At 37.6% G+C, this 104,029-nt stretch overlaps 3 protein-coding genes across 4 annotated transcripts; all 3 read left to right on the top strand.

The window, feature by feature from the left end:
* The first annotated feature begins 17,379 nt into the window (after positions 1-17,379).
* On the top strand, positions 17,380-41,358 carry LOC139724631 (translocating chain-associated membrane protein 1-like). 2 transcript variants are annotated; one of them, XM_071635763.1, is made up of 11 exons: positions 17,380-17,645; positions 25,595-25,676; positions 27,698-27,813; positions 31,066-31,182; positions 32,856-32,945; positions 34,379-34,432; positions 36,090-36,160; positions 36,719-36,829; positions 38,875-39,018; positions 39,551-39,711; positions 40,573-41,358. In XM_071635763.1, the coding sequence occupies exons 1-11, from the start codon at positions 17,517-17,519 to the stop codon at positions 40,689-40,691; spliced, it is 1,194 nt and encodes a 397-aa protein (XP_071491864.1). In that variant the 5' UTR covers positions 17,380-17,516; the 3' UTR covers positions 40,692-41,358. The 2 variants fall into 2 exon arrangements, with proteins under 2 accessions (XP_071491864.1, XP_071491865.1); XM_071635764.1 differs by having other exon boundaries at positions 25,595-25,661.
* An 8,623-nt stretch (positions 41,359-49,981) lies between these two features.
* LOC139724636 (O-acyltransferase like protein-like) lies at positions 49,982-83,241 on the top strand. The gene is made up of 16 exons (XM_071635768.1): positions 49,982-50,108; positions 52,268-52,368; positions 53,105-53,273; positions 54,214-54,389; positions 55,180-55,258; positions 57,962-58,046; positions 58,289-58,734; positions 59,279-59,446; positions 60,480-60,573; positions 60,969-61,248; positions 61,775-61,854; positions 62,720-62,824; positions 64,154-64,298; positions 66,123-66,312; positions 66,953-67,095; positions 83,104-83,241. Exons 1-16 carry the CDS (start codon positions 49,982-49,984, stop codon positions 83,239-83,241), a joined length of 2,526 nt encoding a protein of 841 aa, XP_071491869.1.
* A 4,824-nt stretch (positions 83,242-88,065) lies between these two features.
* LOC139724637 (O-acyltransferase like protein-like) lies at positions 88,066-99,890 on the top strand. The gene is made up of 16 exons (XM_071635770.1): positions 88,066-88,171; positions 88,527-88,627; positions 89,033-89,201; positions 89,612-89,787; positions 90,332-90,410; positions 91,409-91,493; positions 92,337-92,785; positions 93,379-93,546; positions 94,163-94,256; positions 94,741-95,020; positions 95,650-95,729; positions 96,507-96,611; positions 97,597-97,744; positions 98,416-98,599; positions 98,984-99,126; positions 99,753-99,890. Exons 1-16 carry the CDS (start codon positions 88,066-88,068, stop codon positions 99,888-99,890), a joined length of 2,505 nt encoding a protein of 834 aa, XP_071491871.1.
* Positions 99,891-104,029: the final 4,139 nt, after the last annotated feature.

Consider the following 104,029-nt stretch of genomic DNA (forward strand, 5'->3'; position numbering starts at 1 on the left):
CATGCACCATCCTTTCAGGCCATGCCTCTCATGCAGTACGCACAGAGCGAAAACTTTTGCAAACTATGGTATTCGAGCCACAAACTTCAACGAAACCCTCCCCGGCCTTCTAATAAGTCCTTCAAATCGCACTTTCCAAGCATATCCCGAAGAAAATGCCAATAAGAATTCTCATTTCAGATACAAGCCATACAGAAGATTTGAATCTGTATACAGAGAACTTCAGCTCAAACTACACATGGGTGATCCATGCATTGTATATTTCTCAGGATGCATGCATGGCTGTAAAGGAACAGCTCATTCCCACTACGCATGCACCAACACACAGACACACATGTAGGGGTAAAAGGTCGCAACTAATTAGCATATAAACACTTGCCCAGTGAGCGCATTGTGTGCACACTGAGCAGCATCACATAGTATACTAGGGGCTTGAGTGCATCGAGCATTGTGAAAGCTAGGGCCAGGGCAGGCTGCTGCCTCCATTGTAGCTAGCCCAGTGTGAGAATTAGATCTCTATCAACTAGGCAGACAATATCTTTGGAAGCTACCATCATTGGGCTACAAATAAAAGACACCATGTGGAAATCCCATGCTCTGCAGTAGGCAGGATTAATATGTTAAGCAGAACTAGGTCTCCAATATATAGAGCATGACGGGTGCAGGTCTTTACAATGCATTAGAATTGTGTGACCTTACAAAATGTATGTCATGATCAACTTGCTAGAAACCATAATGTGTATTGCAATCCATGTGCATACATGTAGTGGATTACGCTGGTAGCTTTCAGAGTAACCCTGTTCCATTCAGTATAAAAGGCTATTAAATCAAAGCTGTGTTGCCATTAATGCGCATCAGGCCCACATTAAAAAGCAAACTGCTTGATATTGTATACACACCATAATGAAGAGTTTGTTCGCAAAAACCGATAAGTCCATATTTGCCAAATGGAGATAGCGATTAAAGGTCAAGAAAAATCAAGAAAATAATAGGAACATTTTGGCTTCTTTTGACCATAACTTCAAAAATGTACCTTTATATGTAGTGACCAATATATCATTTTCAAAAAAGGTATTATTTTGTACTTTATGACAGAGATCGTACTTCAAAATCTCCAAAAATGGACTTATCGGTTTTTGCGAACAAACTCTTCAATTCATACAGTTCCACTCTCTTTTTCTTTTCTATTTTTTTTTTTTTTGCAATTCGAGACTTCCCAACAATTTTGCAGGTGATTTAATTTGCGATCGTGGAGTAGGGTAATGAACAGAGAGATGTGTGGGGCATGTCACATTCATTTTGAGATTAAAGTTAATACGGTATTTAGATAGCACAAATATCTATTAAAATGATATTGTTAAACATAGCAACAAACTCGCTAAATTTATGAAAATACAAAACCTGCCAAATATATGGAGTATTTATAAACAGTAATCAAGAGATGGCATATGAATATAATGTATTTATATGTAAAAGTATTAAATTGATTAAAAAAGTAGCAGCTGGTTTTGAAACATTTCACAATGAAATCACAATAGACGTATAGTGATATCTTGTACTGAGCTGACTTTGAGTGAAATATCACTGCACATTTGAACTAACTTTTTTGAACAATAAAATACATAAAAAACAGAATATATAATTTCTTGTAACATTGGGCATAATGTACAGTTGTTCTTTTGAAAAGGAAATGATCAAAATTAAGCTGTTGAGGACAAGTCCCAAGTATATTCAGGCAGGTGTCTATGGGAAATGCGTGTTGTAGCAAAATTAGTCCGTCCTCAACGAGTTAAACAATTCATCTCAGTGGCGGATCCAGGGGGAGTGCATCGGGCGCCCCCCCCCCTTATTTTTTGTTAAAACAAAAGAAATAAAAGAAAAAATTGGGGGAGGGGTGCATGCGCCCCCCTTTAATTTTGTAAAGGCACCCCCTCTTTATGGAATTCCTGGATCCGCCCCTGAATTGGTCACAAACATTATTCAAATCCAATAAGGCAACGATCTAATCACAACAAACAACCTGAACTGAGTTTCAAACTTTACAGAAATCATGGTTGTAGATTTGTAGCAATCAAAAGCTCATCCCAGTGTTGTATTTGTTGAGTTATGATTCCAAAACAAGTTCACGGTTAGGATATCATTCTCAGACAACTCGCTCACTAAAAAGGGAATTTCATTGCAACTTGTGTACGTGTACACATCACCGTAGATCGATGTCAAACTTAGGCCTACCGTTTAGATGACTAATTAACCTGTTCCATACTGAATTCTGAAATTCCTATATAGATACAATACACAGGCCACCAGGTTCCCGTCTGGAAAGGGTTAAGTAACTTACCGGAAATGATACTTGTAACCTCAAATTCACAAATTGCATATTAATTAGCCCGACTATTGATCATCGAGGTGCTTTAGTGAAAACATGAAACTTGAAAGTTTGGATTTTGTAGCTGACATATTTCATGTCTATTATATGTTTACAAAATTTCCTCTTTTTTTCCTTACCGTGATACTTTAAAATATTGGATGTAAGTACGAACATAAAGTGGCATCCAAATGTAAAAAAGCAAAATGGACAGCAGAACACATATTGTATTGGTAAGGGAGCATATTTCTAACAACAGTCCCACATGTTCAAAATTTTGTTTGCAAAGATATCCCTGTCCATAATACTGTAAAAGTGGTGATTTTTGCTCTTAAGTAATTTTTCAGGCTTGGCGGAGAAGATGAATTTTGCTTTTAATTTTGTTTTTAATTCTGCGTGAGATATTAAAGGACAAGTTCCCCTAGTACCATACATGTGGTTTGAATGAACGCAGCATAACACATCAGTGAAAGTTTGAGCAAAATTGGACAATTCATTCAAAAGTTTTGAATTTGTGAAGTTTAAGTGCCATCATCACAGTGGAATGAGAAGACTAACAACTTCTGATGTCACATGCAGAGAATGATATAAAGAAATTCAACATAATATTATTCTCACTTTTCTCACAAAAGGGCACTTGACTTGCCTCTTTCAGAAGGCAGGAGGGATAAAATATTACCCTTAGCACACATGGAAGTAACATGTTGAGGGAATGTGTATTTTTTTTCACAAAATGAAATTTTGTGGAATTCTCTTTATCTTCTTATACAAATATTCTATAATGCGTATGACATCACAAACTGTGGTAGGCTTCTCATCCATTAGTGACTGCTCAGAAACATTGAAAATTCATTTGAACTTTTAAATAGATTGTCAAATTTTATTCAAACGTTAACTAATAATGTATTATGTGTTCTATCGATATTGCTGCATTCACTCAATCCAGACATGTATCACCAGTATCAAGGTGAAGTTGTCTTTTAATTACCGGTACATAATTATATACAACTTGTAAGCAAAAATATTTGCTGGTTTGTTTGTTTGTTTGTTTTTTTGTGTTAGTTTCTGGTCATGCCAAATGCACAGAAATTTTCAAACTGCTAAAACTTTGCACTTTTACAGTATGTTGGGAATGTCCTAGTAATCTAGGACAATAGATCATACCTGTATGTCGATGGATGCTACTCCCTCCTGAGAGAAATATGCAAGCTCTAAAGGCAGAACATTGTGTCCATGCAGCAGGGTGAAGGTGGGGGAGAGCTGGGCTGGAGGAGGGGAAAGGAGGGGGACAAAGGAGATGGATGTAGGAAAATTAATCATACAATCTAAAAATGCCTTCACTTCAGCTAAGCAGAAATTTTCTAAAGGGTAGTGTTTTTTTTCTCACTCAACTGGTAAAATGAATCTTGCAGAATCAAAGACATGAAATATTAACACATAATACAAGCACAAATACTTGTGTGCATTAATTTTCACTTATAGTTTCATGTTGCGCAAAAATTTCCGCATAGTGAAACATTCCACTTTTACAGTACTGCATTTATAAGAGCGTTTAAAATTGAGGTATCACATTCAACAGGACTCAACATGGGGGTTCACTCATTCTTCTATATTATCCCACTTTTCACTTCATCACTTGGAGGTTTTAATCTGCAAAAATACTATCATTTATAACTGGAATTCCAAATGTTTGTCTCTTTCATTGCATGAGTATAAAAGTATAGGGTGGGAACAAGAGGAGAGCCTCTGAAAACAGGTTTTGATTTTAAAGCACAATCAAGCAGTTTCTAAGTTGCTGCATCCTTACATGTAGGTGCATTCTAAATCAAACTACTTCAATTCAATTCAATTCAAAATGATTTTATTTCCATATAAAGTAATACAAAGTAATATTATACATAGTTACGCTTACATGAGTACATAACATCAAAAGGAACTTTGAATCACATAATTTTCAACTTAAGGACAACCAACATGGAAATATAGGCCTATAAATTTATACATGACTATAAAAAATTACACATTGCTTTGTGATGATGATGATTTTTTTATTTTTTTTTATCAGAGCAGTGTCACGTAATACTAATAGCTAGTGTACGCGTACTGTAAATGCATGTTGACATTTTCATACCATTGTGGGTATTTCATGCTACTTTGACGGCTAGCGCAAATTCTAAAACCCGGCCGCTAAAATACATGTATCCTCATAATTTTCTCTGCGCAGTTCGAAGCGAAAAACCCACCAATTATGTTTTTGAGCCACTCAGCTTCAGCGCAAAAAATTAATAGCACAAAAAATATTGACGTTTACACAGTAGTTGTCAATCTCCACATTACTCAGTCACTAGAAATAATGAAGATTATTTCTGATTCTCAATATTTTCTGGTGCTAAAGCAAAGGCACCATATAGCCATTTGTCATTGTAGGCCATGATGTTAGTGCGTCAGCATAAATCTTATGTACACAGCTTAAAATTTTACAATCCGACACATTACATTGGTTAAAGCCGGGTTTTATTAATTCACATCAACACAACATCTAGGATATTATTACTTGCAACTTCATTGTCTAAATCTTTAGCATTGTCTACCAAAATGTTTGCAAACATTGAAATACATGTACCTTAAAAATTTGCTGCGTCGAACTCAACCAATGATTGCGGCTCTGCGAACTTGAAGCGAAAATATTGGAACTTCGGCTTCGCCTTGTCGCTCCGTCTTCAGAGACATGGACAGGATAGGAAATTCAGGTGGGATGAGGAAAAGACTATGTCATTCTTGGAACCACATTGGATGAAATCAGCATGTAAATAGAACAGCCATGTGCCACATATTCACTGAGAATGCATTACAGGCCTGTATTACACTGTAGCACATCATAAGCGTGCAGTGTGCAAAAGACACTACAGCACAGGGCCATAGGTCATTCATGCATCATTTGCATGTGAGGTCCAAATGGGTGGAAAGGAAACAGTAGAGGGCGCTTTTCATTACTCTTTTATGAGTACACCTACTCACTGCTGATAAATTTTGCCAACAAAGAGAAACTCTTCTTAACCAGAATGTCAAATGTGTATACCGTGTAGCTTATAAGTCTTTTTAAATGTCAATTATGTTTTGATGGCTAAATTTCACAGTGGACTACTGTACCTTATAATGCGCTCACAATACAATTTTAACTCGAGAATGCACCATGTTTTAAAAATATTGTATAAACACAGATCTACACAATTTTTTAAGCTATCAATTGGCCGATTCGTATTTACCAGTACCGGTACACGTAATTTCAACTACCCAATATTGATGTTTAGCATGGCATTCCATGCGGAACTTAAACTCACTTGTGAGACTATTCAGTCATACTACAGGACATAATATTCAATGTCCTATGATATAATCATGTGAAATTATTTTAATTTTGAACTACATTTTCTAGAAATATGTCTCTCCCTTCTGATTATGTTTGCATCATATGAAGGCCATTCCATGGTTGCCAATGATTGGAAACTTTAATACCATTTTTTTTTTCCACCCAATCCCCCCTCTCCCCCCCCCCCCCCCCCTCCAAAAAAAAAAAAAAAAATGGTGATGTGTAACAACACTGACCAAAACCCGTTGAGGACGAGTCCCGAGGATACTCGGGCAGGTGTCTATGGGGAAATGTGCGTTGTAGCAAAGTCAGTCCGTCCTCAACAGGTCAAGTAACCGAGATACAACGTTACATTGCAGAGTTCCCCCATATATTTTAAGAGAAATTAATCAAGTAAAATGTATAGATCCCTTTACAGTGATGAAATTTGCAATAGAATTTACAGACATTTGACAAGTAACATAAAACAATTCTATTTTATTTATTTTTTTCTGACAAAAGAAAACAAAATATTTGCAAGGTTTTTATTATTCATGTTATTTTTGCACTGAATTTCATTACATTTTTAGAAAATTATACACAAAATTTTTGAACACTGAAAATTGTTCCATGGTATGAACTGTGTAACGTTCATTCAGCTCATCATACCTTTACTTCCAAACACAATATCATAACATTTACCAATCTAGATTTGCACAAAAACTCCTCATCCTTGACATTCCAATATGACACTATTTTTTTGTTTTGTTAAAGAGTTTATTCGGTGTTTATTATTCCCATTAAAGAATATTTGCACTACCGGTATATTTGCCTATTGGTAGTCTGACTACAAGACCATCTTTCTGTCCCACATTACTCAGTTGGGATAGTTTGACTCAAATTAATGATCACTGAATGACATTTTGTGGATATTTCATGGTCCTGATACAGCAATGTATTGTAGGCCCTGCCTACTGTAGGCCCAACACCGATCATACAAGATGTAGACCAAAATTCATCTTATGGTCTCAACTATTCAAACATTGATCTGATATTGTACATCAATGGTTATATGACTGGTACTGTGGTAGAGGTGCATTGTACATAACATACATCTGATCATGGTGTGCAATTCCATAATACCATGATCAAGCCAACTTTCATAGTTTATAGAGTAATGCTGAGAGGACAAAAATGGCAATGATTTCAATAAAATCGGACCTGAAATTATAAGAGAATTAAGACCTAGAATGTTACTCTTAATTAATTTACATTTCCGAGAAATAGCGATACATGTACTGATATGTCTATATGCACATTTTAATGCAGAACTATAGTCTAGTGTCTAGTTGAATTATTGCAACTATCTAGAGTGTAAATACAAGGAGCCATTTTAGCCCACTCCTTAGCAAGGGAACCAGGTTCTCAAAATCTAGACAAGATCGAGTGACTGCGTTTGTGGTGTAAATAAAACATGTTTATTTGTGTTAAGCTGACCAGATGGCTTTGATAAAAAGGTTGGAGTTTCTTCTATCAATATACACCACACACTGTATATCAGTTTTCTTTCTGTATGAAAACCGTGTGTATGGCACTACAGTGCACTCCCGTTATAACGAAATGCTCGGGACCGGCAGTTTTCTTTCGTTATAACGAAATTTCGTTAGAACCGAACAAATACACTATATAACAAAAACAAGGAAACCATGTATCATCATATTCAGTTTGCTGAATACTCATCATACACTGGAAAGCTACCGGTATGTGAAATTTGATGGGATACAGTTGAACCTCTCTTATCCGGCCTCCCTTTATCCGGATCTCTCTATTATACGGACGCAATCTCGCCATGATTTTTTTTTTTTTTTTTTATAATTACGGGAGGAAAGGGGGATTCCCAACTCCTTGAGAACTCCTACACAAACACACATGAATTACATATATACTTGATACATTTCTTAATAATCATTTAGGTAAATCTTCCCAAGAATTTATAAAAGAAAATGATTTCATTCTTGCAAATACAAACCTCTATTTTGGGGTCTGTTACTGAGTGTAACAATGAAAAGGTTGCAGTATACACATTACTACATGTGGTACTACAATGGGCTACATCAGTACATGTGTATCATGTATATGTATAAAGCATTGAGTCTCCCGTATCCGGCCAAATCCTTTATCCGGATGAGCCCCGGTCCCGACTTGTCCGGATACGAGAGGTTCAACTGTAACTGTATTACAATAATAAACGCATGTTCCCCTCAGAAACTGTGTGTGACGCACAGTGGTGTGAAGCGTTCACCCATGCAGAGACGCTATACGCTTCCGCTACGTATTTTCGAAAGCAATTCGCATTTCGTTATAACGGAGCACATTTCTTTTGTTTTTCTTTGTCTGTGGCACTCGGAAAAGACTTCGTTATAACGGAAACTTCGCTATAACCGTGTTCGTTATAAGCGAATTTTGTACCATAGACTTTAATGGTGACAATTTTGGGACCAGAAGATTTACTTCGTTATAACGAAATTTCGTTATAACCGTGTTCGTTGTAATGGGAGTGCAATGTATTATTTACCTTTCTTCCAACGTACCATGGTAGTGCACGCTTTATATATTTTGTCGTAAAACTCATTTGAAGATGTACATTAATCACAGCTGAGCTCAGCAGGAATTTACTTTCGCTGACCCCATTCAGGTGCCTACTTTGTGTAGAACAAGTCTTTTTGAGCCCATCAGTGCACATTCTTCTATTCATGCCTCGCGACCGATCAATATTTTCTTTGTTTGATGGCACATGTGTAGTTGACCGTACAAAGGGGATACATTAATGGTTAGAACTGCTTGACTGCTTTCGCACAGTAGAATTACCAACCTGTCCGTTCTCTGTCGACCTGCAAAAAGAATCTCATTTTAGGGCATTGAAGGCTCGATCTTCGAGAATTGCAGGAGGAACGGGCCAAAATGAAAATGGGAGATGATGTCATACATGTACTTAAACTCTCTGGTCTGGTCAATTCGAAATTGAACGAAGTTTTGTCTAACTTTTTAGAGTTAAACATTAAATACAAACAGACAAACAGACCTAAAAGATTAAATACAAACAGACAAACAGACCTGAAAGATTTAACTTAGATGGTGGTTTAAAAATCTTTAGGCCTACCTACGTCTACACCAAGGATAGGTGAGGTTATAATTGTCATCTCCAGGAGTCCATTAGGACCTGCCTAATTTGAAACTTTGCAGATAGACCTCAGGAAAAAAAAATGCTTGAAAGTCTGGCTTTGAGATATTTAATTAACTCACAATAACTGGTACCGGTAGTCGTAGTAAGATTCTACCCCTAGGGCCCTACTAGAATTCCTAGTTTACCCTGGGGCGTTCCTTCTGTACACGCCTATCGTGTTGGGGCTGGTCGCAGTAACTATTCTGTCCCACACTAGAACCCCTAGCCCTATATAAAGTCTAACGTTACTACAATTGATAGGATTGGGCCTCCTTAAATAGCAACAGAAGTAGAATTCTACAAAGTCTAACATTAAAGGACAAGTTCACCTTCATAAACATAAGGATTGAGAGAATGTAGCAATATTAGTAGAACACATCATTGAAAGTTTGAGGAAAATCGGACAATCCGTTCAAAAGTTATGAATTTTTGAAGTTTTTGTGCAGTAACCGCTGGATGAGAAGACTACTGCAGTGTGTGAATAACTTAGATGTCACATGCGTACAACAATATAACAGGGCTGCCAACCTTGAGTGAGAGTTCGGAGTGAGACATTGCGAGGGAGCGAAGCGAACGAGGGGGGGGGGTGGTGTGGAAGGGGTGTGTCCCCCTTCCACGGTAGGGAGCTTTGACAATTTTACATTTTACATGGTGCAATCTGATGCATACTTTAGTCATGATTTGAACGTATACATACATACGTACATACATACATACATACATACATACATACATGCAAGCAGCACGATGAAGGAATGAAAGTCTCACTCTCATCTAAATGTGATGAAAGAAAGATCCTCTGGGCCGGGGCTGCTATATGAGCGCCTGGTACGTGTGTGCGGCGGCCTGCTGTGCGGCCGTACGTACGTACAGCTGTACGAACGTATTCTCTCAGAGTCTGTGTACATTGTATGTAAAGTAATGTAAAGCACACGTCATAGCCATACATGTACTACATTGTAGTACTGTAATTTGCCAAAAGTACAAGCTACGTTTACGTAACTATAGGTAGAAACCAATCGTAATCGAATAGCTCGTCTTTGCGCGCGAACCGAAAACGATTATTATTGGTTAAGCTTTACACCCGCGCAGGAAAATCTCGAAACTTTGGGCTTGCATGGGCATATTGATATTCGGAATATCAGAGAATTTAGAGATATGTTTATTTTTTACATTCCATTTTGGGGGTTTAGCGTGAGATTTCGTTTATCAGAGTGAGACAGTCAAAATTGGTTGAATTGCGTGAGTCTCACGCTGATTGCGTGAGAGTTGGCAGCCCTGTATAAGGAAAATATAAAGAGAATTTCACAAAATTTCATCTTTTGAAAAAAGTACACATTCCTTCGACTCGTTACCGACAAATGTTATGGGTAATATTATTCCCCCTGCCTTTAGAAAGAGGCAATTCAAGTGCTCTATTATTATGCGAAAAAAAGTGAAAATATGTTGAATTTTCTTTACATTTTCTTTATACTGTTGTACGCATATGACTCACAAGCTGTAGTAGTCTCCTCATCCAGCGGTTCCAACACAAAAATTTTAAAAATTCATAACTTTTGCATCGATTGCCCAATTTTCCTCAAACTTTCACTGATGTGTTCTACTAATATTGTTGCATTCTCTCAATCCTTATGTTTATGAAGGTGAACTTGCCCTTTAAAGTTAGGCCTAGATGTATTTTCATTATAACATTGACATGTTAACACAAAACTCTACTTAGTAGGCCTAACGTTTACACATCTCCAGGAGTCCATTATTTTGGATGAGCCTTGAACCAACGCTTTTTCAGTCGCTTCTTCAGTTGAACATTATGGTACTGAGATATACATTCTTCTAACGTTTAGGTCTAACGCTAGTAACGGTTAGATCTAACAAATAGTTAGAAACTCTATCTTTTTAGAGTAGCTATTTAACATTAAGCAATTAAGTTAAGTAGGTCAAATGTTACTCCTAAGGATACAACATACCGGTACCGGTACTAACTTTTTTATAGTATCTAACGGTTAATGGTTAGACCATGATCTAGTTCGGAATTCAGCTATCAGGATCATATTGCATATTGGCATTGGCATTTGAATTTAGATCAAGGAATTTCCATCAAATAACATGATTAACAAGTAACGTTAGAGGTTCTAACTAGACTAGATCTATACTTACGTTACATATTTACAGCAACATTAACGGTTAGCAGGTTAGTACTAACTTTGTTAGACCTATTATTTCTAGTACTTAATACTAAAACGTTAGTAGAATTAGCAATAATTACATTCTATTTGATATAAACACGCCTGACTTCTTTTCTTTCTTTCTTTTTTTATTTTAGATTAGGCCTAGAGGCAGGCCTTTTTCGCAGAGATCTCATTCATTCTCAAAACAGTTAACTTTGTTAGATATTCTAGACAGTAATACTGACTTGTCCACTTGACAACATTTCAAATTGATAGGACAAAGATAGATGGTCTATATTACCAATAAATGTCAAACAATGATCACTTGCAGGGCAGTTGCAGTTCCCTCTCATCAAAGCTCATTGATTGCCAGTTCCAATTCCACACGCACTAGCTAGCTGCGTGCAGTCATGTGCCGGTGTCCCGGTCCCGTTGGCCCGCCGGTACGTACCCGAGACCTTGTCGAAATCCCGTTTCAGTGTGCATCATCGTCTGCTACTAGTATGTCAATGTGTATTGCTGAGCTGAGCGCTGGGCTTGCCTTGGGCGATTCAACTGAAGAAGTGACTGAAAAAGCGTTGGTTCAAGGCTCATCCAAAATATCACGACACACTGCCTCAGCATATACTGGCCGCCCATATACTTAATAACATTTACCAAACTCCGTCATGGCCAGGTAATGTTCTTTTTGAGTTTGCATAAAATGAACAAAGCTGTAAAGGTTGTTATCGCTGCTCGATCGCTAACATAACAACGCACGTGTAGAACATCAGTCTCTAGCCTTGATTGAATTGGTGAGCGTTTAATGTCACAAGATGGCGCTATAGCACCTTGAGCTCTGCATGCTTGAGCTGGCCCAGGGGCGTTTCATCAACGAGTTCGTCGGAGGTTTTCACCGACAAATTTGCTATCAGCCAATCAGACGCAAGGATTTCTGTAGCTTTTAACACTAACCAGCATTTAGCCGGGGGTACACAATCATTGTCCTTTTTATTTTTTATTTTTATTTTTTTTTTTTGGGGGGGGGGGGGGGGGTCTCATACAAGACGGGTTTTTAGTGTATCAATTTCCATAATAAGTATTATCAGGACTGGTGATAGGCGCCCCTAAATTGAATTAATGGTAATTAAAGGTTGTTTTATGATAATTAATATATGGATGTTATTATTCATTTACACGTCTCTTTATACTGTTCATAAGTAAGTTAGTTTTTTTTTACCCGTAGCTAATATCAGTACCATCACAATTAACGCCATTTACAGCTATACGCAGATTCACAGACATACACGAGAAAATGAATTTAAAAAAACTCACTGCCTAAAATGAAGATACAATGTTTGCACAAATAATATCCTTTTCCCTTAGAGTTTTAAAACCAGAGGCAAAAGTGACTCCAAATCAAAGAGACTTTCCCCAGTGGTGGGGAGGAGAAAAATCTCTTTGCTCCAAATAGTACTAAACTGGGGGCGCTGCCCAGAATTTTATCCCCTGTAATAATTGGACGTGAGGCACCGAGGCCTGTAAAACTCAGAAACACGAAACTAGACACTGTTTTTAAGTGCTATTTTGAATTACAAATCTAAACGAAAGAAGGGTAAAATATGCAGCGAAAAGTCGCACGATGTCACAGTTTATTTTTGACAAGTCACTACGTACGAAGTGCTAAGCGTGTGCCTTGCGATGTCAGAATTCACCGTTGCTTTGTGACAATACATAATATTCACAAAGTACGACCGTAAACGAAACGCGCCAGCCAGCCGCGATGTCACAAACTTCCTTTCAATTCACAATTCAAAGTATTGTGACATCATTTCACAAACTGATAGTGTACTATTTGAAAAATGTCAAAAAGTAACGTCATTTTTCAAATTATAGTTAATACCATGGAATGTCAAAGAGGCTAACATTCTGAAATACATATACATGTAGTTGAAAATATAAAAATCACATAAAGCTCTCTCAACTAATCACCAGACCAGGGGATTAAATTTTTGATCCAAATCATTATTGAAAATGCATGTAACATATTATATTTATATATAGGCTTAGAGCTGGCAGAGGTGCGTATAAGCGAATTTTGATTTTTTTTTTTTTAAAGACACCCTCCCCCCTCTACAAAATTCCTGGATCCGCCCCTGATATAACTCTTCGCCATTTTGACCGAATCAACTTGAAAAAAAAAAAAAAACTCTTGAAAAATTGGGTAAAACGGAAGTCGTTGAGAAGGCTGGCAAAAACTGCTCAACTTGAGGCCAGCGGGATATTATTATGTTGCTCAATAAATCCGTCAAACGGTAAACCTATACCAGTGTCCTATTCATAAATAAAGTTTTGTGCATGGTTTTACTAGCTTAAGCCTATATGCATCGTTCACACTCTTGGTCACCGATACCCTACTGCTGCTGCTGCAGCTGAGTGTATCTATTAGGCCTACAAGTATACGAAAGTAGGCCTACATCAGCTGTATAGACGTAGGCCTATCCACCAGTCCTATCAACCTACCCAGCTTATCAGGCCTGCGACTGATCCTGTTATGAGGTGAGGTAAACTCACGGCAGCTCTCTTTCTCTCTCTCTCTCTCTCCCTCTCTCTCTCTCTCCCTCTTGCATCATTATTTATTTCGAAACTTGTGAAAGTCTCTGGAAACGATATTTTGCACTTTGAACTTTTATTCAAACACAGGTTTGTCCAGTGTGGAAGGGGGGGGGGGCAAATGAAGGTCTAAATATATGTCTATTATAGGATATCAAGATTCATACCGGTAACTTATTACAATTTGATACGACGTTCGAAAAAAAAAGAAAAAAAAAGAAGGTTACACGAGCTCCTTGCTATAAGATTTCAAATCAAGTAGGAGCCTATACTTAAAGAGGTATTCCTCCTTGCGTATGTCCAGTGGCGTATCTGGGGGGGGGGGGTGGCAAGGGGGGCACGTGCCCCGGGCGCCACCCCTTCTTGGGGGCACCAAAAACAAAAAAAAAAACACCAAAAAAAAAGGAAGAAAAAAAAAACTCCCCCGGACAGGGGGTGGGGGCCAGAAAACGAAATCGAACATGATAAGGACAAAACGTGATGATGACGCGGACAAAATGACAATGTTTATTGTGTTCACACATGTCATTTTAGCAGGCAAAATGTTACACGGAGCAGCGGCTGCACTATTTCTTTCGTTCTGACGCGATCGCCGATTGGATCAAAAGAGGGCGCCAACGGTTTCGAACATAATATAACGGGGGGGGGGGGGGGCGCAGAAAAACCAAATCAAAGAATATCAATAGAACTTAAGATGATGATGAAAAATTGAATATGCATAATCACAAATAAATGCATGACAAAGAAAAACAGACAAAACCTCCAAGTTTTTCCATTTACTTCATTATAGCAATTCAATATACTACCTCCAAATCGTGTATATAAGTCATCATAGACATTTCCTCATTGAAAACAACAAGAGAAGAGTTTGTTTGCAAAAACCGATAAGTCCATTTTTGTCAAATGGAGATATTTGCGATTAAAGGTCAAGAAAAATACAGAGAATAATAAGAAAATGTTTGCTTCTTTTGACCATAACTTCAAAAATATATCTTTTATGTAGTGACCAATATATCATTTGAAAGGTATTATTTTGTACTTTATGACAGAGACCGTACTTCAAAATCTTCAAAAATGGACTTATCGGTTTTTGCAAACAAACTCTTCTATCAGTAAACACAATGTTTATAGCTGATACCCATTTTTTGGACACAAGGGGGCGACACATTGGGAAATTTAAAGTACAAGTTTCATGTTTGACGACTTAGGGTGCTTAATTATTCCACTTTTTTTCTGCAGTTCTGCCAAATTTAAGGTACATAGTTCAAGTTCAAGTTCAAGTTCAAGTTCAAAGTTTATTTCATTTTTCAACAAAAGCATATGTTTCACTTCATTTAGTAACAGAAAATAAGGTAAGTAGAACGTAGTGAAATAAAAAGAGTATAACAATTGAGGACCTAAAGTAATCATACATTGTATTGCAAGAAAGAAACATAAGTGATCAAAGCGAAATACATGTATACCGTTGTTTTAAATGCGAAAAATGGAGGGACCCACTAAAAAGACAGAGCTTGTAGTATGTGGGTCCCTCTGGAGAAGAACATCAACAAAAAGATAAATTGAACCGTCGTATATACAAAAAAATAACAAAGTGGAAGAAGTCTGGAAGCCCACTAGAAATTAGATTAACAGATAAATACATTTACATAGACACGAACTAAAAACAGGACTAGACAGCAAGACAACTACTAAAGAAAAGGTTGTTAAGGACAAAACGGGATGGACAAGACTGACGAGCTGAAGACAAAATAGCAGACAAGAACGCAAACAAGAGACAGAAACAGTAACAGAACAACAGAAACAACATAAACATAAACAGTTGCCTTGCGATGATCAAAAAAGGTCTATATAAGGGCGTAGTTTTAGCAGTGGCGTATCTAGGAAAAACGTGATTCACAACCAAATTTATGTACTGAAAAAAACCTCCAGCGTTTCCTTTGCAATAATACATGAATTTTGACTCTCTACAACTTATAATATCTATATGCTTCTCTCCAACTTATTATGCCTTTTATCAATAAGCCATAATACCATATCATTATTGAGAATAATTTATACGATATAACTATTTGCCAACCTAAGTGAAAAATAAAAGGAGCTCACTCTCTGCGCTCGCTTGCACTATAACTCTTATGCTTTGTGATTTTTTTTTTTCAGTTTGTCAGTATATCACCATTCATAAATCCATCCGGACCAGCCATCATATCATAATGCTAATAATTACTTGAATTATCGACCATAATATTGAACAAAATGATCACACTGATTTAAGTTTTAGCAAGCTTTTGGATTCAATTGTCACATGATCTGTTATTTTATATACAGGGCAAGCCACCGTATAACAGTGTGCCAGTATTGTATGATTTACAAGTACAACGAACTATGAGATAAGTGCAATGTGTCCTACACAGAAATATACAAATTTCGGCTCACTCGCCCGTACTAATTTAGACTATTTTTTCAAGTCCTCAGTTTGTTGGTATAAATCGTTATCTATAAGGCCGTCACTATATCTTGATTAGAATTGTAAGATTTAATAACCAAAAAATGACAAGAATTCCATGTTTTGTAAGCTGAAATAAAAAAAAAATCATCACCTATGAATCACCCTCAAAGACCCCTTTTAAGTGCTTGAAAAAGCATATCATGTGGACTTTTTTTTTAGTCCCTATATCGGGATGGGGTTGGAGTTGAACACTTTTTTCAGAAATTTTAGGGGCGCAATTTTCGCGCTTGCCCCGGGCGCCGTTTTCCCTATAGATATGCCACTGTAAATGTCTCCTGCGAGCCCTGTTGCCTGAAAGTTAAAGGGGCAATGCAGTTTCGGTTGAGATGGGGCTTCAGGTTTCCAACGCTTTTTGATGATGACTTTTTTTCAGATAATAAGAATTATACCTCTTATGGAATATGAAAGAGCATTTCTAAGAGGAATTTAAGTTTATTTGATGAAAATTGGTTTTGTGAAATGGCTGAGATATCCAAAACAAAGTGATCCTAATAACAGGTGGGACCCACCTTTTATAGGATCGCTTTGTTTTACTTTGTTTTTTGGATACCACAGCCATATCAAAACGGATTTTCATCAAATGAACTTTTCCTCTATTCCTCTATTATATTCAAGTGGATTCTACTTATCTTGCAAAAAGTTAAAGGCAGAATCCTCACCTCATCCAATACTATATATCATCCTATTTTTAGTATCAAACTCAAGTCAGAAAATCAAACATAAGTCTTCGAATACTCCATTCTGATTGGCTGATAATACCGGACTTATCCAATTTTATTTTCTGAGTTTATGTTTGATAGCATCCTTTTTTTATTGTAAACGGGGCCCAGCCAGGATGACTGACGACGGAAATTTAGATAACGTGCTTGCCAATGGGGAATCGGGAGCGCGCGGAGCTAAAGCTGTGTGGGATTAGACAGAGGTGTGTGTCACAGTTCAGCCGTGCGTGCGTACATAGGATAACTAGTACGGGTACGTACATGTACATAGAGAAGAGCCGCGCTAGTTATCATCAGTGGAAAAAGTCGACGTGTGATAACGAACTGCCCAAGCACGCACTGTACTGCCTCCCGTGCTACTGCGCTCGCTGCATGCATGCACCGCTGATCGAGAAAAGTCCCCGATCGTCTAGCGTACCTGACTCAACAAGCAGCAGGTCCACGTTGAAAACCCAATTCTCAGCGTGCACAGCAAGTGTGTTGTGTGTATCGTGTGTAAACGTACGAAGTATCACCAGCACGCTCACACGTCTGTGATAATCTGCAACTGGGTTACGTGGCTGCTTTTACTGAGCTCATACCGTCAGGAAAATCATGGCAATTCGTCGACGACCAGGCAGCACCAAGAATCCTCCTATCTTCAGCCATGAATTCATCATCCAAAACCATGCCGACATCGTTTCGTGTGTCGCAATGGTCATTCTCGTTGGCCTTATGTTTCAGGTAATGTGTGGCGAGGTGGCTACACCATACCACCACAGTTTATACTGCACTACAACACCAGCAACAGGCATGCTACACATTGCACATTGCACGTTTGTTTGTACTGACTCCTGTGTCTATGTCTGTAACTGTGCGTTTTTGCAACAGCTGTCTCATGAAAACTTTCAGGTGCTAGTTATAAAGATACATTTAATTCCCTGTTCTTCTGACTTGATCTACAACCTCGTAGCATGAATCAGTTCTAGAACATTTTGTCAGGACACAGATGTAAGGACAGACAGAGGTAAAATTAGACTCTATTAACGTTAGGCCTAGATTTTAAAATTTAACGGTTACTTGTCCTGGCTGGCCTGAGTGTAACCCCGTCGCGGGGCGCTGTACGTATTTGTCCGTATGGGGTCGCTGCTGCGGTAAGCCTGAGTGTAACTGTAACGTTAAGTGGTGGTGAACCAGAGTGGTGTGTGTCTAGCTACAACTACCCTGTTCCAGTTGTAGGGAATTTTTATAGTTCCTCTGCTCTGGTTGTTTATGCAGCAATAAATGTTAATATGATAATATTAGGGTGTCTGGTAGATTTTTGCAACTGGAGAAATACAAGTCATTTCACACTAAAACATATATATCCATAATGTCCATAGTTAACATAATACATGTGCAAAATTTCTCACCATAATCATGAATAATGGTGAAGTTATGAGCAAATAAAAACAGGGCATTTTTCATCCTCACGCTGTCAAAACCTTGGCGAAAAAGTGGGTCGCGAGCGTAATGAAATTCACTGTCAAGCGCACTCCAGTGGGCGGTGCTATTCACTGCGTTTATCACATTCAAAGCGCGCGTGTTTCTAAGGCTAAGCGCGCATCCTTGTCAGCTAGCACACACCTACCCAGCCAGCTGTGCGAGGCCCGCTTCGATCCCGCGGCACGCACTTGTACTTGCACTCGCACGCGATTTGTACACACGGGTTTACGAGACCGATGACCCATCACACATACAAACGTATCACAAACGTAGGTCTAACAGCGCGGCGGAGTAAAAGCGCACACAGTAGTGCTGCCCCCCCACGGAAAAAAGCAGTAACTGACATTTTTATGAATTTGTACTTTTTTGGAAAAATGAATAGTTTACCCAATGCTCTTAAATGTGAATAAGTCAGTTTTGGAAAAAAAAAATAAGATTGACCAAAAATGCAATTTTTCACTTTTGCAAAAAGCAGTAACTGCATCCAGTCGATTCAACTTTTCAAGTTTCCCCACGGAAGAAAGTAGTAACCAACAAAACCTACGGAAGAAAGCAGTAACTAACAATTTAGTCTAATAATTCAGACTCTTTAGTCCTGCCGGTACATTTTTTCCTAATACTTTTTTTTTTCAAATTCTATCAATTTTCTAAAACAACATAAACAGCAGATTCTTCATTAATTTAGGGGAGTAGATATAAAAAGATTGTTTCACCAGTAACTTGACTCTGCCCGCAGGGAATCATAATGACAAGTTGTAGAAAAAAGTTTCTTTCTGGAGACTAGCAGAGGTAACATACTGAGCGCACTCAGAGTGCAGAATACGCGTACTGCATGCGCGCATAAATTTTGCAGCATGCCTACAACATGTCATACACTGCAGCAAACTGCAGAATTCATCACACACAGTCTAGTCATTATGCACAGTACAGTACAGTCTGAGTGACAGTGCCAACCATGCAGTCACACAGTGACTGAAAATTTTCTGCAGTCCAGGCATGCCTGCAAATCTATCATGAATTGCAGAGGAACCAGAAAATCAAGGTGAGCTGAAAATATGAGTAGAAATTTTGAATGGAGATGAGCACTAGATCTAGTATACACTAGAGGTCTAGTCTAGTAGTAACGTTAGATCATCTAACGCTAGGTCTACCGCGTACCAGACCGTTCACTTCAATTACCTTACTGTTGTGTTACACAAAATACCATTTATTCCTAGATAGAGTAGAAGCGACAAGACCGAGTCTAGGTCTAATGTTAGGTCCTAGATCTTATAGATCTAGACTAACCAGAAAGTAGAAGAACTTTATAACCTGGTGGTGGTAACAATTCTCCTCACTATGGTCATGTGACATGTGCAGTTACTGCTTTTTTTCCATGGGGAAAACAGCAGACTCCTGGCCATCTGTAGACCGAGTGCAGTTACTGCTTTTTTCCGTGGGGAAACCACCCAGAATCAAGGGTGAGTCACCGCAGTAACTACATTTTCCTAAATAACATTTAAAAAATAACGGAAACACAAGTTTTTCCTAGGTTTTGTTAGACAACTAGGTATGGTGCATAATCATACCACAAAATTATTTTCGACTGTTTCTGTGTTTTTAAAGAATCTGCGAAAAACACAAAATCGCATTTATCTCAGCTCAGCGGATATGCAGTTACTGCTTTCTTCCGTGGGGAGGCAGAGTGGTGCATGTGCAATATGTAGTACAGTCATAGAGATGTATACTAATACTTAGTATATATCTCTATGAGTACAGTGTAGACGCGCACATGTAACGCTACCAACCGGTACTCGCATTACGTACCGGCGGTGCGCTATAGCAGCTGTGCGGCGGCTGAATATCGTACCTATGCATGCAAAACCGACTCGACTGTATGCATGGAGCTTCGCGTAAGTGCGCGCCGTAACCACGAGTCATGGCGTGTAACTACGTGTCTAGACTTGTAGGCCCCGCCTCGCTTAGTTCGCTGATGCTGTTACTATGCTGACAAGGGTATCTTAATCGCTATTTCGCGGGTTTATCCTGGGGAATAAGCGAAAAACCAATGCTATTTTTGGATTCAGCACCATTGAATCCTCCTACACCGGTATGGCCAGTTTCACAGTCGGACGGAACAGCCGAGTTATAGCGATGTTTAGGCTTAAATCTGAATTTAGGTAGCAATACGTCTTGATATCTAAACTCGGCGTAGGACGAGAAGAATGAGACCACCACAAGCTTTCATATGATACCAAATTTATGGAGATTTGTTCCCGGGATAAACCCGCGAAAATGCCTGAAAGGTGATTTTAAACCAAAATTGTGGGTCCACTTTTTGACCAAACGCGCGCCCTACGTTTGCCCATTGCCCAACACGCACTGAACGCATCTGGTAGTCGTAAGTTTATTTGAAAATGCTAGCGCTTTTGCATTCAAAATGTGACTTTCGTGATATCATTTAGTATTGAAGATAATATGATAGATTTCTCTTATTGTAAAAAATGTTTTGAAGTAGTTTTATGTTCTGTAGATGCATATAGACCTAGAAAATCTACGTCAAAGATGACTTGTGAACTCGCGACTTTTGCGTGAATTTCGAAGGGGATGACAAAGCGCATCGCGCTACCTACGCCCTAATAATATGTTCGACAGTGCAGTGCCAGAGTGGACTAAGGAAATCCAGGGGTTTAGCAGGGACCACAAACAGTTTTGACCTCAAAATGACTCGACTGGACTGGGATTGGGGGGGGGGGGGGGGGGGGGGGTCTTGTCTCGGCATTTGCTCAAAATGTAGGGTCTACATTAACTACGACCAGCAGCCCCATACGCATAGCGTAATGGGGCTGCGCACTGTGGCATTCAGGATCATGACAGATGAGTGTAGCAGACAAATATCAACTTAAAATCTAAAAATTTCTTCAATTTGAAGACTTACCAGTGAAGTTGAAGTATTGACAACAGATTGATCACATCATCGCATCACATCTGATACGGAAGTAGAGGACTGGTCCTGTAGTATTCCGGTCTCAACATAATATAATCATCTTCACCATTGTTGCTTTATGTGCGTTGAGGAGCGTTGATTCATGACTTAATGTGACTCGATCCAGAGGAAACTGGGAGAGCTACACTGAATTGACTGCCAGCGCATGCGCACAAACCCAAATCCATTGACTGGATAAGATGTCTGTGTGCGCATGTGCTGGCTGTCAATTCAGTGTACATTGTAGTTCTCCCAGGTTCCTCTGGATCGAGTCACATTAAGTCATCAATTTGAACAGAAAGGGACTCAGGGAATAATTTTCCTGGTATCGCATTGCAATTTGCTATGCATTTTTACACCACTGCTACACAAACTAACTTTTGTATAGCAGTTTTCTTCCATAGAAGTGTACAGGATACCATGTGAAATATTGTTCATCAGCTGAAATTGCTAATCAAATTTGAGTTCGAAAATTATTCCCTGGGAATATTGGCAGAACTAAACGTAGCACGAACCCTGTTGTCAATACTTCAACTTCAGTGGTAAGTCTTCAAATTGAAGAAATTTTTAGATTTTAAGTTGATATTTGTCTGCTACACTCATCTGTCGTGATCCTGAATGCTACAGTGCGCAGCCCCATTACGCTATGCGTATGGGGCTGCTGGTCGTAGTTAGGTCTACATTGCACTTGTTCAATAATTGTGCTGTACATGTATTCCATACATGTATCCAATTGAATATCCTGTACTTCTTCTTCTTCTTCTTCGTGTATACTGTCCAACACCCCTTAGTAGGGGCCAACCGGACAGGGACTACCAGGGACAGGGACAACCGGACTAGTCTGTACACAGAGCTACACTGTACCAAGTCTCACGCATTCTGCTTGAGAGTATGAGACTCGCACATTTAGGGTCCATCTCACGATCTCACTCATGGCACCCATTTTTCTCTCGCATCGGAACCATAGCTCAAAGGATTAAAGTGGTAGTTGCAATTGAAGGTATATTTCCCTTTTGTCTTTCAAAATAAGTTAAAAATAGTCACTTAAGTATGCACCAGATGCAGATCGCACCATTGTGAGAGCTAAAAATTGAAAAAGCTCCCTACTGTGGGAGGGGGAACAACCCCCTCCCACACCCTTCCCCCGTTTGGTCGCCTCGCTTGCGCGCATGTGCGTGTGCTGAGACGCTGAGTCATGAAAATCTCACTCGTAAAAATTTTTTGAACTTGGCATCTCTGTGTACATTCTACAAACTAGACATGCAGTTCTACCAGGTTATGGTGTTAGCCATGCCCATCAGCCATGTAGCAGACAGTACTGATGGTGTGTAAATTGCTCAATCCTTTGTTTTATTACAATGAATGAGAGGTACATACAATCTGTATGATGAGAAACAGGTCAGGATACAGTTGTATACATGTAGGTAGGCCAACAGTTTGTATGTCAAAAACAATTTGCAAAACATCTGTAGGTTCTATTCTGTCACGATTAGAGTTTTGTGTTCATGATTATACCAGGGATTATACACATACAAACATTTTGTGTATTGACCTTGAAAACAAATACAATGTACTGGTACCTTTTTTTTCTATTCTACAGAAGCAGTAAGAATAATTGAAAATCAGATGAGTGAGAAATAGAAATCCAAGTAGGAAGTAATATGTTCGATTTCCTTCATTTTTTTTTTCCCACACATACAATGTGCAAGTTGTCCAGCACTGACGGCACATGGATTTCACAAAAACTTTGAAATGGTACAACTTTTGAATGAATTGTCAGGTTTTTCTCAAACTTCACTTACATTGATGTACAGTACGTACCAATGACATTTTTTTTTCTGTTATCGAATCCACATGTAATTGGGGGTAAATTCCCCTTTAAAACCCCAGCAAATTTGATGCTTCCTTTTGTTTTTAGAAAGTGTACATAGAATCCATTTCTTGCACTGAAATGAAGATTTGATACAGATTATAGCTGTGTTTTTATAATGAAGTTATATATTGTTGCGTACATGCACATTTATTTACATTTGCCTTATAAATGTATTTGAGTATTATGATTTGCTGTGTGCTGGAGGACAATCTGAACCCATTTGCTTTCTGCAAGCTTAGTGGTAATGGGTCGTTGTGCTAAGTCTATACACAGATTTTAGAATCTCGTAGGAAATGGGTTATCATAGGCTGAGGCTAAGTGCACTTTTGTCTCCCAAGGGGAGATCTGGTTTTACAATGATCATGTAAATGCTTGTAATTTGTTGTCGAATTTAGAAACTGGTAATTTCCATTATTTAAGTAAAGTGGGTCACAAAACCATGACCAGACTAGAAAAGCACTCTGAGAGCGCAGACCTCCGCGAAGCAGCTATTTTCCACCGATGATCTTTCTCTTCCATAGAGATCAGGGATTTCCACCCACTGAAAAATCGCCTGATTTCCCAATGTAGAAGCCTTTGTTACGTCATAAACCCTCGGCTGCGCGGCGTGCCTCGCCCTAGAAACTAGAGCACGCACTTTAGTGCATGCATGAAAACCTCAAATACTAGGTACTATGCGCAGCCTGAACTCCCAAGTTCATTGACCCTACCTGCCAAAATATCAAAAATCCTTCATAAATTCCCTAAAAATTCTCAGATCACTACCAAAATGTAATCATCTGTTACTTGTGTCATTCTCAACCTTTCCTGTAAGTTTCATCCAAATCTGTTAACTACTTTTAGAGTTATTTTGCACACGGACAAACAAATAAACGGTAATGAAAACATAACCTCCTCCCTCGGTGGAGGTAATGATATACATTGTACCATGTACTTGTACATTATGTAGAACATCATAGCAAGCATCTACAGCTGTTGTGAGTGGGGCCAAATAACAACCTTTTGCACAACTGTGTGTACAGTGGTATTGGTGTACTATCATGCAGAATGCTGCGTGTTGTAGGGTGGATCAATGCTCTAGACGTATTGGCGGAATTCTCAGAGTTATAGTTTAAATGGTCTACAGGCTACAAGATCAATCACAAGCACACCTCTCACATGCTCATTTAATTAGCATATTTTATTTCAAGAGCTGTGCTTTGGGCTGGGGGTGGGGGACTGCGTAAAATTAATTCAAAAACAGACAAACTGAAGGAAACCTCAAATTTATCATGATAAATGCTTCAGTCTCTTTGTCAATGCATTGCATTTCTGATTTTTAGCAGCATACTGTACTCTTGACACTATCAAAAGACTTGAATTGCCTTCTAGTAGTACAGTACATTGTATACCCCGATGTGATGGTCACAAATGGTCATAAAGCTCTAATATCATTGGGAGATCTGGCTCTATAGCACTTGTTATTGTTGTTGTTGTGCTCTCTCTGCTTTGAGTAGTCTTTGTTAAAGCCAGAGAGAAGCCACTTGAAAATGTAGGTGTATTAATTATCGTATAAAAACAAAAACACAAAATAATACATAAACACCAACACAAACAAAAGCAATATTAAATATATCTTGAATAATTATTGCCTCATTCATGGGCCAATAAATATGCCCATCTTTTACACACCCCAATGTTAACAAATTCGATTTTGTTAAATGCATTAATTTGATAGACTACATTCAAAAGTACCACAGTATGTCATCGCCATTCATTACCATAGAAACTTGCTCTAAACAACCTCACTTGGACTGAATATCTGTGAACATTTGTGTTGCTAATCATGATTGTACCTGGTTCCAACATAAGCTATAACATAAGACTGTGATGTCATCACTTTGATACACTTTACCTAATAGAGAGCATTATGTCATCAAATATATTTCATCTGCCCACCTACAATGTACATGCAAAAGAAGATTTCACAGCATGGTAACACCCACACAGTTTCTAGCCATAATCTGATATATACATGTACCTCAACCATGGCACACATGGTTGAGTTAAGTGAGTACTTTTCAAATGTCATGTGCTTCTTTTTAACTACAGCATGTACACTACGTGCGAAATCCAAATTGTTTACATTATAGCTTTCTTCTAATGTACAACTGTATGACGTTATTACCTCCAATGTGTTTCATCATAGTATCCATACATGTACATAGTTTGGCTGAACAACAATGGAGTACTTGCACCTGTTGCCATCTCTGCAAAAAAGTTTCGAGCTGTGTGTCAAATACAGACCTACATGTATGTTGTGCATTGTGCAAGAAGAAAAGTTTTGCAAAACTGAGCATGTGCTGATTGTTTGTTTGTTTTCTTATACAGGTGACGACTCCACTGGCTTCAATGTTTGTCATGATGCAATACAACATAACAAGCAACAGTACCGAAGGTGAGGAAACCAAAGGTAGGAAAACAGAGCTGGAAGCTGGTAACCTTTAAGGGGAATTCTGGGCCAGGTTGATGATTAGTCTGAGAAGAAAGAGTACAATTTTACAAGCGCAATAGTGAAAAGTGTGATGTCATGAAGTTATGAAGATTTGCTTATAAAATGTTCACAAAATAGTCCTTGAACAGTTTACTGACTATTTCATAACTCATCTTATTTTTATTTGATTTTAATCAAATTTTTGATGTTGTGCTTATAAAATTTTACTTTCTTTTTCAGACTAACTTTAAACTGGACTGAAATGCAGTTTTTATGCCTCCGCCACGAAGTGGTGCCGGAGGCATTATGTTTTCGGGTTGTCCGTCCGTCCGTCCGTCCGTCCGTCCGCATTTGTTTACGCGATAACTTGAGTAATATTGACTGGAATTTTACCAAACTTGGTCCAAGTATAAAGTATGATTGGGCAATTACTTGATTAGATTTTGGGTGAAATCGGCCAAAGGTCAAAAGTCAAGGTCAAATCATGAATTTGTATCCGTTTACGCGATAACTCAAGACTGGATCGAGCAAATTTCACTAAACTTTGTCTGAGGATGATGTATGATGGGACAATTACTTGATATGTTTTTTAGTGAAATCGGACAGAGGTCAAAGGTCAAAGATCAAGGTCAAATCCTAAAATGTATTTGCTTACGTGATAACTCAACACTGGATGAAGCAGCTTTCGCCAAACTTGGTCCAAGGATGTTGTATGATGGGGCAATTAGTTGAGTAGATTTTAACTTGACATTGGCAAGAGGCCAAAGGTCAAAAGGTCAAGGTCAAATGCTAAAAATGTTACTATTTCCCCCATATATATGCAATGCCTGAAGGTATTTTCTTGAAACTTAGTGTAGACATGTACTACTGTGTAAATATTCTCCAGAGAGAGTTTCATGTAAGGTCAAAAGGTCAAAGGTTAGGTAAAAATGTTGCAATATCACTTTTCTCGCAAATGGTTCAGTGTATCTTCATGGAACTTGGTACATATGCATGTACTGACTGGCAGGGATTATCTAGGGAATTAAGGGGTCATGGGTCAATAGTCAGGGGTCAGAGGTCAAGGTCAACTCAAAATTTTGCTATTTCCCTCATATACTAGTATATGTATGGCAGTGCTTGCATTATTAGTTTTAAAACTTGATATATGCATGTATTACCTAATGGAGATTCTCTGGGAAATTTCCAGCCAGAAGGTCAAAGGTCAAAGGTTAAGGGTCAAAGGCCAGGTTTAAATGCAAAAAAAAAAAAAAAAATCTATTTTGTACTGTAATTACACTCTTTCTTCATACCTTGAAAATTACTCAATGCATAAACTTATAAAAGGGTCGGTCAGAAGTCACGTAAAAATTCTCAATTTCCCAAATGTGTGTACCTGCACTCTTAGACAATTATAGCAAACCCAGTTCAAGGAAAGTGAACATTCAAGATATTTCTGACAAACCTGTCATTTCAATATTTTGCCAGTTATGTGAAACTGTCATCACACATTGTGAAGACATTGTACTATACACCTATTGGGAGAATCATGCATTATGGCGGAGGCATCAGTCGCCATAGCGACATTTCTAGTCTTTCAATATATATCAGAATTTTATTTGAGCTGAACAACAATTAAAGTATATACATGTATTGTAAAGATGTGTAGATCTTAATTTTGTTAATTTTTATTCATATCCGAAGAAATGAAGTATATAGAAATATGAAAATGATTATCTTTTTTACCCAAATTTTTACTTTATTGTGAAATTTTGATATTCTGTCAGACAAAATTCAAACATTTTTGTGTGCATGAATCTTTCACAAATTTTGTGAGGGGCCAAGATATGCAAAAGTAAAATAGCACACAAAATTTCTTGTCTACACAAAGCATTAGATGCCAGTGGCAATTTGCAAAAGTTTCATGCCGCGAATGTTTCGAGCTGGTTTCACAGTGGTTGTGTGTGCCCTGATAGGTGCGCAGTGTATGAATGGGGTATTTGTCTCTCTCCCCATCACAGAGAGCGGAGAGGAGGAGACACGCTACATGTACGGAGCCAGGGACTCATTCTGCATCATCTTCTACTTCCTCATCAGCATCGTCCTCCACGCCGTCGTTCAGGAGTACATCCTTGATGTAAGGCACTCCCGTTCAGTTCCTGTTTAACCCCTTTTGACCTGTTCCATAACTAAATTCTGAAATGCCCATAGACTTTATACGCAGGCCACCAGGTTCCCGTACGGAATGGGTTATGTAAATACCATCAGCAAATTGTCAGTGTACGGTGCCAATATCAGTGACACCACATTTGCTTCTGCGACAATTGCTCAAGTCTTGTACTCTCCGAGGACTATGGGTTAGGGTCAGGTTTATGATAGGGTTTTAGGTTTAATTTCATGTGAGGATTAAGATTAGGGTTAGGGTTATGTTTTGGGGTAGAATTTATGCTTGGCTTAGTGTGCAGATCAATTGATTTTAGCATAATTATGCTTAAAATAGGTTCTGTAATAAACTTTGTGGAAAAAAAAAAAACGAAAAACAAAAGGTCGAAAAACAATGGGAGCAATTGTCGCAGGAGCAAATGTCATGGAACCGCCAATGTTATTGTAAGGTCATTGTCCCCAGAGGTTGATATAATAACTGAGAGCTGCATGTACATTGAAAGAATGTTCAAATCTCACCCAAATATGTACTGTGTCATGTGGATTGAGTGAATGCAACAATATTACCTTAGCGGAGAACATGTCTGAGAAGTTTTAGGATAATCACACTGTTTGTTCAAAAGTTAGAAATGTTTAACTAAGTATCGGTGCAGCTTTCACTGGATTAGAAAGCTGCAAGATTTTCTGAGGTAATTGCGGGACAATAAAAGAAAGTGAAAATATAATTCTCCAAGATGTCACTTAAGTTTCATTTTTGCTTTCAGATTAGAATGCTGTCTATTGCATTATATTTAGAAGAGGGGAAAGATGTACAGTGTACATACATGTACTCTGTATTGTTGTTTATGGTGTCATCTATCAACATTCACATCGTTGTAATATTTTGTCATTCGCTACAATTGTATGTTTTCTGTGATGCTTAGCAGTTTTTTGTTGCCATGAAGTCTGCAGACCATTAATTGTACCTCCACCTTTGTGGTGAAGAGTACAGTTGTATAATATCTGTAAAAGTTATTTGTTATCCACAAGCATCCCAGTTATATCTGTTTGTGGCATTTTATGAAAGAATACCTTGTGCAACATCTCACCTCGGGTAAGCTCCCTGAAAGGCATTAGTTACAATGTAGTAGCATTTGCGGATGAAACAAAAACCCAGCTTTGGTGCTTCAGAATTGTTCTAAATTCTTCCTATCGCATGTATAGCTCTCCGAATCTGAACGCGTGTGGCGCTCTAATTTTTTTTTCTTGGGATATAAACTTCCGGTTATGAACGCGCGATGTGTATATTGTGAATGTACAAAATTTGTACATGTACGCTTTTATGCACATTGAACGCCGAAGTACTAGTATTCACAGTTCGTATTGAATTCTGTCTTATAATCTGTTGAATAATAGAGTTATTTTCTAATCTGTAACTTTACATTTGATGAATGGGATTCTTCTGCAAAGCGGCCCATGAATGCTGGGCCGATGATGCAAAACAACGAAATTATGTAAAATATCTATAGACGAAGGATGTGACGTGGGTAAACCGCAAAACCGGAAGTGTACGTCCCAAGAGCGATCGATCAGATATCGGTATCGCAAGGTGATATCGCTTGATATCGGCTATATGCGATAGGGAGAATTGTGAATTAGGGATAGAAACAACCAATATAAAAATGTTACTCACTATAGTCAGTGTTAATTAAATATACAAAATGTGAACAGTAGTTCTAATAAAATTGTTTCTCGTCTAAACCGTCTGCAGTTATGGCTTACTCAGAAAAATAGTGATATCTCCTTTTTCTAGGTTTTAATGCAAATGTATATGGTAGGATATTTTGCCATACAACTAACCTACACATACACGTATGCATCAAATGTGATAATCCGAACATTTTTTAGATCACTGCTCTGACTGGTAAACAGTACCTTTAAACAACAAACTCCTGAGCAATATTTTCAAACTTTTAATGTATTTTGCTCTCTCTCATTGGCTTTGATGTACCATTACAATGCTCAAGTTACATTTGTACGTGACAAGTCATATTGTATAGTTTAATATCATGCAAACACTACAGGTACATTGTGTACAGTGTACATGTACTTCCTTGAAGAATCAAATTATTATACCATCACTGACAGAATTTTGAGAATGCCCATGGAAAGTGTAAGTGGGCGGCATGTGCTACATTAATCAGCAAAGAGTTGCTGCTATCGATAGGATGAAATTGCCTGTGCATGGTCCTCGGGAGACTTTGTGTTTACTGTATAAACTGTTCCGCCCCCACTGCGTGGTATGGATATTGTTGTGTCTTCCTCCGCAGATATCTCGATTGTTATTGGTAATAGTTTGAGACACGAGGCTGTAGATGTTTTTATGTAGACCTGAGCCGGTGATACATTATAAACATGAATGCAGACTGCCTACCGGCTTTTGTTATTGTACACTGTAGACCAAGAAGAGGCTTTTAATTGGATAGTACTCTTTTATAGGCCTACAGCTTTCTGTTGCGGCAAAAGTAGAAACCAAATAGGCCATCCCAGTATGGGACTTCTCTCATTGTAGCATACTATGTGATATCGCTTTCCCATTAATGTAGTGCAATTATTTATGGGAAAACATTTCCTGAAACTTTCTTTTCATGGCAATATGGAGAGCAGAAATGTTTCCCAGTATGTTAGCTGTTGAACATGTATTTCAATTCTGGAAGTTTGGGCAGATGCACAGACCAAAGAATGAGTTTTTTTTATTTGCTATTGTGAGAGATGTAGAATAAATCAGGGGAAATGTCACATTTTGGAATTGCCATGCAATGATATTACATCATAGGAAGTGTGATCTGTAATATCAGACTGCTTTATATTTCATCACATCAGTATTTTTTTTTTTTCGACACAGCATTCCCTTTGAGGTTACCATGTAATTTTGATGTTGTGAAAAGAATGACTGATTTTCTCTGCAGTAAAGACACCATCCTATATCGATGATCAAAGACTTTATAGGAATTTAGCGAGTCCTGTCTGTGTTCAATTTCCAGTTAAACAATATTCTGTAGGATGTTTAGTTGGAGCTCACATCAGATTTCTGTCTTCTACAGCTTTAAAAAGTACAGAAAACGGCATTTTCTCTTTCAAAATATTAGCATAGCGAGTAGCCTGACCGTGGGAGAGTACAATGTACAAATTGAATCAATGTTTTATCCCCCTCCTTTTCATACTGTGCACGCTCCTGACTCTGCAGAAACTGAATCGCAAGCTGCACCTCTCCAAGGTCAAGCACTCAAAGTTCAACGAGTCGGGTCAGCTGGTGACCTTTTACCTCTTCTCCATCCTGTGGGGCAGTGACATCATGATGAAGGTCAGTGAGGTGTGTGTGTGTGCGTGTGTGTGTGTGTGTGCATGTTTACATTGTATGTTGTCATAATGAAATTTTTATTGTTTTGTAATTAACTAATTCGTATATTATTGTTTATATGAAAATGAAAGAAAAATGAAAGATTGACAAAAAAGTGTGAGTGTTTGTGTGTGTGTGTGTGTGTGTTTGTGTGTATGATGAAGTCCCATATGTGATTACATGGATAAGAATTTGTAAGGTGGGTGGGGCAGTGGGAGAGAAGATGTGAAGGGGGAGGGGGAGGTTTTTACTTTTGCAGTATGTTTCATTCAGTGTTTTGTCTTGATGTGTTGGATATTCATCAATTCCTCTGAATTATTCAGTTGATTTCTGTGTAACAATGGACATGAAATGTCTGATTTATTATCTGTTATGAACATTGAAATTAAACAAAAAATGTTTATATATATAATGTCAAGTTGCTTTAAAGGAATGGTACAGTTTCGATGGAGGTGGGGCTTCAGGTTTTTAACGTTTTTTGATGATAATTTTTTGAAATAATTAGAAACCTTCTATGAAATATGAAAGAGCATATAATTCGAAGAGGAATTCAAAGTTTATTTGATGAAAATTGGTTTTGAAATGGCTGAGATGTCAAAAAAAAGAGAGATCCTATGTCCCACCTTTTATTAGGGTCGCTTTGGTTTACTTGTTTTTGGATATCTCTGCCATTTCAAAACCGATTTTCATCAGATAAACTTTGAATTCCTCTTAGAATTGCATGTTCTTTAAAATTTCATGGAGTGGTTTGTAAGTATCTCGCAAAAAGTTAAAAGCTGAATCCTCAGCTCAACCAATACTATATCATCCCTTTAAGTCACTTGGATGAAGTAAAACAGAAATTTATTAGGAAAAGAGATATTGCATAGCAGCGCTGAAGGGTTTGTTGTGTTTTATTCTGCCGATGTGAGTCGTCTTGTTCCTAAGCTGATTCTGTGATAGCCTCTAGCATGATATGGGAAACAAAGATATACAATTGTAGCAATGGATGACATATCAATTCTTCATTGTTCACTTTATAGCTTGTGTATGAACATAATGTGACTACCCATGTGAAATAATTTCCTGTGAGTTCAAGTCTTTTTCATTTGGTACATTGTAGATGTTTTGTATATTTCATTGGCTGTATTTTGAAAATGTTTATTAATGGTTTAATAACCCACTCATGTGCCTGCCCTGGACAAAGAAAACTCACTTCTGGCAAGTGGGCAAAACGGGCGCTTGGCCCTACAAAGGATAGGGCCCAAGATAATAAGAAAACTTTTGAAAGGATCAGGCACTCTCAATTGTCAAGTCTAAAGACTTTGGGCAGATGTGTGCTGTGTTCGCTCGTCAACCACTGCACATCTCGCATACATTGCAAAGAAACCTATCTACATTTATGAGACATGGCTGCAGTAATTGCAAGCTCACACCCCAACCGTGAAGGCGAGACGATAGCGATAATAGTGTAATAGCCAGGGACAAATCTGGTATCAATCTGTGCGCGAGACCCTTTGGGAATAGAGCTGTGAGTGAGTCCTGCTAGAGGAAACCTCTGCGTTAGGGGTCAGAGGTCACACACACACACACACACACACACACACACACACACACACACACACTCTCCAAGTCTGTCTTGCTGTTATTCTTTGCAGGAGGGTTTCACACAGAACCTGTCTCATCTGTGGGAAGGCTACCCTCACACGCTTCTCTCCTTCCGATCAAAATTCTACTTCATAATTCAGGTAAGCGACAAAAAACAAGAAAAACCAACCACCTTCTTTATGCCATTTTAAGGTTGTTGATTTTCTGTCTCGACACTCTCTCTCTCTCTCTCTCTCTCTCTCTCTTCTTTTACTTCAGCTTAGACATGTAGATGGCAGCATAAAGTTGTTTTATTTTATAGTTGTTTTTTTTTTGTATGCTGATGTTTTAATGACCACTATTTATAGCGGCATGAGCAATTTATCAAAGTTGTAAAGAGTTGTAAATTTCCCTGGGGATCTCTATCATGTACAGTAGTTGCGTTTCGCTATTAAGTTTTTATATAATTTCAGTTTTTTTACACTTGTTTTTCCAATGATTCATTACTGCTCCTCTCAAAAGACACATCATCTCGAGGAGAGAATATTGCAACGACAGTTTGTGATAAGATTACCCATTGTTTTTCTCCTTTCTTCTGGACCAAGGGGAGGTTTACTTGAGGATGCTCTTCTGGGGGTGAATGTTCTCTAGTTGTATCATTCTTTAAAGTTTGTTTGTCTCTTTTGCAGCCCCATAAAAAAAGATGCCTTTCATTATTAACTTGTTTATTGTAGAGGTAGGTTATTCACACCTTTCCGCAAAATGATAGAAATGGGAAACTTCTTGATGATGATGGGGAAATAAATGCATGTGCTACATATTTCAAGTGAATTTATTCGGATCCCGAAAACGATAATGTTCCAAATGCTATTGTGGGTACAAAAAGAAAGCATATTCTCAAAAGACGTGGGGCTAGTTTTTCATTTCTTGTTGAAAAACTCTGTAGTGTATTGCATAAAATTTCATTTACGATGTTGGGAGACATTATTCTTCCACTATGCAAAATGATGTGATGTTCGCAAAAGCGATGTACAACCTTTAGCGCAACAAAGAGAGAGAGAGAGAGAGAGAGAGAGAGAGATGTGCTTGAAAGGATGTGCATTTATGTGTGTGTTAAAACTGCCCCATGGACAACCAGCAATGCAAGATTTTCTTTTATTGGATTTTCCTGCTTTCTTCATTTATCCTCTTTGCTGAGCTGCAAGCTTATGTGTGCTTGCAGACCATTTTCTCCTTTTTTTTTTTTTGAAGGTACACATGAAGTTGTAGAAACAGGAAGCATTAAGATACAGAAATCAAACAGCATTTTTTAGAGTCATTTCTTTTTCTTTTTGTTTCTGTGACGAGGGCAAGAAGCAGACATTTCTCAGATTCTTCAGTTTCATTCAAAAGTTAAGGAACAATATGTTGATAGATGGACATATGGCAAAAAAAAAAAAATGGATGTTACATGTTTTGAACACTGCCCTTTTGACAGTGTACTGCTTTCGTTATTCATATTTTTTTTTTTTTTTCAAATGATAAAATGATGAATTTGTGGACAGGAGAGGATCTGCTGTGATGTTTGATAAAATTTATTATCATTCCCCCTTAGATTGCCTACTGGATCCACGCTTTTCCCGAATTATATTTTCAGAAAGTTAAAAAGGTGAGTGCTTTCATAATTGTGTAAGAATATTATATCCTTTGATTGGGCTCACTGACTGCAATGATCACCTATTGTTTTAACAGTCAACAGCAAAATGAGAGCCACAAATCCATCATTTTTTTATTGCAGATGTTGGTCAATCATTTTATGTGTGATTTGATATGTGAAGTTAAGGAAATCACTCACTTTGCTGTTCAAAATGCACATACGGTGGACAGAGTCCCTCAAGTACATGTATTGTATGCATCCGTACTTCTCAACGTTTGTCAACCCAAGGCCAGCTTTGGCTCCCACTAAATTTCTTTGAGGCCTAGGTAGATCAGATGTCAATCTCTTTTCATTTTGTATTTGGCGGACATCGCAGCCCACCTGTTCGAGCTTTGCAGCCCATCGGTTGAAAAGCGCTGGTATATGCCGTATATTTAGCGAGTCTTAATAGTGTTTGTGAGGCGGGACTTGCTGACATTTTCGCAACTGGTTAAATTCATGTTCATGGAGTACACAGTGTTGTCACATGACTTGTGGTATTAAATGTGACCGTGCACCTCAAAACGAACATAAAGTCGCACACACTGATTTTGCGTGAGGATTGAAAATAAGTGGAATTGGTCAACCTAGCCGAACTTGACTTTTTCATATTTTCTGAAAGAGCGGGCCTTCTTTTACATTATGCTAAAATTTGGTATCATAAAACGGGCAGGAAAGTGTGTTTTCTTAGCAGTTTATCTCGAACATTTTTGGTAGAATAGTGTGATTAGATGTGTCTTTAGAATCCCTTTTTCATTTCTGAAAAACCTTGTCCACACTCTTCACTTTCAACTCTAATTACTTTTGAAAGGATAGTGCTACTGCTTTGAAAGTTGGCATTAATTATGGACAGAATGTGTTAATGAGGCATGCTTAATTTCAGTTCAATCTGATAATCCCTTCATTGTTGTTACACTGGTGGTTTACTTCCTGTTTTTTGTCCCATTCATCGCACAGCCAGCACGGTTTGGTAAAGATTAAGCGCTTGAATAGACACTGTACTTCAGAGCCTCTTTTCTTAGTTCGCACTTTTCCTGAGTTTGTGCTTTCTTTCCAATATTTAGATAGGTTAGGAGAGTCCATTTGATTTGAGTTATACATCATTTTAAAGCTTAAAGTCTGCTCTTTCAGAATATGGTCTTAACTAAAAATTCATGTCTGGCGACTTTTTGTTTGTTTTGAGGTGCAGGGTCACAAATGTACTGCATACATTATGTACCAGTACACGTTTGGGCGCATATCACTTTCATGTCAAGCTCAGAGTAGATACATGTTTGTTTGTTGTCTCTCTTTACAATTAGCACTCGACTTGTGAAAATTAAAAAAAAAAAGAGGAGAATATTGTTAAAATAGTAATGTTTGATCTGCTTTTGTAAAGGCGTCAAAAGAATACTGTTCACAGAAATTTGTCTTTGTTTTTGTTTTTGTTTTTGTTTTCTCTCTTTACTGTTTAGCCCATGTTTGTCATTCATAATACTCAAGTGATGATCTCTATGATGTGAGCATTAGAGGGCTTTTATTAACATTTGATGTGTTTTTGCAGCACTCCTGTAACAAGATCGATTTCTAAAGCTAAGTCTGATCTTAGTTGTTTTTATTAAATAATATGTCTGTTTTTTCTCACTTTCAGGATGAAATGGGTGCAAGGATTCAATATTCTGCTTTCTACTTGTTCTTTGTGGTTGCGGCTTACCTTCTAAAGTGAGTTCTGTACTTCACCATCTTCTTCCTGTATATGTATTCACAAGTTTGCTGTCATTTGCCAGTTTGAACAAGAAAACAGAGGCTCTGCTTAACAGTGTATCTTATCTTAATCTACATTTTGATTATGTTCGCAGTGGCTTTGACAGCTCTGTTTGCCCAAAACGCAGTGTGCTGTGGGTAGGCGAGATAATCTCACTTTTTTCCCGCTGTATTCTATTAAATCATATTCATTTCAAGTGAGCTCCAGTGAACATGTAGTGATCAGAAGCTGTTCACACAGCATCAGGTCAGGCTAGATTTACTCTCGTTGTGCCATGACATTTTGGTAGATACAGCCTACTAGGTTTCTCACCGGCACTCTGACTGCCGTGGCAAATTGAGGGCAGTGTATACAATGCTATGAGGCTTTCTGTGCCAATCAGCACTTAGAAGCAGACAAAGGGTTTAAAACTATTTTCAGAAGTGTCTGCATAAATTACTGCTCTGGAAAGTGTTTTGGAGAAATACTCATCAACTATCAATGAAGCTTTCCATCTCTCTTGTATTCTCATTCAGTTTGACTCGTCTAGGTCTAATGTGCATTGTGCTGCACTATATTGCTGAACTCACCTTCCACGTGGCACGACTTTTGTACTTCAGCGAAAAAACAGAATTGTCAGCACCATGGTGAGTATATTCCATGTATTGTTGTTATTTTCCTTTTCATTTCCCTTCAATTGGCACATTTATTTCACTTTGATGCAAAGCTACCGCTTTGGCCACACCCTTCGATGTGTTTAGAATGCAATGCTTCATCCATTTCAAATTGACCAAAAAGAATAGAGTAACGTCAAAGGAGTGAGTCAATAAATGTTTCATAGAAAATTGCATTAAAGGGATCGTGTAGTTTTTGGTGAGACCTAATTGCAGGTTTCTAACATTTTTTTTTGGTGAGATAATGAGAAACCTCTTATGAAATATGAAAGAGCATGAAATTCCATGAGGAATTCAACGATTATTTGATGAAAATTGGTTTTGAAATGGCTGAGATATCCAAAACAGAGCGATTCTAATAAAGTGTGGGACCCACCTTTTATTACGATCGCTTTGTTTTACTTTGCTTTTGGATGTTTCAGTAATTCCAAACCCGATTTTCATCAAATAAACTTTGAATTCCTCTTAATAGAGTGGTATGCTCTGTGCTATTTCATAAGTGTTTTCTTGGTATCTCGCAAAAAGTTAAAAGTCCAATTCTCATCTCCACCAATACTGTACCATCCCTTTAAATACCAGTGAGAAAGATTATATGGAAATGTTGACTGAGTTTCACATGTTTTCTTGAAGCAGTAAGATTATTTTCATCCACATGCAATACAATGCAGACGAGGTATAAATGTTGCCACCTAGCAGTGCTCTCATGGTTTGAAAGTAAATATCACGACATTTAATTCATGCTTACAGTCCCGCATTTTACCTGAGTCGACTGACCTTTATAGCATAAAGGTGATGAGAAAATGCCCTGAGCAGTGAGGATTCTGAGAGTGAGAAGAAAAATCGGTCAATTATTCAAATTCATGAAATTCTTCCGTCGAGATGTTTTCATTGCAACTGATTGGGCAATACTCAACTTTCTCATGTGGAAACTTCTTTTCTACATCGAGTAGACGTGTGACATTTGGTGTGAATGATGGCTAAATGTCATCTTCAGAAACTAATTGTGGGTGCCAGGATAATAGAGAGATCCGAATAGGAGAGGTCAGACTGTTGTGTCAGGCCAAATTTTGTCATGTATAAGGGTTGTGTCCTGGTAGGATCGCTATAAATGTCACAAAAACCTCAACATTGTTCTTGAATTTCTGCTCCAACCAAGAAACAGTTTATGACAAGACAAAGAATAAAGATAACAATGAAATTAAAACTTTTATTTCCCTCCTAACTTGGTGGAGACCACTCCTCTTTCTACTGTTTATTACAAGACAAGGAATAAAAACTGTTTACAATAGTAAAATTAAAGCTTTCTTTTCACGCTTAGCTTGGTGGGGGCCTCACATTTGATAGTTTTCTACGAGCAAAGAATACAGATAACAATGAAATTGAAGCTTTCATTTCCCTCGTAACTTTGAAGGGACCACTCCTTTGACTGTTTATTACAAGAAAAAGAATAAAAACGCGTAAAATTGAAGCTTTCTTTTCACATTTATCTTGGTGCGGCCTCCCCTTTGATAGTTTATTACAAGCAAAGAATACAGACGACAATGAATGTGAAGCTTTCATTTCCCTCGTAACTTCGAAGGGACCATTCCTTTGACAGTTTATTACAAGACAAAGAGTCAGAATAACAATAAAATTGAAGCTTTTGTTTCCCACCTAACTTTGTGGGGACCTCGTCTTTTGGTGGTTTATTACAAGGCAAAGAATATAGACAGCAGTGAAATTGAGACTTTTGTTTCCCACCTATTAAACTTGGTGGGGACCTTCCCTTTGATAGTTTGTTGTAAGACAAAGAATTAAAGATAACGAAGAAGATAATAAAATCATTTCTTTTCCACCTAACTTGGTGGAGACCACTCCATCAGCAGTTTATTACAAGACAAAGAATAAAGACAGTATTGAAACTGTAGCTTTCTTTTCCCACCTAACTTAGTGGGGACATCCCCCTTTTGAATTTGAATCATTCTTGCGTGACATGACACATCTCTCTGCTGCTTTCTCCTCCTCTTCTGCTGCTACAGTTTTACATTGTGGGCCATTCTCTTCCTGCTGGTTCGCCTGTCAATCATCTCACTCACAACCCTCACCGTCTGGTTCGGCCTCGGTAGGATAGAAAGCCAGGGTTTCGACTTTGCCAGTGGAAATTTTAACTCCCCGATTTCAAGGTACGCTCGCGACTCGCAACCGCAGAGACCGAATATGTCCATGTGCTTGTCGACAGTCCGTTCAAGGTCTTCTTCAATATCTCATGACATTGCCTGTGAAGCAAATATGTGTACATGTATTTTACTTTTTCAGTTCTTCCAAAATTGATATTTTTTTCTGATAGCTAATATACCAGTTTTCATGTATTGATCGTGTATTCCCTCAAACTTGAAATCAAATTACAGTAAACTGCAGAAGTCACGTGAACACCTCAATTTTCAAAGACATACCTGGATATAAAGGAGAAGCACAGTTTTTGACGAGATTTCCAAACAAGCGTCTGAAAATTGGGCCATTTGATTTCGGAGAGCCATTGCTCTCTGATGTAAACCTTCTCATAGACTGCCAGTACATGTGAGTCCTACCATGGTTATTTTTTGACTGGCACTTAAAGTGTTAGATCCAACTTTGCAGTGGGACTGGATTTGTGATTCTTTCTTTAACAGTCTGCCATTTACAGTCTCTCTCTCTCTCTTTCATCTCTTGGGGCAGACTCTCCATTCTGGCAGCAGTGTGCCTTTTCCAGGCCTGGCTCATCTTCAACTTCCTCATGTTCCAGCTGCGCCGTCGCCGCGAGTCCCAGCTGGCCTCGGCGAAGCCCCAACGCAAGGTGGTGCCCGTCAAAAGCAAGGACAAGAAGAAGAAAGAAGAGAGTAAGAACGTGAACCATATTTACATTTGTACTGAGGTACCCCTTTAAAACGAACACAGATACAAGATTTCGTTAGGACGAGAGGCTTTTACTTGTACACACTGTAATCATTTCCCATGGTTGTCAGTTTTAACTAGATTACATGACAACAAAAAACTTCTTTTGGTTCCAGCTATCCAATTATAACCGGGTTTGCGTGTGGTTGCTGTATTTTGTTTTTCTTTTTGTTACGGGGGAGGAGCGAGGGGGAGGGTGCGATGAATATGCAGTTGCAACTAAATTTGTGTTTCCAAAAGTAGTCCTTGTTTAGAGGACATCATGATATATGTTTGGATTTGTGGAAGGAAGTGCAAAGCGTATTTTGGAGCATATCGGGTGATGCGTGGTATATATCGACAAGTAAGGTCTGGTAATTAAAAAAAATGGAACAAAGCTCTAGTATAAGTGAGCAAAGTATAAAGATTTTTATAAAGTTATGAAGATGTTTATAAAGTTTTTTGCCATGAATGAAGCAGTAAACTTGCTTTCTACATCATCAGCATGCAGATACAATTTTAGATCATTAATGAGCTGATGTTGAATGCATGGTAACCTGTATTTTGTTTTCGTTATAATCTTTGCATTTTTAAAGTCTTGACGCGCAGTCAGATTGAGAATTATTATTTGTACAAGAGTGTACATATGGAAAGATGGGCAGATGTAAATGAAAGCATAACTTTGTTTAGTACATCAGTGCTACCATTAAGATCAAGCAGTTTGGCATAGGGCTACAATTGCTCAACACTCAAACATTATCTGATGTGGGTCATCTTTCATGGAAAATGTTTCTTCCCTTTTCTCACTCTCAACCTTGCATCTGCAGCAAGAGCAATTGAGGGTGGTGACCAGGTCGATGCCGTATCCGCTTCCCAGGCGACGTCCGACTCACCGCACTCGGAGAACGGCAGCGTCCGGGCCAGGGCAAAGGCCAAGAAGAAGTGATGCGGTCCGCCGTCATCAGCGAGTCAACGGCCCGGTTGCCAAGGAACATCAGCCTCCACCTCATTTTTTTGTGCGTCTTGTTAACGGGGGCTTTCCCCCGCTGTTTCCAGTCTCTGCGTTTTTCCCCTCGGAGGCTACGTCTTTTCTTCTACCGCTAAATATCCTTCCATCACAAAACTTCAGTCTCACTTTTGTGTGCCATGTTGGCTGTCCACTTTGCATTACGTAGGAGGTTATATAAAAGTGTAGGCATTTTTTTTCTTGTCATATGCTTTCCACTCACTCATGGACAACTAGTCCATTTGCTGTCATTATTGTTTTAAAGGAAGTTCTGGGGGATGGGTATGCTTTTGATAAAAAGTTGTCAGATACAATCTGAATTATCAGAATTATTTTCCAACTATGGAAATTCTGCATGTGGCTTGCTTCCTTTTGCCAGATTGAGGTCAACACAGACAAAGATTTGTCGGGTTTTTTTGTACATAAACATTTCGTAGGCATCTGAATAGGACTACAGTCCAAAATTTGTGGCGATTTGGTGGAGCTCTTCACATAACGAAAACTGTTGCCTTGGTTTATGCAATAGTAAACCCAGATAATCAATTCCTGTGCATAAGTAGATGATGAGGATCTGTTTCTCTGTACAGTGAAAACAGTGGAAACCTTTTCCAAGGGTTGCAAGTGAAAAAAAAAAGAAAAAAAGATAGAGAGAGAGAGAGAGATAGAACACACCCATATGGCTGGCCATAATTCTTCCCTCTTCACCAATGACAAATGAATGCTATTGTAACCTTTCAGGAGCTACCTTGAGTTTATCAAGGTACTTTGTTTGCTGCCTGTCTTGTTATGACCTCATAAAGGTCCGCTTCATGAGATACCACTTATGCGTGTTGCCGGAGCAAAACTACAATAGGAAGTAACCAGCGTCAATCATTTATTTTTGTTTGTTTGTTTGGTTGGTTGGTTTTTTGAAGCTGATGGTAGTTAAAGGGAAATGACACATGACAGAGTATGTTGAGTTTTATTTCTGTCTTTTTTTTCTTAGTGTAGAAAACGAACATCTCAAACATGTTTTCCATCTTCTGTAAGAAGTAGTTCCTCGGTTGATTTCATTTTCACATCCATAACACGCATGCACATATGACTATGTATTTTTCTCCACGCATCCAGAGCTGAATGCATATTTTATACAGCCAGTATGAAAATGATGTTATTTGTTTCATGTGTGTTTGTCAAAGTAATTACCTCTGTATGTATTGTTAAGTTCTCTATTAAGGGAGAGCAGTTATTGTTCTTTACCTGTGCTGTTGCAAAGGTGTTGAAAACATTAAGCTGCTTTTTTTATTTATTTATGTATTTTTTTGGCAGCAACTTTAGGATCTGGCTTCATATTTGTAGAGTAAGATGAGCACTTTAAAGGTGGTGAAACAAGGAGCAGAAGTTTTTGAAGTTATGCCTGTTGTTTATTCTTCTTTGTAGCATTGGTAGAGTTATCCATTTTATTCAAGAAGAAATGTTGTCTGAATTTATACCCCCCCCCCTTTTCTTGTCTTTTCTTCTTTGTATTTAGAGAATAAAGACAGTTGAAAATGTGATCAGTTTGTGCAGGGAAATGGGGTAGAAAGCTCATTCACACGCAGTCAAAAAGGGGGATTCAAATCGTGATTCAAATTGCAATCTAAAGCCCAATGGTTTATTAAGTAAAATCATGCGTGATATTGCAACAGTTTGAGTGAGGCCAAACTATGCATGACCAAGTCTTGGGGTTTGACGTGACTTTGACCTGACTGTCCAAGCCATCTTACATTATGGGATATGAAAAAATAGTACGATTTCACACGGTGTTCATACACACTTTGTACCGCAAACAATCACCACTATTTTAGAAAGTTGCATGTTTTAAGTGGTGTGTAGATCGTGACTTCAATCTCACTAATAGTCGTGATTATTACGTCCAAACACATCAAAAAGCTGTTTTTGCGTCACGATTCAAATGGCGACCCAAATAATTGTGACTATTGGTGGCTGTGTGAATGAGCCTAATATGTACAAATATGTGCAGACAAGTGACCTTAGGTTTGTTTGTTTGTTTGTTGTAAGTGTTAGTAGCTGTCAGCAGCAAAATGAGAAGGGGATGGAGGTAGGGACTGGAGTGGTAGGGCTTAAGGGGGAATGGGTTAATTTTTTTTTCTGAGTGTAATGATCGTGTTTACAAAGTGGCAAATGGTGACAGGACGTTTACGAGAAATGGCACGAGGTCTGAAGTTGAAGGATGAAGAATGCAGAGATGTTTGCAGATTTCATGCAAGTGATTTTGGAAATGGACATCTTGATGGGTTCATTGTGGTATTAATTACTAGCATTTTTCACCGAAGTCGTGTAGCCCTTCCCTCAAGAACAGAAAAAAAAGGAAATGTTTAAAGTGATGTGAATTTATGCCATGAGGTTGATATGATTGTACTATAACAAGTTAAAAATGGCAACAACAGGTGAGCAAAAGTTTAGAGTTAGGTGAGGCAAACCTGAGGAATGTAATGACTGGTTGAGTGCAGGAAAGTTACCAAAAGCTAGTGCCCTGCTGAGACTGTACATCAGTCTCTCCTGGTCAGGTGACTTTTTGACATTAACTACATAAGATCTCTGCGTTTGGTCTTGGGGTGCGTTCGAGCGCTCTGAAGCAAACTGAACCAAAGCGTACCAAACTTTACTGTGCCACATTTAGAGCGTTGGAGCGCTCTTGTTGAGAAAGCGTACCTCACGAGTTATTTTTGGAAATGGTCACGCATTTTGTAGTAACAGGGTCATTCACCTGGCGTGCTTAAACTACTTACAGATGTCCCAAACAAAGAGAATGAACTCTATGCATTATGACGTATGTGCATGTTACGCGCATTCTTCACAATGTGAACCTTTGGTACCCTTTTGGAGCACATAGGGGAGTGGTCCACTTTTGGCTGAGTTCAGTTTGGTACGGTACACTTTAGGAGCATTTTCTAGTGCTGCTCTGGCACGGGTTCCGTATAGTACGGTTTGCTTTGCTGTAGGAGAATGCGCGAACACACCTTTTTTTGTTCACAAGAATAGAAAGGTATTGTATTCCTCAGGTTCTGTTTGTGGAGGAATGAATTTCTTCTGATTCAAGGGGCAAATGACTGACGATGCATCTGTGACTTATCTTGAACAGAGTTGTGAATGATGTTTGTCTTCGGAAGAAAAATATGAAAAGTTCTGTTTAACAGATGATACATAATAGAATAAGGAGTGATGTATTTGGGATGTTGAAATCATGTGGTTTTGATAACTCAAACAGGCTTACCAGCAAACTAAATGCTTGTAACTATCTCAGTTTAGTCAAGTCAAGCTCAAATTTTCACATCCATATCAATTTTGCCTTGCTATGTTTATGCAAAATATACTCTTTGTTCTTTTGAAAGTAAAAACTGTGTCTCTTTGTACATTGTTACCTTCAACATTCAGATAAAGTATTCTGTTCATATAATTTGCAGGTGATGTGGCAGAAAGCAAAAAATAGTTATGAGTACATAGTTTGTGGAATTAATCAATTAACTTTCTCGAAAAAGCGATGATTACAGAATTTCTTTCTTGGTATTAGTTTGAGATATCTTGGGGAATGCGATTAAAGACTGCAAAAAGGCTGGTCGACCCACAATGTGGAAACTTGCGAAAGATGTTTATTTTGCATGTACTGTTTCATGTAAGATGTTGCTTCCGGGGAGAATGTTCCATGTTTTCCAGGGGGAAGGCTTTGGTGTCTAATGATACTTACGAAGAGATTTTATTATTTTTTTTTTCTTCATGTGCATCCGTCAAGTGGTGTGAAAAAGTGATGTGAGTTGCCGATAGCATTGTGCAGTGGCATTGCATATTTTGATAAGAATGTGGGTTAAATTATTGTAATTACCTTGTCACACAAACAAGGGTTATGGCCCTAGTGTATTCTGTAGAAAGGGAAAACAAAAGAGAAGTAAAAGAGCTGAAGCGAGATGAATATGTATACTTTCTTCTGCATAGAGCTGCATTTGTTTGATTGGGGAGGGGGGAGGGTAGAAAAAGGAATTGATGTTCTTCCCAGTACACACAGATATGAAGAGAGACTGAATTTAGAAGGAGTTTGAGAATCTTTGCCTACTTGTGCGTTGCGCAGTGTTTCTTTTTCTGTAGTTTTGTGAAGTTTTGTAATCATGTATTTATTGGAGGGTGTTATTATCCCCCCCCCCCTTTTGTTATTGTACTCCAGTTTATTGTTGACTGGTTCTCCGTCTCTCTTGCTCTGTATTCTTCTGTTGCCCGTGTGTTTTGACTGCTTGGCAAAACAGTCTTGTCATAACTGTCAGCTAGTAGTCAATTGTTTTGTTTGGGGCGAAGAAGGGAATATGAGATTTTAAAGAGAAGTTTTGTTTCGATTGTATCTCTTCAAAACTGGTAGAGCATAGGCCTTTAACCTGCATGCGTACTAACCGTCACACTTTTTCTAATCCGCCTGTGACTTTGATGTTGTTTCATGTATGTAATTTCCAAGAAATGTTGTAATGGCTTGATTTGGAATTAAGATGAATTTTATGTGAATATGAAATATTCGAGTGAAGATGATTATTATAATTCTCAATGTGAAATGACCTTTGACATTGCTCATTGTGAGTTGAAATAGTTCACTTGTGCTTGTTTCCTTTTGCACAATTCACAGACGCCGTTTGCTTTTTAGTCTCATTCAAGGAGATTTAGGAGACGTTAGTGCAAAGATTGATATTTTGTACAAGTAAGAACCATTCTTGCTTGAGTATTGGCTTTCTAGGAAAATTTGTTTTCTGAAGTGTTACCTTCTCCCCCTCTAGTTATGTAACCACAGTGTTTTTAACAAAGGGACCAAATTCCTGGTTTGTTTCATGCTGTACTCTGTAAGAATGAATTGGCTTTCGTTTTCATGTCTGTATACAATGTGCTTGAGTTCTGTCCAAACCAACAACGAAGCATGGAGGTGCTGAGGTCTTGATTTGTTGAATATCTCTATGTTCTGTCGATTCAATGTGATTTTGTACCAAAGGCGATGTCGTACATCATATCACTGTTTGAAGGATCGTGAACTTTGAATGTTGGATTGATCAGGAAGGTTGTTCATTGTATTTGGTTGTTTGCCTCTTCAGCTGACTGGAAATTTTCAGTCCAAGACATATTATATATATATGCATTTCACAAGTAACAGCAGAAGTTGGGAAAAAAAAATAGCAACCCAGATTTAACTGGACAAAGTGAAATTTTTGCAAAGTTTGACTACTGTTTTGCTGTTTGAGTCACAGTATAATTATACAGTATTCGTAAATTAGCATTTGGAAAAATGTTTCCATGAAAAGTCAAGAAATAATATGGAATTGGTTTCACAAGATGCTGAAACATTCAGCATACTGTGTACAGATTGCAGTCAGTAAGTTGAGCAGTGTGAAAGAAAAGAATTGCGTTCACCACTTCTAGAGTTATCTGAATCATCCCTTTCTAGCAAGAACGAAAATGGGCATATTAATGTTTGTGCATTCATGTAGGTTCATAGATTTTGTTAAGGCAGCCCCAAACCGTTGACAAAAAATCTTGCCAGACTAGTCAAGGTTTGTGGATCTGCATTGCAAAGACAAAATATTTCAACCCTTACGCCAAGTGTGGCCCCACCCCACACAGCCCTGCACTTACCCCTTACCCCCATAATGTGCATGGGATATATCGTCACTGTTGTACAAGACCTCGTATTTGAAATTTTGGTGAAAATGACTTTTTTGGACTAATGGTCAGATAATCAGTTAAGTGATGTCCTGTCCAAATCCTAGCTGTCTTACCCCCCAAAATGAAGCCACCACGACATGCCAAAGGAAAAGCTATCCCACTTGATATAGTGCTTTGGCTGCCATGTTTTTTTGCTCTCCTGAACATTTGACATTTTTGTAGATACGAGGTCTTGTCGCCCCAGCGACAATATGTGTTTTGCGACCAATGCATTGTTACCAGTAAAAATGTATCTGTTCAATTTAATAGCAAGCATTCGTAAGCACTATAGTTCATTCAGATTCATATTGGTGTGGTCAAACTGCATTGAGATGACCCTCTTTGTAAGCATGCATTGGTAGCATTTTCTGCTCTCAAAAAATATCTAACCCCTTTGCCTTCAGGAAGCTGGTGAGTCCTGTACGAAGTCTGTGGGGTATTACAGAATTCAGTAGTTCGGGGGTTAAAGGGATCTTATAGTTTTGGTTGAGACCTAACTTCTCTTTTTTATCATTTTGTGGGGAGAAAGTGAAAAACTTCTTAATGAAATATGAAAGAGCATTTGATTCCAAGAGGAATTCAATGTATAATTTGATGAAAATTGGTTTTGAAATGGTGAAGATATGCAAAACAGTGTGATCATAATAAAAGGTGGGACCCACCTTTTATTACAATTGCTTTGCTTTGCTTTGTTTTTGGATATCTCGGCCATTTCAAAACTGATTTTCATCAAATAAACTCTGCATTTCTCCTCCTGTGTGGGGTATTGCAGAATTCAGTTGTTTTGACGTTACACTCTGTCGTCCCCCATTCTGATCTTGCCCAGCTGTGCCCACGTCTCTTGGATTATGTTTTTTGTGCATTTTATTTTCTTAACAGAAATATAGCTTGTTGTGTTAATGAAAAACTCATACCCTGAATTGTGGGGCATATTTATGTGACTCTTTGTCCGCTATTTCATCTCGGAATTTTAATGACATAGTCTCCTAATTTCATTGTATATTTGTCTTCTTTTTTTCTTTTTTTTTGTTGGTAACTTTATCCTTGCATCTCGCAAACTTTTTGATGTCTGCTCCTTGACAGTTTGTGTTTTTGTTTTTGTGGTATTTTTTCTTTTTGGAAGGGGGATCCGTTTTCATACAAAATGTTTCTAGTTGCAAAGTAGCAGCATTTCTTTGTAGTTACTGATCACAATAATCAGAAGAAAAAAACAACAACAAAGCAAACATGCGAAAACAACAGAAGATGGTGTAGATAAAAAGTCGCAATGAACAGTTTACCTTCATTTGTCGTAGTTGATTCTCATAGTTGAATTTTCTCTGCAGTTCGCTCTGTATCTTTTTGTAGTAGATTAAGATACCACAGTATTGGTAGAAACGGAATGTGACACCACTTTTGTTTTTCTGTTCTTAAATAGTTCCAGTCAGTATTTGTTTCATATTATCTTATTTTGATAAGAGCTGAAAGAAAAAACAATCTATATAATGTCAGAAGTGCTTTGGAATGAAATTAGCAGAAAAAAAAAATCTGTTTGTTATATGCATGTATGTCTGAACAAGATGATAAGAGCAGTTTATCTCAAGAGTAAGCGGATAGAGAAGAAGTTTATTTTATGCTTGTGCTTTTTTTCATTTCTTATACGTCGGTCACGATCACTGGGGATGGTCTGAAATTCTTGTCTTGTCTCTTCTTTTTTTCAAATGTCTTTACTCTTTTTGTTTAATTTTAAACATTTTTTCTTTGCTTCTTAATAAAGTATAACACTTTATCATAACATTCAAGGTGTCATGACTATGATTTTATGTGCTGTCTTTGCAGTGTGCATATTGTGTGTCATATTACTTTACAGTATAATAGTACGTGTGTATAGCTTTCTCACTAGGCTTGAACAAAGGAATTCGGTACAATTTCCACAGAGTTCCATCCAAGCATTCTCTTTGTGATTAAACTAGTGAAACGCAGCTCTCCGACCTCCACCCACAAAAAGAGATAAATATAATGTATTTCCACCATTGAAAATCGACATTTCTACAGGTGGAATTACACGAATCTTACATAACAACAACAACAAAAAATCAGATGTGTGATATTTGTGTGTGGTCAATAATGGATATACAATGTACTCAACACGCAACGAGCCGTAGTGTTCATAAAAGCAAATTCTGTTTGTTAGTGCGCGTGCTTGTGTGCGTCACAGTGTGTGCCGAGCAAAAAGATGTAAAAACTCTCTTTGGTGTCAAGTTTCTGGCTCTTTCGATAAAGGTCTGGGCCGAGTTGCGCAAACTGTGGTTTCAGAGTACATTCCATTTTAGTATGACGAAGAATTACGTATGGTTGTCCTTTATGTAGCCTTTTTGTATTTTTAGAACCTGTTGTGGAGTTCTTATTCTTAAATTAAGGAGTATGATTCACTCCCCGAGATGAATTATATAAAAACAAGATTAAAAAGAACAATATCCAGTTGTGATTTTACTGTACAGTTGGTTTACTGTGAAGTGCTAGCAGTATACCATGATCCTTTAGGCTTTAATTACTTCTTTCTGCACCGGGGGGGGGGGGGGGGGGGGGGGGGGGGGGGGAGAGGGAGGGGGGGGGGTCAGTATCCCTTACGAAGAAAGAATCTATCTTTGTAAGGGGTACTGACACCCCCCTCCCCTCCCCCCTCCCCCCCCCCCCCCCCCCCCCCCCCGTGCAGAAAGGAAAGGAGCCAGTGCCAATGAATTTGTGATGAAAACAACTGATAGCTATGAGCATTAACCAATTGCATCGAAGCTGTTTGAAGCTGAGCTTTATTATTTGTCGTCTTGGCTGCTTGACAGCGAGTAAATGGGGAGCTTTAGTTGTGCGACGCGGGCGTTAAGATGAAAAAAAGAAAGAAACAAAAGCAAAACATTGTCTTTAGCATGAGTTAGACCGCTCACCAAAATTAGTCTTGCTTCGTCTGAGTTTTCACGACGGTTCTGTATGGGCCATTTCAGCGTCTGCTCAAATTCACTTTGATTATGACAAACGACTCATGGAGGCGTTATTTTACTTTGGAGGCTGACTAAGCGTCTTCTCGAAACTTATATTGCAAGACGACCCAGGGAGAGGGGAGAATAACATACGAGTAGCATAACCGTCAAGGCAGTCGCAGCTGCAGCCGCAGTCGTCGTAACGGCCGCGTCGCAAATCTAAAGCTCCCTGAAAATGTTCGAGCGTAAGTTGCCAAACTCCGCCCACTTCTCCAAGTGGCTGATTGACCTTCCTGTGAGGCTGGGTCTAAATGACGTCACTTGAAAGATACCTCTCCAGTTATATCACGGCCGTGTTTATCACGGGCTTATCTATTTTATTTGCTAAGCTTATGAACTTTTAAGCAGATACTCTGTAACCAAGACTAAAACCAAACGCTGAGCAACACGAAATAACGTAGATAGCTCTCATCATCATTCTGCAATACCGTGTGCCGCGTCTTTTTTGGTGGATCATTCGTGAATTGGAGATCGTGGCTCGTTGAAACGGGCGTTTGGTAGACAATCATGGTCGGGCGACTGAGCCTCCTTACTTTGGGAGTTCTTCTCGCCTGCAGCTTCGGCGTCGTTTTGGGTCAGCTCCACCCTGATTTAAACAGATTTCTCCGGTTGCAAAGAGCAGGCCAGTTGAGCGGTAATTCATGCTTTGTCTTTCTTATTGTATTTATACAAAATAATGTATGCGAAGATTATTGCAAAAGATCATTTTACATTAACTGCTAGAGTGTAGATATTGATGATAATCAACGCTGCCATGATTGACGTCGTTCCGTTTATTTTCATTAATTAATTATTATCAACGTTTTTTATAATTTGTCGTCAGTTGTGTCGTAATGAATGGGTGTATCATTGCCGCAACCAATAATCTTAGGAGGCCGATGCTTGTGTTGAATTTTTCTATTCAGAATTACCGTAATAATTTTCTTGAAAGCATTATGATCACTCAGAAAGAGTCAAATTTTGTTTCAGCTAAGCTAAAGTGACAGGTGACTGGCCCGTCCTAATTCTCTCATAACTTGTATCACTGCAATTCCTTTCCAAAATGGTCAGCTTAAAGCATCTTCTGAAGCTATCACAAAGTTTAAAAAGCGCAAAACAAAAGGTACCAAAGTGTCTTATCTGCTACTAGTATTTACAGGTGTATAGGCAAAGTGCGTTCGACCGATAATCAGTGTAGATCTACCCGTAATTACGTCATTAAGAAGAAGAAAAAAAAAAAACCCCGCAAAACCTAACATAGCTGAGGTTAATCATGTTTGATGTGGGCAATCATAGCAGTTGGTGTCAATTATACTTAGCACTCCCCATACATTATACAGCCGTGATCGACAGATATGATTATGATTATATATAATGCCGTATCGAGCTGCTACGCATGGCATTAGGTGTAGGCCTGCTACTCATGGACTATCATAATGGTTCGTTATGATGCAGTTTAAGATTTATCTGTACATGTAATATCTTAATCCTTACGAGCTCCTCAACCAACAAAAAGACTAGAGGTAAAGCGACGTCAGATTATAAGCCTACTCAACAGTACGACGTCATCAAGTTAAAATGATGCACAAAGATGTGATTGTGATGGATGTACAGACAAAAGTGGTTACCTAATGTACATCGTCTCTATCATTGTCATCAATCCCTACACCATTCCATTATATCAAGAAACTTAAATTCAAATTTGTATATACGAGTTGTTATCTCATCATAACAAAATGTTGATATACCTACAAAAAGCAGGAGGATGATGTATAATTGTTCCCAGTTTCTACTGTAAAACAAGGAATGTCCTGGTGCATCTTAATTTCGCGAGAGTCAAGATTCTCAAAATCATATGCACGCGAAAGTTCTTGTCTACACTGTATAAATCAAACGCCATTGACAGTTCGCAAAAGTTTCATGCCGCAAAAATATTTTGCTTTACAGTAATGGGGCAACGTTAATCTTGATTTTCGTTAGTTCTAAAATTGATTATTGCAGGACAAGAATTTATGTCTCAATTATTTTACTGTATTCATCTTATCCCCCATTCGGACCACAGCCATGAAATTTCACCTAAATCTTACTCAGCGTATACCTAGGGCGTTGTTTCTCGTCGATGACAATGACTCTGCTAATCAAGAGGATATGCGTTTCTCGCTGATGTAGGCCTATATTTTATACAATATTTTACATGTGTATGATTTGAGGATTTCTGATGAATAAAAATCCCGCAGATTTGCTGTCGTTTTTCACAGTCTTTCAAAGTTCATGTAATTAAAGTGATCAAATATAATTGTAATTCAAAAGCTACCACGTATGCAAGTAGTGGAATTTTCATAACTGTAAGGATACGAGTGTTTGTAAGTTTTTCCGAAATGCCCTGTGATAGTTCGCATCACCCCCTATATTTTCATATGATCGCTGTTATGAAATATATGAAGAGTTTGTTTGCAAAAACCGATAAGTCCATATTTGCCAAATGGAGATATTTGCGATTAAAGGTCAAGAAAAATAAGGAGAATAATAAGAAAAATTTTGCTTCTTTTGACCATAACATAAAAAAATGCCTTTATATGTAGTGACCAATATATCATTTAAAAGGTATTATTTTGTACTTTATGACAGAGATCGTACTTCAAAATCTTCAAAAATGGACTTATTGGTTTTTGCAAACAAACCCTTCATAGCTTTATCAACATTAAATGATACAATTTATATTCTACTATTGGTTTTCATATAATTCCCTGATACAAAACGAGTGCACTTGGTTCGAAGTGATTGAGAGCTTGTTTGGTCTTTCTTTGCCATCAGATGATGAACTCGTTCGGGATTTCCAACGCTCTGTGACGAAATACGGATTAGACTTTGACGAAACCCTCGACCTCCTCACGAACAAGCAAAAGTTTTTGGAAGTAAGTTCCTTGTATAGAGAGGTGATGTGCCGCTGTAAAAGAAAATAAAAAAAAGACAAGTTCATTCATTATGCTCTCCGTGATGCTTTCACCTGGTGTAATGTCGCGAACAACTTCTGCATTTTAAAGTGAGTAACTATAAAATTAATAACGTCGGCTGAGAATGGTAAGGGGGTTAAGTGACCACAAAACCCATAGTGTTCGAGAAGACTTAAAGCCCTTCTCATTCTCAACAGACGAAAATCTCTTTAATGTATCGATACTTTCGTATAACAATAACCAGTAACAAGTTAAGTCAGCGGATATACGAAAACAACATTCAGTAAAGTCGATATTTTTACTGTGTTAGCGGCAACCGATCAGTATTTTGTTAAAGTAAGTATTAGGTATCATTTTTCGTATGACTGAACATGCTGTGAGTTGATGGCTCTCACCCAATTTTTTGTTTCTTTGTTGTTTCTATCTTAATGGGAATGACTTGATCGATATAAAGATAGAATTGTGATTAATTGAAAAGAATTTGCCCAACATCCAATAAACATGATGAATGTGTGAATCGCAGAAGGAAAGCTCTCAATTAGATACATTTTTTTTATCGTCATAACATCTGCATCGGTTAGCGTTTTATGATCGAAGGTTTTATCATACTTTATATCAATAAGTAGGCAAAAGTGTATTAGGAAATGCTGTAAATGATTCCGTGATCATCAATCTCCGTCAATTTCTGTCCATTCAGCGCCAAAATGAGAAGATTGCAGAATTCAGGAGAAACTCCCGAGTCGTGGACTATCCCACTGGTCGGCGTTTCTATGTCTTCGCCGATGAGGCGGTATCGCAGCAATGCCTCGACGATGTCGAACGATACGAAACCGACTTGGCGAACAGGGTCTGGTACGCCACGATAAGTAAGAATCGTGAAGATACATATTACTGTAACCTTTGCCCTTTATCTCTCACAATTTAAGGTGAAACATCTATTCACATATGATTATTCATACTTATCAGGTTTATAAGTCTTTTCTTCTTCCCCATCCCTCCCCCTCTCTCTTTAAGTTTTTCCTTCAGTTAAATCCATAACAGTATAATATATGTGAACATTCTCATTAAGTTACTCTTCAACTTAATACACTTCCGTTCAACTATTCTGTCCAAATGCAATTTTGTCATGATGTTATAATTATTTTGCTCCCACTGGTCATCGTGCTGGTCATTAAGATTTCAATCCTTTATCAGTCTCCTGCATTATTTTTCATCATGACGTAAAATCTAACACTTATTTCATTCATCTATTACATTTTTTCAATAATCAATGTAATTTTTAACATGATTTGATGATGATGATGACGATTAGTATAATCATAATTATTATATGTTGTCATTACTATTATTCCTGTAATTATTATCTCTGTTATTGGTTTTTTATCATTGTCATTAACACTATTCTAGTAGAATAGTAGAAGTTGTTGTAGTAGTTGTTGTAGTAGTAGTAGTAGTAGTAGTAGTAGTAATAATAATAATAATAATAATAGTAGTAGTGGTAGTAGTAGTAGTAGTAGTAATAGTAGTGGTAGTATTAGTATTAGTATTAGCAGTAATAGTAGTGGTAGTAGTAGTAGTAGTAGTAGTGGTAGTAGTAGTGATAGTAGTAGTAGTAGTAGTAGTAGTAGCAGTGATTATTGTAGTAGTGCACTACTTGAAATAGTATAGTATTAAACCCATTATTGTACAGTAGTAGTAGTAGTAGTAGTAGCAGCAGTAATCATTGTAGTAGTGCACTACTTGAAATAGTATAGTATTAAACCCATTATTGTTCACACTCGATTTTAAACTTTCATGACACCATAGTGGCAGATTCGGAAGGGCAGCCGAACCTTCGCCAGAGCCTTCGCACTTTCAACTTCAAGTACCCGGGCAACGTGTGGCTCTGCAAGTCTGTGAAGAAGAACGGGACCTTTGCGGCCCCCTTCGACGCCAAGTACTGCTACACAAGAACCCCGTTTGGGCAGGACTTGACGGGCGAGGTAAGTGTTAGTTAGGACACACCTTGTTTAATTTTCTAATCTGTTTTGTTTTCCTCGCAGCTGTCTTTATAGCGACTCCAAAAAGTATAAGTGAGGGGGACTATAATGGGATATCACATCGATAAACTTATGCAGATATACTAATGTAATTAGAATACTATACGACATGCAAAATAATACAAAGAAAACAAAACAATACCAAAAAATTAAGACATCATTTGATGTAATCATTTCTTTGGCTATAAATGCATTAAAACACGAAACACTTTTTTTCTTCCACATCTTCACAAGCTTGCTATAAAAAAAGTACACAATCACCCAGGCAGCGCTCATGCCATTCTCATTAAATGAGAATTTTATTTTGTTTTCTACACAAAATGATATAGATTATGTATCTTACATTCAATTATAGATTATGTATCTTACATTCAATAATTACTATATAGTTGATTTAATTTCTCATGTACTTGAACTCATGAAAATGCAGTGGAAGGACAGAGAGAGAGAGAGTATTAAAGATAGATTGCGAGAGACCCAAGTTTACGAAAATATCTTGAAAGACGTTAGAAAAGCTTCGTAAATAATTATTATAAAAATGCTACAAGATCTCCCATCAGGAAAGCAAGAGTACAATGATATTCTTTTTTAAAGTTAAAATATAGTCAATTGGTGGTGTATGAGAGTCTGTGCTTTGTCGTGAGTATATTAAGATCAGAATGGTAAGAATTCGATTCTTGTAAGAAGATTTCAACATGTCCACGATTCGTCTTTCCAATGTCGGTGATCTCAGGGGGCGAATTACCTTGGGTATGGGACCTGTTGGCCGGCGACGTGTACACAGGACGAGATCAACACCTTGTCACAGAAGAGTAAGACATTAATTTAGTTCTTTGTATTTTTTTTTATTTTGGTTGTTATTACAAGCTCGTCACCAGAAGTATATAGGTTGGAGTTAATACATTGTGTGAGAAGCCAAGAAGTGATACCCGCAAAGTCATCTATTTCATTTTATGAAAACCTAGAGACCGGAACAAAATAATTCATCCAACAAGGATGAAGAAGACCAAAAAAAAAAAAAAAAAAAAAAAAAAAAGAAAAGAAGAAGGAGGGGGATCACAGTCAGCAAAAAGTTGGTGACAATATAGACACGACTCCTTTTCCCGTTGCAAATTATGGCAGTGACTCCTAACCTAATACTGATACACATAGATATAATTTTAGAAATGCACTTTTGGTGCCAACTTCGTCTTAGTTTTCTGACGAGCTTTCTCTTCTATGTAGTTACAGTACTAATTATGACGTCACGGTAGATTCAGATGATATCACGTTTTCCCTGACATTTATTGAGCAGCGATGCCGACAAATTGCCGTGCATTAATAAAATTTAATGTGATGGGTTTTGTATGGATTCGAACCCTCATCTTTCTGATTATATTGAACAATTAAACCTTCCTACTAAGGTAACAAGACACTTTTGGAAACCGTGACTATGATCATTGCAAACTCTTTCAGGTCATACACTAACTATTACAGTATCCGCTAAATTAGTTTTTTTTTTTCGCTTTATTAGGAAAAAAAAAAGCTTATTCATGATGTTATCACTGGATGGAAAATTATTGCCCCTCCCCGAAAATTATAACATTAACGCTTATACATTGATTATTCTTTTAAAAACCATTAAGTGGAGTAAGTTGTAGTATCGACAGCTATGAAGCATCAAATCGTCAATACAACTTAAATTACATAACTTTTAAGGCAGAGAGTAAATGATTGAGGGTATTTACAGATTCAAAGTACAAAGTATTTCCTCTGTACTTGCGTAATAGATCTGTGTTTGACACCGGCATGCAGGACAAAGGAAGCAGCGTTAAGTTATGATTATATAAATTACATTGAAGTTTGCTTTAGATGTTGCTTTGGATTTTTTTTTTTTTTTTTGCATTGCATTGCTGGTGAATAGGTTCGTTTCGTATGAACTTTTCGTAGGATGCGGATAATGATGAAAAAATATGTATATTTCGGACGTCCTATCGCTGTACTCATAGTACACTACAAAAAGCACACATAGTGACAAACAAACAGATAATACTTGTCTGTTTGGTTGTTTCTTCCTGGCAATCTTGCCTCACCTCCGTGTTGATCACTGATCGTGTGTACATCTGAACCGATCAACAAACATCTAATTAAATGCGATTATTAAAGGAGAGGCCCAACTGTGGACTTCTCACGCCCTTGTTTACTTTGAAATTACGAAACGCGAACAAAACTGACTGGGCGGATGATGGTTGAACTTGCTTCTTTATGCGTGGCGACAACGGATTAACATTCCTACCCAATGCAGTGTAGTCTTTGAAGGAGGAATATAATTTGTTTTGTAATAACCTTTAATACATCAAATCGAATTGAAAGAGTTCATCAAAATAAATTTTTGAAAGAGGAAGGATTGAACTATTGTTTGTAGAAACACGTGCTGCAATGATATCATGGGTATGGACTAAACAAAATGATGAAGAATGTAAGAGCGAAATTTCTCTCCTTTCTCAATGCATTGAACAATAGATAGATAGATAGATAGATAGATAGATATATAGATAGGTAGATAGACAGATAGATAGATAGATAGACAGATAGATAGATAGATAGATAGATAGACAGATAGATAGATAGATAGATAGATAGACAGAGATAGATAGATAGACAGACAGATAGATAGATAGATAGACAGATAGATAGACAGATAGATAGATAGATAGATAGACAGATAGATAGTAGATAGACAGATAGATAGATAGATAGTAGATAGACAGATAGATAGACAGATAGATAGATAGATAGATAGACAGATAGATAGATAGATAGATAGACAGATAGATAGATAGTAGATAGACAGATAGATAGATAGATAGATAGATAGATAGATATGAAGAGAGAGATAAGGAAGCTATCCCAATTCAAATTTGGCACCATACCTTCATAGACATGATATCACCTATCTTTGCCTATAATGATATACTGTCAGGTCAATCACAACCGTTACGCTTTTGAGTGAACAAAAACGTTATTTTTAGTTTTATTTGTTCTTTACACCATTTCGTTGCCTTTCTATGTAAATTTTTAATGAAGGTTTTCGTTGTTGCTGATGCTGCTGTTTACCCTTCATTTGTAACATCGTCATGATTTGATGTAAAGAAAATATATCGATCATCCTCATATTATCTTTGCAATTACATTTTATGTTACGCCGTCGTGTGTATAACTCATGAACCAAGGCACTTAGCTTTACATTCTACATTGTTGTTCATTTGCCTTTGGTTCCATGTTATGTGTTTTGTGTTATGCAAACTACTGCCACTGCTCTATTTCCAAGTAGAATTAACAAATCTATCTATACAACGTTGATATTGTCACTGCTGTATTCTACATGGGCATCATAGAAAATTATGTTATTATATACTACAAATACAGAATATAAATAAATGGAAATTCTGATGGAGCAATCTCCAAGAATATCATATGCAATTTGATGCATTTTATGCACTTTATCAGAAATCATACGTTTAATTTCTCTCAAGGTTGGGCCATTGCTCTGACGAACCGAACTTACGTAGTGGATTGCCAAGAACCCGAGCCATGGAGAACAGCCGACATTGCTTTCCTGTAAGTACCATCACCACGGACTCTTTATTTCTATATATCAACGCCCATGTTACAAACTTTTATTTTTTTTTTCAATAAATAAAACTGAAATTAAATTAAATTGAATTGAAGTGAAAACGAGTATTACAGTTGAAGTACGTGATGCTTCCACAATTTCCATTTATTTAAGGCTTTGACTACCATTTCATCTCAGCTAATCTTGTATTTATCAATTTTGTCTTTCTTTTACTTGTGTGTATCAGCACCCTGCTTTCCTTCTTTGCATTGTTGGTATGCATTGGCACCTTCTACGAGATATACCTCCAAGTTTTGGTGTTGGGAAGGATCGAGGAATTGCGCTGTGATAATAAGTACCGATTCGACGACGAAGTGCATGCCGACAAAGGGAAACAAGACCCTCCGGTTATCGTCATCGCGAAGGCCACGAAGGCAGTTGGAAGCGAAAAGAGTATCGACGAGGACCCTGATGACGACAACGATCGCGACTCGGCTCTGACGTCGTCTTCGGAGGAGATCGACCAACAGTCCAGCAGCGCCGATGACCGGTCCGAGGACGACGGTGTGGTGAACGAAGGTTTCAAGAGTGACGAAGACACGTCGGTCCATCCGAGGAAGACTGTCACCATTGAGGAGTTCGACGTCGAGCAGCCGACATCGGGCGGAAACAAGAGCATTGCTCGCAGATGGGGTAAATAACCAATGCGTATCTTAACAACGTGCAATAAGTTGTACCATATCAGTCTCACTATTCATTTCTATTTCATCATGGTCGGAGTGTACATAAAACTTCGCTATAAAACCATCCCGGTGCTTGTACATGACAAATGTTTCTCGTATCAAGGAATATCTTTGGTCGGCAGATTTTAGATACAAAGAAGCAGAACTTCTTTTTGTTGAGAGCAGTGCGAGTACTGAAGAAAAAACTGCCATGGCAAACTGGGAATCGTAATCATGCTTGTCAAAATATATACTTATAATACGTTCTTGAAGTTGTAAAAATGATAAATATCAAAATCATAGTCATTGTTTTTCAGCTGCAGTCATTTTAATTCATTTCATAAGAAGCAATTTAATGATAACAATGATAATGAGGGCAGCCGTATTTATGTCTATTACATTTTATCATAATTGATTTGGGATATCTTGTATTCAGTTATGTAACTCTAAATTGCAAATCTTCTTGATGAGGGCATTGACCTCATCCTTCCCAACCCGCCTTCCTTTTTTTGCAGAGCTCCTAGATGGCGTCTTGATCTCCTTTTCGATGGTCACCAACTGTAAGAAGATATTTAGCGCCAAGAAGACCAAGAACACCATGGCCTCACTGAATGGGATTCGTGTTCTCAGCATGCTTTGGGTTATTCTAGGACACACCGTGGCATTCTACATCGGCCGATTTGGTACGTCAATCAAAATTTGGTTCCTTCGCTTTCTCGTTTACTGAGCTACCAATCTCTTACCCACTCCATCGTTATACAGAGTGAAAATACGTGGGCCGACAGGTAGCTATATAGGTCAGGTCTATACATAGAAAGAGAAAAAGACAACAACAACAAAGGCGACGACGACGACAACAACAACAACAACAACAAGACAAAGATGGCAGATGAGAGAGAGAGAGAGAGAGAGAGAGATAGCTTATACAAATATACTTGAGAGTTTCTTGTGAAAACTATTCAAATGGACAGAGATGACGACACAATTGTACTGAAATGGAGGGCTCACCGAGGTCCATAGATTCAGCCAGAAATTTTCGAAATTATGCTGTGGTGATTATTTGTGTTAAATTTTGGACTCAAAAAAGATGTAAACGAAAAAAAAAAGGGGGATCGGCACTCGACAGCACCGGGCCTCAGAGCCAGTGATCGGAAATTGAAAAGCTTAGCAGCGGTGAGACCGAGTAAATGTTGCACGTCCATCAACTGCCCATCGAAGGGTCTGGTGATGTCTGAATTCTTGTATCTTTGGGAGTTGTAATTGTTCATCACAGGAATAGCTGCAACATCATTTCACGAATATCATTTCTGAAAATTTTGTCAAAAGTGACGTCATTTCCCAAATAGTATACCATGCAGTGTCGCTCATATAATACTAACATTCTGAAGTAATCAAAAATAGATAATTATAATCACGTGAAGCTCTTTAAATCAATCATTGTAGGATAAATTTCTGATCCCAAACCATAAAGATATGAATAGGAAGATAGAGAAATCGTTGCAAAGGATAGATAAAGAGAGAGAAGGGGAGAGGGAGGGAGGGAGGGAGGTAGAGATGGAAACCTTTTGCAATTGGACATAAACCCGAGGACGTAAAATCCAAGTATAATGTAAGTCCAAAGCTGCTATGATGCTTATCATGTATCGCGACAAAAATCTTATTGTTCATGTCCATTCATCTTTTTTCATTTCTTTTGGATGGTCACCGTGGTTACAGAGAATCCCAGACAACTTTTCGACATGTACCAGGAGTATGGCTTTTGGGCGATAATCAAGGGAGACATCTCAGTGGACACCTTCTTCATTCTCAGGTGAGGTTTTTGAGAGAAACAAACAAACAAACAAACAAACGACGGATACTGACTCTTTCGTCACGTAAGTGTCCACTAGTAATACAAAGTACCTACTGCAGAATGTGCTCTTGCGGTCGTAGTTGCGATACATTATGTTACAAAAGATATGAGTTTTAAACTGCGTTTCAAGCTATGTTTCAGTACCTAATTGAAGTCTGAGATCATTCAAGAGTGAATGATAAAAGAATCGCACTGTTTAATTTCATCAAACATTCAGGATCGAGCTCAACTGTCTTGTTAGATCTTTCTCATGTCTCATCTTGCCTTGTTTTATTTCATTAATTTTTGTTTTGCATTGTTTGTTATTCAAATATTAACTCTTTCATCTGCTTTCCATTTTTATCCCCATACAGTGGGTTTCTGGTCACCTTTCTGACGCTCAAAGCCCTCGATGGCCAGAAGCTCCGGACCGGCTACGAGTGGGCGGTATTCTACTTCCATCGCTGGTGGCGCTTGACCCCCGTCTACATGGTGGCCATGGGCATGAACGCTCTCATGTTCCCGCATTTCGGCCAGGGCTTGTGGCGTGACGAGATGAACGAGTTCACGCGGTCCTTCTGCCGGAAGTACTGGTGGACACACCCACTTTACGTCAACAACCTCGTCCCCTTCGACGCGAGCACGGAAGACACGGTAAAGTTTAACTTGTTGTCTCCATCTTCGTGAACTTCACTATTTCTACCTTCACACTTATTTTTTGTTTTAGAGTTTGTTATTTTAAAGACAATTTATCTTTCAGGTGTGTATGAGTGGAAAAGTTGTGGTTAGATCCGATCTGCAAGTTATACTCACTGCTCCAGATTTGTCAAGTTTATTTGATCATTTTGACTTCCGATAATCAATAATGAATAAAGGAATCGTCTCTGTGATGTACAGACACAAGGTGACCGATTACCTGAAATATACATAATTCATTTATTCATGTACTGATATATCATTGATGCTGCATGGATAGCTCCGTGTCTGTTTGGTGGAATGCATGCTGAAAATTAGAAGAGGCTTTTAGTACATCCTCTTGAAGCGTTTATTGCTGTGCATGATTACTTCACCACCGATGCATATATTCATAATTATTATTTGCATAGTTATATCAATAATTATTTAAGTCCTGTTCTATCGTTCATAATAGCATCCCCCTTCTCTCTCTCTCTCTCTGCAGTGCTTTGGTTTGTCCTGGTACCTGGCAAATGACATGCAGTTTTTCATCATAAGCCCCATCATCATCGTCCTTCTCCATAAGTGCGTATTTTTTTTTCTCACTCAGTATCATTTCAGAAAATGGCTCTCAAAATACGGAAGACATAATATTCAGAAAAAAATATATAATTTCTCAGCAATGGGATTGATTGCCGATTGAGACGATTATGATATAACCATAACTTGTAAGTTGAAGAGTATATAGCGACTAATACTTAACAGTGTCTCTACGCATTGTTTTTGGATGGAGTAAAGATTCATTGATCGACTGATTCACAATCTGTTTTGTTTTAATTTTGTCAAATCCTCTGCCGTTTTTTGCTATTCTCTTGTCTTGTCTTTCTTACAAATTTATGACATAATTAGGGTCTTGAAAGCTGAGTTTTATCATCTCCTTTTGAGTATAATTTATCTTAGTGCATGTCTATTGTCACAGATTGTTTTTTTTTTCAAGTTTCTGAATTTTTGTATAGGTCTGCTTGTTTCTCATAGAATTGGATTGTTGATAATTGAAAATGACCCAAACCAAATAGGATAGAAAACTTTCGCGGTATCACATCGAGGTGTTAAAGGAAAAGAAAAGAAATCCAACTCGGGACTATTGTTGGATTGTCGGTTATGGTGTGCGAAGTGGTTTGCATTTCATTGTGTCTAAGGTAATGCGCTTCGACCTGAAGTTTGAGTTTGGATCTATTTTAGTTGACCTCGTATAAAGCTATCACATTAATGTTTGAAAAACAAGCAACCACAAACCCGGCACGCACAGACGCTAGACTTGAAATTTACCTTTGGCGACCCAAACTTTAATTGTGTGAAACCTGTAAACTTCAGAAAAGCCAGACAATATGAATGTTCGTGTACACGTCTCAATAGTTTCATGACTTTTATCTTTTCCACAATGCAACAGGAAAGGCAAAGCTGGCATGGCGCTGATCACTTCGATAATGCTCGTGTCGCTGGGGGCGCTTTTTGGTATCAACTGGTACTGGGGGCTCACCATCAATGGCACAGAGTGAGTGAAGGGAACTTTCTAATAGCAACATTCGACTAACGTCTAATGACGTTTAGAATAGCACTGTGAAATACAAACCAATATATATATATATATATATATATATATATATATATATATATATATATGTATATATATATATATATATATATTTAGTGAGAACTATGAGCAAAGAAAAGTTCTCACTATTTATTTATTTGTTTCTGGTCAGTTTTCCCTTTCTTGTTTCTATATATATATATATATATATATATATATATGTATATATATATATATATATATATATATATATATATATATATATATATTATTGTATCTGTTTCTGAATTTATTTTTCTGTTATTACAGTGGCTTATCCTTTCATCTATTGCAGAACCATCTGATTATAAACATTCTTCTATAACAGTTGACATCTCCATAATAATCGATCTACCATCCTTTAACCGCAATGCCCCTGTGACCTTTCTAACTCTTGATCTAAAAGAAAAAAAAAACAATAACAAAAAGAAAACAACAACGACTATCCCCAAAAAAAGACCCTATAGGACGGGTAGAGAAACTTTTCTCCAGACAGGGAAAGGTGTAGCTCTACTTACGAGCAGAAAGAACGTAATCTGAAGGGAATCACTGGGCGAACGAATGCGCGAAGACGTGCTGAGCAAAAATAATATAATCTAAAGGCAATCATAGGGAGTCATGCATCAATATTACCATTTTATGACTTAGTCAAATAGCCGTGTGTAATTGGATGACCATGGTCACGTGATAGTGTAGCGTCCATGAGCAGAACAGTTTGTCATCATTGGTCATGACCCGTTCTCCCGCGGGGTACTTTTTCGTGTATAGGGCCTAAATGGGACGGTTTTATATTTCGTTTTAATATATTTCAAGCCCGGCTCCCCAGGGCCGTTGGAACGGGGGGGGGGGGGGGTCATCCCCCGTTCTACACACTTTTCTGGAGAATAAATAGGAAAACACAGGGTCTAAACACTTACCCCCCCCCCTTTTTTTTTACCCCGGAAGTGACACCAGAAAAAAAAAATATATATATAACGGTGTAGGAGACGGCGTAGAAGTGCGGGGAAGGCCTTTTCTCTTTCTCTTTTTTTTTTCTTCTATCTTTTTTTTGTTGTTGCTTTGTCAGCTGATGAAACCAGGAAGTAGCACCAGAAATGTAAACTTGACCCACCACCACTTTTAAAAACGTGGCGCCAGCCATGCTCCCGATGAAATATTTTGTATGGCTCCTCCTCGCCGGTCATAATCTGTATGTTATTGTTTCAACATTATTTTGCTGTTCTTGTGTATATAAATGTGGATGCCTTTCAGACCTTACAATGACCGCGTCATCGAGCCGCCCAACCGTGACCTGACGTACTCCAAGCCATATACCCGTATTCCAACCTACCTTGTCGGCATGGTACTCGGCTACATCATGTTTAAACTGAAAGGAAAGAAACCAAAAATTCACGTTGTGAGTATTAATCATTGTAAATGATCATCCTTTTTCCTCTTCTGTAGCCCCCCCCCCTTCCAAAAAAAAAAGAAATCAAAACAAAACAAAATGTGCAAAGGGCGGTGAAAATTCAAATTCAAATTCAAACTTTATTTTCACTTTTTTTTAATAGAATGTACAAGGAACAATATGATAAATTTGACATGCGAGTTGTTGAGAATATACATAGCCAGACAGGGATGACAACATGTTCATGTCTACATGATCAGTACACACACACACACACACACACACACACACACACACACACACTCACTCACACACACACACAAATAACATACACTCTCTGTACACACTCTTCGAAAAAAGTGGAGGTACCCACTCAAAAGACTACTAAGTATACTTGTATCATGTTGCTACCTCTGAGGGAAAGGGGAAAATTGGGGGGGGGGGGGGTGAAAAGCTTACAACTACGAAGAGTGCGGGAAACCGGGAAAGTCGGGCAAAAGTGCACTGTGAAAAAAGGGAACAGAAAATAGGGAGAAGAGAAAGAGAGAGGAAGAAAAAGAAAACCTAAATCATTTTGGTGCATACACCAAGGGTCAAAGCCCACAGAGACATAGCCAAGCGTTTCCGAAAGTGATACAGTGTCGAGCTGCTTTCTAGCGGAAAAGAAATCGCATGCCTTATGCAGCCTTATTCAAATTTCAGGGTTCCCACAGAGATTTGAAAACAGAATTCCATGACTTTTCCATGACTTTTCCATGACTAAATTGCTGCTTTCCATGATTTCCTTTTTGGCACGGTTTCCAAAATCAGACACGTTATGATGGCCTCCACCTCCCCTCACAGCCATCCGTTCCACCCACTATCTTACTCATGACATGTACATCTATTATCATTAGTATATGTCCCGGGAGTTATGTAGAATTTGTGATGTCACAAAATGGGGAAAAAAGGAAATCATGAACACCAATTATGATAGCAGAGTATGATCACAGAGTATGAGAGTCGCGAGACAGAACAAACTGGAAAGCTGCCATAGCCAAGAGGTAAATGCAATTCCATGACTTTTCCATGACTTTTCACAAATTTTCCAAATTCCCTGACTTTTCCCTCACTTTCCATGACCACAAATTTTTCCAGGATTTTCCAGGATTTTGCATGACTGTGGGAACCCTGAATTGACTGCAATGGATAGAAATTAAATCAAACAAATAAACCACTTAGTGTTGTGTCATTGAAATCGGGCGAAATTCTAATTAGATAGTTATGTGATTTCAAGTTAACACGATGTCATGTTTGTTTATCGGTTTGTTTTTTGGTTTTTGTTTTGCTTTTGTTTTAAGCACACATCACTTACTTAGTGCTCTACAGAGCAATAGTAGGTGACTATTGTGGGCTAATCAAAACATCAACTCTAGGCATCTCTCGTTGCCTAGCAAAAAAAAAAGTCTTCACCTTTTTAAACTTCTCATCAAAAAAAAAAAAAAGGAGGGGGGTGGGCAAATCATTGTTGCGAAATGGTAACGAATGAAAGTGTAGCTTATGATCTTCTTACATTCCATGCACAAGCCAATGGCTTTAGTATTTTTGCAGGCACTGACTTAGACGTAGGTGAGATGCATAAAAAAATTCCAAAAAAGTCATGAAACTATGCAGCCTATTCAGGATGAATTGTGTCATGTCAGGAAAAGCGCACAAGTTATTTGCTAATACCTAATAGTAATGAGTAATTGTACCTCCAACTTGATAAAAGATACATACCCCAAACGAATCCTTATTAATGTCTGTCTCTGTCTGTCTGTCTATTAATTGTCTATCTGTCTGTCTGTCTCTCAGTTTTTCGTTCTTCTCGGATGGTGCGTATCCTTCACTACGCTCTACTGCGTGGTGTACGGTCAGGCATGGAGCGTGGACTACTACCTGACCATACCGCAAGCCGAGGCGGTGATGTACCTCACTTTCAACCGGGTTGCCTGGGGCGTGGGCATTGCGTGGATGATGTTCGCCTGCCTAACAGGCTACGGAGGTGAGAACACTTTTTATAAACCATTTTGCGTTTTTTTTTTTGAAAAATAAAACTGTTTTCAATACTGTAGGCGAATCATGTCCAGCTAGATTTGGAGATTAATGTTCTTTATCCAATAAAATAAAGATAATAGTAATGATAATAATAATAATAATAACAATGATAATAATAGTAATGATGATAATGCTAATAATAATAGTAATAATGATATTAATAACAGTAATAGTAATAGTATTAAATGATAATACTACTAATAATTATAACAATAATGATAATAGAATTAGTAAGGATGATATAACAATAAAATCAACAATAATGATAAAAATTATAATAATGATGATAATAATGATAACAACAATAACGTAATTATGATACACAAGAATGGTAAAGGCTATACCTTCTACAAATCAAAGTAAATTTATTCACTTTTCTGTTTTCAATGTCAGGCAAAAGAAAGAAGCGAAACATAATGTCGTGCAAATATTGATGTAAGGCCAGCCAATTCAAAGAATAACATCTGTATGCAGGACATTTCCGGATCTCTCTTATATCCCGTTATCCCGTATCCCATTTGATTTTGTACCTTTATGAAGAGATTGAACAACAAATGAAATAATAATTCCTACCTTCTCTTTTTCAGGACCGATTGCTGTCTTCTTGGAGTGGAAATTCTGGATCCCCTTGGCCCGTCTCTCCTACTGCACCTACCTTATCCATGCAAGCATCTGCTACGCCAAAGTATTTTCCGATCAGATTCTCTGGCATGTAACCCCAATTGCGATAGTAAGTTCGATTTCTTCTTGCCATTCATTTCTAATTTCTTCATTATTCTGTTGCTACAATCTCGGGGTCATCCCAAAAAGACCGACACCCACGAGTCATACAGCCCACGAGTTCGACATTGAAAAGAGGTCCATGAGTCATACAGCTCACGAGTCATACAGCCCATGAGTTCGACACTAGGCAAATAAAACCCATGAGTTCGACACTAGGTAAAAACAGCCCACAAGTTCGACAGATACAACTTGGGGCTTAATGTGTCGGTCTCGTGGGCCTTGTTAGCTTAGTGTCAAACTCATGGGCTGTATGACTCGTGAGCTGTATAATTCATGGGCTGTATGACTCGTGAGCTCTATGACTCGTGGACTGTATGACTCGTGGGTGTTGGTCTCGTGACGTGCACCCACAATCTCAAGGAGGAGATGGGCACGACCTACTGCATAAGCATCATTTCAGTGACTCTCAACAACAGAATTTCTTAAAGGGGAAATCCAGGCCAAAAATAAGTTAGTCTGATAAAAAAAAAGAGTAAAATCTTACGAATTAAACGATTAAAAAAATTGACTGAAATCGGATGAAAAATAAGGAAGTTATGAAATTTTGAAGTTTTGCTAATTTCTGCAAAACAGTTCTTGTACAGCGGATATGAATATGCAAATGAGTCAGCTGACCATGTCATAGCCTCACAATTTTCAATTGATCGTGTACAAAAAATGACCAAAATTCAATGTTTTTGTCATTGAAGTCTGAAACATGATGTGTTTTTTTTTTTCTAGCTGAATAACTTCAGAATAGTGATCAGTTAGATATATCAGGATTTGAGCCTCAGGCAAAATTGCTTTGAAAAATAGTTATCAAGAAATTGTGGGATTCTTTCATCATAACTTCAAGAATATTGAAGTGAGGTATTATTGGAAAGGTTTTATTTTCCTCTATCTGATGATGGACTTACATTATAATGTTTCAAAATGACACTTAATTTGTTTTGCGATAAAACTCTTCATATTATACGTGCAATATTGTACATATTGATAGATAGGTATACAATATGCAATACATTATTGTGCGTCTCTGTGTAAGTGTGAGTGTGTGTGTGCATGTGTGTGTGAGTGTGTGTGCATGTGTGCGTGTGTGTGTGCATGTGTGTGTGTGTGTTACACACATAGAACCTATGGTACGTCACGTCTCTAAAAATAATCACATCTTTAACTCTTTAAAGCAGTCTAGATTTCTCGATATCCTGAAAAATAAGAAAGTCACAACCATCTATATGTATGTGGGAAGGATTAACAGTATAATATACAGAGTTATACCATGCCACAGTTAGCGTAGTTCTGTTTATGCCATCGAATTGATTGATTTATGTCAGGGGTCAAGAGTTTACGAAGGCAAGAAAAGTACCAGGCTTTTTGGTTGTAGACTTGACACAATAAAAGAAAGATAATTATAAAATAAGACGGAACGTGTATAGCGTGGTTGACCAAAAGATCGGTCTGTATCTTCTGGTTGTGGGTATGTTCCTGACTTCGTGACTTCACGGAATCCCCTCCTACGGAGGAGAGCCGTAAAGTAAAGAATATATAATATATTATTTGATAGATAAAAAATGATAGAACAAAAAACAAAACAAAACGAAAAAAAAAAACTCTTCCGGACAGACGGAATTTTATGTCTCGTCGCGTATATGCCCGCACAATCTCCCAACACAGGAGGATCGATATTACGTAACCATGTGTAAAAAGAACCATCCACGGGTCTTTAGTTCTTTCTACTTTTTGCTGTTCACTCGAGCAAGACCCGCGCGCGTAAAAAGACGTGCTGGTAGTTCTCAACACTGCTGTGCCATTAGGGTCTCTAGTCCAAAACGTTATTTTCTTTTGTAGTCTACTGTATTACATTGCATGTACATACGCCAATTGTAATGCGATTGCGTGCTTCACGGCACAGTGTAGCGCGGATGAGTGCTAAATAGACGGTGTATACTTGGAGGCGTTAACAGCAAAATTCGACCTTAGCTGGCCGACACAGGAATTTTTCTCCTCTGTGTACCTTACATAGGGGGATATATCCTTACAGATCCTGACCGAGGTGAGTAAACCTTTCACTTTATTCGACACATCAGTCCAATACATAACGTTTTAAGCTCACTTGTATTGTATTGTGGAGTGTTGTATAGGATACAGAGATCTGGGTAATGGAATATATATGTATGTGTTCGTAAATAATGCATATATTTTGTAAATAAGGTATATAATATATTTTGAAAATACCCTACATGTGGAATTTGACTGGTGGAGCACACATACGGCTGCACACTCTCACACGCTAGTACGTACACACGTTAATTTTCAAGCATGAAGCTGCACTAAACGAAGGAAGAAGAAGAATACGTGCGTTGTTACACTTGATAATTACAATGTACATTTCCGTCTACTTGCCACCATGCAATGATAAAGACAAATTTTGAAATACATTGGGGAAAAAGCCGTTTAGACATTGAACTGGACATTAATTCATTTTCAAACTGAAGGGTTCAATCAAAATGAAATACTGACTTTACAATAGTATCATCATATAGCCGAACGTGTATTATCGTTACACGTCAACACTATTTGTATTTCATGTAATTTGGAGAAGAGACATGCATGTTAATCTGTAGGCCTATATATAGGCTCATCATCGCATTCGGGTATATTCGTATCTCTTTTCTTTATAAATATTGTTTATGCGTTGGCAATAACCCCAAATGAGTTTATCTAAGTGATACCTAGCTGATCACGACGCAATCGGTGTTATGATATAAGAAAAGATAACTGTTTTTAAGATGAAATCAACACCTTGCAATTGTACAAGATTCCTCAAATATTATACAGCGTATTCATAGTGCAGCCCATTAGTAATGTTTAAGAAGTTGAATCTTATAAATTACCCATGGATAACCTATACATTATAGGATATAATCAGCATGTAACGAAAATCGACGATAAAACACTGTTGTACAACATGTGCAACTGTTCAGTGAGCCACCTATACATACTATATTGTATTAAAATGTACTTTCATTGTTGCCGAAAAGATAGGATCGCGAGTAATAAGTTCCGATTTTTCTTGAGATACCTAAGAACAAGGAAATAGTTTTAATAATATTCTTCCAACTTCTTATATCATTCGAAATGGCACATCCTGAAGACAGAAATGATGACGTAACTATAATATCATCGCTTTTTCTTTTTCATTATGTTCAGTCTTCATTCGTAATCAGTTACCTTTCCTTATTCTCTCCTTATTAGGCGTGCTGACGTCATTGTACCTCATCGATGAAAAGAGAACCAAGCCGAAAGTCAATTATTCTGAGAGCCTTCGACCAAAAGAATCGAATGTAACATCCGCGGATACAGATTTAACAATTGGGCTGGCCCTTATCGGGATAGTAAAGGACATTGCTCATGTCAAGAGAGCGTCATTTGTGCGATCAGTGCGGGATATCATTTCATCGATGTAACCAACTGGAAAAGATCCAGAAATTGACACAAGATGAATGTAATCAGATGCCGAAAGAGACTCAGCTTTCATTCCAATACTGCCATGACTGCGGAAATGTATTACAAAACGTTGCCGACCGACGACGTGACGGGGAAACCGTTCACATGGCACCTCTCTTTGTCTGCAAATCATGTGGAAAGGAGTATACTACCAAACATTACTTAAGTCGCTACCTCAAAAGGCGCCATGATTTATCACAATCAGAAGCCGGTGACAAAAGCCTACCCACTAGTGCTCACACTGACCATGGTGCTACTACTGCTACTGATGACCATTATCCTCACATGGGACCATCTGATCAGTCAACCACACCTGCAGCTGAAAAGCAATTGCGTACCCTGAATGATGTGTGCGAGGAACATCGAAGCTCAATCGAGACACACTGGAGGGTCAGTTATAGAGTTCGACACGTCTGTAATTTCGAATTTGACGGTCTTCGACCCGAGAAGATGAGAGAGTTTGCGGAGGAAATATTTGAGAAACAGGAGACTGCTTACAAAGTCAGCGTGGCCTTTGGGTTCATTCTTCGCCACACTGAGACGCAGGGCCTAAAATATCAGCCCCCGTCGTCTAACGACCCACTGTTCACGGTACCTCATGAAATAACTGACCGAGCATCACAGGAGGTGTTCATCCAAGAACTCTTGCGAGCAGGCTCTTTGGAATATGCGAGAAAGTGCAAGAGACCCAAGTCAGAATGGGCTGTGTATCGTATCACTAATATTTCCTTCTACGTGTATCCTCGTCCGGCTTTTTCAATCGATTGACAATACACTATTCTTTCAGACTACATTCAAAGAAACAGTAAGTGGTCTGAACTTCACGGCAATGAAAACAATCTCCATCTCGCCCGTTGTCTATTAGTATCCCTTTGTCTAGCATTCGGTGCTAAGAAGAAAAGGCGAAGAATCAACGATAGCATACTCCCGGAAGTTCTCTTCAAAATCCAACGAAAAGTTCAAAGGTGAATTATAAAGGTCATGTTTACCTTTGGGAGTAGTGATTAAAAAAAAAAAACTGTTCAAGATATCATTTTTGATGCATATGTGCATGTAGGTCAGTTGAATCACTGACAAAACATCCTACCACATAAAACATTTGCCCTAAAGCCTAAAATTGAAGGAGATATCACATTTTCTTTTCATCAAACCATAAATGTAGATAGTTTCGTCTGGAAACATTTTTGTTATGACTACTGTTCACATTCTGTATATTTTAATATTTAACATCGATTATACTGGTTCAAATTTTTACATTGGTTGTTTCTATCCCTGACTCACATTTTAGAACTATTTTGAAGCACTACTGCTGGGTTTTTGTTTCATCTGCAAATGGTAAATTATGCCTTTAAAACATCTTTGAGCGAGACATCATATTTTGCCACTAAACTATACTGGCCAAAAAAGGAGAAGAAGAAGAAGAAGAAGAAGAAGAAGAAGAAGAATGCGACGACGAATGAGAAGGAGAAGAAGAAGATCCAATTCGCGCGGGACAACAAAGCAGCACGCGCGCCGGAGAAACATCGGAAGATGGAGAAATATGTAAATACCGCGTAATAGACTTTCACGACAATCACTTCAGCTCATTATGGGAAATTAACCGAATTTTTCAAGCAATTTGAATGTCGAAAGTGTGGGGTAAACTGTGGAAGTACGGTTAGAAATTAACTTCATCACGAGTCTATTAAATATATGGCACAGTATTGGTTGAGTTGAGGATTCAGCTTTCAAGTTTTTGTGAGATACTTAGAAACCACTTTATAAAGTGTTAAAGAGCATACAATTCTAAAAGGAAATCAGAGTTTATTTGATGAAAATCGGTTTTAAAAATGGCTGACCCCAAAAAGATTCCAAAACCAAAGAAAGGATACTAAAAAAGGAAGGTTCCCACTTTTATTAGGTCGGCTTTAATTGTTTTGGATATCTCAGTGATTAGTCTTATATCGTCAAAATGCATAGCAATATTGATTTGGCGAACATGGCGAACGTCAGAGTATAGTTAGCAAGTTCGGTAAAACGTTACAAAGAATAAACTATACAATCTTTTGACACACAAGCATGTCTGTTTATGGTGAAGAGGCCTAACCTAGGCCTATGCTCGAAGTCCTGATGAAATAAACAAGTCTTACTTCGATAATTCGAAAATGATCCCTGTTTCTTTGATATTTCCATGGTGTTAAACAGAGCATCGTTTCCCTATATAGCCATATACATTGTATTTGCCCTGCGTATTGGCAGTACTATACATAGCAATAATAATGTCACAATAGAGGAATGCATATAATGCTAATTGCCTTGATTATATATATATATATATATATATGTTGATAAGGTAGTCCACGTGTTGGCAAGATAAAAAGATAAGTAACAAAGCTGCAACAAAGTTCATGCTGTATTCACCAACGGTTTATTTCTTCACACAAATTTTCGGGCGTCTCGCCGCCCTTTCTCAAGTGTTGATACTGAGAGAACAATAACAAAATTAAGCCATAACAATATATTGCAACCGTGTTACCAAGGATGTGCGCTTTAACGCATCCATGCTAGGCATCCTAACACCCAGCGCGCATCCTGGCAACAGTGCAATGTTACGTCATAATGAAATTACAATGAGTATAAAATATATATATATATATATATATATATATATATATATATATATATACCGGGTGTCCCAAAAAAAGCGGAACGGTGGATTTTCAGTACCTTGCATTCTAAAAGTGATATTTTTTTTAACATCATTAGAAAGAAAATTTTCCGCAGAAGACAATGATACCAAAATCATAAAATTTGGTTCATTACTTCTTATTCTACGCCAATTCCTGAAAAAGCAGTCATTTTCAAATTTCGCCAGATTTCTGCGTCTTATGAGATAATAATTTGAGTGCTACACGCGATCCATACGGTGAATATTGTGTAAGCTCAGTGATCCATGTCAACAAAAGATACAGCTTTCACATTGGGCACGGGCCAGAAAAAAAAAAAAAACAACCACTGTGTATGTGTGTGTGTCTGTGTGTGTGTGTGTGTAGGCGCCCAACAGAAAGCGTTATCTTTTGTTGACATGGATCAACGAGCGTACACAATTCACCGTATGGAACGCGTGTCGCGCCCAAATTATTATCTCATAAGTCGCAAAAAATTGAAAATGACTGCATTTACAGAAATTGGCGTAGAATAAAAAGTACTCATTAACAACCAAATTTAGTGATTTTGGTATCATAGTCTTCTGCGGAAGATGCTCTTACTAATGATGTCAAAAAATATATCACTTTTATACCGCAAGGTACTGAAAATCCACCGTTCCGCTTTTTTTGGGACACCCGGTATATATACATATATAAACATACATGTAGAAGCCATAGAGCTCTGTTGTAATATGTATGTATATATATACTGTATACATATACATATATATCACATACATACATGCATATTATACTTAAACTACTTCAAGCGCTTCCAGATTTGTCCTCGAAACTAGGTGTTTCTCCTGAAGTTACAGACTGCTGGACTAACTGTCAATGTGCTGTCATAACCAGCTCTTTAGCAGTAACCATGGTAATGGGTTCTACAACTGTAGCTTGCAGGCAAGACATCACAGGTTCTCTGAAAAGGAACAGTTCTTCGTTCCAAACATATATCTAATATGTATTATACAGGGTAGGATGTCACCAAATACCGCTTTTTCTCATCTCCCTTTACTCGTCTATATTATGCGTTTCAAACTGATCTCACTCATTGAAAATTTGAGGCATTTAATAGGGTAATTGTTTCTGAAGCAACGCCACGCACCAACAACAACAAAAAAAGCTAAATGATACCATATTCAGGTAGCAAATGAAACCAAATAAACACCAAACATTATTATGAAATCCTGCTCAGTATTTACTAGTCACTGTGGACAGGAAATACAATGTTTTAATGTATGTGCAATGTGCATCTGCATATATGACATACATGTGTATACTGTAAACGTGGAAATTTTCGCGGTACATTAATTTTCTCGGATTTCGCGCTACGCTCGGCTAGCGCGAATTCAAAAACGCGCGAATATATCTTCACAATTTTCTACGCACATTTTGAACGGGATGAATTGTGTGCGCTTCATCGATGATACTGCTACGTAGTACAATGTACAGGCATGTTTACGCTACTAGTACTGTGCGAAGAGACGATACCCTAGATTGCTGTGTACTGTAGCATGCATGTGTTTGTTTGTTTGTTTTTTTTTGGATAATTTTTTTTTGTTTCAAACAATATTTTATTTCGATTTCATCATCCATCATTGATTACAATTCAATATTTAATTGTGTTGCTTGCAGCGTGACATTTCAAACGTATATCAAAATATTACAAAATAATTCTTAGGACTGTCATTGTGTAAATTTCCGATTGTTCTACTACTAGTATACAATACACAGTAACTGCTTCACAAATATAATCATCTCCGCAATAATTATAAAATCAATTGTTAATGCCTAATGGGTCAGCAAAACCAAAATGTATGTACAATACACATTACAAAATATACCCATTGACTGCGTCCGTATACTCGTCACAGCAGTGATTATGAGATAATGAAATCAATATTGTTAAGGGGTCAAACACAAGGTCTGCATACCTATGCATCAGGTGTCAACAAAAAGCCTACATACCTATGTACACACAATCCAATATACAAACATTTTACAAATCTTCATGATCAATGTCTGTACATAATTCATACCTATAAACATTACCCCTTCATCGCTCACCCGTATAACCTCAACAACACTTCCCCCTCTAAATAGGCATACTCCAGGTATACCTCACTCCAGCACAGATACACACACATATTTGCACGCACACACACACACACACACACACACACACACGCCCACAAACATCGAACCTGTTCACCAAACACTCAACAACAAAAAGCACAAAAAAGGTATCAAATAGTAGTGCAGTAAGTATCCCGTGCCATTAAATGATTCCATTTCCTGCTGTGCAGGGCCAGCGTACCTCGTTTCATTGCTAATTTCCTTTCTTCTTCTCTACTTTCTAACATTCTTTCTCTAATTTCTCTTATCAAAGGGGGCCTGCTCTTTTCCTTCGAAAATACAAATATCATCCATTTTATCAATAATATCAAATGGTTTATGAGTTGTCCTTTTCCAATATCCTGCGTTTTAATACCAACATGAACAGATTGCCAATCTAACTTTTGCATCTGGGGTAAAACAAAAACTTCACTACACAATTTCCAAATCTGATTGACTTTCCTACAATGAAAAAACAAATGTTCATAAGTCTCAACCTCAGAATAACAAAATGTACATTGATTATCTCCTACAAAACCAAAAGAAAATAACTTAGCTTTTGTATATATTAAACCATACATTTTATATTGAAATTCACGCAGTTTACAATCAAGAGTAGACTTCCGAGGCCTCAGAAAAATCAATCTAATGTCTATTTCCTCAAAATTATATAAACCAACTAAATTATTATATGCTGATGATGTTTCAATTCCATCCCTCATCAATGCTTTATAAATACGTTTTGATGTTATATCCTGTATATGATATATTTTATTCTGCAAATATAATTCAATTTTCAGTTGAGTATCCTCCATATTCATTTCTCGCTTTAATGTACCTTTCCATGATGACGGTAAAGCTAAAAATATTTCAAACATTTTTCCAATCATTTCTTCACTAAATCCTAATCTTAAAAACTCCCTTCTCCCTTTAAAGTCCCCATTTACATCTACCAAATGATGAACTTTATATACATTCCTAAGAAATAACTCTTTATCAAATATTGTATGTCCATCAATCAAAATAAATTTATTATTAAAAATTACCTCATTCCTTTTTGTATCCTCTTTCAGAATCAAACTTCTACTTCCCATCCAAACCTGCAACATATCATTATAAAATTCTGGTAAAATTAGCCTCAACAACCCTAAAATTGCCTTACTATAAAAAATCAAAATACCTCCCACCGATTTAGTGAAAAACTTAAAACATAACTTCCACTTCATACTATGATCCCCAGAAATCAAACGCTTAATCCACATAATTCTTTGTGCTTTAACAAACACTCGAAAATTAATGAACTTTAATCCTCCCCTATCATAATCTAAATACAAAATATTCCTTTTTATTTTATCTCTACCCCTCCAAATAAAATCAAATACCACCCTATCTAACTCCTCAAATACCCAATCAGGTGTTACCATGAGTGAAGAAATATAAATCAACTTTGGTAAAACAAAAACCTTTACTAATTGAACTTTCCCCATCAGCGTTAAATCTCTCTGTTTCCACCATAATAATAATCTCTTTATCTTACTCAAAATCTCCTTATAATTCATAACTTCTTTAACATCAGGGTTCAAAGAAAAATATATTCCTAATATTTTTACCACCTGTTCTACTCTACCAAAAGGCAACACACAATCCTCCCTCGGAATACCTAATAACAACACATACGTTTTATCATTATTAACTTTTAAACCCGAAATTTGATAAAATACATCAAATAATCTTTTAACTTCCTCAACAGAATATCGATCCTGAAGAAATAAAGTAACATCATCAGCATACAGAATTTGTTTAATTTCAACATTATCAACCATTAACCCATGAATATTAGAATTCTTCCTTATTGCCTGAGCCAAAATTTCAATACACATAATGAATAAATACGGGGATAAAGGATCTCCTTGCCTTACCCCCTTCTGTATTGGGAAATAACCAGTAGACTCCTTACCATTTATAACACAACTACAGCTATTAAAATACAATATTTCAACCCAATTACATAACATTGATCCAAAACCAAATATATTCAAAACTTTCTGCAAAAATGTATGACGGATCGAATCAAAAGCTTTCTCAAAATCAATAGCAAACATATAACCAGGTAAACCACAGCTCGATGTATAAAAGATCATATCATCAATCAATCGAATAGCCTCTCCAATATTTCTTCCTTCTATATATCCAACTTGATCAACATTGATTATTTCATGCAAAACATGCTTAATACGGTTTGACAAAACTTTCGCAAGTATCTTATAATCTACATTCAATAATGAAATAGGTCTGTAATTCTTTATATATAAAGGATCTTTTCCTTCCTTATGAATCAAAGTAATTACACCTTGTTTTTGAGAAGCAGACAATTCTCTTCTGTTATATGCCTCATTAAAACTGTCCAACACCACATCCCCTATCACTGACCAGAATGTAATATAAAATTCTACACTTAATCCATCATTTCCTGGAGATTTATTCAACTTCATCTGATTCAAAATAATTTCACATTCTCTTTTTGAAATATACCCCTCACAGGATTGAATAGAATCCCTACTTAATGTTGGCAAATCTTGAAAAAAATATCTACTATCACCAGATATAAAATCAAAATTCTCAGAATAAAGATTACTATAAAACCTTTTTATTTCTCTAATTATTTCCTTAGAATCACAAACTACCTCATCATTAACCCGTACACTTTTAACAATAATTTTCCTCTTATTAAATTCCATTAACTGTTTAAAATAAGATGAGTCACCTTCTCCACCTTCATACCACGAAGCCCTTGAACGAATTTTTATCCCTTCATTCACGTAATCATAACATTTTTTCAACTCTTTCTTTTTATCTTCCAACAACGTGATTCTATCACTATCTGATCTCAAAAATACATCATTTTCTAAAAACTCAATTTCTTCCTCAATTCTCTGAATTTTTTCCTTACGTTGTTTGGCCAAATTTATAGAATATTTCCTAGTAAAATTACAAATTTTCATTTTCAAAAAATCCCACAAAACCCTTTTATCTTCTATTTCATTCCGAAATTCTCCCAATATTTTTATTATTTCATCTTTCATTTTATTGACATATTCACTATCTTTACACAAACTGTTATTAAATTTCCAATATGACGCCTTAAAACATCTATCATTTTCCTTATCATCATTAGGTTTATTCAAAAGTTGCAAAAAAATTGCTGAATGATCTGGCGCAATAGAAGTTAATATCTTGCATTCCTTTACAATATCATGCAACTCACTCGAAATAAACCAATAATCAAGTCTACTTTGCATAAACGGAAATACCTGTCGATAAGTATATTGTCTATCTAAATTATGGATGACCCTCCATATATCTATCAAATTACATTCCTCAACAAAATTATCAAAACACTGATCAAAATTTGTATACTTCTTTACCATTGCTCTCCCATTATAATCTAATTCAAAATTTCGTATCAAATTAAAATCTCCACCAATAATAATCAAATTTCCATTATCAACAAAAGGATGCAGAATCTTTTCAACTTCAGACAGAAAGTCTCTCCTCTCTGTTTCTTTACCCCTCACTGGAAAATATACATTTACAATAACAATTTCCATACCGTGTAAGACACATTTCATCAAAATATATCTACCTTCATGATCTATATCCACATATAAAACATTCAATTTTAAATTTGCATTAACCAACAAACAAACACCTTTACTATGTGGTGTACCATGACTAAAATAGGATACTCCGTCCCACTCCTCTCTCCACTTTTTTTCAACTTCAGGAGAGCTATACGTCTCTTGTAATAACACAACATCTGCTTTTTTATACGTACACCAGTTAATAATATTCTTTCTTTTCCTTGCATCCCTAATACCTTTTACATTCAACGAAAGGAAATTACAGCGAATATCTAAATCATCCCAAGCCATAGTTACAGACGAGTACCGCCAGAACAAGCACAGTTAATTCACCTGACTCCGAAATACATTTACAGCTACCATCTGCATACACACAAACACACCACTTATACACACACTCACTCACACCGATTACACTCACAATTACACTTACACTCGTGGAGTCCGGAAGGACGTCCATGTACACTTCCATAACCAACGAAACGAGTCTCCTCCCCCCCCCCCCCCCACCTCCCACTGCATTGCACTAACGAAGAATGGACACAGGCAATGATTTCCCCTATACCTATCCAAGTGCATAACTCTTGCTCAGCATCTGAAAAAAGAGGAAAGGGGTAAAATGAAGAGGAATAATCAAGAACAAGAAAAAATAAATTAACACCCGACTAATACAGCTTGACCTTGTATTGTTCCTCTCTTGGGTGCCCCTGGGCTATAGCTAACGAAATTGTAGTACCTTCGAGACCAAATCGGACTGTGCATAGCTGTGACAAAAAAGACAACTTGAGAGGGATACGCCCTGTTCAATATGCAATCTACTAAAAAAAAAAAAAAAAAAAAAAAAAAAAAAAAAAAAAAAAAAAAACCACAGTGTTAAGGGGAAAAGAATTGTAATCTAGTATCTTCTGTTCTCTTAACGAAGGAGCATTTTTGTCGACCAGACAGGAGTCATTATCAGACTACCAAACAAATTAAACTAGGACATGACATAAGGAAAAGAAGGAAGAGAGAAAAAATGGGGACATGACAAAAGAAACAAAGGGTACGAAAAGAAAAGAAAAAAAAAACCTGAGAAGCCATTAAGGCTTGACCACCTGCCTTCCCATTTACTGCACTATGCACTATGCAGAACGATTTATCTGTGTGTCTATACTCATTATCGGCGCTTGAGGGCGACAAACATGCAAAACTGGTTACCAATAAGAGGGGTCATTGACTAACATATTGATACAAAAGGGTTTTCAGTGGTATTACAAGAGAGTTGCAATACAAAAGAGCTTCGAACATGCATTCATGATTGACCCATAACTAAACACCTGGCTTCTTAAGCAAATCAGTACATCAGCTTTATATTGCTCTTGAAAGACCCATGGCCATATAAAAACGATTCGCACCACTCCCGAAACCAGATCAGTCCACGGGCATGACAAAACAAAAACGAAACAAGATAAAGCACCGCACGAATCGATGCTACAGTCCCCCGTGACTACGGTACTAGAGTCACAGCTGTACTACGTATTTGAGTGCTTGTACTCGCAGTCGAGCCGCTCGCTACGCCCATACGTCGCTTGTCGTACGCTGGCATAGCAAGCTATGTAGCAGAGGCTTTGGATGAAAGCAGTGAATGTGTACTACAGTAAAGTATGCTGCGGAGCGCAAATTTAAGAACCCGCGAATACGTTTTCGAGCCGCTCAGCGCGAAAAATTAATCGCGCGAAAATATTGACGTTTACAGTATATATATATATATATATATATATATATATATATATGTAAACAATTAACGTAAATTCAAATGGCCTTTCATTAACAAGATCCACACGCTACAAGTACTCACAGCTATTTGTATGTCGTCTATTTCATAAAAGGTATAGGAACAACAGACGATTGTCTTTGTGTTATACATTCTCTTTCTAAAACAACTCTAGGTATCTTTACCATCCACGTGACTCAAGCTATGAAGAGAGTTCTATCTTTTATAGCTTTCTATTCCTGGAGAAGAATGGAGCCTATACATTTACATCCAACAAACGGAACATCGTCCATCTAAAACAGACTTTTAATGTATGGTCCCTAAGATGATTCGAAAATGTGTAAAAAAACAAACAAACAAAAAAACATTTACATTTACAATAGCCATACGCATCATTCCAGAAATCTCCTTAAACAAAACGGGAAATGAATTACTGAAATTCATGACGGTCAGCTGTTGGCAACAACACAGCAATTACTATCAAATTCAGGGAGGAATTTTTTATAATCATCTATTTTGAGCGAAAGTCAGACCATATCCTTTATCTATCGCTGAAATCTGCGAATCAGTATGATATCGATCGCGCGCAAAATTTTACTGCTTCTAAAACAAATTATCCACAATCCCATTTTTTTAGTTCTCGATCTCAAATCTATTGTTCTCGATGACACACTTTTACGTCATACCAATCCTGTCGATCGGAACGATTGGAATGATATTTTGGGTCGAACAGGTAGAGAAGAGAATGACAAAGAAATTTCAGTTTCTTTCTGCATTCTGTTTTCAGTATACAATGCATAGCAAAATATGACGGTATGTCATAATCTAAATCACGATGAATTGTTCAAACGCACACTGCAAAAAGTCCGGTGTTAAATATGAAACACCAAGCTGGTGTAAAATTTCTGGTGCTCATTCATGGTACTAGATTAACACCTCCGGGTGTCATTTCACAATATAAAATTGTTTTTTTTTTTTAAATACTAGTAGTTTCTTAGGGATTGAATTTCTTGTTAATTCTGAACAAGACGATGAAGAATTTTCCGATAAAGTACTTGATTTTTGAAAAAAAAAGTGTAAACACATTTACACCACAGTAACACCAGTTGGTGTGGTCTCCTATTGAAGCTGGACGGGTGTTACACCATTGAAATTAACACCACCAATATCAAATCAACACCATAGCGCAATGTCAAAAGTATCACCAGCCACGGTGTCAAATTAACACCACGAAGTGCCAGGTGAACGCTTTTTAACACCGTCACAATACATTTTCTACACCTGTGGGTGTGGTCCTTTATTGAAGCTTGACCGGTGTCAGATTTAACACCCATGGTGTTAAATCTGACACCGATGTTTTTACAGTGCATTGATACAAATTGTGGGCTACGATTGTACATGCGTAAAGAAACGTATGAAATTGGAAATGCAGAGGACCATCTTCATAAGCAGAGCTTGATTAGGAAGATGACCCCAGGTAAATTTACAACACAATAGATGAAACTATCTGAAAATACAACTCTCTATCGCCATTCACGTTATGATGAATAGTAGTGAAGAATTAACATTAGTGCTGTGAGGTATGCGTTGTACTGTGATAATGCTGATCTGTAAAAATAAGTTGCCCTTATGTTCAGTTAATTGGAAGGGACCAAAACGTCTGTTGAGAATGAGAAGGGCGTTAAGTTGTTTCAAACACTATGGGTTTAGTGGCAACTTAACGCCCTTATCATTCTCAACAGACGATAAAGAACAGAAGAAATTGACAAAGAGAGCGAGAGGGAGTGGGGAGGGGGCTGGAGAGGGAGAGAGAAAGGAATGGTCAGAGAGGGCGGTGGGTTGGCTCAGACGGTAGCGCGTCTGCCTCACGATCCTAAGGACCCGGGTTCGAACCCGAGTTTGGACTGAGCAATGTTGTGTGTATTCATACCGTCCCCTCTGGCAAGACGCAAAACACTCTATCCGTCGGATAGGACATAAGAGTGGAAGTCCCGTGTGTGAGAGAGTCACAACTCATGCACGTAAAAGATCCCGCTTCATTCATTCATCGCAAAGAGCAGGGTGTTTAACCCCGTGAAGTGGTCCCGCCTCACATCCAGCTGGACAATGCTGGACGCCATGGAAGACCAGCTTTTTAATTAGCATAGCTGAATATGGGCTCTCCCGCCATCTTCTCAGATGGAAAATAAACAAACAAACAAAAAGAGGAGATGTATAACTTTTGTGTCATTTTCATCACCCTTTTCCTTTTCCGTTTCCTCATCCCACAGAGCTACGTGTTTACAGCTAACACCGTCTTCTCCTACATGGCCGCCATTGTACTCTGCCTCCTGGTCGAGGCCCCCACCATGGGACTGGAGAAAGTCATGTTTGGTGCCTACAAATCCCCGAAATTGAAAAAGAACTAAATGACAAAGATCTAAGCAGACGACAATGGAAGACGTTCTACACCGCCTTGACCAGGAAACACTAGATATCAAGGGCCTCATTTCTTAAAGGGGATCTCCGGATGATTTTCAGACTTTTACTGAACAACTATAGATTAGTTAAACCAAGTACAGAGTTTCTGAATTTATAGTGACTGGGATGAGAAATGAGAATGTTTCCAAAATCTATAACAAATTGCAATGAACAAGGATGATGACATGGCAGCCTCACCATAAGAATGCATGAGTTGGGGTTCAAGGAAGCAGAACAAAAGAATAAGGCATGCATAGATTCTTCACAGGTGTGCTTGTTAAGCAGGTGGTATTGTAATGGAATTACACTGCTGCATTTCTGAAACATGTGAGGCTCTGATGTCATCAACACTGTTCAGTGTAATTTGTTTAAGATTTTCATTTTATTGGTTTCTCTGCTCAAGGGCATCAATGAATTCCACAAATCTATATATGGAGCTGTTTATTTATATACTACATGATGTGAAATTATGAAAATCATCCGGAATGCCCCTTTAATCATGGTAGCAACTCTTGCTGGAATAGCAATTGTCATGGTGATGACAAGAACCCAGCTTCCTGTTGCCTGTGATCATGGTTAGCTGTTGCTATGGGAAGTTGCCATTCCAGCAAGAGTTGCTATCCTAACATCTTTTATAAAATGGGGCCCAGATTTATGGCATTCGATGATATTGGACGAGTTTGGCATTATTTGTGACTGCTATTAATAAATTGTGCATTAAAGCATACATGTGCATGCAAATTGGCAACGCTGTAGTTCGTAGCGTGCACAATTACTGGTAGATTATTCTATAGATGGTATATAATATTATTTAACATTATTCTGTCACATCATTTATCGCTTATATTGTATCGTTAATGTTATTCCTTTATTGCAAAAAAAAATCGTGAAAACTAGTGCAGTGTATATATGTTACTATGTTTTGTCGAACTATGAGAATGGATAAAAAAACTCGAAACAGAAAATGATTATTTAATGAAAATGATATGATTCCTGGGTGTCGAACTCGTGACTTGCATCGAATTATCCTGCACCTTATCATTCATTTGCCCCTTGAAGGACATTATATTTGTGTTATTGCAATACTACCACAAAATATATTTCTTTTTTTATACATTAAAACGAGAACAAAAGTTGAATTTTGCATTGATTAGTATAGGAAACCATTTGCAGATCTATATCGTTTCATACTTTTTCTTCATTGTCTCAACGATAAAAGGGCTGCTGCAATGCATTAGCTGTTATTCAGGATAAGTGCTCTGCATTATCTTTTTTTATCATTTCGATGAATATAGAGTAACAAACATGAACGACTAACGAATAAATGAAAAGGAAATTTTGGCTGTTTACATGGCACTGGGGTCTTGTCTTTACCATCGCGAAGTAATGATTTTAAACAGAGTGTATCCCTGTATTTATTACAGTTAAAGTCGATACTGCCGTACACTTCCCTCTGACTCTTCTTATGTGGTTAAATTCTTCCGATAAAGGGATTTCCACCTTACATGACGTTATCTTTCAAACTCCGTTACTAACTCTTAGGAAAAATAACAAGTGTTGTAAACATCATGACAATCGTTGATTTGATCACTTACCATTACGTAAAGGCCATTGATCGTAATGATGTAGATATTGGAATCATTTAGTGTATTGCAGTCTATGAAATATTTTCCCAGTGTAGCTTATTATATGGATTGACTTCAGTCTTATTATTACGTGACGTTCATCCACAAAGATTTGCAGACGTCCCATGATTAACAAATTGTTACGATCTATTATATTTCTTGTCTGTCACCCTGCATAATTGTCACACGTGTCTCTGAACCACAATAACCCACAAGTGCTATAGAATATTTATTACGCATTTCTTTCTTTGTACCATCACATCCGGGCCCTGTTTTATGAAGAGATTTAATTGACTATTATTATAGTTGATTTCTAGCATAAGTCTATGGCAGCCTCTGTAGTAAGGAAATTTATAATCGATTATGTCTTTTGATAAGTCTTTTGATAAAAACAGGGCCCTGATTATGATGTTAGGGACGGAATGCGTCATATGTCTTATATAATATTGTCACAGTGTCCTGTTTTATCGTAGCATCGTTTGTTACTGAGTCAATAAAAGCGAATCAAATGATGATTGGAAACTATACCCTCCATGAATTGAAGTTTCCCTCACCGTAGATAAATGTGTCCGTATGTTATGTTGAGTTGTGTTTAAAAGAGTGTGCTTTGATATTAATAGGGTATTATTGCCTGTTCCTAATTCTATCCGCAGTATTCTGTGAGATTGAGTAATTTACGACAATATCTTCGGTATGTCCCCCCAAAATTATTTTGGCATTGATAACTTTCAATGCGATCAAACTGTCTGAATGCTATTTCAACGTCTAAAAATGTAACATTCTACCTATATTTTGCAAAAAAAAAAAATAATCTGGTTAAGTGGTCACAGAGAAATGTAGATTATTGTTAAGTATGTCATGGGTCTACGTCCTTACAGTTTAGTATTTGGATGCTCTAGGAACTACATATTAATGTGTGAATACAATGGACAGAATTTGGAGGGAAGGGATTTCTGACATCACTACAAGATTCTCTTTAAACACTGAAGCAAATCGGGTGGGGTTTTCTGTATAGATGTGGGAAATAAGTTATAGTTTCACACCCTCATATTTGTATTTGGATTGATTGACTAAAGTTATGGTTAAGACGGGTCCCGTTGCGTGTATATATATATATATATATATATATATATATATATATATATATGTATATATATATACACACACACACACATACATATATATATACACACACACATATATATATATATATATATGTATATCATATATAATTTGATTACATTACAAAATTATTCTGCAAATACAATCAATACCGTATGCCCCCATATACAAATGTATGTATATATATATATATATGGGGGCATACGGTATCGACTGTATTTGCAGAATAATCGTGGCGATACAGGCAAGGGGACGTTTCATAAATTTTCGAACCACATTTGTGTTACCAAAATCAAAACAAAGAAATGCGATTCCCTTTGGACCCAGGGTAAACTTGATCTTCGTCACGTTTCCATGGGAACAATCGCAACCTTCATCACAAAATAACTTACTGATTAATCCTTCTTGTCAAAGTACAGTGTGGTGATGATGTATTCCAGGATCTTCTTATTCATTTTTTTCCTCAGTGTGATCTGACTGATTTTTTTTTGATCCCGTCAACTACAGGGTTCCGCGTAAACATAGAACAACACTGCCATGGAAGAGTGTTGAGAGTGATGAGTGGGAATGTAAAGTGGGGTATATGCTTCTAACCTCACTTGGATAATTCTTTTTCTTTTTCTTCTTTTTCTTCTCCTTCTTCTCCTTCTCCTCCTCCTCCTTCTCCTCCTCCTCCTCCTCCTCCTCCTCCTTCTTCTTCTTCTTCTTTTTCCATTATGTCATCACATTCATCCTCTCCTTTTCCTTTTTCTCATTTTTTAAATCTTATTTTCGTGTCCTTACGCCTCCTTTGTTTTGCTTCTTCTTTTCTTCAGTCTTCCTTCTTCTGTATCTTTCCCTCTATCGTCATCCCGTTCGTGTTACTTCGTTTTTCTCCTCTTTCTCCTCCATTTCTGAATCTCTGAATAACTGACAGAACAAAGATCCCAATCGGAAAACTAGGTGAAACCTATGCCTACAGGATAATAACGGGGTAGCCAAAACCGGCAGCTTTTTTTTTTTCCTACAGTGAGAAGTACTATCCATTCTTCTTATATTGAAAAAAAAAAACCCGAAGTGAAAGTGATGGTCTGATCTCCATGACAACAGCGAGAAAGGCACTGAGGTTGGATGCCTTTATCGGATGCAGTTGATGTTGATGTTGGTGATGATGTTGAGGAGGACTATGATGATGACGATGATTGTGATTGTACCACGAACGAGCGCGATTATAATGTCTGACGATGATGGCAAAGAAAGAAAGAAAGAGAGACAGACAGACAGACAGAGAGAGACGGGGGGGGGGAGCTTTGAAAGGCAATAGATCTCGAAAGGAAACATAAAGGAGAAATGCTCTATCAATCAGCATCAGTTGGACAATTAAGTTATACAAGTAAAGATATCAAACCGTTTCGCGCCTATACCCATTGATTTCATGGAGATTGTAGATTGAGCAAGTATTTGTTTATCATTTGACAGGGTTCATCCGTGTTGGCCACTCCTAACCATTATCCCAACATTTCCTTATAAGACCAACTATCGGGATAATTATTTATTTGCTCAGCGTGACCATGAACCCAACTCGAGCTATTATCTGTTTATTCAAACAAAATTGTCTCTCTGCGCATGAGTGTTTGTTATCATTTGCATCTCATACTCTGTGCAAAGAGCAATAAGATAGGGCTTTGTTTTCCTGTCAAGACAATCATAATCAGGCAAATATTATAATCACTGAGGTATTCCCTGTATGGGACGACTTTGACGATACACTGTTTCGAAATACTTATACCAGCAGCAGCAGTAGTCGTTCCAGGTCTTCCATGTCGTGGATCTCTCGCAAAGCTCTAAAACTTCACTGGAGAAATCTCGCTTGAGATGAACAGGATGTATAAATTTACAGAATCATATCATTAAACACAGCGGAAGGCTCATATCTTGGCGTCTCTAAGATTGGCCGTCGTGTCGTATTATAGGCCGATGCATATTCGTATGCGTAATCGTATAGAGACAAACATGATCCCTACAACGCATGTCTTGATCCGTGCGATGGGTCTCCTGACTGTCTGCGTGATTACGTCCCGTCCCACCATCGCACAGTACAATCCGGAATGGAAACGACTAGAGCAGTTGAAGAGAATGAGCACACTAAGCGGTAAATCATTATCATTTTTTTTTTCATAGAGGAATGTTTCTCTTGTTTGTTGTTGTTTTTCCGTCCAAATGACGGTTACTTACTCATACCTGCTTGTAGGCCTAAATAAATTCGGAGTCTGTTGACAGTTATAAAAAAATACATAAATCCTTGCACTTTCGACAGACAGTAGATAACTTACTGTTCAATAAAATAGTAGTACACTGGAATCAATATAAACAGTGTCGGTAAGGAATTTGTCAGGGAGATTTCCCCGTGTATGTTTTTGTCCTCAGAGATGATGTCTTGTTGTCATAGTTACCGCGTGAGACTCCTTGGACTTATTTTTGTTTTGCTTTTTGTTCATGTTTTTCAGATGACGACCTATTTGATGCGTTGAAAAGGTCTATCACTGAGCAGGGTTTTAATTTTGAAGAAACAATGGAATTGCTTTCAGATAGGAGAAAACATCTGAAGGTAGGTATAATTCCTGCAGTAAACATCAAATTGTACTTTTAAATGGATTTATTGCATTACCGCTTGTTGTAAAACTCCTTTGAATCAGCGCTCACATTGTACAATATTATATTTACACACATCCCCACCAACGCACTTCAGTCAAGTCAGTAATGGTAATGCTGAAAACTTTGGGTAATATGAATAACAACTTGAAATAATAATGACATAATTTTATCGACAAAATTTACTAGCTCACAAGCGTATCTTTATTCTTTGTTTTATATCAGTTTATACTTTTCTTTGTCTGTGTTTACACAAGCCATTATTAATTGATAATTAAATGAGTCAATATTATATATACCATATATATTTTTCATTTCTTTATTGCGTATCACATGAATATTACCAATATCCCTGTTGCAGTTTCAACTGGACGAGATAGTAAAATTAAAGAGGAACGCCAGATTGAAAGAGGCGCCATCGGGAAAACGATTCTACGTCTTCGCAGACGACCTTGTCTCCCAAGAGTGTCTCGACGACGTCGAGCGATTCAACACCGACCTGGCATCACGGGCGCGCTACGCTACTCTCAGTAAGTTGATTCCCAGATGGTTATAAAATCGTAGGAATGTGCTTGTCTTTGTGTATGTTCATTTGAGCATTTATACCATTTCCATACCAGGCCTGATATCCTCATATCATCGTATTTGACGAAACGGAATGATGTCTGTTTTATTTCATACGTTTCAGAAGATCATTCCTTTTGGGCCATCCTATCAAGCCATTAGATTAAAAGAGAAAATGTCCCAGGATTTCAGGACTTTACTTTTCTTTTCCACGATGTTCTGTACACAGGGTCATGGATGAATGCAAAGTGGATATTGATCAACTGAACGAACAAAAAATTTTATTTAATGAGGAATGCCAGGCCTACCTATTTATGATTGTCTAATATTAGAACCCGTTATTCCCGTCAATTTTTCTCTTGTGATTACGTCACAGTGGAACACTCCTACGGAGAACCACAATTGGACGTCATCCTAGACACGTGGCTCCAAAAGTTTCCGGGAAACATCTGGCTCTGTGAGATGGTCAAGAAGAACGGGACTCTGCTCTGGTATGCGCCTTTCGACGGGAAGTACTGCTATCGGAGAACGCGCTTCAAATTATTTCAGGAGGTGCAAATCGCAGGAAACTTCTTTCATCATAACCTTTGAAATATATTTCGCTATACCTATCTTTCTATACCTATCTATAATCTACCTAGCTGGCTATCTACCCATACGTATCTATCTATCTATCTATCTATCTATCTATCTATCTATCTACCTATCTATCTATCTATCTATCTATCTATCTATCTATCTATCTAGAGTCTATATATTCAATTTGTCGATCTGTATCTATAATTATTACTCCCTTAGACTTCTCTACCTGTTTTTGTTTTTCTGTCTAATGCTATTTTCTCTATTTCTGAGTCTCCCTATATTAAAGTTCATAAAGTTTTGTAAATTGTATCATTACCAAAACAAGAGACTAAAAAACAAACGAGCAAGCACAAAAAAAAAAAATGAAAAAAAAAAATTCCAAAAAGCCGGAGAGTAGCATCCATTATATTGTAATCCCTTCTCATTTTGGTGGTTGATGTATCTATCTTGTCTATGCCATTATATTTTTGCCATGTTGTGTGTCGTTCTGTTGATTGACGTTCTCATAAACAAGATGCCAGACCACATCGGCTATGGGACCTGCTGGCCCGGGACGTGTACCCAGGAGGAAATTCAGATCCTCTTTCAGTCAAGTAAGAAACTCGAATTCTTTTTAAGATTAAGATTAACAACAACAACGACGACGACGACGACGACAACAACAACAACAAAAGCAGTCAAAAACAACGAAGAAGTAGGGGAGAGGAAACTATCAGGAGCAAAGGTTTCAGGACTGGAATGTAGTCTTTTGTAAAATATCTTTGGTTGATGATAATTATTTGAAACATTCTCGGAAAAGAACGTGCTTCCACTGAATAGATTGTACTGGGTACAGATAAGACCATACTATTGTTGCTGTTCTTGTTGTTATCGCGGATGTTGTTGATGCCAATGTTGTTTTTGCTTTGATCAGTTCTACTATTATCAACATTATGTTGGTATGATCACCATCATCTATATCACTAGCATTTTAGGCCCATTTAACGTTCTTTTTTTCTTCAATCATAATCAAGGAAATTGATACGAGTTTAAAGCAGCCATGGCAGTAGCTGAAAAAAATAGTTGTGGTGTAGTTAAAACACGTTCTAATTTGCGCACCAAATCAACGAAACAATGTTCTTCAGTGTGTTGTAGTGTGGTCATCTATTGAGAGCATTGTAATACTACTATATTGATATTAAAAGTCATCTTTAAGAATGAGTAGCAGATGTGAACTCTAAATTGAGACAAGAGAAAGTAAAATGCACGTGGATACACTTACTCTTAGCCCTTCATGCGCCAGGGCACTCAGCACTGTAGTTTGGTCATGCTTTTACATTATCATTCAGTTAAGTGTCCATAGCAGGTTCGTAAATTAGCAAGCCAATCATTTGGTACAAAAATGAGCATCGAGAGTTCTATGCAGGGAGGCAATAACAGTAGCACAACAATGATTGCGAATATTTCATAATCTCTTTTTCATTGGTACTCTTAGTTTCCAGAATGTGCCAATCCCCCCCAAAGATAGGCCCTACTCTAAAATTGCAAATTGGCGGAAAAGCAAGGTACGGGTTATAAAGTGATCAAAATAATTATATGCACCTCCCCACAGGTTGGTTTGCTGCCAGGAGGAACGAGACCGTTGAAATTGACTGTATAGAACCTCTCCCATGGAGATCGGCCGATATTGCCTTCACGTATGTGCCTTCAGCGTATTCCTAATTCACCATGTCGTATTAAGTTTTATATCTATTATCTATAATCTATATCTACATCTGTATATATATATATATATATGTATATATATCTTGGAACTTTCCACGTGTTGGACTTCGAATGTTGTAATTATTAGAAGAAAGAGTCTCAAGTACGCCATGGATCCAACGATAACAAAATTTGTTTTAAAAAAATTCAATCGTTGGATCCATGGCGTACTTGAGACTCTTTCTTCTAATAATTATATGTATATATATATATATATATATATATATATATATATATATATATATATATCTGTATCTATTTCTTTATCTATATCTATGTCTATATCTATATCTATGTCTATATATATATATCTATCTCTATCTATAAATCGTATTCGTAGTTATGGTTTCCCTATAGATCCAATTGCCTTTTAAGTATATTGTTGTTTGTAAAGGGATATAGATAACCAGTCACACACACCCACACACACACGCACAGAAATTATGCGTTTGCATGGCTATAGTGCAATCATGACAATGTACAGAATACAATAAAATTGCAATGCATATACTGTGCAATGTGCAAAAGACAAGCAGTTGCGTCAGAGAGGAAAATTCACTTGGAAAAGAACAGATGGTACAGGAAAATGAGAATGGAGATATGAAAGAGCGAAAAATATCGTGAATATCAACATGATGAGTGATTTCGTGTATCCTTAACGAAACTCCATTCATTTATCCTTTTGCCTTTCTATTACGCGAACTTGTTTATCACTTAATATTTTCAAAGGAACATCCAACCACCTCTTTAATTTTTACTTTGGAATCGTTCAACAGAACACTCGTGGCTTTCCTTGCATTATTGGTGGTCACGGGAACCCTGTACGAGACATTCGTGCGAGATCTCGTCTTGAAGAAGGTGGAAGAAGCCAGTCAAGAGGAATCTCGTGCCACGGGAGCCACCAACCACGAACTCTGTCTTGAAGTCGGTCCTCCCTCCGTCGTCATCCCCAGCAAAATGTCAAAGGCAGTCGGCAATGACCTGAGCATCGACGACCATTTGGAGCAAGATCGCGATTCCGCCCTGACGTCATCGTCGGCCGATGAGGTAGTGGAAGGCACAGGAGACGATGACGTCAAGGACTTTGATGATGGAATGATCGACGAGGGATTCGAGAGCAGCGAGAAGCCTACCGTGGACGGGGGAGCAAAGGCCATGAACTTTCAAGAATTTGGCAAGAAGAAGCCTGCAGTTACCTGGAGTAGAAATAGGATTCGGCATCTTGGTAACTATGCTCCGATACGTTCATGTCATTGAAATAATAGATATTTACACTGTAAGTGGCATAAAGTTTTTAAAATTAAAAATTGAACAGTATAAAGTCATCGGATGCAACTTGAATATGATGATATAGACTGTCAATTTTGGTCTGCAATAGAAAAAAAAATAACAGACTTTCTATTTTCAGTTGTTGTTGTTTGTTTTTTGTGTAATTCATTTCATTTTGCAGCTACGAAACTATATTCTCATGCACGCAAAAAAAAAATGATAAACGTTACTTTCTGATCAGACGAAAAACCAAAACAAAACATCACGATATGAAGCTCTTTTTGGAACAGGGAATTAAGGACGATATAATTGTAATTCAGATGTCAAAACTTGATTTAACCAGTTGGTACTGAAAGAAACGCAGATTGTGTAACGTCCCCGTGTCAAAGTTGATTGACACGTGACACGTTCACAAGCGTTAACAAACTCCAAATACACTCTATAAGCCCCAGGATGGACCGAAAAAAAGTATTGAATTAGGGTGAGAGAGATATAAGTGAATTATATAGATTATATGCTAATGGAGGCTGCATCGTGTTGTCTTCACAGAGCTCGTTGATGGCGTATTGATCTCCTTTTCGATGGTCACCAACTGTAAGAAGATATTTAGTGCCAAGAAGACCAAGAACACAATGGCGTCACTGAATGGAATTCGTGTTCTCAGCATGTTCTGGGTCATCCTCGGTCACACCATAGTCTTCTATCAAGGCAGGATAAGTAAGTATAGTATACTATTTCCCTTTTGATGGCGAAAAAGCTAGTACATAATTATGTGTTCTATGTGTATGAGTGTATTGGGTTGTTCTATCTGTGTTGTAGTTATTGATTGTTCATAATATTATTTTCATGAGGCCTTAGAGCCTTTTCTTATGTTCTCTGCTCATTTCAAATTGACTTCAACAAAGGCTTAACTTCAATGTTGTTAAAAAATGATGATGAAGTATAACATGTGTGTGCATATTGTATCACTGTACCAGTACATTTTTTTTTTTTGAAATGGAAAGGAATGAACGAAATTAAACCAAACATCGACTTGGAATGTAATGCTTTCATTAAATTAGATACCCGGCTTGAAGAATATTGTAGATAGGTAGGCCTATTGCTCGGCTTATCTTTACATCACTATCATTAATGAATGCGTTGTAATCATCATCATCATCATCATTATCATTATCATTATCATCACAATTATCATCATCGTCGTCGTCATCATCATCGTCGTCGTCGTCATTATCGTTATCATCGTTATTATCATTATTATCATAGTTCTTATTTACTTACTTTTTTCTTTTCCTTCTGGTCATCATTAATAATATTTCTTACATATTGATAGTGAATCCGAGGCAAACGGTTGAGCTGGTGCTGAATTACAGTTTCTGGGCCGTTACCAAGGCAGACGTATCTGTCGACACGTTTTTTCTCCTCAGGTAAGAGAAACAAAGGCAATTACTTTTCTAATTTCTGTCATCATCATCTTCTGTCCATGCTCAAGTTGACACTCGTTAAAGGCGTAAAATTAGCAAGGCAACATTGTGGAAAATCTTGAAAAGTTACAAAAATATCTTAAGATAAATCAAATCTTTATCATGTTTGCTGATATTGACTTTGAATTTCAAGTCACGACATTTGATACATCAGATGAAGCAAAGAAGTTATTGTGTCATAACCGGTCCAAGAGTCTGCATTTAATGACATCACTAAAGTCTATACTTCAACATGGCGCTGGACTTTCTCGTGGCACTAAATAATATTTTCATACCGCCTATATTAGTGTTATTGAATGAATATCTGGTCAGGATGACTCTTTTTTTAGGACCTAGTTCCGCTACGCCCCTCATGACTGCACTTGTTTTTGTTTTCTATCTTATTTTGTCTTGTTTCTTTTTGTTTCTGTTTCTGTAATGTCAACAGTGGGCTTCTTGTCACCCATGTGACTCTTCAGGCCCTGAGTGCTCAGAAGCTCCGGACCGCCCGCGAATGGGCGCTGTTCTATTTTCATCGGTGGTGGCGCCTGACGCCAGTGTTGATGGTGGCCATCGGTTTGAACGTCCTGGTTGTTCCCCATGCCGGACATTCGGTGTGGACGGACAGAGTGAACGAGATGGTCAGGTCGTCGTGTCGTCAGCGTTGGTGGACACACCCACTCTACATCAATAACTTGTACCCGTGGCCAAATGTGTTGGAAAATATGGTGAGATTTTGTTGTTGTCGTTGTTGTTACTGCTGTTTTCAATAAATGTAGTCAACAAACATTGTCCACTAACAGACTATCCCGAATTGCTATTCCTAATAAAAATAACAAATGAAGGAATAGATTACAATAATGGAATTTATCAAAAAATTAAGTGGCTAGAGAAAGGTTATGTGCACTGTCGTGTATTTTTTTGGTATGTTTAGACGTCTAATATTGCAACATGCTAGATAAAACAGTTCGTAAACACAGTCACAGCTACATTTTGTCTGGTTCTATTGGAATAAAACTTAGTCCTCGATGTTTGTAATCACTAATTTGATTCCACAGTTTATTCATAATCATCATCAATGGTGATTTAGGGCTATAAAGTATACCCATAAAGACACCATGCATGTCAAGGCTTTATTGTAAAACTTTGGCAAATATGCTTCCTTCTCAGAGCCAAAGTATTGTATAGGTGATCATTTAACATATACTTTCGTGTACAATGGGATGTTCATCTAGAGCTTGGGTTAATGTTGTAAGCTTTATAAACTATTGTTCACCATTGTTTATTTCTTCCAAGTCTTGGTCAACCAGTGTTTCATTTCCTTTAAAATATCACTCATTTTCGATCAAATTCGCAGTGCTTTGGGTTGTCATGGTACCTGGCTAATGATATGCAGTTCTACATCATCAGTCCAGTCGTCATAGTCCTTCTTTATAGGTATGAATAATGCACACCTTTAAACGTTACGGAATTTTCTTTTATGACGTTATAACGTACAATTTATTGTCTCGTGACAGTTTGTTCTTCAACTGAATGTACTATAGAAAAAACAACAGTCAAAACTGTTTTACAGCCAATTCCTCGTAAGCTCTTAACTATTCTAGAGTATGATTTCTATCTTTAAACTTTGTTAAGACTTTCCACTTTAGCATAAACATAGCAACCACTGAAAAGGCCCGACAAAAAAAAACCCAACTAATTTAATGAACAAGCAAACACAGAAAAAGGAAAGAAAGAGAGAGAGAAAAAAAAAGTTTAGCATCTTGGAATATAGCAATCGACATAGACCTCTGCACGCTGTTTGCGTGGAGTATCAAAATTAATTCATCCGTCTAGCGCATGCAGGGAAAATTAATTTCGGAATTCAGTATTTGACTAGCCATGCATATCATACACAATGATGCGTAAAATATCGATTCCCTCATTTTACTTTAACGAGTAATGCCTACGACCGACACCACTCGTCACAGGGCTCGATTCCGTCAAGTTTACGAGGGACTCCGAAGTGTAGAAGATCAGTCCCACCACAACCAAAACAATAACATCCCTCTAACATTCAGTTGGCTATTGGTATTTTACAGGCATCATTCAGTTCTATAAAATTGTACGTTGCTCTTGTCAGAAATAGTTTTCTTAACTGTCATATACGATTATTGATCTCATGAATTCATGGAAAGCGATAATCATACCGTTTGCATTTTGTTCTTTTCACAGAAAAGGCGTAGCGGGCATGAGTGTGATCGTCACACTTATGTTCGTGTCGTTGGGGGCGGTGTTCGGCATCAGCTGGTACTGGGGTCTAGCCATCAGTGGGGCGGGGTTTGTATGTCTCTTCTATGAAATATCCCATTACTGCGCATCTTCCTGTCAAAGTAGTGCTATCAAGCTAAATATGTCCGATCTTTGATATCATTTTTTCTTCATCAATTTGAGTTAGGAGAAGACTTAAAAGAATAGTTGCTTAGCGACGGTGGCAGGCTCGAGACTTTAGATTCTTTGATCTCGATCTCTGGCGCGTCTGTCATCTCCGTCGAACTGGAAATAAGTGAGGTCACGGAACGAAAAAAAAAGCGCAGCATGCTTTACGTGTAAAGTTGTGTATCCAGTAAGTTAGACGAACGCAACATGTCTAACACGAAGCATGATGATATGATTACAACCAGTGACAACCGTGTCTTCCGATAACTCCGCACCGCTGATAACGAACGCATGGAAATATTTTTCAAACACACGAGTGCGTAGTAGTTTGCAAAGGGAGCCTCACACCTAGTCGTTGAAATGAACATCAAAAAACAAGAAAAACACCTATAGAATACAAGACAGATTATTTTGTTTGATATAAGCCAAATCCATTCCAATTTCAAAATGTCCGGAAAATTTTACTCCCCCCCCCCCCCCCCTGCTCCCTCGGCTCCTGCTCAACTCGAATTTAGTGGTCCGTAAAGGAAACATAGGACTGTACACTTTCAACCCTGTACCTGCGTTGTACGCCGAATCAAAATGGTCTTCTGAATCTAAAGGAAATCATATCCTGCTTTCCAATGAGTTGGTTTTCGTGAAAGAACATTATCTTATGGACAAAAATTAGAGTTACATAAAGTTACATAAATCTTGAAAGTCCTTGTAATAATACTGAGGATGTTTTCTCCCAACCTACATCTCCAGTGTCGTTATCAAAATAAAACGATAGGGATCGAAATGTTTCATTCTATCTATACAGTATATACCACGAAACTATGCCATACCTATACCTATACACTTTTACGTGACACACTATCAAAATTATTTATATTGATCATTTCAGACCTTGGTATAACGAGAGAGTGCCCGATCCACCCAATGCAGATCTGACCTACGCCAAACCGTACACCCGTATCCAACCCTACTTGGTCGGTATGGCTCTCGGGTACATCATCTTCAAACTAAAGGGAAAGAAACTCAAACTGAACTGGGTACGTTCACCACAATGGCTGTCGTGTGTTACATTAATCATTGTTTTGCACCATAACTCATTTATTGTAATAACTCTATTCACTGTTTCATATTCAAATGCGCCTACTCCTCCGAAAACGCTGTATTTAACAAGAAATTTGCGATCGTGTACCGACTTGTGTGTATGATACTATTAATCATGCCATTACCAAGCTTCTCGCTTCTAGCAACCCCTCCATTTCCCATCAAAATTTTAAAACCAAAATCAAAAGCTTTTAGTTCCTCAAATTTCCATCTATATAAGGCACAAAGAGATTAAAATGAATTAAGAAACTGTTAATTTGCGGAATGGAAGAGACTTGTCTCGTGTTTATACACATCTACTAAAGATAATGAAATACACGCGTGTTTATATACAGGGAAAAGAAAATGAGCGTCATCTTTGGCGCTTTGCTACTAAGGATTCTGTGCCTAGTTTGCGCTCAATATCTTTTTGAATTAAATTGTATTCTATAATGCGAGCAATGAAAATGTTGTTGACTTTGATGTGGACGATGATTCTCAACAAACATACGAAATCGTGGTTAGGAAAAGGGCATGTTCATCGACAACACTCCTCACCAAGTATCAAACATGGCCAATTGTGTGCAAGAGACAGATGGGCTAACTGTTCTTTTATTCCTCCTGTAAGGGGTTGATGCTGGTTGGATGGTGCGTTGCCTTGGCAACGCTCTACTCCGTGGTGTACGGCCAAGCCTGGGTGCCATCGGACGAGGTCTCCCAACCGGTGGCCGTCTTTTATCTCACCGTCCATCGTATGGCGTGGGGCATCGGTGTGGCGTGGATCATATTCGCTTGTCAGACGGGATACGGAGGTAAAAACAAACTCGCAAACAAACAAAGCTTATAGTGCTCTGTAAAGTCTGATCACGAGAGATTTTGCCCAGAATCAAATCAGTGCATCTTCGTCTCATTATGTATTATAGGATTCCTGCGCCAGGCACCACGAAAATCAGCTAATGGACGTGGGGGATCAGAAAGGAAAGAGGGTCCTTGATCAAAGCTATATGGACCTGTTTTGAATTCTCTGTCGAATGCATATTTGTGTTTTGTGTGTGAAACACGAAAAATGACCTCTAAATATATACGAAAAGCTTCATCATACCTCCTTAAGGACAGAGTACATGATTGACCACCTATATCTGCTTTTAATCTTACCTTTCTAGCCTTATTTTTTTCTCCCCCCTTTTTTTTTTCAGGACCAATTGCAGTTCTCCTCGAGTGGCGTTTCTGGATCCCGATGGCTCGACTGACGTACTGCACGTATCTCATCCACTCCACACCCATGTTCACCAAGATTCTGTCTGATCAGGTTCCCTTCCACATGACCGTCTTAACAATCGTAAGTATTTTGCAATCTCTCATTATTATATATATTATTATTATCATTATTATATATATTATTATTATCATTATTATATACATATATATATATATATATATATATATATATATATATATATATTCCCTCCGAATGAGGAAGGAAAAGACCGTCTTAGTGACTTATTCCTTCCTTTCTTTTTGTTACATATACCTTCATGACAAAGACTTGTTTCCCCTGACGACCAGGAAACCTGCCGGAGCATTACCTGACATAGCAACTGGTGATGATATATTCTTCAAGTATTGAAATGTATTGACTGCCATATAATGTAGCTTTTTATAACGTCTTGAGTGGAAAATATCCATTGTATGGTTTGAATACATTTGTAAATTTACTATTGTAAAACGATATATCAAAATTAAAGTAGGTAAGTAGAGACAAGAAAAGAAGAAGAAACGATACCCTCATCCAACCAAACCAAACATCTACAGGTCAATAAACAAACGATATCATATTCATACACAGTAACCCAAATGTTCATAATCAGGCATGAAGATGAATTAATAATCACTTTAAATTTTGTAAAGATTCTTAAAGAAGGTACGCCAAATCCTGCCTCTATTCTTTTGTGTGTCTCCTCACAGAGTTACTGGTATACCGGCAACCTCGTGATCTCCTACGCCAGTGGGCTGGTTCTCTCTCTACTCATCGAAGGGCCTGCCATGGGGCTGGAAAAGGTCTTTTTTGGCGCGCACAAGATGCCAAAAGTCAAACGTAACTAGACAGAGGACAGCGAATACAGTACGCTCCAAGACGTACGTGGCAAATCACGGTGCAGCATAATTTCGAAGAAATAATGTCTACCTCGCCGAGGTCGAATTCAAAGGAACCGGAGAAAATCCCTCGACTTATACGTGAATACCGACTTACACATAGAATTAACACAATCCAGGGTATAATTTTTCTTCCTCTTCACCAATTTGTCGACCTTGCAAGTTTGACGTTTAAGCGACGTCCACTGATGTAAATGAGACTTTACATTGACTTAAATACCACATTGATTAATGAAGACTTTATATTACGCCACTATCATTGATTCCTGTTGCGTGCAAGAATTGACTCATAACTGCTTAAAATTATCACAACTACTTCCCCAAGGGCGTTTTAACTTCAGGGATTTCTCGGTACCTTAACGATTTCAACCAGTCAACTAACATAATTATATTACTATTCATTTTAATCATGTATTCATTTCGTACAACCTGCGCCTGATTGAATTTGCACCTCGTAATACTTTTGTCTATTTGGACGGGCTACATCATCACCATTTAGGGGTCGTACTTCACAAAATACTACATGTATATTGATATTCAGGGAGGAAAATTTTACAAGAATAGTGCGAAGATGAATTGAGTGTTGTGGATTGAGAATAAAATCTGACATCTGCTTATTCCACTGAATTCCTTGTTGTAGGCCCTATTTCAGGAAAGTGTTCTGTAAAGTTTGTTATTTTCCAATATAGTGTGGGAAGCAGCGATTCAAATTGCCATTTAGGGTAGTGTAATACGTGGTACCATAAGCGAAACAGGCCATTAAGGTGACGCCCTAGGTGATGACATTTACGATATGTTTTACGGGTGTGACGCTATCTTCTACTCAGGTTGCAAATTTGATGTGCCGTAATTTAGGATCCATTTCTGAGGTGTCTGGACGAGGGTACAGTGAATAAGTTTACAGAGTGCCTCCCCCCCCCCCCCCCCCCCACTCGCATTCACACGCAGAACAGACAGACAGAAAAACAGACACACACACACGCACGCACACACACACACACACACACACACACACACACATTCCATAGAAACACAGGAAAATACGTGAATCAAACTCACACGGTACGGGTGTGCATTAATTTTCATCCCTGAGAGCATTTCAAAACATCCACATCTCGCTTTCAAGCATACATTCATATGCCAAAAAACTCCTACATATTCTGCATTTCCCCCAAAATTTTGAATTTGCTTTGCAAATACTTATTTAGATATGTTTCTGCCACCAAAAAAAAAAGAGAGAAAATTTATAACACCTGATACATTGTAATTAATATTATAACAACTGTACAACGTGGTGTAATGTACTGTTGTACATTATTTCAACTGACTTTGACTAGGTGAATTATGTGCACAAAGCTTTAAGTGTTTCAATGCAAACGACTAATGAGGACCACTCAAATACATACAATCATTGATAATAAGTATATATTTTATTGCAAAATAATTTCCTACTAGTGCTCACATTTAAAACTACATAACTAGTATCAAGTGTCTGTGTAACACAAGTACATAGAAATACATCGGTTTAGAATACAGTCCTGAAATAATTTGAAACAGTTATGATACATGCATTGCACAAATACAAACATTTCTGACACAGAAAATGAATACAAAGGTACACAGTGGGTATCAAATTGTGGACGGTGCTCAAGTTACATTTCTAATTGTGTATGACATATCAGAATACTCTCAATGGAAATTGCTAATTTTAAGTTTACTTCAAAATAAATACCTATGACTGACTGGCTGCATGAATTCCTAGTCTCTATTAAATATCATAAGAGATTTAAAAAAATCATACAAAATAGTAATCCTTGACCAAGCTTTGAATGTGAAACTCAAGTGCACAAGCAATAAATCATATTTTTATCTTTCTATAAGGGCTCTCATGCAAAACATGTAAAACAGGAACAATACAGTACACATAGCTATTTTATATCTGAAGGTATAAAAGCACTTGTATCACGTTCATATACAAAAAGGCAAAATGGACATACAATACTTTGTGTATTCATACCTGGAAGCGCACATTATATTTTCTCAGAAAATAAGGTGTATGTTCACACTGACATTTATTGATTTCATGCCCTATCTGCATTACTTTGACGTGTAATCAAACATCTTTTACAAGTAATCTTTTGGATGGATATTTACAGTCATATTTGCAGTTACGCAAGCTAATATTTATACACTCTTGTACATGAATTGGCTGCTTATGAATAAATGATAACATACAATGCATAATGGAAGAACAGTAAATGATATGCAATTCGTAGCTAATGACTTCTAAGAACACATAAACTCACCATTTGTTTTTTAATGTCAAAATGTGAGGACCCATACAAACCCATCCTGCAGTGTAGGTACAATGTAGATATTACTGTTTTGATTTTCTCAAAAGTGGGTTGGTTGAAGGTATTCATAAAAAGAATTCGTCTCACTTGAAAAGATGAACTAATTTGAATAGATGAACTGAGAACGTATATGTCATTCGTATCCACACTTCATACACAACTAGAATTCACAACACACAGCAAAGGCTTACTTGAGGTTCATGCAAGCCTTGCTTGACTTTTAAACAGCTATGGAAATTGCACAACATATTATCTGACTAGAACACAGAACTTCACAAAGAGCAGCAAGCGGAGTAAGTACTTAATCACTACGCCAATGTAAACTTATTGCGTCAACTTACACGATACCAAAATAGACTGACTGCAACCATGAAATATGAAACAAATTTTGTCAACATCATTTAGTTTTTGGTCGCAACTAAATGATGAATATACACGACATCATGAAAACTGACAAGTGAACTCAAAGTGCTGCTGCAAACCATCAGGAATTTTAGATTTCTGGTACATAATGATAAAATCCTTGCAACAATCACTGAATAATAACATTTACTTTTGAATTAAACAGCTTTGATATATTGGACATTCAGAGTAGCACAGGTCAGCTTTTAACTTGATTTTGCAACATTGCAACTATTCTATGGCTTTAGTTCAGAAATACTAAGCACTTGGGAAACGGTACAAATAATTGAATTTCAAGAAACAATATTCCCATGCACAACTCTTCACAGGCAGTTCAATCTGCACAACTGCCAAACTGAATGATGTCTTGAAATTCTGTGCAGAGGAATCTGATCACATGCCTCATATGAATAGTTCACTTTGTTTTATTGGGTAGGCATCACTGGAAAAAGAAAATACTCATATAATGTTGGACATTTTGCAGATAGATGGGTAGCACAGCCTTCAGCCTAGATTTGAGGCTACCATATAGCAGTGACAATGTCTAAACACACACATGCCATCTAGGCTATTAGCAGACCCTTATCTAGGCCTCAAGCATGTAGACAACATGCTTCATGCATATTTTGCCTTTAACTGTGTCAAACACAGAACAGTAATGCATTTGCAATACACTTCTGGGAGCTGGATGTGTACAATGTAGTACCAAGTTACAAGTGAAGTGTTTGTTCGCAAAATCCGATAAGTCCATTTTTGAAGATTTTGAAGTACAGTCTCTGTCATAAAGTACAAAATAATACCTTTTAAATGATATATTGGTCACTACATATAAAGGTACACTTTTGAAGTTATGGTCAAAAGAAGCAAAGATTTTCTTATTATTCTCTTTATTTTTCTTGACCTTTAATCGCAAATATCTCCATTTGGCAAATATGGACTTATCGGTTTTTTGCAAACAAACTCTTCAAGTGATTCAATTCCTATCATAAATCACAGTTATGGATGGAAAAAAGAGAGTTATGTATCCCTTTTCATGGAGCGGGATTAGAAACTTCCTCATATGGAGATGATGAAAACTGCATCAGTGCTCATACACAGGGGACAATATCAAAGGGGAAATCCAGTCAAAATATTAGTTATTCTGATAAGAAAGAGTAAAATATGAGTTTAACGGTAAAATTTTGATTGAAATGGGGTGAAAGATAAGGGAGTTATGACATTTTGAAGTTTTGCTAATTTTTGAGGAAACAGTTCTTGAACGGTCAATATGAATATATGCAAATGGCAAAGTGAGCATGTCATTCCCTCACAACTTGCCGTATAGTTTGTACA

This window comes from Diadema antillarum, unplaced genomic scaffold (assembly GCF_040938485.1).
Source record: "Diadema antillarum isolate AM-2024a unplaced genomic scaffold, OU_Dant_1.0 scf00000225, whole genome shotgun sequence".
Taxonomy (NCBI): Eukaryota; Metazoa; Echinodermata; class Echinoidea; order Diadematoida; family Diadematidae; genus Diadema; species Diadema antillarum.

Bases quoted from the DNA above. Each gene is read 5' to 3' on its own strand.
- LOC139724636 (XM_071635768.1), top strand. From the start codon at position 49,982: ATGGTCGGGCGACTGAGCCTCCTTACTTTGGGAGTTCTTCTCGCCTGC. The intron at 61,855-62,719 runs GTGCGTATTTTT...ACAATGCAACAG, and splicing joins ATCATCGTCCTTCTCCATAA to GAAAGGCAAAGCTGGCATGG. The intron at 62,825-64,153 runs GTGAGTGAAGGG...GATGCCTTTCAG, and splicing joins CTCACCATCAATGGCACAGA to ACCTTACAATGACCGCGTCA.
- LOC139724637 (XM_071635770.1), top strand. From the start codon at position 88,066: ATGGGTCTCCTGACTGTCTGCGTGATTACGTCCCGTCCCACCATCGCA. The intron at 93,547-94,162 runs GTAAGTATAGTA...ACATATTGATAG, and splicing joins CTTCTATCAAGGCAGGATAA to TGAATCCGAGGCAAACGGTT. The intron at 99,127-99,752 runs GTAAGTATTTTG...GTCTCCTCACAG, and splicing joins ACATGACCGTCTTAACAATC to AGTTACTGGTATACCGGCAA.
- LOC139724631 (XM_071635763.1), top strand. From the start codon at position 17,517: ATGGCAATTCGTCGACGACCAGGCAGCACCAAGAATCCTCCTATCTTC. The intron at 17,646-25,594 runs GTAATGTGTGGC...TTTCTTATACAG, and splicing joins TCGTTGGCCTTATGTTTCAG to GTGACGACTCCACTGGCTTC. The intron at 31,183-32,855 runs GTCAGTGAGGTG...TATTCTTTGCAG, and splicing joins GCAGTGACATCATGATGAAG to GAGGGTTTCACACAGAACCT.